The 142,536-nt window shown below is 44.6% G+C and overlaps 4 protein-coding genes across 30 annotated transcripts; 2 read left to right on the forward strand and 2 right to left on the reverse strand.

Annotated features, from left to right (window-relative positions):
- Positions 1 to 8,869: 8,869 nt before the first annotated feature.
- Positions 8,870 to 26,492, reverse strand: HIF1AN (hypoxia inducible factor 1 subunit alpha inhibitor). Its single transcript, XM_003904124.5, has 8 exons — positions 26,210 to 26,492; positions 25,683 to 25,933; positions 21,560 to 21,708; positions 17,648 to 17,793; positions 16,700 to 16,806; positions 16,169 to 16,232; positions 15,499 to 15,609; positions 8,870 to 14,653 (listed from the first exon to the last, which is right to left on the reverse strand). The coding sequence occupies exons 1-8, from the start codon at positions 26,489 to 26,491 to the stop codon at positions 14,609 to 14,611; spliced, it is 1,155 nt and encodes a 384-aa protein (XP_003904173.2). The 5' UTR covers position 26,492; the 3' UTR covers positions 8,870 to 14,608.
- Positions 26,493 to 32,751: 6,259 nt separating this feature from the next.
- NDUFB8 (NADH:ubiquinone oxidoreductase subunit B8) lies at positions 32,752 to 38,842 on the forward strand. The gene is made up of 5 exons (XM_003904126.2): positions 32,752 to 32,903; positions 33,162 to 33,288; positions 35,606 to 35,705; positions 36,136 to 36,291; positions 38,652 to 38,842. The coding sequence occupies exons 1-5, from the start codon at positions 32,819 to 32,821 to the stop codon at positions 38,742 to 38,744; spliced, it is 561 nt and encodes a 186-aa protein (XP_003904175.2). The 5' UTR covers positions 32,752 to 32,818; the 3' UTR covers positions 38,745 to 38,842.
- A 3,604-nt stretch (positions 38,843 to 42,446) lies between these two features.
- Positions 42,447 to 79,790, forward strand: SEC31B (SEC31 homolog B, COPII coat complex component). Of its 27 annotated transcripts, none has more exons than XM_017944210.3 (28): positions 42,447 to 43,522; positions 46,655 to 46,778; positions 47,443 to 47,566; positions 54,347 to 54,542; positions 54,765 to 54,860; positions 55,393 to 55,401; positions 55,811 to 55,954; positions 56,294 to 56,436; positions 57,746 to 57,845; positions 57,966 to 58,127; positions 58,669 to 58,803; positions 61,662 to 61,886; positions 64,181 to 64,255; positions 64,508 to 64,606; positions 64,964 to 65,063; positions 65,557 to 65,735; positions 65,965 to 66,091; positions 66,481 to 66,626; positions 67,328 to 67,501; positions 68,201 to 68,359; positions 73,916 to 74,093; positions 74,483 to 74,797; positions 75,042 to 75,100; positions 75,407 to 75,553; positions 75,839 to 75,958; positions 76,691 to 76,762; positions 76,851 to 76,943; positions 77,966 to 78,141. In XM_017944210.3, exons 2-28 carry the CDS (start codon positions 46,700 to 46,702, stop codon positions 78,065 to 78,067), a joined length of 3,558 nt encoding a protein of 1,185 aa, XP_017799699.2. In that variant the 5' UTR covers positions 42,447 to 43,522; positions 46,655 to 46,699; the 3' UTR covers positions 78,068 to 78,141. The 27 variants fall into 27 exon arrangements, 26 of the variants coding, with proteins under 26 accessions (XP_017799699.2, XP_017799707.2, XP_021799280.2 ...); XM_017944213.3 differs by having other exon boundaries at positions 43,431 to 43,522; positions 46,692 to 46,778; XM_017944211.3 differs by having other exon boundaries at positions 43,477 to 43,522; positions 46,609 to 46,778.
- Positions 79,791 to 81,583: 1,793 nt separating this feature from the next.
- On the reverse strand, positions 81,584 to 106,074 carry WNT8B (Wnt family member 8B). The gene is made up of 6 exons (XM_009215156.4): positions 104,721 to 106,074; positions 85,713 to 85,746; positions 84,779 to 84,917; positions 83,649 to 83,774; positions 82,722 to 82,864; positions 81,584 to 82,505 (listed from the first exon to the last, which is right to left on the reverse strand). The coding sequence occupies exons 1-6, from the start codon at positions 104,786 to 104,788 to the stop codon at positions 81,960 to 81,962; spliced, it is 1,056 nt and encodes a 351-aa protein (XP_009213420.2). The 5' UTR covers positions 104,789 to 106,074; the 3' UTR covers positions 81,584 to 81,959.
- Between the last annotated feature and the right edge of the window lie 36,462 nt (positions 106,075 to 142,536).

Below are 142,536 nucleotides of genomic sequence, written 5' to 3' on the forward strand. Positions count from 1 at the left end.
GCCCGTGTCCTCAGCAGCCCCGCCCCGGGCGCTGAGGACGAGACATCATCTCTAAACCGAGGGCCATGGACCTCAGACTCACCTGGGAAACTGGTTACAAATACAAATTCCTGGGCCCCATCCAGAACTGCCGAATTATTCTGGCGGTGGAACCCGAAACCCGCCCTGCCTGCAGCCCCTCCGGCGAGCCCACCGCGGTCCAGACCCAGGGCCCCGTCCGACCCCCAACCACTCGCCCCAGGACCCTCGAGCGTGGCCGCCACTCCGCTTTGAACAGCGAAGGAACTCGAGACAAAGCCGAGCTGAGCTGCGGACAGCCCACGGCCAGTAGGTGGAGGGTCAGGGGCCCCAGACTCTTCCGCGGCCCCACAGACCCTTGCGTCAGAAGAGCAGCGCCCCCCGCCCCCCTCCCCGCGCCAGGGCAGACAGGAGGCCACGTGCGAAGTCACTCAGGCCGGAACACGTGGTCCCAGCAGAAGCCACATCTGGATTCTACGCGTCCTGGGCCACGGGCGAGGTTCTTCCACACCACAGGCGTCTTCTTGCCACCCAGGAGACCTGGGCCGGCAGCGCCCCTGCAGAGCGGGGCCCACGGGCTCCCCACAGTGGGGAGTGCGAGAAACGCAACTGCGGCCTCGCCGCGCACTCCGCTCCCGCCATTGGCTCAGGAGCCCTGCGTGGAGCAAGGGCGCCACGCTGCGGCCGCAACAGGGACGGCACGTCCCAGGGGAGGGCGCGGGAACTAGTGCAAGAGGTCCAAATTTCCAGGTTCCCTCCCACCTCAATGACTCGTTTTATAGCCGCCGCCTCAGGCTGACCTATACCCTAGACCCCTTCTAACTAATCGCTAATTATTCCCTGACCTCAGTAAGGCCAGGGATGAGAGTCACAGGCCAATGCCTCTGGGCAGCCATAGGAAGTGAGGAAATGCAGACCCCAAATTTTCCCCTAAATCCTAGAAATATGCTCCAGATAAAAGTCTTGGCCTGGGTTCAGATTATAGACTCCTGTCCTTCATTCCAGAAATTTCAGCACCCCAGAATTACTGGCAAGTTTCTGACAGTACTCAGGCCCACTGCCATGGTGGCTTCCTGTCAAAAATATTCTCATCTGTCACTGACCTTAGCAGGGGAAAAGACCTCAGAATTGGACCCAGTGCTCCAGAGGTGCCCTGACCATCTCAGAAAACAGTGCAGTAACACCTCCCTTGATCTGGCTCCTCCGTTTGGTTAATGCAATTCATGACTGTGTTAGGATTTTAGCAGTCACATCACACAGCTGACTCATATTGAGCTTGCAGTCAACTAAACCCCCCAGGTCTTTTCTTCATGAACTGCTGTCAAGCTGGGCCAGCCCCCACACCCGGTACTTATGTCATTGATTTTGTTTTAACCTAAGTGCAGGACTCTACATTTATCCCTGTTAAGTTTAATCTTGTTGGTTCCAGCCCAGTGTTCCAGCCTGTTGAAATCGTTTTGAATCCTGATTCTTTCATGCAAAGTATTAACTGCCCCTCCTAGCTCTATCACCTGCAAACTTGATGAGCCTGCTATTTCAGTCAGTTGTCAATAAAAATGTCAGACAGGACACAGGCCCAGACTGAGTCCTAAGGCATACTGCTGGAGACTTCCCTCTAGTCTAGGCTGACATGGATCCATTAATCAACCCTCACTGGGTCTGGCTCTTCACCAAGCTTCCTAGCCATTTGGTTCAGATGCTTCTGCCACTACAGATAACATGAGAGGCTTTGCTGGAAATTTCCCTTGCCCAGGTTGTGGCCCCCATATCAAGCTTAGGCCTTCTTTCTACCCTCCACACCCCACCATCACTTGTTTACTCATAACTTTAGGGGATCAGATTTCCAATGGTGCCCCCTCCTGTATGACTTAGTATTTCTGAGCTTCAGGATCACCTTAGCTGTGCCTTTGCTATTTCATATCCCATCATCCTATGCCTCCTCTGAGACTTCATTCTCTTAAATTCTCTCTCCTGCCACCCTCTGCCTATAAATGTGCAGTGGCCTCCATTGCCTAAAAAGCCCTCTACTAGCTGCCTCCTTAAACTGTGGTTGGCTTCTGCCTCTGTCCTTTTCTTGAAAATCCAAATAATTCCAAACTCACCTTCCGTGTCTCCTAAACCTTTAGCAATCTGGGCTGCCAATCTCTCAGCTAAGCAACCACACTGCCCAAGCAGTGGGCAGTGATGGTGGAGATGGAAGCAGAAGATTCACAACCACATCGCAAAGATCAGATATGGGGGCTGCATAAAGCAGAGAGCCCAGGACCCCTCACAGATCAAAGTCAGGCTGCGGTCAAACTAAGCAGGTGACCGGAATATTCACAAGGACTGAGACATGAGGTCAGAGCCTAGGCAAAGTGCCTGGTCACAGACAAGAGCAGTGAACACTGAGAAACCTGAGCCTGGGAACTTCTTACACATTTGCTATAGGGGTTGGAATCAGTCCTGGAGCCAGGTCAGCTGGGAAGACAGCCTGGCTGGAGGGGGAAACGATATGCAGAGAGAGGCAGGGCTTTTCCTGAGCCCTTATTCTAGGCTACCCAGCATCAGTTGTTAGCAACTCCAGAGTGCCTCAAGTTCAGGGTCATACACTCAAATGTCTATGTGGGCCAGACAGGTCATGTGAGTGAGATGTAGGGTACAACAGTGAAGAGTGGAGATTGACAAACTGAAAGGAACACAGCAAAGGGGGCAGTTGCTCTTCAGCTCCAGCCAATTGTTGTCCTATGGGAAAGGCAATTTCATTACTGCCAGATCTGATTTTCCAGGGAAGCGAGAAATCTTTTTAGGTGCAAGTTTCTGATCTTTGATGCTGTCAATTTTTTAAAACTTTCAAAAACTTGTATTGGCAAACAAAACCATGTCTGTGGCCCTAACTGGACTAGTGGTGGCCATCTTTTAACGGCTGCTAGTTACCTGGTACTTGTAGAGGCTAAGTGACTTGGGTATGTGGTAATATTACATTTAGAACCCACTCTCTAAGTTTCTTAATATCAATGAGAGTGACTTCTGGGTTATATAGAAACAATTTATATTCATAAATTACTTTGGTTAAAAAAAATATTCAAGGCCAGGCACAGTGGCTCATGCCTGTAATCCCAGAATTTTGGGAGGCCCAGGCAGGACTGCTTAAGACCAGGTGTTCAAGATCAGCCTGGGCAATAAAGTGAGGCCCGTTTCTACAAAAAATAAACAATTAGCCAGGTATGGTGGCATGTGCCTGTGATCTTTGGGAGGCTGAGGCAGGAGGATCACTTGAGTCCAGGAGGTTGAGGCTGCAGTGAACCATGTTTGCGCCACTGCACTCTAGCCTGCGTGAAAAAGCAAGGCCCTGTCTCAAAAAAAAACAAACTATTCACCTCTTCAAAGTTACAAATCCAAAATCCTATCTCTTTTCTAAGCTTTTAAGTTCTGCTAACAAATCTTATTATTGTGCTTATAAAACAAAAAGTTTAATGTTTGATCCAACTTACTACTAAACTCCTTAAAACACTTAAATGGCATTTATATGATTAATGTATTTGATTTCCTTAAGTACTTAATTTATCTGACCAAGACAAAACCTGATCAAGTACTTATATCTCCAATAAATTAAGTTTATAAATACAGGAAATCTTAAGTCATTCTAAAGGTTCTAAAGTTACAGAGAGATTTGGTAATGACTGCACCACTGTACTCCAGGAGCCTGGGTGACAGGGCAAGACCCTGGCTCTAAAAAAATTTTGTTTAAAAAAAGAAAAAAGAAACTTGGCAAAATTTCCACTTAAAATTTGAGTATAAATACACTTTTTAGTTGGCATTACAAAGCAAACGTGTTACTCTCACAAATGCTCTTCCATATGTCAAGGACTTAAAATACAAACTGCATAGGCCCTTATAGCAAATAGTAATGATGTGGGGGTTTGATGTTTTTACACACCTGTTCTTCATCCTAAGTCCTCCATCATTAAAAGATGCACACCTACCAAGGAAACAACTGATGCCACTGCACGTATTTTGGAGGTTATCTTCTCAGATGACTGAGATTGCAGAACTACCAGAAATGTTGGTTGGGCCACTGACTAGACTGTGAAAGGACCCAGAAAGCGCTATTTGTGGCCTCATAAAGCCCTATCACACGGCCTCCATTACATAAAAAGGCAGTCAGCCAGCTCATATCCCTGAGTTTGACGCTATTCAGGGCCTAACTGCACTTTCTCACAGAGGTCTAGAATCCCATCCAGGCTGTCAGATACCTTGTCTCAGTGGCAAATTTCCTTGGCTCTCGAAACACAAAATGTTTTCTCATCTTGATGATTTCTGCTTTTTATTTCTAGGTGAACCACTGCTCTTAGAGTTTTTGTTTTTTCAAGAGATGGGGTGTCACTATGCTGCCTAGGCTGATCTCAAACTCCTGGCCTCAAGCTATCCTCCTGCCTCAGCCTCCCAAAGAGTTGGGATTACAGGTGTGCACCGCTGTGCCCAGCAACTCTTAAGTTTTTAAAATGAAACCTGGTTGAATGCAGTATTGCTCTAACAACTTTGACTTCTGGTCACAATTCCTAAGGTTCTCCTGACAGAACACTGGTCTCCTCACCCTTAGTTGAGGGTCTTGTCCTCTGCTCCTCATTGCCTCTCATCGTTCAGTTTTCCCCTCTAGAACACCCATCTTCTTTCTTGAGACTCTCACCTCTTAGCATCACCCTTTCTGCACTGCACCCCCATGCCAACAATTCCTAGAGGTCCCTACTCCGTCTCCAATACTGTGGAGTCCTGCTCCCTTCTCCATGATTCTTCCCCATTCACACTCATGCACCCTCTTAGAGAACTGATCTCTCCTCAGAAAAGGGAAATCTGATGCTACTTGTTCACACTAAGACATGCACAGTTGAGTCCTCCTGTTTATGCTGAGTAAACGATGCTTCCTAAGAAGAAATGGAGGAAAAGAAACTAACATTTATTGAGCACTTTACTAGGCACTAAGCTCTGAATTAACTGTTTCACTTGAGTTGTCTCATTCATTCTCAATAGCCACATAAGAGGACCTATTAAGAAATCCAGGGCTGGGCGTGGTAGCTCACGCCTGTAATCCCAGCACTTTGGGAGACCAAGGCGGGAGGATCACCTGAGGTCAGGAGTTCGAGACCAGCCTGACCAACATGGAGAAACCTCATCTCTACTAAAAATACAAAATTAGCCAGGCATGGTGGCGCATGCCTGTAGTTCCAGCTACTTGGGAGGCTGAGGCAGGAGAATTGCTTGAAATTGGACGGGGGTGGAGGTTGCAGTGAGCCAAGATCACGCCACTGCACTCCAGCGTGGGCAACAAGAGCAAAACTCCGTCTTAAAAAAAAAAAAAAAACAACAAAAAACAAAACTCCCGAAACCCCCACTCCCAACATCTCAACAACTAAAATTTATACAGTGCTCAGTTTACATAGTATTTCCACACACATTGTCAAGTCGCCATATTATTAACCAATTTTTTAAAATGAGGGGACCGAAGCATAGCGAGATGAACACCCCCAAAGGCACCCAGCCTGTGCAAAGTCCATCAACATTCTCACTTAGGTTCACTGGCCAGAAGCTTGTGTTCTCTCCACTCAGCCACACTGTGTCCTCCACAGACATCCTCCTGCCCCATTTCCTTTATTCTTCTGGGAATCAATTGGCAACCCAGAACCAAGGTCTCTGTTCCTGTTCCTCAAGACCCTGCCCTATTAAACCCTTTCTGTCCCCAGCCCAGCACTTCACGGACCTTCAGTCCCTTCTACAACTTTATCTTTCCCATCTTGCTTTTCCTGCCCCAGTCATCTCTTTGATTTGACTTCAAGCACCGTATCTTGAGAGTCAGGGTAGGATCAGAAAAGGCTTGCTGCTGTAGTTTCTCTCCAGACACTAATGAAACACTTTTCAGAGACACTTAGTCTTTATAATAAAACATTTTCTTGAGTGCTTGAGCCAGGTGTTTTAAAAACATTATCACAAGCCCTCATAACAATGCTACAAGCTATGTGCTATTTCCTACCCCTCAAAGGGGAAGAGGTGGAGACCCAGAGACATTGACTTACCTATGGTTAGAATTAGCAAGTGGCAAATTGTGATTCAAACCCAGGAGTCACCTCCAAAGCCTCTGTTCTTGTCAGTGCATCACACAAACCCTTGTGAGAACAATGACCATGCAGACTGTAAAGTAGGTGGGGTTTTGTTCAAATAATATGATCAAAAATTCACAATTCAAAAACTTGGAGGCAACGTTCTTAAACCCATGGTCCTAACTCTAGACTAGCATGGCAGCCTCTGTGACTATTTCTACCCGTCAGTAACCTCTGACTCTTACTAGTATGGCAGCCTCTGTGACAATCTCCTTGTCTCCTGCATCCCTGCGCACATCCCAGGGTCTCCTTCATGCCTTCTGACTGTGCTGCTGGCTCACACAAACCTTCAATGCCTCTTTAGGAACTGTCCTTTTATCTCCTTGGGGAGCAGCAGCTCCAATGTCTTATTTTCACCCATTATGTTTCAGGTATTTTTAATATTGTTAAAAATATTTTTGGAAGGTCGTACCCCAGTGATGGCATAGGTGATAGTGTCCTTGTAAGCATCAGAGGTTACTGACAGGGGTAGGAACTGGTAACACGAGCATGAGTTGATGCTTATACCTCTGCTCTGCTCAGGAGCTGACAACTAGATATGCCCTGAGACTAGAAACACGACCTTAGTCAGAAAGCCAGAGGGGGAAGAGAGAGACTGAGACACAGAAAGACTGAGCCCTTGCTATGGACCAGTCACTCTGCTAAGCCTTACCCTGACAATGTAAATGATGTCTTCTCCATACATACAAACAAGTCAAGTTTCGGGCAGTTTGTCATTTGCCCAAAGTCATGCAGAATGGCAGATCCAGGTATGCAGACTCCATTCTCAACCACTACACTGTATCACACTATATCTATTCAAGAGGTAACAAAAACCTGGCCCAGGCTTGGCTTAGATGATGGGTTAAGGAGCAGAGCTTTCCTGATATTCTGACCTCAATGACCAAGTGAATAGGTTTTAAGTAAACTGAATGAAACGGCAAAATTAGCAAAATTAGAGCCAAAGAGGTTTCCAAGGCCCAGAGCCAGTTATCTAGAAGGAAAGAGGTGACTGCAAGGTGACTACAGAATGGCCTGTAGCCCAGAGGGATGGCTTGGCACAAGCTAAAGAGGTATCTTCTTCACCCACAAGGTTAGGGACCAGGGTCTGAGGCAAGAGGATCTCAGTATTTATAGAGAACTGCAGGGAGGCTTGGCTTATAGTGAGGAGGAGAGGTGGTTGGGGGTGGGGATGGACCCAAGAGAAGATTAATGGGATCATGAAAGGGGCTGGGAATTCCAGCCAGCCATAATACATCTCAAGCTGAAGTCTGAGTAACTTGATTCAACATTTCTTCCAAGTAGGGTCTGATAGGGTGTTCCAGAGGCCAGAACACAGATGAGAACGGTGGAGGGCTACAAATGAGCAAGTCCAATCTACGTCCACTCCAGGACAAATCTGAGCCAGCAACCAAGACTTTCAGATTTCTGTGACTAACCAAGGGGTTTTCTTTTTGGGATCTACTGTCTCACCCATTCCCTGCTGTACAACAAAACTGTTAGGCATTGGGAAGCAGTGTTTGTTTTGGACTGTTGGGCTAGAAGAAAGAGAAGCTAAGGGGGAAACCCCCCAACTCCTGGTTAATTATTCATCTTCCAGATATCAGCTTGGACTTACCACTTTCTGCAGGAAGCCTACCGTAACTGGACATGGTGCGATGCTTCTCCTCTATATACCATAATTCTAATTGCCTGCCTGTCTCCCCCACTGATCTGAGAGCACCACACAGGGAAGAACTAATACAGTGCCTGGAACAGAAGTGTTCAACAAATGGTAGCTATTAACATCCCACTCATATTTTTCTGAATTTTCTGATTGCCCTTCTCCCCTAGAACAATCTTAACACACTTGTAAATTTTTTTTTTTTTTTTTTGAGAGGGAGTCTCACTGTTGTCACCCAGGCTGGAGTGCAATGACGCAATCTCAGCTCACTGCAACCTCCGCCTCCCGGGTTCAAGTGATTCTCCTGTCTCAGCCTCCCAAGTAGCTGGGATTACAGGTACCCACCATCACGTCTGGCTAATTTTTGTATTTTTAGTAGAGACAGGGTTTCACCATGTTGGCCAGGCTGGTCTCAAACTCCTGACCTCAGGTGATCCACCCGCCTCAGCCTCCCAAAGTGCTGGGATTACAGGTGTGAGGTAATCCTCCCAGGCATCTGATCCATACTTGTAATTTTTTTTAATTTTTCAAAAAAAAATTATTGAGATGGGATCTCCCTATGCTGCCCAGGCTGGTTCGAACTCCTAGGCTCAAGTGATCCTCCTGCCTCAGCCTCCCGAAGTGCTGGGATTACAGGCGTGAGCTACCGCACCTGGCCAACACTTACAATTTAAATACACGGAAAGGCATGAACTAAAACTGAATCAAGTGGGGCCTGATTTGACTGCTATTGCATTTCATGGTGTGAGGGGACAACAGCTTCTCCAGGTGTAACAAGGACTCATTTGGCTCCACGGCCTCTCAAACAGTGCAAGGGGAGCTCAGACCTGAAACCTTCTCACCCAAGGCCCTGGGCTGGTAGTATAGCAGTAAAGTCTGGCTGCCCAGGCAGAAGACGCATCAGACACTTCCTGTTTTTCTTCCTTTAGGGTGAGTTTAGGTACTAGACTCTTCTGTCTACCCTCAACTCAATATGGTTTATCTGAGGTATTTCTTGTTTTTCCCTGAAAGAACCACTGGAAATCTGCTTAGAGATCACTGAAACCAAGTTCCTGAATAAATCACATAATAAATATAACCACCACCACAGCCATTTATTAAGTGCTTGCCAGGCACTGTGCTAAAGCTTTACAAACATTGTTTCCGTTACTCCAACAACCCTGAGGTAGATATTTTCAACATGCCTCCCTCCACCCATGTCATTATAGTTGAGGAAACTGAGGCTCAGAGAGGTTAAGTAAATCAACCAAGGTCAAACCCAGCTGAAAGCAGTGAAGCTATAAATTCGAACCAACTATATCTGACTCCAAAATCCATGCCTTTAAACACTGTCCTAGATTGTTTACCATTGAAAGTTAAAGCCACATGCTCCTTCCCAAAATATGAGAGAATAGATTTTAAGTAGGAAAGCAGTGGGGGAGCCCATATGTAAACTGTTTAATCAGCTATGGGACTCAAACTCTTGGAGGGGTGTAGAGATAGTCTGGGTATAAGCTGACCACTGGGTCCTCTCATCTCTCCAGCTGCCAGGGCCTTTCTCATTAAGATCTCTACTCCTCACACCTGACTACGCAATATACTGTTTCCCTTTCAGCAACTACTGGGATGCAGAGGTCAGGCACATTTGGTGACACAGAGCCAAAGACACCTGAGAGAAATTAGGAGACATTCAAAAAAGTCCATCACCCCTGAGCTACTGGTCCCTAAGGCACACAGATGCATTTAGATGGAAATCCTCCAAGAAGGGGACATGTTACATATGTCATGTTTGATGCCCATCACCACCCTGCAAAGGGGATATTGGTATCTCCTTCGGACAGCTCAGTTCTTCCGCACTAGCTTCCCAGGCCTGGTGCCATTCTCACAAAGTCTCTGCAGCAACCACTGCACCTCTCCCCTCAACTGGCTCTCTACTACTCTCTAGGTGCCCACCCCTAACCCATCTCCCGAGGCCTCACTAACCACAGGCCCACAGGCCTCAAAACTTTCAGTTTCTGAGGTTTTGCCCAACAGAAATGCCCTCAAAGTGCTCAGCAAGGCTCCATTCATCCATGACCTATGAAGATTAAACCGAGATGGCTGAAGACAAGCAGAAGGGGCTACCACAGTGAGACAAGCTGAACCAGGACGTACAGAACTGACAACAGAAGGGCAAGAACACACAGCAGACACAAAACAAGAGGAGCAGCCATGGGCAAAATAAACAGAGCTGTCAAAAATCAGAAAAGGGAGATGGCCCTAAGATGAACAGGGATGACCAGAGAGGGATCCTAAAGACAAGTCTATTCAACACTTGCAGCCATGGAGTTTCTGAGGGAAGGACAACTGTTTAGGAAAAAGGGTCTTGGTAAGGAGGCTGCAGACAGGAGACAGCTGAATAAGGGAAACTGCAGGCAGCTCTCAGAGGGACACTGGAATATCCCTTTAGAGCTAGCAGTTTGAGAAGACATCAGAGAAGTATGCAGGGAGTGGAAGACAAGCAGCTGGAGGTCTCAAAGGGGAGTAAGACACCAGCTGAAAGGCCAGACTATGGAGCCCCGAGCTACTTCTAGGCATACCTCATCATCTACCCCATCTGGGTCAAACTGGTCCCTGAGGGTCATTCCCTGCAGCCCCTGCTAAATTCTGTACGAGATTTTGAAGGGTGGAAGACCCAGAGGTAGGGAACCTACTGAGAGGTGAGACACAGCCCCATTTTTGGGAAGTTTCCATTCTGAAAGAGAGAACCACCAACCCCCAGTCCTTCATCCTTGAGGGATCCTCTCATCTAAGGCACTCACTGCATTCAAGTCACAAAACTGAGGAACAAATACTAGTGTAAATTAATACTGTCCTTGAAGTTTGAAAGGACAGCAGAAGATGAGAAGTAACACGGAGACATGGGAAGAGCCAAGGTGGGCTGCTCCACACCTGAAGACTCATCCTATTACTGAACCTCAGCACTGTTCACACATCTGGGCCAAAGGCCTCAAAGCCCTCCACACAGCCACAGCTGCACTGATGTGGGGTTGTGGGGACATCAATGTTGCCAGGAAGCGTACAGAGGCCCTCTAAGGTGAGCCCAGAGGCTTTCAGGAGCCTGGGTAGAGCTTTGCTCTCTACTGGTTTCCTCCTCTCTCAACAGTCCCTAATCTTGTCCACACAGGGTGCACAATATACATGGGTGGCCTTATAACCTCTGGTTGCTTCATGTAATTTCTTCTGCAACTAAGCAGAAGCTCCTGGGATTTGATAAGGACGAGTTTTTCCTCATGCCCTACAGTTGCTGGAATGTGACAAATACTTGTCACAGGTGGGCTATCAGGGGTGTTGACTATTACAAAAACATTTTCCACAAATGGCAAACACATGTCAAAACTTTTTCATTGTTATTCTTTGCCTTATAGCTTGTACTTGACATCCATCTATTTTTCTTTGTTGGCTCATGCCCAAAGATGTCTGTTCCTATATCCATCTCAGGCTGGTGACTGGGTCCCGAGTTTTTGTTATGAAATACAAGCTCTGCCCACTTGTGGCAATACTCAAAGAGGATGTAGCCCAGGAGTCTCTGGGGGCAGAGGGAGGGAGTGTCTCCCCATACTGGGCTGGCCCACTGATAAGGATCCTTCCCCTCTCTGTCTCCTAACAGATTCAGATTAATGATCGCTCATTCCTAATTGTCAAATTTCTTTTCCTTCATCCTGTGTCTAATCACCAGTGACAGAAACCATTACGCAAATGAGAGCAGACGACTTCCCCCAACTGTTCACGTTGGTAAAAACCTTGTAATTTAGAGCTCTGATTTGTAGGGGAAGCTGGTCTCCCCCAGGCATCCTGGGCATCTGCTCAACTGATGCCCAGAACAGCCCCTCCTCCATCCCCAGAACTCCAACCCCCCAACAAATATTTGACTTTATAAAACACTAGTTTTCTCTGTACCTGCTGGTGTGAGTAGATAAGCCTGCAGCGTGGCTGACCTCTATACACGCTCAAACCCCCACCTTCCCTTGCTGCATGTGTGTCCCACACTGCCAGCTAGAATGGAGGTAAACTACAGCAGAAATGTTTCCTCTGTGGCAAGCAGAATTTAAGCCTAAACATCCCTCATCAAGGGAAACCTCACCCTTTCCTTGGGGGGAAGCAGCAGCAGCAGAATATGAACCAAGACTCTTAGTGCTATCTAGAACTACAGTTTCAGTTCTATAGATGCAAAAGCATGCTGGGAGGAGTTATGGGTCTATTCAAGGACACACAAGTAATGCAATTAGAGACAGAACTCAGTTCCCCCCACAGCTTCTTCTAGTACTAACTCATAATATGGCTTCCCAGGCAGTTTTTCCAAGACGTTGTTAGCAGGAGACCAGAAGAACTTTTACCCTGAACTGTATATTCTGCACCATCTTGGGCTGGATCTGCCTTCAGATACTGCCCAGTGGGGTGGTATCTTGAGGACAGAACCTGTGGTACAAGGAGGGAGGTAAGGAAGGAAAATCAACAGTTTGGTTGAAAGGAAGGAGCAAGGGGTTTGCAGCCAAACAGTGCTAAGTTACAACTGATTGTCACTAATCACCTAATCTCTCTGAGTCCATTTCTTCGTCTGTAAGTGAGAATACCTACCTTGCAGATAGTGAGGAACAAAGATAAAAGCACTAGGCACGTATTAGATGTCTAAAAATCAGGATCACTCTTGTATTACCCAAGGATCAAGGCCAATCCTGTGAAGGTTCCAAGATGAGCCTTCTCCCTCCCACCCCTCGGCCACCTTAGGTGAGACCTGTGTCAGCACAGAACCCAGCAAGGACCAGCTGAGTGCATGCCTCCTTGACATATCACCCACACCTTTGAGGGCTGAGCCAGGAATACAGCAGACCTGCTGAGAACGAAAACAATCTACTATCTTTCCAAGTGTGACTGTGGCACCACTCCTGTGCTCCTCTTTCCCAAAAGAAGTGGAGGGATGGAGATCACTACAATCACATTTCCCAGCATTGACTATATTTGAAAGAGCTACACTTCAGAAGATACCATGTCTTCACATCCACACTGCATCAGAGAACCCCAGAATGGGGTACTAAAAATAAACACCCCTCCCCAAAAAACACACTCAGGCATGCACACGCATACACACGCATCCTCTCAGTTAGTTCATCAGTGCACTATAAACTGAGCTTTGGGGGTGACAGCCAGAGCTCAGATGCTGGAAGTAAACCTTTGGCAAAAAAAAAAGGAAAAAGAAAAGAAAAGAAAACCAGAGACCTTCCAACTCCTCTTCCCTTCCAGAGAGAAAAGGAAGACAGGAGCAGAGGTGAGGAGACACAGGGCCACCACACTGCCCAATCCCAGAGGCCCCACTCCCACTGAATAGATGAGAATGATCGCCCTTCAAGTTGTGCAATCACAGCTGCCCACCTGTAAGCTGCAGCTCTGAGAGGGGTTCCCATGAGTAGCTCCTAACAGAAAAGGAAATTCAACTTCCATGCTCTACCAGTTGCCCTGACTACTGAGGGTGTTGTGGCACATTACAATGGGGTCTGGCAGAGGAGCTGGCTTTAAGAGGCAAGCCTATGTGTTTGCCCGTGCCCTGAGGTGGATCACAGGTAGTGAGTGAGCTGCCTGGGCTTGACCCCATTTCATCTATTCAGCCAGGAAGCTCAGCAGGAGTAAAGGATATGGCCTGGGCAGGGAGCATTGTAGGGCCTGGAGGCTCTAGCCAGTTAGCCTCGGGCAGGCTGCAGTGAGACCTGGCTAACATACGATGGCTAAAATCCAAGTATAAAAGCTTAGGATAGGTCAGGCAGTACTTCCCGGGGGCTCACACTGTACTGTCCCACTGGAAAAGGTAAGCAGTGGAGAACCTTGGTAAGTAGGGAGGCTGGCCAGTGTGGATACACACACACACACACAAACACACAGAGGCTTGCACCCGTAGTGTGGATACACACACACACAGAGACACACACACACACACACACACACACACACACACAGAGGCTTGCACCCCTAGAACCTAGAGAAGCCACAGCTAGGAGAACTCCCTTGGTACCCAGCATAGGGGCAAGAGCTGGTGCTGAAAGAGAAAAATTGTACGTGTCTGTAATTTGGAACTTATGCACAATCATTGGTTCTTATGTCCCAAGATCCTTTTATGTATGGCTTGAGCTTGTAGGCCCAGTTGGAACCCTATCTAATCCTCTCTCACAGGAAGGCTATCTAGGCTCTCAAAGGCAAGCCTCCCCTCTCTTTCACCCCATTAGTCCCACTAGCCATTCCCACACCACCTAGAGCATGACTATACAAAAACTGTCAGGAGGCAGACTGACCTAATGGTCAGACTAGCTCTGGCCCTGCAGCCCAGATGCAGTGGGGAGTCCAAGAGCATCTCCTCTCTCTCTCCCAGGCTGAGGCACTGAGGTTGCAGGAGATAGGGCTGAGAACCAGAAGTGACAGCCTGACCCAAAAGGAACAGGGAACACATACATACATGCGTGTGCATGCACACACACGCACACACATTCCGAAGTGGACAGACTAACATACACACAGACGTGATGACAACCAAAAGCTGGGACTCCACACACTGAATGCAGGACTTTAGGCGGGGGGCAGAGACAGAAGGTGCTGGGGCACAACAGGCAAGGGTATGAAGTTCCTCCAAATAGGAGTGGAGTGTCAACTGCCCTGCCTCGCCCCGAACACCTGCCTCCTGGGCCATGGCAAGAGTCCAGTCCATTAAGTGCAGCGTGCAATACTAGCGCTTGGAGTCTCCTGTCCTCATCAATGAAGCGGTGTGGACGGGATAGCAGTCACCTGGCAGGAGGCCTTGACCCCCGGCAGGCTAGTTGTATCGGCCCTTGATCATTGTGTTCAACAAGGGCCCCACCTGTAAAGAAACATTAGGAGCCAATCAGAACTGGCTGTTCCCTGGCCCTGGAATTGGACAGGGTGTGTCTGGAGATACCAGATGTCCAGCCAAGGACAGAGACAATGTTTTCATACAATCTTGTGAATCCTCTAATCACCTATCTTCCTGAAGGCCAACCCAGTATTCTGGGACATAACCTTTTCCTCAGGGGTCCATCTTGTACTATTATTCTTCCCTCTCACAACACCCTGTCTCTTACTGTAATCAGCCCCAAACGGACAGAAATGGTCAGAGGAGCTAATAATCCCCACACATCCAAGAGTGTCTGCATGTTTCTCCAGAATGTTAACTGCCTCCATATCCTCAAAAAACTATCACCTGCAATTGGGGCTGATGCTATCTCCCAACACCAGAGGTGTCTGTGGATGCTGAGCTTACCTGCAAGAGGGAGGCAAGAACCCTACAAATACAAACCTCCCCCATTTACCCAAAGGGCCACTGGCACACCTGTGTGGGAAGCAGGTCTCTCAACATTACCTACAGCAGCCCTGGCACAGCTGGGAAAGTGCAAGGAGATGCTTTAGTGCTCGCTTCCTGTTCCAGAAGAATCCCCTCAGGGGGTCCCCAGATGGCGCACAAGCCCCATGGGGAACATTACTACTAGCATGGAACTAATTATAATTGATCCGCCAGTCAAGCCCAGCTATCACCAGGAAACAAGAATTTTTCTGAACATACCCATAACCTCTATGGAGACAAGAGGACACCAGATACTGAAACACAGAAGCGGTAAAGAATGTCACTCCGATCCTGACTTTCCTTGGTCAACCAACCCACTGAGCCACCTTGGGGCGGTCACATACCTCTTGTGGGTTCCCCAAGGCCTCTCCAAGCATCTTCTCAATGTTTCTCATTATGGCCACTTTCTGATGGGCTTTGAGAGGATATTCAATTCTCTTAGGGGTGGGAGCCCCCTACAAAGGAAGCAGTAGCTCAGGAAATGCCTTCAGCAGCAGGCGTCAGTGTCACTCTACTGTTCTTAGTACCATCCTCCCTTCTAAGAAACCCAATTCTTGCTGGGCACGGTGGCTTAGGCCTGTAATCCCAGCACTTTGGGAGGCCAAGGCGGGTGGATCACTTGAGGTCAGGAGTTTGAGACCAGCCTGGCCAACATGGTGAAACCCTATCTCTACTAAAAATACAAAAATTAGCCGGGCATGGTGGCGTGTGCCTGTAGTCCCAACTATTCAGGAGACTGAGGCAGGAGAATCACCTGAACCCAGGAGACAGAAGTTACAGTGAGCTGAGATTGCGCCACTGCACTCCAGCCTGGGTGACAGAGCAAGACTGTGTCTCAAAAAATATATTCAAAAAAAAGAAACCCAATTCAATCCTATCTCTCTTCATCTCTCCAGACACCTGAGAATCACTTCCAGGGATAATCAACCATCCCATCCAAAATCATTTATTATACCTACCTCACCCAAGAGCCAGTTCCATCTGGAAAAAACAAAAAAAGCAAACCATATTCACCTTATACCAGAAGTTCACAGTGATGGTAATCCCCCCATTTAGTAATGACTCTATGTGATGCCACCTGCAAGAAAACAAACAGGCTTCTGTTTACTACTGATACTTTTCGGCGGGGGGTGAGGAGGTGGAGTGTTGGGGCGTGGGGGACAGGCTGAAAAACTAGGTAGAGTGCAGTTAAGGAAAACAGTGAAGATAATATCTTTACACTCATCCTGTGAAAAAACACACACTGGGGGGTTAGAGGTACTGGTGTTCAGTCTCTAAATACCAAAGAGCCAAGAACAATTTATCTAGGCTCAAGCCTCTGGAATCTTTTTGGACTTGAAGAATTCTCATCCTGTCCTAGAGATCGGGCTATCACTCCCCCCACTACCTCCCACAGGTTCAGTACGCTCACATCTGGATATGCCAACCTTCCTATGGACCACATAAAACCAATCATGCCATAACTCAGAAGGGACACAGACAAGGCTTTCCAGGGAATGGAAAAGAAAGCTCCCAAGAAGCCCCCAGCCCTAGCCCCCTTCTCACCAGTACATTGGGATGTAAAGAACATCACCAGGGCCAACGACTGTTTCGTAACCAACCACATTTTGGAAATTAGGGAACCTCTCGTAGTCGGGATTGTCAAAGTCCACCTAAGAGGTTCAAAAGAAAGAAAAAAAAATGTCAATCACCAAATCTTTATCAGTAAAACTACTATGTGCCAGTTTGGCAGTAAAAACAAACAAAAAAAGATGCCTTAAAAAAAGTCTTTAGAATTTATATCCAGCAGAAGACATAATGCACATTAAACTCTGAGAGAAAACAATACAAGACAGTCCATGTTTGAATGTTAAGTGACAAAGCAGCCTAGGCTTCAGTGCTCCTGAGATCAGACGACCCACAGCCGAGAATATGACAAATTAGGAATTATCCTCCACCCAAACCTTCAGAAACTTTCTCCCAAAAACATATTCTAACCAGCAAAGACTCCTACATGAAGTAGCTAGACAGCTTTCTGAAGAAAGGAAAGGATATCTTTGGCTGGCCACAGTTAGATCCAGGAAATATATTAAACCACATAGCTCAGTTTTATTCACCCTTCTGCTTATCAAAAAGGATTTTTGATGCTTATCAAATAGAAATAGCATCCATGACAAAAGCAAACAATGATTAAATCCAATGGAGATATACACATTTTGTTCCATGAACTTATAAGCCAATCAAACAGAGTAACCAGAGTCCATCAGCATGAATGACAGGGTCTGTCCTGAGAATTAGCTCTGTGAGGCTAGTTATACTTACGAACATCTGGTGGCCACTCCAGGGAGTCTGGAATTTGTGAGCTACAATGAAATTATCCTCTTGGTGTGTTAAAGCAAGAATAGCCTGTAATCCAAACCTGGCATATCACTACAGGGAAGGGGAAACACATTCCAGCCTGGGCATTTCTAGAATCTAGAGTTCTATACCCTTCTCAAGACCACACAAGCTCACCTGGCTCTGTCTGTCACATGGGTGATGAACAGGGTATGGGTAGAGGCACTCAAACTGATCCGGAGGAAATAAGATGCATCGTTTGTAACCTTTTATTTGAGCAAAAAAGTTCTGCTGCTCATCATAATGAGCAGGTGTCACATTTCCTGTAAGAAGAAAGGCATTTTCTTATGCAGAGCAGTGGTTCTATTGCACGAGCTGGAATATAGGACGCAGTGCTAGAGAGAAATCCACCCTGCCCTCCCAGCTAAGAGTTCCAAATCAAAATTTAGGCAGAATCAGGGAAATTCCAATTACAACTCTCAGAAAATTAGGTGTTAAGCATGTATGGTAATAACTCTAGCAAACATCACTGGTTAAGGGTCCACTATCAGCTAAGTCAACTTCCCTAAATGAAGGCTGCTGCCCTTACTGGAAGCAAGAGCACATCAAAATGATACTCAAAAATCAGGTAGGGTAATCAACTGTGTATACGTGTACTCTTCTTGACTACGGCAAGAATTCAAGGGAAGCAAAACAGAAATGACTAGTATCAACAACATACATGTGAGGAGTTAACCAGTCATTCTAAGTTTAACGATTATGTAGCTCTGTATTTACTTAGGGTAGCTCTGTGGAACTTAAAGACTCTCAACCTTTCCTCCCACTTCAATACACCTAAGGGATGCAACACTTGTTTTTTTAAGATACGGGGTTTCACCATGTTGCCCAGGCTGGTCTCCAACTTCTAGGCTCAAGGGACCTGTCCGCCTCAGCCTCCCAAAGTGTTAAGATTACAGGCGTGAGCCACCAAATCCAGCCAAGACAACACTTCTTAGAGCAACATTGGGGCTCACTGGTGCAAGTGATTTTTGTTGGAGGGAAGAATATCAGACGACTGAAGAGAGTGTTGTATAATTTAAATATGGCACATTATTTTAAATGCCAACTTGAATTGGTTGTGCCCTAGTGTATGTTCCATCTACTCCTTTATAACTAGTACCATGTCTGCTGTTTGGCCTTTGCATAGTCCATGAGTTGAACACACACACTTTTGCAGGGCACGGAATTTAGAAAATATTCCCCAGCTCTGTCTGAGTATGCCAAGACAGATGCTTTCTTAAGTGATGAAAGTCCACATGCATCCTCAAAGGAGACTTGCTCTCTCATCTCTACCTGAGGGATCCACTTCCATGCACCCTACCACAGGAAATGCAGGCAACAGAAAGACATAAGGGTCAAGTAAACTGCCGGGCACGGTGGCTTACACCTGTAATGCCAGCACTTTGGGAGGTCGAGGCAGGTGGATCACGAGGTCAGGAGATCGAGACCATCCTGGCTAACACGGTGAAATCCCGTCTCTACTAAAAATATAAAAACATTAGCCGGGCGTGGTGACGGGCGCCTATAGTCCCGGCTACTTGGGAGGCTGAGGCAGAAGAATGGCGTGAACCGGGAGGTGGAGGTTGCAGTGAGCCGAGATCATGCCACTGCACTCCAGCCTGGGCGACAGAGCAAGACTCTGTCTCAAAAAAAAAAAAAAGAGTCAAGTAAACCAGAACTGGCTCTTTCTTGGAAGGTCAACCAAGAGTTGGTTTCAAAGGGGCAGGTAAGACCAGCCACAATGGCTCACATCTGTAATCCCAACACTTTAGGGGGCCAAGGTGAGAGGGGGCCAGGAGTTTGATACCAGTCTGGGCAACATAGGGTGACCCCATCTCTCCAGAAAGAATACTTTAAAAATTAGGCAAACATGGTGGCTTTCGCCTGTAGTCCCAGCTACTCGGAAGGCTGAGGTGGGAGGATCGTTTGAGACTGGGAGGTCAAGGCTGCAGTGAGCCCTGATCATGCCACTGCACTCTAGCCTGGGTGACAGAGCAAGACAATGTCTCAATAAAAAACAAAAACAAAAACAAAGACAAAAAAAGAGGCAGGTGGTGTCAATTCACAAGCCACATGGCTGGAAACCTTTATTAGTACCAGCAGCAAAAGATCCAAATCTGAAGAATGGACCATCAAACAAGAAGAAACCAAGGAGCTCAGTGGTGAATGGCAATAAATAACTTCTCTGCTTCCCTGTTCAACCCAGGTTATTCACCATTTACTAAGTACCTACCATGGGCATGGCACCTTGCTACTGCCAGAAATAAAAATAAGAATGAGACAATGACCCTGCCTCATAAAAAGCTCTCATTCTCCTGAGTGGAGTTTAAGGGTCTCTCCTTTCATTCAAAAGGGGGAAAAAAAACAAAAACACATTCACATATTTATTAGTGTATGCATACATTTATCTAGCAGAAAACACAAGCAACTAATAATATGCAGTACCTCCAGGGAAGAAACTGGGAGGCTAAGAGATAGAGGTGGAAGAGGTATTAATATTTATCACTATATACCTATTTACACGTTTTGAATTTGAACTCCATGAATATATTATCTATTTAAAAGATAAAACTTAATTTATACTAAAAAAATAAGTTTCTCCTCTTTTACTGGGATAAAAATTTTCTGAACATAGACAGATCTAGTAGAGAAAATGTACAGTAATGTGCCACATAATGACATTTTGGTCAACAACAGATCCCATCTACGACAGCGCTCCCATAAGATTATAATGGAGCAGCCCTATACAGGTATACCATTATCTTTTTTTTTTTTTTGGCAATAAAAAAATTCCCAAACTACCATTTTTTATCCTTTATATATATTTTGTCTTTTGTCACCTTTTTCCTGCAGTATTTTGATACTGTACTTTTACTATACCTTTTCTATATTTAGGTATGTTTAGATACCCAAATACTTACCATTGTGTTACAGCTGCCTATAATATTCAGTACAGTAATACGCTAACACCATGTACTACGTGTAGTCAGAGGCTATATCATATAGCCTAGGCATACAGAAGGCTACACAATCTAGGTTTGTGTAACTATACTCTATGATGTTTGCACAATGATGAAGTCACCTAACAACACATTTCTCAGAACGTATCCCTGACATTAAGCATCACATGTCTATATTTCAGAGAGTTCCCTAATATCTCAGTATATGCACTCACATAACAGCTAAGGAAGGGAAAAGGGAACTTTTTAGAACACATGAAACTAGTTTAAAGACTTGACATAAGCCAGGTGTGGTGGCACACGCCTGTAGTCCCAGCTACTCGGGAGGCTGAGGCAGGAGAATCACTTGAACACGGGAGGCGGAGGTTGCAGTGAGCTGAGACCGCGCAATTGCACTCCAGCCTGGGCAACAGAGTGAGACTCCGTCTCAAAAGAAAAAAAAAGACTCAACATACATTATTTCATTTAATCTTCACAACTATTTACAAGACATTATCATGTTTCATTTCTTTCCACTTATTTTTTTTAGAGACAGGGCCTCACTCTATTGCCCAGGCTGCAGTGCAGTGGTGCAATCATAGTTCACTGCAGCTTCAAACTTCTGACCTCAAGCAATCCTCCTGCCTCAGCCTCCCAAAGTGCTGGGATTAGAGACAGAGTCTTGCTCTGTCGCCAGGCTGGAGTGCAGTGGCGTGATCTTGGCTCACTGCAACCTCTACTGCCCGGGTTCAAGCAATTCCCCTGTCTCAGCCTCCCAAGTAGCTGGGACTACAGGTGCATGCCATCATGCCCGGCTAATTTTTTATTTTTGTTTTTGTATTTTAATAGAGACGGGGTTTCACAATGTTGGCCGGGATGGTCTCCATCTCCTGACCTCATCATCCACCCACCTCAGCCTCCCAAAGTGCTGGGTTTACAGGTGTGGGCCACGGCACCTAGCCCTATTATATTTCTTTTACAGCTAAGTAGGCTGAGGCTTAAGAAAGTGAAATGGCTTGTTCAAAGTCATGGAGCTAATAAGCGGTGGAGACAAGATTAGAAATCAGGTTCATATGACTCCGAGCCATGCTGCTTTTGAAAGACTTCTTACCTTCCATGCCAATGAGCAGTAGGTTAGAGGTAAGCTGCCCCCAGCCACGCTTTCCCTGTTGCTTATTAATCCAGTTCCAGTTAAAACCCAAGAAGTCCATGACAATCTTCCTGCCCACAGTGTCATTGAGCGTTTGCTGCAGATACAACCTATGTTCCCCAAGAAGAAAATCCTATTAGTGCATGCACACGCAGCCCCTGGCATGGCCTCTCCACATCTGAAAATACAAGCCCAAATCCATACCAGCATCTCCCACAGAGAACAGATATAGTTAGGCAAATCTTAGCCAACATGGATTCTCATACAACTGAATTCTTACTTATCCTTCATTGAGTTATGTTTAACACCAAACTTTTTAATTTATTGTTTTGTTTTGTTTTATTGTAAGAAACAAGGTCTCACTATGTTGCCCAGATTGGTCTCAAACTCTTGGGCTCAAGCAATCCTTCTGCTTCTGCCTCCCAAAGTGCTGGGATTACAAGTGTGAGACACTGCAACTGGTCCCCAAACTTTTTCTTTAAAGAAGTGATGCTTAACCTTTTTTGGGTCACAGAATGACTCCTTTAAGAATCCAAAGAGTAGGAGGGTGAGATGAAAAATAAAACTTAAAAAAAAAAAAAAAAAAAAAGAATCTGAAGAAGTAGTCCCTGAAGTAGAGGCTGAGGCAGGAGAACCACTTGAACCTGGGAGGCAGAGGTTGCAGTGAGCTGAGATCGTGCCATTGCACTCCAGCCTGGGTGACAAGAGCAAGACTCCATCTCAAAAAATATAAATACATAAATAAATGAAAGAATCCACGGAGGTTCCCCACAAAAATGCACATACACCCAGAACTTTCATATAATTTCAGATTCCTAGAAGCCTATCCATAGACCCTAGAATGATGACTCAGTCTTATACCAGAGACTTGCAGAGCCTGAGACATCTCCTTTGGCCCTTGATGACGACTGTGGTAAATTGTATTACTGTTCGCCAAGAGCTGGTTCCCTCAGTGTGGAAGTTTTCCTTCATATCCCCTTGAAGCCAGGCTTGCTTATTTAACCTGCTCTGGCCAAGGAAATGTCCACAGAAGTGACCTGTGCTGTTTCCAACTATAATTTAAGAACCAGTCACCACTATCACATCTCTTTCTCTCTGCCACAGCAACTCTCAATTCCAGATAGTAGCTGCTGGGGCAATCTGGGTGCCAGAGAGAATAAGATGATGTAAAGAACAATATGACATTATCCATGATCAACATGTAGTAAGTGAGAAATAAGCCTCTGTTGTTTCTAGCCTGAGCTCTGGCTTGAAGCCTAGTTTATCTTAACTGATTCAGCCATCTATCCTTTTGCAGCCCTCTACAGCTAAAGTAAGGGAGACAGCTTATCAGGTAAAGGCCTCAGGCTCCTAACATACCTGAGGAAAGTCATAAGTTACTTAAGAGATACGAAAACCCAAACACACTTGAATAAGCCCACAAGAGACATTTAATAAGTGTGAAAACCTAAAAAAAAGACAGAAGCATCTCTGTATCTCTGTCCTGGTCCTGAGATCATTACTTCAAAAGGCTCAAAGGGGCCAGGTGTGGTGTCTCACGCCTATAATCCCAGCACTTGGGGAGGCCAAGGGAGGTGGATTGCCTGAGCTCAGGAGTTCTAGATCAGCCTGGGCAACATGGCAAAACTTTATTTATTTAAATAAATAGTTTATTTAAAAAAACACAAAATTAGCTGGGCATGGTGGTGGCAGTGCATGCCCTGTGGTCCCTGCTACTCGAGAGACTGACGTGGTAGGATCGCTTGAGCCTGGGAGGCGAAGGTTGCAGTAAGCTGAGATCACACCACTGCACTCCAGCCTGGGCGACAGAGCAAGACCCTGTCTCAAAAAAAAAGGTTCAAAGGCATCTCACTGCCTAGAATCTCAATGTTTAAGGCATCTCACTGCCTAGAATCTAAATGTTTAAGGCAATGTTAATCAGAAATCTTTTTTTTTGAGATGGAGTCTCACTCTGTCACTCAGGCTGGAGTGCAGTGGCAAAATCTCGGCTCAATGCAACCTCTGCCTCCTGGCTTCAAGCAATTTTCCTGCCTCAGTCTCCCAAGTGGCTGAGACTACAGGCATGCGCCACCATGCCCGGCTAATTTTTGTATTTTTAGTGGACACGGGGTTTCACCATGTTAGCCAGGCGGTCTCGAACTCCTGACCTCAGATATCTGCCTGCCTCAGCTTCCTAAAGGGCTGAGATTACAGGTGTGAGCTACCACGCCCAGCCTTAATAGGAAATCTTGATAAGTTGGAAACACTATCTTTGTAGGAACATGGAATCCTCAAGACTCAATGCAACTCTCCCCAAAGATAATAATTATATATTCACCCAAAAAATAAGCAAGTAACTTTGAAAGAGTCAGTGATACTCCCCAAATATGAATCTAAACATTATTACACCAGAATGGTAAATGCTCAAAATAGCTCAGAGGATCCTAATACATTTCACCCCATAATCACAACAACCTGTCCAATCATACATGAAGCTGGTCGGTGCTAAAGTCAGCTAATAGGGCAAAACTTCCAAACAATTAAAGATTTTCCTTGAAAACTCTTTAATCACCCATAAAGTACAAATTACACTCATTCTTACACAAAATGCTCTCACTATGGGAGGCAAGAAACTTCAAGTCACTGAAGAATCACAAGATTCACATATCTTACACTTATTCTTGGGTATATGTTCATTCAATGGAATTACACACTCCAATAGCATCATTTAAATCAAACTTTTTCTCAAAGTTGGGTGTGTGTGTATGGAAGTGTGCACATGCACACTGTGTTAAATTTTAGAAAATTAATGCATGAGACAACTCAGCTGAACCAATATAGTAAGACATCATGGACAGATCAATCACAGTTCATATCCTGGAAATTCTTCTGGTCAAAAATCCCATCATTATGACAACTGCTAAGTGTTAAGAAGAAGAAAAAAAGATATTTCAAATCCATTCACGTAGCCACAGACTGCTGAAAAGGCGTCAGGAACAGGAGTGAGTGAAGCAAGAGACTAGAGAGGAAACCCAGGGTTGGACACCAAATGCGAGAGGGTCATTCACCATGAAGTACTCAGTGAAAGCAATTCCCCAGAGGCGGTGTTATAGCGTGGTACTGAATACTGTCTGGGACCTACATAAGAGGCTGTCCTCATAAGCAGGAATAAAGGCAAAGAGGAAGAATCACTCTCTTATGTGTCTTGTGTTTCTGTTGTGATAGGAAAAACAAATTTAATCTGATCTTCCCTAAGCTAGAGAATCCCGATCTTCTTTACTCCAAAATCACAACAAACTATACAACTTTTCAGGTTGAACTATGCCCAGTCATCACAATACTTAAGGACAATAGCTACAAACAGGCATTTTCAGAGCAAAATCCAGTGACAAACATTTGTTTGACCCCCTGCAACTTTTTTTCTTTAAATCTGATTTAGTTGCTCACATTTAAAGTCAAAAGATTTTAAATAAAAGTACTGATTTTGAACTTCTCTTGAAAATTGGAATATCTTGCAACCCTAGAACTGCACTCCAAAACTGAAGCAAGCAAAGTCAAGTAATGACGTCTCACTATGGTTTTTTGTTTTAGTTTTTAATTTTGTAGAGACTAGCTCTCACCATGTTTCCCAGGTTGGTCTTGAACTCCCGGGCTCAAGCAATTATCCTGCCTCCGCCTCCCAAAGTGCTGGGATTACAGGCATGAGCCACCCCACCCGGCCTTGGCTTCTCACTTTGAACAGGGCTTATGCCTTCAGCTTCATCACTGATTTCACACAGACAATATTACTCCTTTCATTCACCTGCCTGACCCTTCTAGGCAACTAACTCTCACTTTATGAGGAAGAAGATGGGAACCTAGAGATTCATAGCCGAAGTTTAATCATTCCCCCATCCCTCAAGCTACAGAACTAGCTGGCTGTGGCACCAAGAACCACTAAGAACTCAAACCCCTTAAAGGCTGGAAGACCAGACTACTCCTTCAACAGGAATCCTGAGATGGGAGAGGCCAATCTCTAACTGACCCAATTCTGCCACACCTTCAAGTATAGGAAAGAAAAATGATTGCCCTAAATCCAACAGAAAATTAAGATTTGGGAATTTACCTCTCTTCCCCTCCTCGCTGCTGTATATCCTGCAGTTTCTCAACGAACTCATGAAATTTCATTTCTTCCCTGTTGGACCTCGGCTTAAAGTTCTGGAAATTGGCCATCTTCTTCTCATCATAGTACAAGAACTTGTGGGTGCTGGCACTGTACACAGAGAAGTCTCCATTACCAATATTCTCTTGCAAATATTCAAGGTCCCATTTCAGGGCAGGATACACAAGATTTGTGTCGGTCAGAACCACAGGCTCCTAAATGAAAGCAACAGGTGAAAAACATCAAATAAAGTAATGCCAAGAAGTCGGTGGGTTCGCCTCCATGATCCCAACTACTTCTCAACTTCAGAATAATTTCTCCCGTTAATCAGCACGAACCCCTCAAGTTCCGTATCTCCTCGCCTTTCTCTCCATCTTCCCATATGCCCTAGTCTAGAGCCCTGCCAGTCTCCCATCTCTTTCACCATTCGCCTCTGACCTCTCAACCGGGTACCTTCCTCCTCTCCCTTTAGACGCGGCCCCGCCCCCCACCTCATTCTCAATAAGCTCCTCTGCCCGGGGGTCGCTCTGACTCAGACGCGGGATGGGCCTAGTCGGGAAGCTATAACTGCGCAACTGGGATTCATCCCAGGCGGGGCCGAGGGCTCCGGCCTCCTCCCGGGGCTCTCCAGAGCCAGAGGCCACGGCCTCCGCCGCTGTCGCCGCCATCTCCGCCGCCAGGGACGGCCCCCGCCGGAACCGGAAGCTCCGCCTATTCCGGACGGAAAAAAAATTAAAAAATAAAAAAACACACACACACACAACGGAAACCATAGAGATGGGCTGCGAGAGAGAGCGGTCCAGAGACATAAAGAACGCGGAGCCGAGGCCTGAGGGTGCGCCTCCTAATGGTAACATGCAGCTCTACATCGTAGGCTCCACTGCTGAAGAAATGGGGCTAGACACTAGTCCCACGGAATAGGGATGACCTGGTAGAGCAAAACACAAAAAAATGTTGCCCCAGTGTACCCAAGTCTACACACGAGTCAAAGAAGGAAGCAAGTTCGGTTAGGCATTAAACTTTACACTCATGAATGGGGAGAAAAGCAAACTCTTGACACACCTAAAGAAGTCAGAAGGAAAAGCAATGATCACATCGGTAGATGTAGAGCAAAGGCTGACTGAAGGCTTAGGCAAAAGATATACAGCAAGTTGAATTCTTTCGAAATCAAGAATGATTTTCTTTTGTTTAGCATCATTTGATTTTTCTGCCTATATCGCCATCTCTCCTACTTGAATATATGCTTGCTGTGAAACCTATGTTATCAGTGGCCAACCATGGACATCTCACATTTTCAAACAATCTATATTGATTATAAAAGGCCATATTAACTACCTCTATTGCTTGGACAGTTCTTACGGTTGGCTGTAAGAGGCCCAATTCTACGATGTATACCAAGATTTGTACCCCATGATGTACACATCCTGTATACATTTCTCCCCTTCAAAGAAAACAGAACTGTGAATATGATAGAGCATCACTCCTGTAATTAGGTTAGCTTATATGAGAAGGATGTAATTAAAGTCCCTAATCAGTTAACTTTGAGACAGTAAAAAAGGAGGTGATTTATCCTGATGGGCTTAGTCTTATCACTCTAGCCCTTTAAATCAGTGCTAGAGGTCAGAGACAGAATCTAAGAGATTTGAAGCCACAGCACAGCTGTCCTGTTCACCTTGAAGGAGCAAACTGCCATACAGCAGGAAATGGCAGGTGGATTCCAGGAGCTGAAAAAGGCTCCTGGGTGACAGCCAACAAGAAAGTGGGCACCTTAATCCTACAAACACAAGTAACTGAATTCTGGCAACCAACCACTGAACTTGGGAAAGTACACACACAGAGTCTCAGATGAGATCGCCAACCCAGCCAACACCTTGATTTCAGCCTGATAAGACCCTGAGCTGAGGACTCAGCCAACCAGTACCTGGACTCATGGAATATGTGAGAAAATAAATTCGTGTTTTGGGCTGCTGAATTTATAGTAATTTGTTATGCAGTAATAGAAAAGAATGCAGTGGCTTAACTATGTAATTATGCTACATAGTAACCATGTTACACCAAACCGATAATAGGGCTACCTCTGTGGAAGGGTTTGAGGCTGCAGGTGGCAATCAAGGCTTTCATTTTATCTGCAGTGTTTGAAATTTTTTTTTTTTTTTTTTTTTTTTTTTTTTTTGAGCTTGGGTCTCACTCCGTCACCCAGGCTGGAGTGCAGTGGTGCAATCTTGGTTCACTGCAATGTCCACCTCCCCAGCTCAAGCAATCCTCCTACCATAGCCTCCCAAGTAGCTGTGACTAAAGGCGCATGCCACCATGCCTGGCTAATTTTTTTTTTCTTCTGTAGAGACAGGGTTTTGCCATGTTGCCCAGGTTGAATGTTTGAATTTTTACAAGAATGTATTAATTCATAACCTTGGGAATTAAAAATAAATTAGGGCAGGCATGATGGCACATGCCTGTAATCTCAGGACTTTTCGAGGCTGAGGCAAGAGGATCACTTGAGCCTGGGTGTTCCAGGCAACATAGCAAGACCTCATCTCTACAAAAAATTTTAAAAATTAGCTCGGTGTGTTGATGCATGCCTGTAGTCCCAGCCACTAGGGACACTGAGGTAGGAGGATTGTTTGAGCCTGAGAGGTGGAGGCTGCAGTGAGCCATGATCATGCCACTGCACTCCAGCCTGGATGACAGAGCAAGACCCTGTCTTATTAAAAATAAAGAAATAAATTAAGATCAAGAAGATTAAAAGAACTAAAATCGGTAATGAAACAGGGATATTACTACTGACTTTACCCCCCCCCAAAAAAAAAGCATATAAGGACATACTGTGAACAATTGTATGTCAAAAAATTAGAGAACCTAGATGAAATGAACAGATTCCTAGAAAGGCACAAGCTATAATAGCTGATTCAAGAAGAAATAGAAAATCTGAATAGACCTGTAATGAGAGATTGAATTAGGAATCAAAAACATCCCATAAAGAAAAGCCCAGAAACTGGGCATGGTGGCTTACATCTGTAATCCCAACACTTTGGGAGGCAGAGGCAAGCGAATCACTTGAGGCCATAAGGTCACAACCAGACTGGGCAACATGGCGAAACCCCATCTCTACAAAATCTCCCTGGCTGAAAAAAACAAAAATTAGCAGGCATGGTGGCACACCTGTAGTGCCAGCTATTCAGGAAACTGAAATGGGAGCATCACTTGAGCCCAGAAGGTGGAGGTTGCAGTCAACTGAGATCGCACCACTGCACTCCACTGCACTCCAGCCTTTTGAGACAGAGCTAGGCTTTGTCTCAAAAGAAAAGAAAAGGCCGGGTGCAGTGGCTCATGTCTGTAATCCCAGAACTTTAGGAGGCTGAAGTGGGAGGGGGATCACCTGAGGTCAGGAGTTCGAGACTAGCCTGGCCAACATGGCAAAACCCCCATCGCTATCAAAAATACAAAAATTAGGCATGGTGGTGTGTGCCTGTAGTCCCAGCTACTTGGGAGGCTAAGGCAGAAGAATCACTTGAACTCAGGAGGCGGAGGTTGCAGTGAGTTGAGATCGTGCCACTGCACTCCAGCCTGGGCAACAGAGCAAGATTCGTCTCAAAAAAAAAAAAAAAAAAAAAAAAAAAAAAAAAAAAAAAAAGCTCAAGACTGGATGGATTCACTGATGAATCCTACCAAACATTTTTTTTTAAATTAACACTGGTCTGGGCGCAGTGGCTCATGCCTGTAATCTCAGTACTCTGGGAGGCTGAGGCAGGCGGATCACGAGGTCAGGATATCGAGACCATCCTGGCTAACACGGTAAAACCCCGTCTCTACTAAAAATACAAAAAAATTGGCCGGGTGTGGTGGTGGGTACCTGTAGTCCCAGCTACTCAGGGGGCTGAGGCAGGAGAATGGCGTGAACCTGGGAGGCAGGGCTTGCAGTGAGCCGAGATCGGGCCATTGCATTCCAGCCTGGGCGACAGAGTGAGACTCCGTCTCATTAAAAAAAAAAGATAGAAAGGAAAAGAAAAGAAAAAAGAAAACTATAGACCAATATTTCTTATGAATATAGATGCAAAAATCCTAACAGAATACTAGCAAACTCAGTCTAACACCACATAAAAAGAATTATAGGCCAGGCACGGTGGCTCACACCTGTAATCCCAGCACTTTGGGAGGCCTAGGCAGGCGGATCACGAGGTCAGGAGATCGAGACCATCCTGGCTAACACGGTGAAACCCCGTCTCTACTAAAAATACAAAATTAGCTGGGCGTGGTGGTGGGCACCTGTAGTCCCAGCTACTTAGGCTGAGGCAGGAGAATGGTGTGAACCCAGGAGGCAGAGCTTGCAGTGAGCCAAGATCACACCACTGTACTCCAGCCTGGGTGACAGAGCGAGACTCTGTCTCAAAAAAAAAGAATTATATACTATGACCAAGTGGGATTTATTCTAGGAGTGCAAGGTCAGTTCAACATCTGAAAATGATCAATATAACACACCATGTAGTAATCAATATTTTATTGATTAATCATTTGTAATCAACATAATACACTATATTAGTAAAAGAAAAAAAAACCCTACATAATCATCTCAATAGACACAGAAAAAACTTTTGACAAACTCCAACACCCTTTCATGATGAACACAGGGTTCCAAATGATACTGTAAGAAAGTTATAAAACCTATGAGTCAGAGAAAATATTTATGAATTGTGTATCTTATCAGATACAATCGTATCTAGAATACATAAAGAAAACTTAACAACTCAACAATAAAAAGACAAACCAATTTAAAAATGAACAAAGGGTTTGAACAGACATTCCGCCATGGCCAATAAGCACATGGAAAGATGCTCAGCATTATTAGTCATCAGGGTATTGCAAATGAAAACTGCAATGAAGTACCATTCATGGGCACTCGCATGGTGATACTAAAAAAAGACAATAAGTGTTGGTAAAGATGTGGAGAAACTGGAACCCTCACACACTGCTAGTGGGGATGTAACATGTCACAGCTGCTTTGAAAAACAATTTGGCAGTTCTTCAAAAGTTAAACCATAGAGTTACCCTATGACCCAGCAATTCTACTCCTAGGCATATAACCAAAAGAATAAAAAACATATATCCAGACAAAAACTTATACAAGAATGTTCATAGCAGCATTATTCATAATAGCCAAACAAGCAGAAACAACTCAAAGGTCCATTAACCAATAAATGTATAAATAAAATGTTGTACTGTACATTCATATGATGGAATATTATACAGCCCAAAAAGGAATGAAGTACTGGTATGTGCTACAACACAGACAAACTTTGAAAACATTATCCTAAGTGAAAGAAAATGGACACAAAAGGCCACATATAAAATGATCTATTTATATAAACTCTTCTGAATAAGCAAATCCATAGAAACAGAAAGTGAATTAGTGGTTGCCAGCAGGTAGAAGTAGAGGCAACGTGCTAATGTGTATGGGTTTTTTCGGAAGCGATAAAAATGTTTTAGATAGTGATGATTGCACAACTTTGTAAATGTACTAAAAATAACTATCGTACACTTTAAAAGGGTTTTGTTTTTTGTTTTTTGTTTTTGTTTGTTTGTTTTTTGTTTTTGAGACAGAGTCTCACTGTGTCGCCCAGGCCGGAGTGCAGTCGCGTGATCTCAGCTCATTACAACCGCTGTCTCTCGTGCTCAAGTGATTCTCCTGCCTCAGCCTCCCGATTAGCTGGGATTACAAGCGTGCACCACCATGCCCGGCTATTTTTGTAGTTTTACTAGAGATGGGTTTTTGTCGTGTTGGCCAGATTGGTCTTGAACTCCTGACCTCAAGTGATCTTCCCACCTTGGCCTCCCAAAGTGCTGGGATTACAGGCGTGAGCCACTGCACCCAGCCTAAAAGGATGAATTTATGGTATGTAAATAATATCTTAATAAAAATAAATTAGATCAACTCTGTTTCTTGACCTAAATCGGATCAGGATTTGCTATTGGTTGAATGCAGATGTTGTCCAATTATTTTGAACATCAACTAATGATGCTCATTTACAAGACAGCAAGTTGCTGTGTAGTCCTTCCCAAAATTTATATATTAAATAGTATATATCAGTATTTGTTTACTTTTTATTTTTATAACTTAAAAAAAAAAAAAAGGGATGAAGTCTCACTATGTCACCCAGGCTGGTCTCAGGCCATTCTCCAACCTAGACCTCCCGAAGTGTTGGGATTACAGATGTGAGCCACAGCTCCCAGCCTATATGCATTTTTATTGCTCTGATATATACTTGAGAATGTTTATAATAATAGGTTCTGCTCCAAAACAGTGGTCACCTGAAAAGTCATTGGAAATACGTGCATATTTATAATGTGTAAGTTATTCAAATCCCAAGTGAAAACAGTCGTATGCAAACATAATAATGCCTCCAATTCTTCTGTTTAGTTAGAGTTTGTTCATTATGGGCTGGTTTGAAATTTGTTTTATCCAAGTCCTACCAACTCTGAGGCTTTAAGCTATCTATGGAGAGCTGCCTCTGGTGATAGGTTTAATTTTACATTTGTTGGGTTGAGGCGACTAAGACATGCACATGGAAACACGGACTGAAACTAAGGAGCCAATTCAGGGCTGATATGTGTGTTGCACTGGCGTCTAAGTGAAGATCAACCCATTTGGAGAACAGAACAAGCAAGACCAACAGGTGAATTTGAAGAATGATCATGTTTGGGAATGGGAGGAAGTGCCCGTGAAGGACAGGAAAGCAAGCAGCCAGAGAAGAGAGTCAGACAGGCTCATTTCACTAGTACAGCTTCTGCAGGAGGTGGTTAAGCTGTCTACCTGAGTTGCTCAGGTTCCGAGTTCCCATCATCCCTGGATAGGTCTAAGTCAGCTCGGGGAGAAAAAGGACACAACATTCTGAAATGTCAAAGACCTGCCTGGTTTACTCTTCTTCCCGGTTATCCCTCCCAGCCTCTATCCAACCCTTGGCTTCCCAACTCAGTATTTAAACCCCGCCCATGTTGAACCCTTCGACTTTTCTTCACTCCCGGCTTCCTCGGTCACATTTGGCCCGGCTCAGCCGCCGTGACAGGTCTTTGCGCATGTGCAGAAGGGAAACGTGAAGAAGGTGAAGATGGCGGTGGCCAGGGCCGGGGTCCTGGGAGTTCAGTGGCTGCAAAGGGCATCCCGGAACGTGGTGCCGCTGGGCGCACGGACAGGTCCGCGAGAATGGGAGAGACCTCATTGTGGGAAGGGGGTGCCTGAGGTTTGGTGTATCGGGAGGGGGGATCGTGGATGCCGCGGCGGCAGACTCCGGGTAGGGAGCGGAGGTGGCGTTGATATCCAGAAAATGGGGTGGAGGGTCGCGCTGATCCTGCGAAGTCCCGATCTCGGATCTCTGCAGCCCCTGTGACTTGAAGCCTTCGGAGCGGCCGGAGAGCGGGCTCGCTTCTGACCTGTTCTGTTCTGCGCTTTAGCCTCCCGCATGACCAAGGACATGTTCCCAGGGCCCTATCCTAGGACCCCAGAAGAACGGGCCGCCGCCGCCAAGAAGTATAATATGCGTGTGGAAGACTACGAGCCTTACCCGGATGAGGGCATGGGGTGAGACAGAGAGGGTCTGCTCGCACCCAAGTAGTGATGGGAGAAGGCCGGCTGGGTTGGGTGGCTTGACTGTGACCCTTTCTCCCGAACCTTCTCGTGACCTCTCAGAGTCAATGAAGTGGGTGCTTTTCTCTGTGGAGGGAGCTGGGAGGGGGTGGGTGAGCAGCTGCAGCTGAGAGGACTTCAATTTTCTCCTTGGCTCAGGCTGTTTCCTTAAATGAGGAAGCCGAGGTTTTAATGGCTCCCTCGAGGACCCCCGAATAGCAGGAACCTTCCTTGGCTCTATCCAGAGCGTGGAGTTTCATTTAGATTGAGCATCTGCTGGGCTCAGGTGCTGTCATCCAGGCATGTGACCAGGCTGGAGCTGAACTCCTATCATGAGAACCTTATTTGTAAACGAGTACTCTATGTTTATGTGTATGTCTCTTTAAAAAAAAAAATTTTTTTTTTCTGTTAGTGCTGTGGAAATCGTAGCAACTATTAAGCAGATTAAACAACCAGCCCCCTTACTTACTCCAGTTGATGTTATCCTATCCCTTCCACACTCTTCCGTATCTGTACCCACATAACATCCCAGTGGTTAATTATCTGAAGTGATTATCATCACCTTTATTTCCTGTCCTAACATCACTCTTTCAATCTTGGTTTCAGCAACTTCTATTCTTCTTACTATACACTCATTTTCTGTAGCATATGCCTAGTTGTCATCATTTCCTGTTTTGTTTTGTTTTTTATGTTGCGGACAAGAGCATTCTTGTTCGAAGTCAGTGTCAGATGAACCTGGATTTGTTGGGGGAAAACCCAGCTTAGCAAGAGGTCTCATGAGGTATTTAAGACATGGAGATGACTGCCAGCTGGGTGGTCAAGAACACAGTTGTTATGAGAAGAATGGTTTTCTAATTCGTACTCTTTTTGTTTTTATTCCAATTAGCTGGGTGACTTTGGATTCAGACTCAACTTTAATTTTTCATTTTCTGTCTAATGAAAATCAGAGTACAGTCATGTGTCATTTAACAACAGGGATACATTCTGAGAAATGTGTTTTTAGGTGATCTCCTCATGGTATGAACATCAGAGAGTGTACTTACAGAAACCTAGATAGTATAGCCTGCTACACACCACAGCTTTATGGTATGGCCTATTGCTCTTAGGCCACAAACCTGTACAGCATGTTGTTGTACTAAATACTGTGGGCAGTTGTAACACAATGGTATTTGTGTATCTAAACATAGAAAAGGGACATAAAAATATGCTATAAAAGGTAAAAAATGGGCCGGGCACTGTGGCTCACACCTGTAATCCCAGCACTTTGGGAGGCCAAGGCAGGCGGATCACGAGATCAGGAGATCAAGACCAGCCTGGCCAACATGGCGAAACCCTGTCTTTACTAAAAATACAAAAATTAGCCGGGCGTGGTGGTGGGCACCTGTAATCCCAGCTACTTGGGAGGCTGAGGCAGGAGAATTGCTTGAACCCGGTAGGTGGAGGTTGCAGCGAGCTGAGATTGTGCCATTGCACTCCAGCCTGGGCGACAAGAGCAAGACTCCATCTCAAAAAAGAAAAGAAGATAAAAAATGGTACACATTTATAGGGCAGCTTTATTATAAACTTACGGGACCCCCTTTGTATATGTGGTCCGTCATTGACCGAAGTGTTATGTGGCAGGTGACTGTAATTGATTGCTAAATTCCCTTTCATCTATAATATTACATGATTGTGTGACTTTTTTTCTTTTTATTGAAAGAAGTTTGGGGAAGCTGGTTTTTTGTTTTGTTTTGTTTTGTTTTTTTGAGACAGTTTCACTCTTGTTGCCTAGGCTGGAGTGCAATGGCGCGATCTCGGCTCACTGCAACCTCAACCTCTCGGGTTCAAGTGATTCTCCTGCCTCAGCCTCCTGAGTAGCTGAGATTATGGGCATCTGCCACCACACCCAGCTAATTTTTGTATTTTTAGTAAAGATGAGGTTTCGCCATGTTGACCAGTCTGGTCTTGAATTCCTGACCTTAGGTGATCTGCCCACTTCGGCCTCCCAAAATGCTGGGATTACAGGCATGAGCCACCACACCTGGCCCTGGGAAAGCTTATATACATTAAAATATTTCAGAGCTTGCCATGAACTTTTAAATACAATTTGGACTTCTATGGTTAGTTCTGTGCTTAGTGACTAGAACTCGAGCTCTTGTCTTGAGATTTAGTTCCTTTGTCCTTAGGTGAGGCAGTTATCTCTGTCACTTGGTTTCTCATCTATAAGATGAGGAGACTCTGAATTGTCTGAGGCTGCTCACAGCCCCTTCCAGAAGTTCCTGCTGTCTCTCAGGTATGGCGACTACCCGAAGCTCCCTGACCGTTCACAGCATGAGAGGGATCCATGGTATAGCTGGGACCAACCGGACCTGAGGTTGAACTGGGGTGAACCGGTGAGAGAACCATATCTCATTTGACCTTCCTTCTCCCTTTGTCTTCTTGGAGATTCTTTAGCTCAGATGGCACTTCTTTGACCAAGTAACACTAAGCTTTTCTGCTCAAGGAAGCAAGGTTCAGTGATGTGAGATCTGAGGTTGCATGTGGCACACTGAATGGGACATCTGGGAATCATGAAACTCTGTACTGTGAAAGTTGTGCGCTTCCATGATTGAGCTGCCCCTATTCAGCAGAATCTAGAAGAACCTAGACAGAGGCCAGCATCCAATCCTGTAGGGCAGTGTGCCTCAGACCTGGTTCTCAGCATGTTGCCCCAGGGCAGTAGAATGCTTCTGTCTAACCTTGTATCAGGCTCTGATCACTGGGGACTTGCCTGCATTTTGCAGGAAGAGTAGTATGTGACAGCTATTTGTCTTTCTGTCTCAGATGCACTGGCACATAGACATGTACACCAGGAACCGTGTGGATACATCCCCCACACCTGTTTCTTGGAATGTCATGTGTATGCACCTCTTCGGTTTCCTGGCTTTCATGACATTCATGTTCTGGGTGGGGGACGTGTACCCTTCCTACCAGCCTGTGGTGAGTATCCGAGAAGTGCTCCCTTAGGCATGTTTGCTTAGCCCCATTTCCTGAGGGAGTGAAGTCTCTGGGATAGGAATCCAACCAATACCAAGCTTGGCTTCCTGGAGTCTTAGGAGATAGGAAGATAGAAGGGCCTTGACCCACTGGCCTGCCACAAGTACCAGAGCACTTCTCCACCCCTACTTCTTGGACCAGTCTCGGTGAGTAGATACACTTGAAGACTAGATGAGCAATGAGTGTGTGGAAACCAGCTAGTCTCCAGAGTTGCCATTTGGGGATTATATTTATTAACAATATTTCATTAAGTGATCTTTACAGTAGAGTTAAGGAATCTTGAGCTAAAATCTTACCCTTTGCTGGACATGTGAAGGGCACTTCCTGTAGTATATTGGAAGCAATTAAGTGTCCACTACAGGCATAGACTTACATTTTGGAGAATGTAAAGGACGTAGAAATGAATTATCTAGCTTTAAGGAAGGTTAGTTAAGAAAATTTAGATAAGTTACATGAGCAACATTTGAACAGATATGTGGGAATTCTGTACAATTTATGTGTATATATGTGTATAGTGAATGTATGTGATAGTATATGAGTTAGTGTCAAGGAGAAGGGCTACCTAGATGCTAACACACACACACACACACACACACACACACACAAAGGCTTTGGGTGGTGGAAAGTTGGAGAAAACATTTAGGGCAAGAGAAAACAATGAAGGAGGCCAGGCATGGTGACCTGTGCATGTAATCTCGGCACATTGGGAGGCTGAAGCGGGCAGATTGCTTGAGCTCAGGAGTTCAAGACCATCCTGGGCAACATGGTGAAACCCCGTCTCTACAAAGTATACAAAAAAATTAGCCAGGCATGGTGGTGCACGCCTGTAATCCGAGCTACTTGGGAGGCTGGGGCACAGGAATCCTTTGAACTTGGGAGGCGGAGGTTGCAGTAAGCTGAAATCACACTACTGCCCTCCAGCCTGGGCAAGAGAGAAAGACTGTCTAAAAAAAAAGAAAAAAGAAAAAGAAAACAATGAAGGAAAAGGAGGGTGAATGAGTTAGCTAGAATAGAATAGATGTATAAAATGGTTCCTAAATAACCAGCTGCATTGGTTTCCTGGAGACTTGCTAAAAATCCAGATTCCCAGGCCCTGCTTCTTGGTGGTCCTAATTCAGTAGCATCGCAGTAGGGTTCTAAAAGCCATATTTTTAATAAGCTCCCAGGTAATTCTGATGTGCACCTAGATTTGGAAATCACTGTGTTAAAAAGTATTGTGAGATAAGTTGATCAGTTAGGTTGGGCAGCTTTTATGTCATTGCTAAGGGATTTGGACTTGATGGTGTAATAAAGCATTAATTCGACAAATATTTATGGAGCCTCTACTATGTACCAGGTGGAGACTGTGCTAGCGGTTGGGGATACAGTGATGACTTGGTCTGCCTCTAGGTGGCAGGGAACCATTCTGGGTTTTCGAACAGAAGAGTGACATAATGAATGCTGAGTTCTTAGGATGATTAATCTGGGAGTAGTCTCCAGGATGTATTAGAAGGAGAGAAACTGAAAGCAGGGAGGCTGCTGTGTTTGCAGTTGGCTGCCCAGTGCTACCTCTGCAGAGACAATCAGTGTCCTGAAGGTAGCTGGTATGTCTGTGTGCACTGACACGAGCCTACCTACCAAGCCCCAGGGGCTCCATGCTGGAGAATGCAGGTAGGGCTAGAGTGAGCACTAACTTGACTTCAGGAGAGCAAGAAACACAGTGTGGCTCTTCCATTTTTCAGTTCTGTAAGCATATCACCCTTTTCTCCTCCCCTTGAGCTGTGTTCTCTGACAGCTGTTTGTTGGTAAAGCCAGCAGCCCCTAAAGCACGTTCCAGCCTTGTCTCCTCTGTGCTTTCCCCCACCACTGCTCCTGCACGCCTCATTTGCTGGGCCACTTTAGTGGTGGAACCATTAGAGGCTGAGTGACTTAAAGGAGATTGAGTCTGTCTCGACCCCGAGAGAGAGTGGGATGGATGGATGCATCGTCTAATTTAGAAAGCGTTGCCTCTGACTCTGACACTCTCTCTTTTCTATTTCTTTACCTCCCTCCCTCTCTTCCTCCCTTCCCCTCCTTTCCCTATTCCCTTCCCTCCTCCTTTCTCCTTCCCCCTCACAGTGTAGGCACCACTTCTCTTACAATTTAGGCTTTCTCTCTGCCTTGGCCTGAGTGAGGAGAGGATTGCTCTTCCTGCTGTCCTAGCCCAGCTGGGTCTGACTAGAGGCTACTGCGTACCCATTTACCATGCATGATTGTTAACTCAGTGGGGTGTAGCCAGGTATTGACTGAATGTATGTTCTTGCTGACCTGTGTTTTTTCCTTAGGGACCAAAGCAGTATCCTTACAATAATCTGTACCTGGAACGAGGCGGCGATCCCTCCAAAGAACCTGAGCCGGTGGTTCACTATGAGATCTGAGGAGGCTTCGTGGGCTTTTGTGTCCTCTTAACTAGGTCTCCCTTATTCCTAGAAATTTAATCTTAATGAAATCCCTAATAAAACTCAGTGCTGTGGTATTTGTGCCTCATTTTCCCAGGAATAGTCACTGCCCTGAGGAACCGCATCCTTTTCCCTTTTTTTCTGCTTGATGTCTGCCCTCTTCCCTGTTTTCTTATTCTGAAATTTAAAGGATAGGAGGGTGGGGTGGATGGGGGCTTAGGCACAAAATATTAATTTGTTAATTTCACTTGGGTTATGAAGGTACTTAAGGGTTTTAGCCATGTGGAGGTATTAAGGTTCGCTCCTTTTCCCATTTATAGGGTCAAGGAAGAAATGTTCCTAACTTCCAAAGTTGAAACAAGATTTATTTCCCATAAAAAACCTTTCTAGTCTAGGTCTGGTAGCTCATGCCTATTATCCCAACACTTTGGGAGGCTGAGGCGGAAGGATTGCTTGAAGCTCAGGACTTTGAGATTAGCCTGGGCAACATGACGAGACCCCATCTCTGCAAAAAAATTTTTCAAAAAATTCGCTGGGCACAGCAGTGTGTGCCTGTGGTCCCAGCTGTGCAGGAGGATGAGGAGGGAGGATCATTTGAGCCCAGGAGGGTGCAGTGAGCCATATTTGCAACACTGCTCCAGCCTGGGCAACAGAGCAAGACCCTGTCTCGAAAAAAAACTTGGCATGGCGTGGGTGCTCAGCCTGTAATCCCAGCACTTTGGGAGGCCGAGGCGGGTGAAACACTTGAGGCCAGGAGTTGAAGACCAGCCTGACTAACATAGCAAAACCCCATCTCTACTAAGAATACAAAACACTAGCTAAGCTTGGTGGTGCATGCTTGTAATCCCAGCTACTCCGGAGGCTGAGGCAGGAGAATCGCTTGAACCCAGGAGGTGGAGGTTGTGGTGAGATGGCGCCACTGCACTCCAGCCTGGGCGGCAGAGCCAGCCAGACTGTCTCAAAAAAAATCTCCTTAATAATAGTGGTTAGTTGGAAAAAACTGTGCTCTAACGTGTTTCAAGTGTATTACAGGACTGATAAGTGTTTTTGTCCTGTCTGCCTAAGGCTGTGACTGCCTCTGATCTTATTTCTGTTTTAAGAAGAATATTCCTTATTCCAAAGCAGCTTCTGAATCGTAGCTTCTTAATAAGTCGACATTACCTGTGTTTATGAATTAGAGGACAGGCAGTGAGTTACTACTGAACATGTTCACAGCTTTGATTACTTTTAATGACTCATCCATACTCCTATGACAGCCTTAGAGAAAAACTATGTTTTTCAGAGTCTATCTCGTTCATCTGTTTTTTGTTTTATTTAGAGATAGGATCTTCCTCTGTTCCCCAGGTTGAAGTGCAGTAGCACAATCATAGCTCCCTGTAACCTCAAACCCCTGGGCTTAAGGGATCCTCCTTGCTCAGCCTCCCTAGTAGGTAGGATTACTGGTAAGTATGACTCCTAAGTTTCTTATTTTTTGTTAAGATGGGATCTTGCTATGTTGCCCAGGCTGGCTCAAACTCCTGGCCTCAAGCAGTCCTCCTGCCTCACCTTCCTAAAGCACTGGGAATACAGGCAGGAGCCACTGTACCCAGCCCTCATGCATCCATTTTTAAGTGAACCAACCCGTATTCCTTTGGGGACATTTTCTTAAGTTACAGTATATGCCAGAAAACCTGTCCCATAAAAAAGCATACATTTAATGGGACCAAAAGAAGCAAGTTCATTCAAATTAGATGTGGAGTCCTAGCTGTGCAGGCAGTGAGAGACCTTTTGTGAGGTCAGGGAGTGGATACTTGTGGAATGCTATTCTTTGAAGGCCCCCACTGGCTTTTTATGTGTCTCCATTCTCTATAGCATTTGATAATCATTTCCTTAACAAACACCTGTGTGTCTAATATGTATCAAACACTGATAAGCCCTGGAGATATAAAACTGAGCAAGACAAAGTAATCACCTTCAAATATTACATAGGAGACCAGCAGTTATAATACAAAGCAAAAATAATTCTTTATCATTACTACTATTGAGACAGGGTCTCACTCTGTTGCCCAGGCTGCAGTGTAGTGGTGTGATCACAGCTCACTGCACCTCTACCTCCCAGGCCCAAGTGGTCCTCTCATTGTAGCCTCCCAAGCAGCTGGGACCACAGGCATGCACCACCACACCTGGCTAATTTTTGTATTTTTTTGTAGAGACAGGGTTTCACCATGTTGCCCAGGCTGGTCTTAAACTTCTGGGCTCAAGCAGTCCACCTGCCTTGGCATCCCAAAGTGTTGGGATTATGGGTGTAGACCACTATGCCAGGCCAAAAAGAATTTTTTTCTTTTTTTTCTTTCTTTTTTTTTTTTTTTTTTTTGAGACATGGTCTCACTCTGTCACCCAGGCTGGAGTGCAGTGGCATGATCTTAGCTCACTGCAACCTCTGCCTCCCAGGTTCAAGTGATTCTCGTGCCTCAGCCTCCCAAATAGCTGGGATTACAGGTGCACACCACCATGCCCAGCTAATTTTTTTTGTATTTTTTGGTAGCGATGTAGTTTGACCATATTGGCCAGGCTGGTCTTGAACTCCTGACCTCATGTGATCTGCCCACCTCAGCTTCCCAAAGTGTTAGGATTACAGGCATGAGCCACCACTCCCAGCAAGAATTCTTAAGAGGTGTGAGCTGAGAAAGTGCACTTTTAATTTTGTTTAATCATGTCCTACCCAAAACTGACCTTAAGCTTCTGTTTCAAATTTCTTTAGGAGTATTCCATCAGTAACTCTTCTGCCTCCTCCTCTTAGATTTAGTTTTCAACCCTGTTTACTTTTCTTAGGGCTTCATTCCCTGTTGTGTCAGCTAAGAAGTTCAGGAAATACTTGAGTACTTGGTAGGAAGCATGGGCTAGACACAGATAATGTACTGAATTACCTTGTGTCTGACTTCAAAATTGCCAAATCCACATGAAAGGGAACTGGAGTTGTGTCACGAGTTGGGTCCCATTGTGATAACTGGCCCCAATCTTTGGAGGTGTATCGGGCAGGAATGCAGAGAATTCATGCATTAAGCAGAAGTTTCTAAGATCTAAAGCTGCTTACAGAACTTTTTTTTTGGAGATGGAGTCTCTGTCACCCAGGCTGAGGTACAGTGGCACGATCTCAGCTCACTGCAACCTCTGCCTCCAGGATTCAAGCTATTCTCACGCCTCAGCCTCCCAAGTAGCTGGGACTACAGGCGAGCACTACCATGCCTGGCTAATTTTTATATTTTTGGTAGCGACGGAGTTTCACCATGTTGACCAGACTGGTCTCAAACTCCTGACCTTAGGTGATATGCCCACCTTGGCCTCCCAAAGTGCTGGGATTACAGGTGTGATCCACAGAACATTTTTATTTGGAAGTGGCACAGTTTCTTCAACATAAAAAATACATGATTGGCTGGGTGTGGTGGTTCATGCCTGTAATCCCAGCACTTTGGGAGGCCGAGGTGGGTGGATTGCAAGGTCAGGAGATGGAGACCATCCTGGCTAACACTGTGAAACCCCGTCTCTAGTAAAAATACAAAAAATTAGCTGGGCGTTGTGGTGTGCGCCTGTAGTCCCAGCTACTCGGGCGGGAGTCTGAGGTAGGAGAATCACTTGAACCTGGGAGGCGGAGGTTGGCGTGAGCCGCGATCGCGCCACTGCACACCAGCCAGGGCGATAGAGTGATAATCTGTCTCAAATAAATAAATAAAAATTTTTTTAAAATTTAAAAAGATCTTTTCAGGCCCCCTCCTCACCTGAAGTTCTCTGGCTCTATTAAAAGACCACCATAGTTTTTGTAGTCTCCCAGGCTCTAAAGACTTTATCAGTCAGTAGAGCCTGTCCAGCTGTCCTTTACAATCATCACTACTATGTTAATCCAGGCTTTCATCACCTAGTACGTGGATTGTTCTATTCGTCTCCTAATTTGAGTCCCTGCCTCCAGCTCTGCTCTCTCTAAGGGGTTCCATATTGCTAGCCTCAAAACATAATCTTTATGTTATTGCATCCCTCCCTGTAATTTTCAGTAACTCTGATCTGCAGAATTGAATTGGAACACCACAATCCGCATCCAATCCCCGCCTGCATTCACGGTATGGAAAATTCCAGGGTGCCTATTAGCCGGTTTGGCTTCTTCCTCCTTGCTGGAGTATCACCTGTGTTCTTGCAGCTCCAGAGGATAACATCCCTCCTATGTTCCTGAAATATTTCAGGAAGCCCCTGGCCCTGTAGTCTCACCCTCCACACACTTAACAGCCCTTAATTCAACCAAATTTTTGGGCCAGTTTCTGCTGGGCTGCAGTGCAACACTCACTGCCATTTACAGCCTCGATTGCTTTTTACGTTTTCAACTAACTGGATTCCACTGAGGGCTCCTGGGGCTAGGGTCGGGTCTTGTCCCCCTTCAATACATAGATAATGAGTTAGTATTTTCCGTTTTCCGAGACTGGCCCTAGAGCCTGGCTCAAACTGCATAGACCAGAACTTACTGGTCCAGATCTGACCCACTGCGCAATCACAGGGTAGGAGAGGGAGGTCCGGTTAAAACCTATAATCCTGTTTGTAAACGTTCTCCGTGGGTCTGTCTGGGTCTCGGGCTCGGCGCCCCCGGAGCGTGTTTTCGGCGGTGCCCTGCCAGGTCCGCTCCGCTTTTGGCCCTCCGCAGCCGCCGTCCACAGCGCCCGGCTGCGCGCGAGAGCGCTGCCAGAGGACCGGCTCCGGCTGCCGCGCTTGACCCTTGCCCGGGGTCCGACGCACAGGTTGGTTTGCCCTGCTGGTCTGGGGTCCCTGGGAGCAGAGATTGCGCTGGGGACCCGGAACACTGCTCCTTTCTCGGCAGAGGGCCGAGAGGAGCCCCCTTGCTGCGGAGACCCCCGGCCCGTGCCAGCCCTGCCCGCGGGTCCATGCGCCGGGGGCCTCCACTACGCCTACCCTTGAATTGAATCCGGCTCTACTGCCCTTGCCGCACGGGAGCCCCCAGCCTGACGAGGGTCTCCCTTTTCAGCGCTGCCTCGCGCCTTCCCATCCGCCTTGGTCCTGACCTGGCCCGGCCAAGCCCGCCCGGTGTCGCTGCGTTTGGGCTAGGCGGGAAGGCCTGTCATTGCTGACCCTGGCGCGCCTCTCTTCGGCAACAGCGGGAAAGAAGCTGTGCTGATCGTCCTCCCTAAGGACTGGGCTGCCAAGGGTAGCTGGTGCCCTCCTGCACGGCAGGTCTGTCCAGCATTTCATTGGTCATCTCCGCCTCACGCCCCCATGGCCAATCTGACCCCAGGAGGGGCCCTTTTTTGTGAATAGATGCCTCTGAACAATATGAATTAAGAGCCCATTTTTCCCAGTTCCTAGACTGTCCGCGATTAAAACACTTTCTAGAGTTTAGCTGCGACTAGCACAATGGTTAGAAATACGGGATGGTCGGCCGGGCGCGGTGGCTCAAGCCTGTAATCCCAGCACTTTGGGAGGCCGAGATGGGCGGATCACGAGGTCAGGAGATCGAGACCATCCTGGCTAACACGGTGAAACCCCGTCTCTACTAAAAAATACAAAAAACTAGCCGGGCGAAGTGGCGGGCGCCTGTGGTCCCAGCTACTCGGGAGGCTGAGGCAGGAGAATGGCGTGAACCCGGGAGGCGGAGCTTGCAGTGAGCTGAGATCCGGCCACCGCACTCCAGCCTGGGCGACAGAGCCAGACTCAGTCTCAAAAAAAAAAAAAAAAAAGAAATACGGGATGGTTAGAAATACGGGCTCTTGATGCTGATGGGGGTTCACATCCCAGCCTAGCCAGTTGTCGTCTCTGGAAAATAGGGTAATCGTAGTACTTACCTAATAGGACCACTGAGAGAATTAAATGAGTTATGCACAGCTGCTTATCGCAGCTCCTATTTTGTTATTAGGGGATCTTTTCTCAGAAACATTAAGATGGCTGTGACCAGCAGGTGGCACTGGTGACTTGGAGTGTTGAGCTGGTAACAGGATACCTGATAGTAGCCACAAGTGTTTAAAAGTCCCTTGGAAATCTTGGCGTAATGGGCAGGCTTAAACTTTCTTCACGCTGGAAAGTACGTTAGAGATTTAGTAATACTATCTCCTGTTTTTGTAGGTGAGACTGATCTGACTGTAGCTTACTCAAGCAGGTCACAGTAGGTCCCAAGCTTTCTCCCTAAGTTCAGTGTAATTTTAAAAAATCCTTTCTACCTCTTTGCTAGCCTGTTGGGATAGGACCTTGAATATACATTGGAATTAGATCAGAAATCACAGAGTTAAAATGGATGTCCAGATTCGAGCTTTTACCATGTGCCAGACGTTCGTTTGGAAACTAGTTACAACATGGTGAACAAAAGCAGACACAGTGCCAGCTCTCGTGGAGCTTGCGTATTAGTGGAAGAGACCGACAATGTCAATGTAAATAAAATATGTCATTATAAATTGCTAGGAAGAAAAAAATTGAGACTTTTTGTGATTGTATAGTTCACTTATTTGGGGAAGTGAGAAGCTGAGCCCAGAAAAATATGATAAGGAACCAGCCATGTAGAAAGTGAAGGGAAGAGCATTCAGAGTATAGGGAACAGCATTTGCAAAGGCTCTAAGGAAGGAAAATGTCAGGAAATTAAAGGCTAGTGTGGCTCAAGCACAATTAATAAGGAGAAAATTATCAAAAGATGAAGTTGAAGTGGTAGGCTGGAGCCTTTGGGCAGGGCTCAAAGAAATTTGAATTTTATTCTGTGTGTGATAGAAATCGTTGAAAGATCTTAAGCATGGAATGCCAAAATCCTATGTTTTATATTAGAGGTTCACTCCTGCCGCTGTGTAAAGAACAAATTGGGTAATGGCTTAAGTAAAAAGGGGGATAGCTAGTTGGGAGACTGTTGCAGTACTCCAGGTGAGAGATGATATCATCAAAAGACTGTTGGCAGTGAAAAATTAGAGAAAAGTAGACAGATTAAGATATATTTTGGAGGTAAAATCAGGGAGACTAAATGATGGATTAGAGGAGAATGAGGGAGAAGGAGGGATCAAGAGGGATTTTCAGGCTTCTGGGTTGAGCAATTAGGTAGATAGTGGAACCATTTACCAAGATGAAGAAAACTGGGGGAAGAACAGAAGAGACTGTGACTTTGCTCCTTTCTGAAAAAACAAAAAACCCAGAAGAGATGGTAGAATAGAGAATTCCATTTTAGGTAGACTAAAATGGGAGTTCCCCGCCCCCATTAGGTATCTACTATATCCAAGTGAAATATTTGATTAGAAATTGCATATAAGCAGCTGATCACTTGAGGTCAGAAGTTTGAGACCAGCCTGGCCACCATGGTAAAACCACGTCTTTACTAAAAATACAAAAATTATCCAGGCATAGTGGCACATGCCTGTAATCCCAGCCACTCGGGAGGCTGAGGCAGGAGAATCACTTGAACCCGGGAGGCAGAGGTTGCAGTGACCTGAGATTGTGGCACTGCACTCCAGCCTGGGCGACAGAGCAAGACTCTGTCTTAAAAAAAAAAAAAAAAAAAAAAAAAGAAGAAGAAGAAGAAATTGCATTAAGAACTTGGAGCTTGGAGGAGAGATTTGTGATAGTGATATAAATTTGGGGATCATCAGCATATGGATGCTATTTAAAGCCAAGGAAATGGACAAAAATCACTGAGAGATTGTCCGGTTTGGTGGTTATCACCACTGGACCTGTGGTAGCCATTGTGGTTGAGTATCTTTTGAAGTTTAAAGTATTACATTTCAGTAATTGGGTGAATGAACTATCTTTAGATCTGCAGATGGTCATGTATTTGTCACTCTGTGTTGCCCTGAAATGCCCTGTCCTGTGGTGTAGAAAGACAAACAAGAACTCTTGTCCACAGATGCTCCCTGGATCTGGCTGTTAAGTTTGCTGGTTTCTATTTTCAGTGGGCTGAGGGCCATGTCAGTTTTCTGCCACCTACAGGATAGACCATGAAGCTGAAGGAACTTGAGCGGCCAGCTGTCCAGGCATGGAGCCCAGCCAGCCAATACCCTTTGTATCTGGCCACAGGTATGGTGACACTGTGGATTAGGATCCACTGGGAGTACATAGGTTGAGGGGAAACTTAGTATCTAGAATTATTTATTTTGCATCAGAGAAAGCTCTCAGATCATAGAAAGATAGGGTGACTCACAGCATAAGCAAGGGGATATTAGGTGTTTTGGGTACCTGAGGGCTGCCTAGGACTATGGCTCAAGGTTAGGTACATCATGTTTTCTTTCTTTTTTTTTTTTTTTTTTTTTTGAAGCAGAGTCTCGCTCCGTCACCCAGGCTGGAGTGCAATGGCGCGATCTTGGCTCACTGCAAGCTCCACCTCCCGGGTTCACGCCATTCTCCTGCCTCAGCCTCTCAAGTAGCTGGGACTACAGGTGCCCGCCACCACGCCTGGCTAATTTTTTTTTGTATTTTTAGTAGAAACAGAGTTTCACCGTGTTAGCCAGGATGGTCTCAGTCTCCTGACCTTGTGATCTGCCCACCTCGGCGTCCCAAACTGCTGGGATTACAGGTGTGAGCCACCGTGCCTGGCCAATGTTTTCTTGCTTTTGTGGAGTTACCTTTGAGAAAGGGTATACCCAGCCCTCTTCTGTTCCTTCTCCTCTTCACTCCTTAACCCTCTTATACCTGAAATCCATGCATATATTGTTGCTTATGCGCTGCCTTTTCTTGTGCCTAGGAACATCTGCCCAACAGCTAGATTCCTCCTTCAGCACAAATGGCACATTGGAAATATTTGAGGTTGATTTCAGGGACCCTTCTCTGGACTTGAAACACAAAGGAGTCCTTTCTGCCTCGAGCAGGTATTGTCTGACCTATACAGGGTAGATCCTGACGAAGATACTGATGAGGAATCCTGGGAGCAGTGTGTGTTTCTCAGGGTTCCTGAGGAGCCAAGTGAGGGAAGAACGAGCTTTGCCAAGTTGGAGAGAAGTTAACTCTGGGCTTATTTTGCAAAAGGATTTAAAAAACAACCACCCCCACCTTTCTGGTCAGCAGCAATAGCAGTGTCAGGCTGAATGCATGTGATAGAGATGCCTCAGACAAGCCTGGACCCACGTGTACCTGGCCTATCTTTGAACCCAGAGATATTGGGTCCTTCCTCCCTTGGCTCTTGTGAAGATAACAACCTTACACAATATCACCCTCTCTGCCAACAAGGAAGAGAACGAATGATCCTCTCCTCATTGCTTTTAGACACTGATTGGTTCTCATGGATTTCATGGCTCTTGCAGGCTTCCAGCGCTAGGTACTATCATTCATTGAGCACATGTATACATGCCAGACCCTATGCTAGGGGCTGTGTACATTTTATTTATTCCTCATAATAAGTGATAAGTACCATATTTCCATTTTACATAGAAGGGAACTGAAACTCTGAGAAGCTAGGATTTAAGTCAGGGCCTATTTGAGTCCAAAGCCTACCTTCTTTCCATTATCCTGCCCTTCTTCTAAAGATCTTATAAAGGTGGGGCTTACAGTCTGGAGCGATGGTCTCCAAATATTTATATCATCAGAAAAAATGTGAATATTCATTATACTCAAGGTATATATTCAATATAAATGTATACATGTATTACTATACTGTTTTTGTTTTTGTTTTTGTTTGGAACAGGATCTCACTCTGTCACCTAGGCTGGATTGCAGTGGCACAATCAGGGCTCACTGCAACCACCTCCTGGGCTCAAGCAATCCTCCCGCCTCAGTCCCCTGAGTAGCTAGGACTGCAGGCACATGCCACCACACCCAGCTAATTTTTTATATTTTTAGAAGAGATGGGGTTTTGCCATGTTGCCCAGGCTGGTCTTGAACTCCTGAGCCCAAGCGATCAGCCCGCTCGGCCTCCCAAAGTGCTGGGACTACAGGTGTGAGCCACTGAGCCAGCTGGCTCTACTATTTTTTATTTATTTATTTTTTGAGACGGAGTCTCACTTTCTCGCCCAGTCTGGAGTGCAGTGGTGCAATCTCAGATCACTGCAACCTCCGTCTCCCAGGTTCAAGTGATTCTCCCGCCTCAGCCTCCTGAGTAGCTGGGACTGCAGGTGCGCGCCACCACACCTGGCTAATTTTTTTTTATACTATCAATAACGTGTAATTTCTATTAATTTTTTTTATATTTGAGGTTACTGGTCTAGAAGGCAACATTCCATCTGATGATTGACGAACTCCTTGTGCGTTTCTTGGTCCCGCTAAGAGAGTTAAAATATTTAGGTGGAAGTACCCTCTTTCTTTTCATAGTTAAAACCTCATAAGGAAAAGTTAGTTGTTGTTTGCCCTTTCTTGAGCTCCTGCATCACTTTATGACAGCATCTCTTATTTTGCAGTTTTTTTTTTTTTTTAAACATCTCTTTGTATTTCCAGTACCTGTATCCTTTGAAGAGCAGGCACTTGAGGATTTACTGATGATGATTAGATACTCTTAGCCCCTAACCAAGCATTTCAGAAGCGGCCCCTCAAAGGGGTGAGCTAATTCAAGATGTTTATATGCTGGAGCTTAAAAAAGGGGTTCAACCTGAGAAAGCTAATAGGAAAAGGAAAAAGGGTGAGGGGGCACTAGGCAAGGGTCCTAATCCTCAACAAGCAAAGCAACAGCTTCAGCATAGTAGTAGCTCCTTAGGGTCAAGGGTCCTTAAGAAAGAGGCAGTATAATCTTAGGAACTGAATTTTGAGATCCATGTGGGTAGAGATTTTAATGGTTTTTTGTTTTGTTTTGTTTTGTTTTGTTTTCTGGAGATAGAGTTTCACTCTGTCACCCAGGCTGGAGTGCAGTGGCTCAATCTTGGCTCATTGCAACCTCCACCTCCTGCGTTCAAGCAATTCTCCTGCCTCAGCCTCCCGAGTACCTGGGATTACAGGTGCGCGCCACCATGCCCAGCTAATTTTTGTATTATTAGTAGAGATGGGGTTTCACCATGTTAGCCAGGCTGGTCTTGAACTCCTGACCTCAGGTGATCTAACCACTTCAGCCTCCCAAAGTGCTGGGATTACAGGCGTGAACCACCATGCCTGGCCGAGATTTTAATGTTTTACTCGTTGCTCTATCTCCAGCACTTAGAGTAGTGCCTGGCGTTATATTTAATAAATATTTGTATTTAATAAATATTTGTTATATGAATGAGTGATATTATAAACTTTTGGGTTACCAGCCAGGTGCGGTGGCTCACGCCTGTAATCCTAGCACTTTGGGAGGCTGAGATGGGCGGATCGCTTGAGGCCAGGAGTTCAAGACCAGCCTGGCCAACATGGTGAAACCCCCTCTGTACTAAAAATACAAAAATCAGCTGGGCGTGGTGGCGCACACCTGTAATCCCAGCTATTCGGGAGTCTGAGGCACCAGCATCGCTTGCACGTGGGAGGCAGAGGTTACAATGAGCTGAATACCACTGCACTCCAGCCTGGGCGACAGAGCAAGACCCTGCCTCAAAAAAATAGAAGAAGAAGAAACTTCTGGGTTACCAGACAGCATTCAAATCCAGCACTTCAGTTACAGTTAGTCTTCAGTTAGTCTTAGTGTCTTAAGAGTTTTTCAAGCTGTTAGTTTGAATTTGGGAGTCATGAACTTTACCTCATACTCCTACTCCACTCTGTAGGAATTTGGGGCCAGTAACCAGAATAAATAGTACAGTTAACCCTATTGATAATATTTTATCTCTGCTTTCTTTTACCACCTCTATAACTGTGTTGGAAGATTGAATCACATTCCCAAAGACCTAAATCCCAAAGGGATTACCTTTGACACAGCCCTGTTGGGGCCTTTCTGAAGCAATCATCTTAGACACCCCAGGGTCTAAGACACCCACTTCATTCTGTTCCAGTCTAGGTTAGGTCACATGCTCAACAGTCAGTATCATAAACTATTGACCAGGATGATCAGGAAAGATAGAGGGCCGCTCATCCTTTGCTTTCTGTCTTCCTCTCTCTTTTTTTCTGTGTCTTCTTCTACATAGTGTGGCATAAGGCACAGTTGTGTGGGGCTGTAGCATTGGCCATAATACTAATAGAGCTGTGTGACTTGGGCAAATCAAGTCAGTTATCTCAGGTTCCTTCACTTATGTATAAAGAAGAGATTGTACAAGATGACTTCTAAGAAACTAGCTGAGATCTGAATTCAGGTTTCATGTTCAGTCTCTTATTCCCTTTTATTTTCTAGTAGTCTTCCTCCTTTTTCCATTTTTAAACCTCTTCCTGTATCTCTTTGTTATCAACTAAACATATACCTTTCAAAATCTTCCTCATTCTCTGCCTGCCCTTTTCTGCAAACCCATGCCTCAACCAAATTTGGATCCTGAAGATCCCCCTATCCTCAATCTATGATGCATCAGAGAAATATTATCTACCTAGAAATATTTGACTGAAAGAAAAATGTTCTGAAACACTGGTATGGGAGATAAGGGACAACATCAGCTATAAATAGGCTGAAGAGAGTGCATGGATAAATGCCTCTGGATGCAGTCAGAATCAATATGGATTAGCATGTGCAGTGAAGCAAACAGTGTTTGGTTTGTTAGATGAATTTCACTCAAAAAGAAAGTTTTCTGGGAGAATATCACACTGTTTTATATCATTGACTGAGGACATAGCTGCTGTGGGTAAATGAGGTCAGAGGCCAGCGTGTGGTCTGCTGTACCTTACCTCTCTATACACTGAGTTTCTAGCTCTCTGGAGTGGCCCCCATAACCTCTGGAAGAACCATTGTCAAGTAACATGGAGAAAGTAGAGGATCTATTTTCTGTCATTCTACCTTTATCTCAATTCTAGCTACTTGGGGAGCACTGTGTCCTCTCTTTGAGGGCCTTCTGTAAGGGACAATGTCAAGCAGAAAAAAAAATCATTTGTGTACTTCTCTCAGTTTTCCTTTTCTCGAGACTTGCTTTCTTTCTAGAGGCATTAAGATAGTAGAGCATGGGTTAGTTGTTGGAGAGACCTGAGTTTATATCCCAGCTCTGCTACTTGCTGTCCTCTTGGACACTTTATCTAACTTCTCTAAACTTTTTTTTTCTACTGTAAACTGAGAATTCATAGTAGATGTGTAGTAGTTTGTTGTATAATAGGCATTCAGAGAAGTAGCTTGCCTCTCAAACAGCCAATGCTCCATTCATTCTCCAGCTTGGAGTACTGCCTTAACCACTCTGTTTGACTTCTAGGAAGGCTTGAGTTTCCCACGTTATTTTGGCTTGAATGTGGACAAACTCTTTTCACTTTAGTTCACTAACATGAAGCTGGGATTTTTTATTTTAAAGAAACTTAATAAGAAAATGAAAGAATCAAAGCCAAAGGAATGAATAAATCATGGAAACAATTTATACAGCAGATATTTCTTTCTTTTTTTAAAAAAAATAGACATAGGGTCTTGCTATATTGACCAGGCTGGCTTCCATCTCCTGGGCACAAGTGATCCTCCTGCCCCAGCCTCCTGAGTAGCTGGGATTATAGATGTGAGCCACTGTGCCCAGCTAGACCACCTTTTTGTTTTTTAACTTTTTGTTTTTAAAAAATCCAAACTTACCAGAAAGTTGCGGAATAGTACACACCCACCCATCTCTTGTTCCGTTTTCATTTGCAGAGTAGAGATGATGGACACTCCCTGAGCACCCTGAACCATCAAGTCGCCTTCCTCGCGTAACTTCACCTAGGTGTTCAGCCCATTCGCCCAGGTTGCTCTCTATCACACCCTATTCAGGCGCCAGCTTTACCCTCACTAGTGAGGTGGTTAACCACAGAAATATGCTTTCCACATGCATACAGAAAATCATTTTGTCACACCCTGTGTGTGACAAACTGAAGTAACTGCCACTCTGAAGTAACTGCCCTCTTCTCCAACCCTTTGGTGACTCCCCCTTGAGGTCTCAGGTGCCTTTTACTCTGCTCTGTGTGTCATGTGTTCTGACCGTGCTGAGGTCGCTGCACCCTCTGCATCTCCATGTGGGTCTTTCACTGGACATACCCTCTGCTGGTTCCTGTGTGACCTACTGTGGGCTTCTCTAGCTACTCAGTTGACATGCCCTCTACCCCTGCTGAGCTCCAGTCCCTGGGTGACATGGCAGTCTCTTGAACCTATATGGAAAAACATCCTGCTATATTAAGATCACTGCAACCTTAGAAAACAGCCTTTCTGGCTGTAGCCTCTTAGCTAGCATTGTGTAGGCTCTGCTGTTTTACTTCAGATGCTGACCTGGTCCGAGCTGGTGCTCCACACTCTGCTTCTGACCAGTTGGCTCTGCTCCAGTGACTGGCCTAACAAGTTCCTGCCTATCACCCACTCAGTTGCTTTGCTGACTGTTCTTAGGGAATATTTCTTTGCAGTTGGAGATCTTGTAACCTCATTTGGCTTGATATCTGGCTTCTCCAAAGGGCTGTGGAAATGTCCCTGGCTAGCAGCTGTGACGTGAGAGACAGACCACCTATGAGGCTTCAGGGATTTCACATGCCTTCCATAGGGGCTTTGCAGGGGGCCCAAACTTTCTAGAAGGGGTCCAGGGATCCAAAGGGATCTTTTTCTCTGGGGCAAGACATTGGCATTATTTTGTTAGAAGCATCCTCAGAAAGCCAGAAAAGTATTTCCTGAATGGGAGCGTATCCTTTCATGCCTCTGTCTTCAGGGCTGGCCCTTTGCAGCCACATTGCCACTCCAGTGGGCCAGCCACATGGGAGAGGCATGGGGTGGGGAGGCCGTTGGGTCTTTTCTCATTTCCAGTTTGAGAGTGAATTGTTGGTCTAGGGAGCCTGCTTCTAATAGTTACAGAAGAGTTTGGATCTTTCAATAGGAGACAGTGTTTTATGATGTTGAGAGCTCAGGCTCTGGAATAAAATGGGCCTAACTTTGAACCTTGACCCTGCTACTTCCTAGCATTTATCCTAAAATGGAGATAAAATTACTAGCTCTGTGTACAGAAATTTTATAACTTTTTTGTGCTTCAGTTTTCTCAATTGAAAATGGAAATAATAGTAATGCTTCATGAGGTTGTTAAATATTCAGTCAGCTAATACATCTAAAGCACTTAAAACAGTGTCTGATACATAGGAAGTATTCAATCAGTGTAAGTGGTTGCTATTACCTGACTATTTGAGTTGTGAGGATTATGTGAAGTAATCTATTTGAAGTATATATCACAGGGCCTATATAACCCCAATGTTAACTTAAAAATGTATGTGTGTGTGTGTGTGTGTGTGTGTGTATATACACACACACCTCCACACAACTCAGAGGCAGTGGAGTATATATCACAGGGCCTATATAACCCCAGTGTTAACTTAAAAATGTACATATATATGTGTGTGTGTGTGTGTATGTGTATGTGTGTGTGTGTGTGTATATATATATATACACACACACACACACCTCCACACAACTCAGAGGCAGTGGCTTCCTGGCTTCTAGTGTAACATAAATGAAACATTTTTTCAGAGAAAGGGCAGGACTGGGTGGAGGATACCTCCCTTCTGTCTGGGAAATGAAGGATACAGGCAAGTTCCAGCTAGGGGTGGGGCTGCCTGCATAATGGCAGAAGCTGACAGAGATGCCCATCCTGTGCTTACTGACATGAACCTAAGTTTGTACTGATGCCAGTTCCTCCTCTTTATAGGTTTCACAAGCTGATCTGGGGGAGCTTTGGCAGTGGGCTTCTGGAAAGCTCCGGGGTTATTGCAGGCGGCGGGGACAATGGCATGCTTATTCTATACAATGTGACCCACATCCTGTCTTCGGGGAAGGAGCCTGTGATTGCCCAGAAACAGAAGCACACGGGGGCTGTCAGAGCCCTCGACTTTAATCCTTTCCAGGTACTACAGGTACTACATTTCGGTTAGTCAAACATGGCCAAGCCAGGGAGCAACAGATCTGAGTGGAAGCATTCACATGTGGCCTCCGGTCTGTAACTCTGATCCCTTTCCAGGCTGTTTCAGGGGAGGCTTTTGATAGCCCCAAATTTGGGCTTCTTTCCTCCTTTCTTGCTCTACTTCTTCCTAGGGTGGTGTGTCTCCAAACACCTTTTATTCATACAGGGGAACCTCCTGGCTTCAGGGGCCAGCGATTCTGAAGTCTTCATTTGGGATCTGAATAACTTGAATGTGCCAATGACCCTGGGATCCAAGTCACAGGTGAGCAGCGCCCCCACCACCCAACCCTGGCTGCTGCTTAGAGTGTGCAGCTGATTTTCCTAGGTAAAGTCTTGTGTTCTGGAGCCAATTGGAGCACACGAGATTTCAAGCTTTACCACTGGAGGGCAATAAAGCTCCATAGACTAACATGCTACCAGCCAGATAAGAGCTAGGATGGCCGGTGGGTGGATGGTGTATATGGGGTGGTTGGTTTGTGCTCATTACTTGTTCTAGGAGTTTCTGGGAGGCAGATGAAAGGTGAAGAGAGCAAAAGATACCACAAGAAAGGATGGGAGTGCTGTCAGCTTTCGCAGAGTTGGGTAGGGCATTGGGCCCAGCAAAGACGGAGCAAGAGTAGGTCCCCAGACATACCATTGTCCTTTTTATGGGGAGGGTCAGCTTTATTCTCCCTGTATGTGGCTCTCCCATGCAGCTGGGGGGTCTGGTCTTGTGTCTTGGAGAGCCTGTCTGTCAATCTGTAACTGGGCCCATCTTTTTGCTTCCTGGCCTTTTCTCTGTCTTGTGCTTACAGTATAGTGAGGTAAGTTGTTTCAATTTGATAACATCTTACGGTTTTTCTCTCGACCTCACTCTCTCTGGGGGTCTTGGATATCTATGTTTTCCTCTCTCCCTCATCTTCCTCCTTCTCTCCCTCTCTTTTTGTCCTAGACAAGAGGGCTGTTTTTTAAAATCTTGACTCTATCCTCTTAGTAAAACCTTGGGTAGGAGTAAAACTTAGATGTGCCTTCCATCCCTTCTGCTTCTACACTGATACCTTAAAGGATCCTCCCTGGAAAATTCAACTCCCAGCTTCCCAACACTGTCTTAGTTTGGGTAGCCCCATGTCTATTCTTGGACTTGCTGTGGGTGGCTGGGAGCAGTGGAACAGCAGATGTCACTTTGTCCAGGGGGTGACAAGTTGTCATCTTTCTGTCCTCATCCTGCCTTAGCAGCCCCCAGAGGACATCAAGGCACTGTCTTGGAACCGGCAAGCCCAACACATTCTGTCTTCTGCTCACCCCAGTGGCAAGGCAGTTGTGTGGGATCTCAGGAAGAATGAACCTATCATCAAAGTCAGTGATCACAGCAATAGGGTGAGTAGTGGAGGCCAGAACACAGGCTTGGGCTCTGGCTTCTCTCTCCTGCCTAGCAGTTACAGCTGCTCTGCCCAGGCCAGAGTCCTGCTTTCAGCTGTCGGACATGTGGAGTCAGCCACTTAGCACATTTCCTATTGAGAGTGAAAACTTAGGGAAGCTAAACAAAGCTGATCTGGAAGCTTCTACCGTTCCTTACTTATTCCTGGCCATCACTCTCTGATGCCTGTGGTGTTCCCAGTCACAGAAGAGACACAGAACTTGCTCTCAGAGTGGTCCCATTTCAACTGGGCAAAAGAGTCAGGTTACAGCACCCATTGGGATATGCTTTGTTCGCAGATGCACTGCTCAGGCCTGGCCTGGCATCCTGACATAGCCACCCAGTTAGTGCTGTGCTCAGAGGATGATCGTCTTCCTGTGATTCAGCTGTGGGACTTGCGCTTTGCCTCCTCGCCCCTGAAGGTGCTGGAGAGCCACAGCAGGTAGCATCTCAGACGTCATCCATATCCTTGAGGGGATGGTGGACATAACTGGCCTGGGTAGGAGGCAATGTATGCCTCACTTTAGCTACTAAACATCCTTCCTGGCTTTAAAGCCATTCTGGTGAACGTATAGTCACCCAATACTAACTAGAGCCCTAACTAAGAGGAGGCCCTTAGAGCCTGAGGTTATAGAGAGGAGGCTGAGATTCCATCTAAATTCCAAAGATGGGAATGGGGTCATGAGAAATACTGGAACCAGTGTTTAGTCTCCAGGCTCTGGTATGAGGCTAACGTCATTTCCTTAGGTGATGAGCTTTCCTCCTCCAGGATTTCTTCATAAAAATAACTTGACTCCTATCCTGTGAACAGGCCTCCACAATCTGTTCTTTCTTTTCTTTTGTTTTCTTTTTTTTTTTGAGACGGAGTCTCGCTCTGTCCCCAAGGCTGGAGTGCAGTGGCGTGATCTCAGCTTACCGCAACCTCCGCTTACGGGTTCGTGCCTTTCTCCTGCCTCAGCCTCCCAAGTAGCTGGGACTACAGGCGCCCGCCACTAAACCCGGCTAATTTTTTTTGTATTTTTATTGGAGACAGGGTTTCACTGTGTTAGCCACGATGGTCTCGAACTCCTGACCTCGTGATCCGGCCGCCTCAGCCTCCCAAAGTGCTGGGATTACAAGTGTGAGCCATCGCGCCCAGCCCCACAATCTGTTCTTTCTAACCAAAGGACCATGCTGCCTTTATATATCCTTGGGGACTTCTATGTTTTTAGACCAGTTCTTGCTCTATCACCCAGGCTGGTGTGCAGTGGCGTGATCAAGGCTTGCTGTGACCCCAATTTCCTGGGCTCAAGTGATCCTCCCCCCTCAGCCTCCCAAAGTGTTGGGATTACAGGCATGAGCCACTGTGCCTGGCCTCCTTGGGGACTTTTGATGGTTAGGTCTTTACTACCTCCTGGGCTGAAAACACTCATAGGGATGAGTGTTTGTGTGATTCATAGTGGTTCATAATCTCTACTCTCTAATTAGTGAAAAGAAGCAGGCCATCCTGCAGTGATCTAAGAGAGGCAGAGTGGTGCAGTGCATAGTGCACAGGCCCTGAGGTTTGATTTGGGTTCTGACTCTCTAACTGTTGGAAAGTTACTTAATTTTTCAAAACCTAATTTTCTTAATTTGTAAGATAATATCAGACCATGCATGTTATAGGGCATGGATGGTCTGATATGCCCTATAAAATGTATCAAAGACATATAAGGCAGCCTACTCATAGTAGGCATTCAACAAATGCTAGTTCCTCTTTCCCTACCTTTTAGGGGGATCTTGTCAGTATCATGGAGCCAGGCTGATGCTGAACTGCTGCTCACTAGTGCTAAGGACAGCCAGATCTTGTGCTCGAACCTGGAGAGCAGTGAGGTAGGCTGGCCCTTCTGTGGGCATGCTGGGATGGGAGAGAGAGGGTAGAAGAATCTCACTGCAGCCATGTGTTTTGGGTGTCATGGACTGTCCCTAATGGTGTGTGTTCCCTAATATTAGGTGGTATATAAGCTACCAACACAGAGCAGCTGGTGCTTTGAAGTGCAGTGGTGCCCTCGGGACCCTTCAGTGTTCTCTGCTGCCTCCTTTGACGGCTGGATCAGTTTGTACTCTGTGATGGGTAGGAGCTGGGAAGTCCAGCACATGAGACTGGCTGACAAGGTTTGAAGGGCTTGGGAGAGAATGCTGGAGGGAAGGGGCTGTCTCTATTTGTGGGAGAGAGACATATGGCCTGAGAAGCAGGGACTATTGGAGATTGGGAGAACAGGGCCCAGGGTTTGGGAGGACTGCACCTTTGCTCTGGTGCCCATCTTCCTGAAAGGATGTCAGTTTCTGCCACAATGTGAAGAAGGCCTTCACCTTGACTCTTGTTATTGGATGGGCCCTGTAATATTTCAGGGACAGTGGGACCCCTTTGCTGGGACAGTTATTTCAAGAGTATGACTCTTATCTTTCTCCTATAGATCCATTTTGTGCCACACTCCATTGTAGACTTTGAATGTAGTAGTCTTTCCAAGAGCCTACTTGCATGGGAGTCCCACCCTCACTACCACTTACTTTCCCATCCTCTGGAATATGGGAGTCTGACCTTTCTAGGTCAAATTGGGTGTCTCAAGGATTCCTCTCAAAATGGAGTTTGTAGGTGGAGGGCCTGACTAAACTGCCACTTTAGGATGGTGATGCAGGTGTCTTTTCCCCCCAGATCTCGTCTTCCTTCAGCAAAGGCCAGCCTCTCCCACCACTGCAGGTGCCAGAGCAAGTGGCACAAGCATCACTGATACCTCCCCTGAAAAAACCCCCCAAATGGATTAGAAGACCAACAGGTGTTTCATTTGCTGTAAGTGTAATGGATGTATAGGGGTGTGTGTGTGTGTGTGTGTGTGTGTGTGTGTGTGTGGCCTACCATGTGCCCAGCATGGAGCTAAGTTTTGTAGGAGACGTATTCCCACTGCCTCTGTCTCAGAATGGATCCCACTTTATCTCTCAAGGAGAAAGTTACTATAGTTTCCCTCTCTTCACTTCACCCATTCTGTATTTTCTGCCAGTCCTGTCTAAAAGGAGTTGACTGCCTTAGAACTCTCGGCTGTGGAGAAATAGCCTGAGATTCCATCTCAGTTTTCTCTAACCCTTACATATCTGAACTGGTAGTAAGGAACTACAAAGAAGGAAAAAAAAACAGATTTTATTCTGTCATTTATCTGTTCAAAACCTTTGAGCCTCCCATTGCTTTATAGACAAGGCTAAATGTGCACAGGGCTCCACTTACCTTTCCATTTCCATCTCATTCTCGTTTGTTCTCTATGCTCCAGTTACATATGACTCCTTTCTGTTTTGTAAATAACTCCTCAACTCTTCCTGCCTCTGCTTGTATCCTAACCTTCAGCTTCTCTCCTGGGCCCACTAAATGCTACCACAGCCTTTCAAGGCCCCTCTCTTAAATACTGTCTCCTCCTTGATGCATGTCTGTAACCCAAGTCAAAATTAACCTCTCTCTATAATCTCACAGACTTATACTTTGGTAATGATATGTTCTAACTATACTAAAGTTATTTATATACATATATGCATATTACCCTACTAAGTAATAGACTCCTTAAGGGTAGGGACTATGTCTTGCTGATTTTTATATCCCCAAAGCGGTGCTTCACAAACTCTTAATGTGCATCCACATCACTTGGGGATCTTATTAAAATTCAGAAACTGGTTCATTGAGTCGGGAGTAAGGCCCAAGATTGTGATTTTTCAGCAAGCTCCCAGTTGATGCCCTTGCAGCTGGTCTGAGGACTAGCACTTTGAATGGCAAGGCCCTGAAGCACTTGGGACAGTGTTTAAATATTAGGTTTGAATTGAAAACAGATGTATAAAAGTAGAAGTTCTTGTTTTTAAAGCCAACAGTTTTATTGGGGAGGCAAGACTAACACATTCAATAGGCTGTGAGCTTAAAAAGAAAAAGAAGTGGGGAGGTAAAGAATTCTGAGGTCAAGAGGCCTGAATTCTTATCGTAGCTCTGTCATTTATTAGCTAGGTAACCTTGAACAATTCATTTAACCTCTCAGGACTTAACTGTTCTTATCGGTAAAACAGGGATAGTGATGCCTGCCCAGAAAATTAACATGAACCCCAAATAAGAATATATGTACACACTTTGTAAAACAAGCAAGTACTATACAAATCAAAAGTTAAAATGGTTTTGCTTAGCACTAATCTGTGGCGTAGATTTTGTGCTGCAGAAGTCAAGGTAAATAAGAATTCTGACTGGGCGAGTTCATTAGGAGGTGGATATTGGGCAAAGAAATGGTGAATAGTTAGGGAGTAAAGCAATAGTTAACAACCCCAAATAATCTGTACAACAAACCCCCATGACACAAGTTTACCATGTAAGAAACATGCACATTTACTGCATTGGATTGAAATTTTTTTTAACCCAAAGTAAAAGTTTTTTAAAAAAAAGTTATCAACCAGGCGCCGTGGCTTACTCTTGTAACCCCAGCACTTTAGGAGGCTGAGGCGGGTGGATCACCTGAGGTCGGGAGTTTGAGACCAGCCTGACCAACATGGAGAAACCCTGTCTCTACTAAAAATACAAAAGTAGCTGGACGTGGTGGCACATGCCTATAATCCCAGCTGCTTGGGAGGCTGAGGCAGGAGAATCGAGTGAATCCTGGAGGCAGAGGTTGTGGTGAGCTGAGATTGCGCCATTGCACTCCAGCCTAGGCATCAAGAGCGAAACTCCGTCTCAAAAAAAAAAAAAAAAAGTTGTCAACCTTGGATACACATTGGAATAACCTGAATAATTCAAAAAATACTGATGCCTAGTCCCACCCCCAGAGTTTCTGATTGTATTGTCTGGGGTATGGCCTGGCAAGTCTGGATTGTTCTCCACGTGGTTTTAATATGCAGCCAATGTTGAGAACTGCTAGAGTAAAAAGGGTTTTTCTAAGGTCCTGTTTGTGCCAGATGCTTTATATAAGGCATCTAATTTGGTGAGAAGGATACTCTAGGTGGGGATGTTGTGGGTAAAGGCACAGAAGCAGGAACACATCAGGCATTTTAGGGATGTGGAGCAATGTAATAAACAAGCAGGGAGAGAGATGCTAGGAAAGATAGGTTTGGCCCTGATTTTGCAGAAGTTTGTGCACTGCAGGCAAGGGAGCTTAAGCTCTTTTCTGTGGCCTTGTGTAACCACACAAGCTCCTGAATAGCAGCAGGGTGGTACAAGCAATAGGGGGATAGTCTAAGGCTTAATTAGAGGAGGGAAAAGAACAGAAGGCTTTTAGTAATCTGGGTGTACTAGCACTGGGAATGGGATGGAGGGCACCTGCATGAAAGACAGTGAACAAGAAGAGGTAGGACCTTGTCGTTGCTTGAGTATAAGGGGTATGAAGATTTTGCTAATGCTGAGGTATTTAGCCCAGGTGACTGGGAGAATGGTGGTACCAGGACAGGTTAGCAGAAGGTGAGTACTGTGTGGTTAAGTTTGAAGCGGGTGGTCCTAAGAGTACAGAAGTGGTTTTGGTAGGGAGACACATTCAATACTAAATTACTGATCCTATTCGACCCCCGCCAGGAACTCTCTTATTTTATTGATTTCCTAGCCTAGGGTCAGCCATTAGATAGCCTTCTCTGTGAACCTGACTTAGTGTTACTTTTTGGCTTGAAGGTATAACCTTTACCCTTCTTGCTTTTCCTCACCAGTTTGGAGGGAAGCTGGTTACTTTTGGCCTCCCCAGCACAAGGCTGGTGCCACAGCCTTGCCCCCACCTAGTCTTCATCAGTCAAGTCACCACAGAATCTGAATTCCTGATGCGATCAACGGAGCTGCAGGAGGCCCTGGAATCAGGAAATCTACTGAATTACTGTCAGAACAAGAGCCAGCAAGCTTTACTGCAAAGTGAGAAGATGCTGTGGCAGTTCCTGAAGGTAGGAAGCCTGAAGACTAGCTGCTCAGAAGTGTCTTCCCAAAGCCTGGAACTTCAACCTGTGTCAACTGCAGGAGAGGCACAAGCACACTGATTACAGAGGCCTTAACTCCCATTAGTTTTTTCCTCACACTGTACCTACCACTGGGACACAAAACCTTCACTCTTTACCAGAGGCTCAAAGGCCATTTGGGAAGTGGCTAGGAAAGATGGGGAATACACGAGATGTTTTCCTTTATTGCTACTATTGCTGGTGTCCTAGGTACTTTATCAGAGCCAAGGCAAAGACCTTCATGGTATCATGCCAAAGGGCAGGTAAGGTAATGGGAAAGAAGAAAAAGGAGGAAAGAGAAAAAGAAGAGAAAGGAAGATTAGTTAGAAGGACACATTGTCATAAGAACGCTTTGAGTTGGTTTCAAGTAACCCAAGGCAAGTCCTTGAAGTGGGTCCTAGGGTTCAGGTGCCACTCTATGCTGGAGGCGTGGGTTCAGTTCCAGTTCTCATTTAATTTCAAGTTTCCTACGACACCAGGAGGAGCGCTATACCTATCAAAGGAAATGAGCAAGTGAGAGATCTGAAGGAAGAAACGGAAATAGCTGACTGGTCAGTCAGTGAGATGATTGTGCAAATTTTTGGAATTGTGTAGAAGAAAGCAAAAAGGATTGGGCCTGTACCAGGGCATCTGAGAGGGACTTGAAATTTGAGCTTTAGGCATAGCAGAACTACATGAAGGTGGACATCAGGAAGTTAGGAAAGAGAAAGAGTATTTGAGAAAGATCTTGACTATATAGTGAAGCTAGAGAATGATGTGGGAAGAAAAGAATAAGAAGTGATGCTTTTGTCGTAAGCAGGGTATAAGTTCCAGGAATGGTGAGATGGGAAAGAGAGGGAGTGGTCAGGAGTTCAACCTTTATTCTGCTAAACAAAGGAGAGAGTGGTACCTATAGGACAGAGGGACCTATAAGACAGGGCATTCTGGGTGTTTTTGTTTTTGTTTTTTTGAGACAGAGTTTCACTCTTATCACTCAGGCTGGAGTGCAATGGTACAATCTTGGCTTACTGCAACCTCTGCCTCCCGGGTTCAAGCAATTCTCCTGCCTCAGCCTCCCAAATAGCTGGGATTACAGGCACCTGCCACCACGCCCCGCTAATTTTTGTATTTTTAGTAGAGACGGGGTTTCACCATGTTGGCCAGGCTAGTCTCGAACTCCTTAACTCAGGTGATCAGCCCACCTCAGCCTCCCAAAGTGCTGGGATTATAGGCGTGAGCCACTGCTCCCAGCCAGGCATTCTGGTTTAAAAGCTACCCAAGAGCTGTCCATCCTGATGGTTCCTGGTTAGGTGTGGTGAACATTTCTAAGGAAGGGCATGGAAGGAGAAGGGTGCCCAGAGAGACTATGAGAAAGGTATGGTTAGAAATCATGGTTCAGTGTGGAATAAATTAAGGGCCTGGGATAGCTAACCAAGATTGCGGGGGCTTCAGAAAGGCTTGCTCCTTGGTATTTGGGAGATTGAATGGGAAGCTGACTTTGTTTACTGTATCCGTGCAACTTCTACCAGAGGTCTTCTCAAAGAAACATTTAGACTCACAAGACTACTGTAGGCTACACTTGGCAGCAGTCTCCTCGGAAGGATATGGGATGGGGACTGCAGCAGGGTAGCATCAGGCAGGTGTCTTCTGTGGGAGTCCTTTCAGCAGTCATACAGTAATTCTGAGTTCTCTTCTTCAGCCCCCCAGAGATAGCTCAGGTGCAAGGAGTGAAAATATACATCAGGCAGGTACGTAAGTTGCCCTGACTTAGAAGCTTCTTGCCCACAAGAGCCAATATGTCTTGTACTAATTCTAAAAGCATAGCTTCCAGAGTCCCTGCAAGGAATCTGTCCAGTTACAAGAGCCACTGCAATCAGGGAAACACATAGCATGTTGTCCACATTAATTATTTCTAGATTACATAGTTCTAGTCCAGATGCAAGTTACCAATCACAGGCATATTGCCTAGGAACAGCTGATACTTTACTCTCACCAGACTACCAGGGTAATAGTGCTAGGAAGACAATGAAAGGTCAAATTCTCATGCGCAAGGGGCAGGAGGCTATGTTAACACTGCCCATAGCCCATCAGTAAGTTAGATCCGGGGGGGGAAGGGAAAGATGGCACTGGACTGCTGAGGGCACTTCTAGTAGTACAAAGAACTATATTTGGAGGTATATTGGGACAGATGCCCAGCTTCGTGTAGGAAGAGCATCATTTATATTCATTTAATGGAATCTTTTCTGTGTTCTATGGTTTCTCAGGTGACCTTAGAGCAAGACTCCAGAATGAAATTCCTAAAGCTTTTAGGATACAGTAAAGATGAGCTTCAGAAGAAGGTAAGCTGCTTTTCACATCAGAAACATGTACTTGTTGAAGAGAATGTTGCCAGACTAAACCATCTCAGAATACCTCTTCCTGGCCTTACTGCATATGTGAGCATTTAACATCCTGGAGTTTGTTTTTTCTCAGAAAAAATAGATCAGGGATCTTAGAGAGTCCGGTCGGTGGGGTATGGTGGCAGGAAAAGAGGATAATGCTTATTTGATCTTTCGCTGGAAAGGGCTGTTTTCATAGGTCTCTCCCTGCAGGTGGCCACATGGTTGAAGAGTGACGTGGGGCTAGGCGAGGGTCCTCAGCCCAAAGGAAATGACCTCAACAGTGACAGACAGCAGGCCTTCGGCAGTCAGGTGTGGTAGGAGCCCAGTCAGCCTGACCTAGGGTTATACAGGAAACCTGCCTTTTGGGTGTCTTTCCCTTCCTGGCCCTTTTCATTGCTCTCTGTAAGTGCTTAGCATTTGTACAAGTCTTCAGACTCCTCACTCTCTTAGAACCAGAGTGAGACACAGAGTCCCTAAGCTTTTGGGCTGGAAGTGGAGAGCTGTGTCTTAACCGTGAACTATGGCCCTTCCCAAACCTTACCTGGCTATATTTTTGGTTTTACCCATTAACGACCAAATAGTAGAACTCTCAGAGCTACTAAGCCAGCTCTCTGTCTGTCTTCTGGGTTCATCCCTAGGTAGTCACCTCTGTCCTTCCTCATACAGGCCTCCAAACACACCACAGAGGAAGCCTCTGCTTCCTCAGCCTTCTTTGATGAGCTGGTACCTCAGAACATGACTCCTTGGGAGATCCCCATCACAAAAGGTACCCTGACCCTGAGGGAGAGAGTCTCTGCTTAGGACTAGGTGGGCCCGGAGGTTTTGGACTTGAGAGAGTCCCTTCTTGTCCCCTGCCTCATGTCTTCCTCCCACCATCTCAAATGCTGAGTGAGTCGCCTACCAGTTAGAGCTCTCTCTGGCTGTAGATTTTCATGGATAGGTCCTTCCTATGGAAGGCCTTCTACCAACAGATTTTCTTCTATCCTTCTTGCTGAAAGGACTGTGGCCCTGCCCACTGTGATCAAGCACACCTCACACTGTGCTACTGCCGCATCAGTTCCCTCCCTTGTCTTGGGCCCTGTCTTTAGACTTGGGCACCAAAATACATTTTATTGCCAAGGAATGAAGCTTGAGGGTTTAGTTTGGAGCCAAGCACACTGAGTGATATAGAGATATAGAGGGTGTGCTGTGGGCCCTGCAGGGGGCAGGAAGCTAGGGTTTGAGAGCAACTAATGCAGAGGGGATGCTTCTGCCTGCAGATGTTGATGGACTCCTAAGCCAGGCTCTCCTGCTTGGGGAACTGGGTCCGGCTGTGGAGCTGTGTCTAAAGGAGGAGCGCTTTGCTGATGCCATTATCCTGGCCCAGGCTGGGGGTGCAGATCTGCTGAAGCAAACACAGGAGCGCTACTTGGCCAAGAAGAAAACCAAAATCTCCTCGGTAACTGCCCATCGTGCAGGAGAGGAAGGGAGGGGATTATTTGGACCTTGTGAGGTGGATACCCACCCCTTGGGACCCGTGTTTGAGTATCTGCCTGCCTCTCTCTACTCTACCACCTCCACCTCACCCTCGCCCCTACTCAGTGCTCTAACAGGAGGCCTGTGCAGGACTCCTGCTGCCTATGCTGGATGGATGGCTGATGGCCTCTTTCCCTCTCTGCCTATTACAGCTTCTAGCCTGTGTTGTGCAAAAGAATTGGAAGGATGTGGTGTGTACCTGTAGCCTGAAGAACTGGAGAGAGGCACTGGCTTTGCTACTGACATACTCAAGCACAGAGAAATTCCCTGAGCTCTGTGGTAGGTGTGGTCCCAGGCTTCAGGATGAAATGGTGTGACTTCAGCATGGAGTCAAAGGATGCATGCAGGAGGGAGGTGGAGGAGCAGCTGAGCTCTGGGAGGCCAGGCAATGTTGTCAGGGCTAGAATCTGGCTCAGCCAGGAGGCAGGGACCACAGCGCATGCCCCTACTTTCAGAGGGGATCCTTTGTTGTCCTGGTTTACTTTGTCTTGTCACACCATGATGTGAGAACTTTCCCCTTCTCTGTACAGCAAGGTGAGTCTCAGTGTTGTCTTAAAGCCACTGCAGCTACTTGTCCCAGGCTCATGGTCCTCTCACTGTTTCCAAACAGGAGAAGGAGAGGCACACAGGCCAGCTGTGCCATTAATGAAATTTCCCTCTCTCTGCAGACATGCTGGGAACTCGCATGGAACAGGAGGGCGGCAGGGCACTAACCTCTGAAGCCAGACTCTGTTATGTGTGCTCAGGGAGTGTGGAGCGGCTGGTGGAGTGCTGGGCAAAATGCCATCAGGCTTTGTCCCCCATGGCTCTGCAGGTACCTCTTCTCTGCAGGGTACTGGCCACTCCATATCAGGCCCTTAGGAAGCTAGTGGTGGAGATGTGCAGAGCTAGTAGAGGCGGATCCTCTGGGACAGGCTGGAACCACAGCGTTAGGGAGGAGCGAAGGGTCCTGAATGTCTGGGATCTTCTCCTCTTCCCTCAGAGGAGACTAAGCAGCAGCTGCTTCAGTGTTAGTCTTTATAATTTTTTTCCTATTTCAGGTTTGGTTTTACAGATGTATTCAGTATTTGAGTAACTGTGACTTGGGCCTTCTATTAGCTACTGTAGAAAATTCTGTGGATTTAAACTGCCAGGTGTTCTGTAAGTGACCACAGAAAGTGGGGTCACAGACTCATGGAGAGATAAAAGTCGTACCTGAAACAGTTAGTATAACAGAGTCTGTGGTTGGTGACGTATAAGCAGAAAGGGTAAAAAAGCAAAAGGAAGAGGTAGAGATGTACTGAAATCTAAGACCACATGGGTCCAGTTAAATCCAATCCTAACAGCTTGGGAGGTGAGGCCAAGTGACCCTTCTTTGTCACGGTTCTTACATGTCATCATCTGCTGCCTTCACCTAGGTATGGCCAGGTGCCCTCATCTCTACCCATAGTAGGAGATCCCTGAATAAGCTACCTGGACTTAGAGAGCAGGATATGCTTCAATGAAGGCTTACCACCCTCATCCTTGTCCTTACAGGACCTAATGGAGAAGGCGATGGTTCTTAACAGGAGCTTGGAGCTACTGCGGGGTCCTCATGGGGTGAGCCCAGGCCCTGCCACAACCTACAGGGTCACTCAGTATGCCAACCTCCTGGCAGCCCAGGGCAGCCTAGCCACTGCCATGAGCTTTCTACCCAGTGACTGTGCTCAGGTAAGTGGGGCCATGTGGAGAGAGCAAACCTTTCCATTCAGTCATCTAACATTGAGCACTTCTGTGTTCCAGGCACTATGCTAATGCTGAAGCTTCTAGGATAGATAAGATGGAATCCCTTAAGCACCTCACAATCTACTGGGGGAAGATCAGATGTTGATGACTTATAGCGCCGTAACAGAAGCTTATACTGAGCACTGTGGGAGTGCAGGGAAGGGACTGATTTTTGCCTGGAGAAGTCAAGGAAGGCTTCCCAATGGTTAAAACAGCTGAGCTGGACCTTTAAAGAGAAGTAGCTTACTAGCAGATATAGAGCATTCTAAGCAGAAAGAATAGCAAGGAGGGAGGCATGCAAGTGTTTGGCAGGGATTCGGGAACCTTGAGTCATTTCTAAGGGGGCTAGAGTATAGAGCGGGATTGTCCAAGGGTCAGAATACAGTCGTGGGTGCTTAGTTTCTGTTTCTGGTTGGGCCAGTAAAGCCCCTTCCTCATCCCTGTTTTCCACTTATCACTAGAGTCAGAAAGCAAAAACCATGACTTCAGGCTGCTAAAAACCTAAAACAACAAAACAGAACAACAACAACAAAATAAGACAGATTGGACAAGCTTGGTGTAGAGGGTCAGCTGAAATTTGACTGCTACCGGGGGCCTTGATTGTTTTAATTTCTTGACACAACTGTTCCTCATTAAAACTTATAGCCACCAGTTCAGCAGCTAAGAGATCGGCTTTTTCATGCTCAAGGTTCTGCTGTCTTGGGCCAACAGTCTCCCACTTTCCCCTACCCCCGGATTGTTGTGGGAGCTATCCCCCAGTCTAAAGAGACATCTTACAGATTGGGATCCCAGCCTTCTCACCAGGTAAGACCTTACTTGTTAATTCATTTGTTCATTCAACAATATTTATGTGCCAAGCGTGGTTCTGGGCACTTGGAATATATTGTGAACAAAACTGATGAAAATTCCCAACTTCCGTAGAACGTAGATTCAGTTCTTTTTATAATAAATGACTGTTTATTGAACTACTAGGCTGTTAGGACATAAAGGTGCAAAAATCGTGATACTTGCCCTCAAGTAGCTCATAGTCTAGTGGAAAGATAGATATGTAAAAAATAGCTACAGTAGGCCTGGCACAGTGGCTCACGCCTCTAATCCCAACTTTGGGAGGCCAGAGTGGGCAGATCACGAGGTCTGGAGTTCGAGACCATCCTGGCCAACATGGTGAAACCCCATCTCTACTGAAAATACAAAAAAATGAGTTGGGTGTGGTGGCACGCACCTGTAGTCCCAGCTGCTTGGGAGACTGAGGCAGGAGTATTGCTTGAACCCGGGAGGTGGAGGTTGAAGTGAGCCCAGATCGTACCACTGCACTCCAGCCTGGGCGACAGAGCGAGACTCTGTCTACAAAAAAAAAAAAAAAAAAAATTAGCTACAGTAAAATTCATAAATACTATGATTGGGGTATGGCAAGAGGCCATAAGATCACACAGATGAAAGCAGTTTACTCTGTATGGTGGGGTTGCGGGGGCAGTCCAGGGAGTGTTTCAGAACGAGTCTGAGGTTTGATCAGAGTCTCAAAGATTAAAAGTTTTTAGGCAAAGGAATGAGCAAGTGAAGACTGTTTCAGGCACAGAGAATAGCATGTACAAAGGCACTGAAGCAAGAGTAAGCTGAGGCCTTTTGAGGATTACTAATATTTAATTGGGGCTGCAACACAGGTGTTTATGGCTGTGAAGTTAGATGAAGCTGGAACAACAGGTTCCGGAGTCAGATCACTAAGGACCTAGCATTCTGTGCTAAAGAACTTAAACTTGACAGGGAGGAGCTATTGAACAGTTTTGGGAAGAGGAGTGACATAATTAGCTGTATGTTAGGAAGGGCCAGTCTGGAGGGAGTTAGGCTATAGTAAGGGATGATGAAGACATGAAATAACTAAAGCTGGCCGGGCGCGGTGGCTCAAGCCTGTAATCCCAGCACTTTGTGAGGCCGAGATGGGCAGATCACGAGGCCGGGAGATCGAGACCATCCTGGCTAACACGGTGAAACCCCGTCTCTACTAAAAAAATACAAAAAACTAGCCGGGCGAGGTGGCGGGCGCCTGTAGTCCCAGCTACTCGGGAGGCTGAGGCAGGAGAATGGCGTGAACCCGGGAGGCGGAGCTTGCAGTGAGCTGAGATCCGGCCACTGCACTCCAGCCTGGGCGACAGAGCGAGACTCCTTCTCAAAAAAAAAAAAAAAAAAAAGAAATAACTAAAGCTGGCCAGTGAGGTTGGATTTGAAATACTTAGTACTTAGTAGATAGAACTGACAGAATTGCTGATGGTTTGGAGAGGTGTGTGTGTGGTTGGGGGACTGAGGGAGAGGAAAGAGGTTCTGGCCAAAGTGCCCGGGGGGATTGGGTACTGTTAAGATGTGAGGCCAGAAGTTTACTAGACGAGCTGGGGAACAGAATCCAGGGAGGTTTGGATACAGAGTTATCTGGCGGAAGCTCTGATGGCTCATCTTGTCCCACCTTCAATCCCCACCCTAATTCCTTTTCTTTTTTCCCTCCCTTTCCTCCGTCCCTTTCTTCCCTCACTTGTCTCCCCTTTTCCCCTTCCCCTCCTCTCTTCTCCTCTCTCTCTCCCTCTCCCCATCTCTTTTCATTTAAAAATAACTATAGATTCACAGGAGGTGGCAAAGAAATGTACTGGGATGTCTCCTGCGTCCCAACAACACCCCGCCCCATGTCAGCATCTCACACGACCACAGTACAGTATCAAAACCAAGAAATTGCCATTAGTACAATCCATGGATTCAGATTTCAGTCAGTCTCCACCAGTTTTACATATTGTTATATGTGTGTTTATGCAGTTTTGTCACAGTGTGGTGTGTAACCACCACCAAAATCAAGATACTCAATTTTACCATCACCATAAAACTCTCTTGTGTTACCTTTTTTTTTTTTTTTTTCTGAGACAGAGTCTTGCTCTGTCGCCCAGGCTGGAGTATAGTGGCACGGTCTCAGCTCACTGCAAGCTCCGCCTCCCGGGTTCACACCATTCTCCTGCCTCAGCCTCCCGAGTAGCTGGGACTACAGGCGCCCACCACCACGCCCGGCTAATTTTTTGTATTTTTAGTAGAGTTGGGGTTTCACCATGTTAGCCAGGATAGTCTCAATCTCCTGAGTGCTGGGATTACAGGCATGAGCCACCACACCCAGCCATCTCTTGTGTTACCTCTTTTATAGCTGCACTTATCCCGCGTCCCTCATCCTTGGCTTCACCAATGTGTTCTCCAGCTCTATCATTGTTATTTAATGATTGTTACATAAATAGAATCATGCAGTATGTATCCTTTGGAGATTGGCTTTTTTCCCTTAGCATAACTTCTTTGAGATTCATTCAAGTTGTTCTGTGTACCAGTAGTTCACTCATTCTTATTGCAGAGTAGTATTCCATGGCGTGAATGTACCATGGTTTTAATTTTTTTTTTTTTTTGAGATGGAATCTCGCTCTGTTGCCCAGGTTGGAGTGCAGTGGCGCTATCTTGGCTCACTGCAAGCTCCGCCTTCCGGGTTCAAGCCATTCTCCTGCCTCAGCCTCCTGAGTAGCTGGGACTGCAGGTGCCCGCCACCACGCCCGGAGAATGTTTTGTATTTTTAGTGGTGACGGGGTTTCACCGTGTTAGCCAGGATGGTCTCGATCTCCTGACCTCGTGATCTGCCCACCTTGGCCTCCCAAAGTGCTGGGATTATAGGCGTGAGCCACTGCACCTGGCCTCGGTTTTAATTTTTTTTAGCGATTCAAACTTTGAAGGACATTTGGGTAGTTTCCAATTTGGGGGTATTATGAGTAAAGCTGCCATGAGTATTCAAATACAAGTTCCTAACTGACGTCTTTACTAGGTTCAGTCTTTCAGTCCATGAACGTGGCATGTTTCTCCAGTGCTCTCTCTATCAGTGTTTTACAAATTTTATCACACCAATCCTGTACATATTTTGTCCAATGTATACTTAAGTATTTAATTTTTTTATTATCACCTGTCCGCTCGTGCCTACTAAGTATTTAATTTTGTCTTCAGCAGTTTAAAATCTAATTTATTGGTTTCCACTTGTTCATTGAGTATATAGAAATGCAGTTGATTTTTTTTTTTTTTTTTTTTTTTTTTTTTTTTTTTTTGAGACGGAGTCTCGCTGTGCTCCCAGGCTGGAGTGCAGTGGCCTGATCTCGGCTCACTGCAAGCTCTGCCTCCCGGGTTCACGCCATTCTCCCGCCTCAGCCTCCCATGTGTTGATCTGGTTATACCCTGTGACCTTCCTGAATAGTTGTAGAAGTTTTTTGTGGATTCCATGGGGTTTTCTATTAGACAGTCATGCTGTCTGCAAATCTGCAAATAGATAGTTTTCTTTCTTTTCAATCTATATGCATTTAATTTCTTTCTCATGCCTTATTGTAGTGACTAGGACTTCCAGTCTCTGTTAAATAAGAATAGTGAAAATGAGCCAGGCGTGGTGGCTCACACCTGTAATCCCAGCACTTTGGGAAGCTGAGGCGGGTGGATCACCTGAGGTCAGGAGTTGAGACCAGCCTGACCAACATGGTGAGACCCCATCTCTACTAAAATATAAAATTAACCGGGCATGGTGGTGAATGCCCGTAATCCCAGCTACTCAGGAGGCAAGGCTGGAGAGTCGCTTGAACCCGGGAGGTGGAGCAGTGAGCTGAGATTGTGCAGTTGCACTCCAGCCTGGGCAACAAGAGCAAAACTCCGTCTCAAAAAAAATAAATAGTTAACGTGAATGTTCTTGCCTTGTTTCCAGTCTTAGAGGAAAAACATTCAATATTTCAGCATTAAGTATGATGTTAGCTTTAGGTTTTTCATAGATGCTCTTTATGAGACTAAGGACATTTCCCTCTATTCCTTGTGTCTTAGTCCATTTTGTGCCACTATAACAGAATACCACAGACTGGGAAATTATTTATAAAGAACAGAAATTTATTTCTTATGCTTCTGGAGTCCAAGATCAAGGCACCAGCAGGTATGGTTCCACTCTCAGTTCCAAGATGGTGCCTTGCTGCTGTGTCCTCACATGGCAGGCAGCAGATGTGCAAGAGAAAGCAAACCTACTCCTGCAAGTCCTTTTTATGGTGGCATTAATCCGTTAATGAGGGCAGAGCCCTCATGACCTAAACACTTCCAAAAAGTCCCACCTCCCAACACTGTTGCATTGAGGATTCAGTTTTCAACACATGACTTCGGGGAACGTATTCATTCAGATCATAACACCTTGTGAACTAGATCATGAATCGGTGTTGAATTTTGTCAGATGTTTCTTCTGCATCATTTCTGTTATCATATTATTTTCATTCTTTAGTTTGTTGGTATAGGGGATTAAATTGATTGGTTTTAAAATATATTGGATCAGCTTTGCATGACCTGGACTCAATCCCACTTTCTTGTGGAATATTATTTTTTATATACATTGTTTGATTTTGCTAAAATTTTATTGAGGATTTTTGTGTCTAAGTTCATGAGAAATATTGATGTATAGTTTTATTTTCTGCTATCTTTTTCTGGTGTTGGCATCAGGGTAATACTGGCCTCATGAAATTAGTTAGGAAGTGTTCCTTCTTTCTTCTGGAAGAGATTACGTAAACTTTGTATTAATTCTTTGACTGTTTGGTGAAATTTTCCAGTGAAACCATCTAGGCCTGGAGATTTGTTTTCTGGGAGCTTTGAAATTACAAATCCGGCCGGGCGCGGTGGCTCAAGCCTGTAATCCCAGCACTTTGGGAGGCCGAGGCGGGTGGATCACGAGGTCAGGAAATCGAGACCATCCTGGCTAACACCGTGAAACCCCGTCTCTACTAAAAAATACAAAAAACTAGCCGGGGTGGCGGGCACCTGTGGTCCCAGCTACTCAGGAGGCTGAGGCAGGAGAATGGCGTGAACCCCGGGGGCGGAGCTTGCAGCGAGCCCAGATCGCAGCACTGCACTCCAGCCTGGGGCACAGAGCAAGACTCTGTCTCAAAAATAAATAAATAAATAAATTACAAATCCAATTTCTTTAATGATTATAGGACTATCCAGATCTTCTTTCATTGTGACTGAGTTTTGGTAGTTTGTGGTTCTTGAGGAATGGGTCCATTTCTGATTAAGTTGTCAGATATTTATGAATGTAAAGTTATCTGTAGTATTCGTTTATCTTTCTAATGGCTTCAGAGTCTGTTGTAATATTCCCTGTTTCATCTCTGATGATGATTTATATCTTCTCTCTTTTTATCTTTATCAGTTTTTAGATGTTTATCAATTTTATTGAATTTTTTCCTCAAAGAACTAGTTTTTGTTTCGTTAATTTTCCCTATTATTTTTCTGTTTTCTATTATTTACTTTTCTCTTTCCTTTCCAAGAGCTGATGTTTTTTTCTCTTCATAGGTTCCAACTCCGTCTCCAAGGCCAAGAGTTTTCACCCCTCAGTCATCACCAGCGATGCCCTTGGCACCTTCCCATCCTAGCCCTTATCAGGGCCCCAGGATGCAGAATATAAGTGACTACAGGGCATCTGGGTCCCAGGCCATCCAGCCTTTGCCTTTGGGCCCTGGGGTAAGGCCTGGTGAGTGAGTCACTGAAGATCTGTTTGGGCAGAGCACAGAGGTCTCAGGAAAGCAACTGGCATGGCCAGCATGGATTTGGGAAGCTGTATGTCTGTCTAGTGAGAGGAGCTTGGAAGTTGAAGTCTGAATTCCTAATGCTATCACTGGCTTCATACCTTTGGCAATATACCAAAGTGTTGTGTTGCTTATCTCAACCCTATGGGATTGTTTTGAAGGTCAAATAAGGAATACAGTTAAAAGTATTTTGTAAATTATAGATTTCCATATACATGTATTAATCATTTATTATTATTAATTTTTTATTGCTATCCTGTTTCTCCTTGATATGCTCTGAGATGCTCCTGAATTGAAGTTTAGTGACAAATGACCTATTTCTGTTCTACCTCAGCTTCATCTCAGCCACAGCTATTAGGAGGGCAAAGGGTGCAAGCTCCTAACCCGGTGGGATTCCCTGGGACATGGCCTCTTCCTGGTTCCCCTCTACTCATGGCATGCCCAGACATCACGCAACCTGGCTCTACCTCCCTGTCTGAGACTCCTAGACTGTTCCCTCTGCTTCCTCTGAGACCACCAGGTCCCAGCCACATGGTGTCCCATGCCCCAGCCCCTCCTGTGAGCTTCCCTGTGCCATACCCTCCAGGGGGCCCAGTTGCCCCATGCTCTAGTATCCTCCCAACCACTGGCATCTTGACTCCTCACCCAGGTCAGTCTTCCTTCCATGAATCCCTCTTCTGGGTTATTGCCTCCCCTACCCCTCCAACTACTTTGGTAGTCTTTCTTCAAGTCAGAGGCTAGGGCCCTGTGGGGTGGAGGGTGGCCAGGAGTGTAGATAGTCTGCAGAGGGAGGTATGGTGGATTCCAACTCAAAGATGCTTCCAGCCTTCAGATCAAAAATTTCCAGTGTTTTTCGTTATGCCCCTAAAAACCTCTATCTTTTTATCCTATAGGACCTCAAGATTCCTGGAAAGAAGCTCCAGCCCCCAGGGGAAACCTCCAGAGGAACAAGGTCAATGCATCTGTCCCCACCCACTCCCTCGCACATTCACCAATGACCATGTTCTAATTCCTTAGAGGATTCAGTCAGTCCTTCCCCTTCTCAGACTATCCCCGCCCTCCTCCCACTTACTCTTCTTTCCTCAGGACCCTCCTCTTTCTCTTTCCCTCTTACACACATACACCAGTCTCGTCACTTCCCAGTTTCCCATACTCACTCCTCTGCCTCCTTGTTCACTATCATTCCTGCCACTCCCCAAAACCAGAGCCATGGAGTCTCTCAGCTCAGACTCATGTGTCTTTCCTTCTGTCTCTTTAGCTGCCGGAGACATTTATGCCCCCAGCACCAATTACTGCTCCAGTTATGAGCCTCACCCCTGAGCTTCAAGGGATTCTTCCCTCACAGCCCCCTGTCTCCGGTGTGAGTCATGCTCCCCCAGGGGCTCCAGGAGAACTCAGCTTGCAGGTAACAGGAACAATGTATTCCCCTCCCTTGAGAAACCTTCCAGCCCTCCTTGGGTGCAAGTCATGGTAGATGGGCCTCATTCTTCAAGGCAGAGACCATCTCTGAGCTGAGGGAAACTGGGGACAGGTACCAGGTGTCCTTACTGCAGAGAAAGGGAGGCTGCTCATCTCCCCACCTCTGCTCTGATGGGAACAGTATGACTGTGAGTCACTGGGGACTAGTCCTTAGGGAAGCCATGAGAAGGACAGATTGCCCCTCTGGCCTTTCTCCCTGCTTCTTTATCAGCAGCTTCAGCACCTGCCACCTGAGAAGATGGAAAGGAAGGAGCTGCCCCCAGAGCATCAGTCCTTGAAGAGCAGCTTTGAGGCACTTCTCCAACGTTGCTCCCTGTCTGCAACTGACTTAGTGAGTCTGAACCTTCTCCACAGTGCCCTCCTCGCACCCCTCGCTGGTTCCAGGACCCCTCAGCTGTGGACCAGTTCCTTGTGTGACTCTCTTCTCACTGCCCTGAACATGCTGTCTCTATCTTGTACTTAATTAATGTCCATGTGGAGCTGGGGAGACTTCGAGTCTGGTCTGAAGTCTAGCTCCTTGACAGTAGGACCCAGCAGCATTGAGACCTAAAGGCAGCAGGGGTACTGGAAGGAGGGTGGAGCCAGGAGTAAGGAAGTCTGCCATTCCCTTGCTGGCTGTGTCGGCTTGAGCAAGTTGCTTACCCTTCTTGGGCCTTCATTCCCTCCTCTGTGAAATGAAGCCATTCTAGCTCTAATATGCTGTGATTCTTTTTTTTTTGGAGATGGAGTCTCGCTCTGTTGCCCAGGCTGGAGTGCAGCCGTGCGATCTCGGCTCACTGCAAGCTCCGCCTCCCGGGTTCACGCCATTCTCCTGGCTCAGCCTCCCAAGTAGCTGGGATTACAGGCACCCACCACCACGCCTGGCTAATTTTTTGTATTTTTAATGGAGATGGGGTTTCACCGTGTTAGCCAGGATGGTCTCAATCCGCCCACCTCGGCCTCCCGAGGTGCTGGGATTACAGGCGTGAGCCACTGCACCCGGCCTAATATGCTGTGATTCTTTATGGCCCTGTGTGGTGTTAGCCTTAGGGGCAGGGGTTGGAATCCATTTCTTTCCCTGCAGAAGACAAAAAGGAAGTTGGAAGAGGCAGCCCAGCGTCTGGAGTGTCTATATGAGAAGCTCTGTGAGGGGACAGTAAGTACACCTACCTGTGCTCCCACTGCCTCCTACCCTTCCACCATGACCATGGCCAAAGGAAGCCCAGTGTCTTTTCTTCCCATAGGTCTCACTGACCTGGGTTCCCCACAAAATATGTGCTTCTTGCCTGGACTGGGCCCAGAACTTAAGTCTTCCCTTATCCCTTCCATGCTGCCAGGGTAGGGACTGGGTTGGGCTCGCTAACCTAAGGGTCATTCCCTCCACAGCTCTCACCTCATGTCGTGGCTGGGCTCCATGAGGTTGCCCGATGCGTGGATGCAGGAAGCTTTGAGCAGGGCCTCGCAGTGCATGCCCAGGTGGCGGGCTGCAGCAGCTTCAGCGAAGTGTCCAGCTTCATGCCTATCTTGAAGGCAGTCCTCATCATTGCTCATAAGCTGCTGGTCTAAACCAGGCAGCCTCTCTTGCTAGGAGGCCTCTTCTGCTGTTACTTAACTCCTCCCTGCAGAAGAGGGGACTTTTGCAACAGATTCTGTTTGTTTTTCCCGACTCTTTTCCTTGCTGCCAGGTATGTGATGCTGTAGGCTTGACTCCAAACCAGCTGAGTGCCTGCTTTTTACTCCTTTATGCCTGGCCTTCTAGGATCTGTCCAAGACACTCCAGGCCTGGAGGCAGGGCATAGAGTCAGTTCTTCACCCTCCCTAATACTACACTCTGTAAGGACCTGGGGCAGAATATCTTCTCCCCCAGGGATCTTCTGTTTACGTGGCTTCTGAGAGGGTGAACAGGATTGTTACTTTTAAGTCTACCTCTGCTGTGACCCATCATGTGGGTCTTTTGTTTCTCCCTTCTGTGGTTTATGAGCCTGCCCTTACCTTTTCCCTGTCTCTGACTTCATATTTCCACGTCTGTATTTCTCTGTAGTCCAAGGTATGGGGTAGAGCTGACTGCTGTTCACCCTTTGAACAAGTCATGGATGTGAGGGATGGGTGCTGAGGAGAACCAAGAGAGGAAACTTTGGCGCTGTTAAAATGGAATTTCTCATGTGCCAGCATTATTAAGGGTGGGCTAGGTTGGATGGAAGGTGAAAGGGGTGAACTGCCTTTTGCTGGAAGCTGTCTTAGGCTGTGAGATAGGAGCAGGGGAACCACAGCCTATGGGGAACTGCCCTTGACTATGTTGGAGCCTTAGCCCAAGGCCATTCCTTCTGTGATGATAAAGCCCATTTCTGTATTCTCTTCCAGCACTGCTCCTCAAGGGTTGGGGGCCCTTCTACCTGGCAACCACCACATGTCCAAGGGCTACCTTCTCTGGCTGGATTTGCATTTGTGGCACTGTGTTTGAATTTGCATTTGTGGCACTGTGTTTGATGCAGTGATGTACTTAATGGTGCAATAAAGCTGCTTTGATTTGGTTTCCTCTGTCATCTCCCAGTCATTGTCTCCTCTGGGTTCTATTTTGCCATTACCTTCCTAGTCCTCTTTATTCTTGCTTCCTGCACCCTAGTAAGGCAGGGGAGAGGCTTAGGGAGAGATAAATCAAGAAAGTTAAAGGAAGGTGTCCAGCCCCACTGAATTAGGTTCTCTCCTTGCAGCATTTGTGGTCACTCTGCTGGGTGTGTTGGGGGCGGGGGGGTTGTCTCTCTTCATCCGTGCCTGGTGTTCAGTTCCAGGGTTTTCCGCACCCCACTTCAGGGCTGAGCTCAGCTATACAAAGGGACTGGGTGTGAAGCCAGGGGATACTAGCCCTAATCCTGTTGTAGATCCCATCATGTCTGTGGGCTAGATGTGTGTGTGTTTGGGAGGGAGGGATTGTTAGGCAGTATTTGTTTGTAAAGCCACTTGCTCTTCAGATAATACTTGCACTAACTTCTATTGATGAAGCAGTGTGAGCCCCAGCAAAGTCCTTTCCCAAAGTGTCTTTGAAGCCAAGAGCCCATTGAAGGGAAGAAAGGCCGGGAGAGGGGATTAGTTTGTTCAGCAGCTGTGAATTTCAGTGGGAGGTTGATGAACTCCGAAGTCTTTGTTTAAATTAAAGTGGGGGAGAAAAAAGCCGCTGCTGGAGCGAGAGCCCCACTTGGGGCCCTGAACTAACACAAGGAGAAGTCTGAGCTGCAGGGAGCTGTGTACTGACTGCGAAGACTTTTCCCAAACACTTTCGGAAAAGGTGTTGTGAGAAGACAAGGGGGCGGAGTGGCGGATTAGCATGTGAAATGAAGTTTTCATTGACTCCAGTGGGGGTAGAAGGCTATTTTAATGGCATTTTGTTCTCCTATTTTCTGTTCTTGAGCTCTTTAGATATATTGTTTTGCTAAGACAGGCTTTCTTCCCCCTTCTTTCCAGTCTGAGGATTGCCTCTATGGGAGCCAACATAAATATTTCTCCTCCAGGAATGCGGGTTAATTAAAAGGAAATGAATGAGTGGAAGCATCCAATCCAGACCTACAATAGGCGAGTGCCCTGGCCTGCCCTCCCCTCCCACCACCGCCAGCACCACCAGCGCCGAAGACGACCCGGTCTCTGTCTTTGCCCTAACCTGCTGCTAAGGCCAGTTGAGACTGCGATTCCTTTCAAAAAGAAAAAGCTCTGCCTGTGTGTAGGCTCACAGGCCAGGGACAGGAAGGAGACAGTGTTTTGCCCACCCCAACCAATTTCCTTGTCACTTCTCAGGACCTCCCTCTGTTTCTGTCTTCTGACCGAGACAGATGGGCTCCTGAAGAGCATATGAGAGGTGGGAAGGGGCCTGTGCTCTGCACTCACCCCGCAGTAACTTACTAGTTGGGGGAAGAAGCCAGTCATCTTTCTCAGCATCAGTTTAAATCTGTAAAACAAAAGGTTTGACTAGCTGACCTCAAAGATGTCTTCCCAAGCACCATTTCTGGAGTTGCCTACTTTGTAAAGGGACCACGGCCCTGGCGATTGAGTATAAGATGAGAACTTAAACTCCATGATGCAGCAATGGCGGTAGTTGTTCACCACTGTCTCCACTCTGGTGTTTGTTGAATGAACAAATGAACAAGTGGATATTGCAAAAGGAAGGGAAAAGCATACAGATCCAAGGCAGCTCAGTCATGTTTTCTTGATAGAACTGGAATGAATCTGGTATCCATTTGGGGATATAAAACAATAGCCTATGAAATAATGTTCTGGCAGCATGACATATTTAGAGTGCTGACCTGGAGTTATCAAATATGAAGCACAATAGTTCTCCTGCTTTTATGCTAAGAGACTTCCTGGAGAATGCAGCTTTACTTTACAACATTGTACTTTTAAATTTTCTAGCTGCCTTGCCAAACTTTCTTCGTGTACATTATCAAGCAATTCTGCAAAGTGGGACAGGTAGGTTAGTATATGCTACTTCTTGGTTAAGGAGAAAAGGTGAGTTGGGAGGCTCAGATAAAAGTGGAGGGAAGGCGTGAAGGGCCTTTTGCTGATAGAGCTGGAAATGAAGCACTAGGAACCCCTGAAAGGAAGTGTATCCCGGGTCAGGAAGGGGAAACTCTCTCAGTAAGTGTTGGCAAGACCAGAAGGTATGTGGGTGAGGCCAGGGGTTTGGGATCTGACCTGGCTATTGCCTTAGTTTGGATTACGGGAACCCTTGACTCTTACAGGTGAGCCCCTAGAGTCTTGGCTTTTGTTACTTGGAGCCAGTCACACTGCTTTCTCCTACTCTGGGAGAGGAAGGTTGGGGTCATCTAACATCTGACCAGTTCTGCTCTAGAAGAGCTGCCCAGTCCCAGACCTGGGACTGTCCTAGGGCAAGGAAGCTGGCTGGGGAGCTCCTTGGGCTACAGAGGGTCTGTCAGGGATTGGTTCTTCCCTACCCAAGGTCTTGCTCTGTTTCATAAACAAGTCCCTGCTGTGCTCCTCTCTGAGAATAAAACCAGAAGACTCAAGTACCGCAAGCAGCAAGCTCACAGCTATTGAGTGAATGTATTAGAAGATTTATATAGATGATTTACTAATCCTTGGCAGCTTAGCCTCAATCCAGATAACTGCTTGGGCGACCAGGGAAGTGAGGCTCTAGGGAGGATGGTATCCTGCCAAGAGGGGAGGGAGGAGAGAGCCCACAGGTTGTATCTGTTACCACACCCCACCCCAATATCCTCAAGAATAAGTGCAGTACCTAGAAAAAGAGCACATATCACAATGACTGCAATAAATTAAGGTTCAAGGTGCTGAACTTCCCATTAGCAACAGTTTCATTGCAGGAAGTTTACTCATCGAAGGAAGATATCCAGTGCTGTGAATCCTGCCTGTTTGAGAACCAGGTTAGTGATAAGGAAGGGTCTCAGTTTCTCCTTATGACCTGCCCCTAGAGGTGCAGACCAGGATCTGAACAGGAAAGTGGCTTTATTTACCTCAGTCTTGGCTCAGAGGAACAAAGATCCTTTGGGGAAGAAGAAGAGGTAAAGTTGGTTGCTAGGAGGAAGTAGGTCAGGAGAAGGTAGAGGGTACCTCTAAAGGGTAGGAAATGACTGTAATCTACCCTTAACGTATTTCCTAGACCTTTGGGGTATGTATCTAGAGTCCCTTGGGTGATTGTCTAGGAAGGTCATTGCCCCACTAGTAAAGTCTATCATGACATGATACCACAAGGATGAGTAGCACCCTTGGTGTTCAAATCAGCACTCCAGAGGAGCTCCCTCTTCCTCCATCTTCAACTTCTGCCTCTAGGAACCAACCCCAAAGACATGCTTTGCCGGGGCCAGTTTCCTCAGTTTTTCTGGGAAAGAAAGGAAAGGGAGAAGAGGAGAGAAAGCATTCAAGATTCCTGGGGAGTCTGGGTCAGCAGGTAGCAGGGGAGGAGCTGTGCAGAAGAGAGGGGCAGCAGTGGGCAAAAGGGCAAAGCTTTGGCTTTACCTGGGCCCTGCGTGTCTGAGAAGGGTTCTTCCAGCGCCTAAGGCTTGATAGGCTAGGTCAGACATTAGGGCTGCTAAGAAAGGGGAGGAGGAACACCTGTTCTCGTCCTAATCCAAGGAAGATCAGTAGCTCAAAGCCTGAGTTCTCAGTCAGACCTAGGTGTGGCTGCGAGGAGGCTTCAAACAGCGCCCTAGGAGAGCACAGAGGAATTGGGGAAAAAGGCTGGAAAGTGGCAAGCTTCGGAGAATTTGCAGTCTCTCCTTCTCAGGATCCCTAGGTCTGCAGCGGGTTCCCCTTTCCCTAGGTTCCACAATTACTGGGGTCTCTAAAAGAAGCCAAGAACCGGTGGGAAAAGGAGGGGGCAGAGGAAACGCTTAGGGTTTTCTCCCGGGTTTGTGCGCAGCGCCCCCCCGCGGCCGCTCTGCGCGGCTGCAGAAGTACTTGGTGACCCGCCGGCGGCACTGCTCGCAGCGGACTGCGCAGCACCAGTGGAACTTGCAGTTGCAGCTGGACACGGTCTCGGCCCGGCGCTCCTCCACCGCCAGCCCGCAGTCCCCGCAGAGCCGGCGGCAGCTGCGGCGTTCCCAGCGACCCAGGGCCCGCCCGCGCCTCAGGCACTCTCGGCCTTCGGTGCCCAGCAGTCCTAGCGTTTTGTTCTCCAGGCAGTAGTCCGGGGAGTCCTCCAGGTGCACTAGCTCCCGGGTGGAGATGGAGCGAAAGGTGTCGGCGATGGCGCCGCGGCCGGCAGCGCTGTTGCCAGCACCCTGCAGCAGGTCCACCTTGAGTGCTGCGTGGTACTTCTCCTTCAGGTGCGCGCCCACCTCGCGGAACTCGGGCAGCTGCAGCCAACAGGTCTGCGTGGTGCAGCTGCCAGACACGCCGTGGCACTTGCACGTACGTTTCATGGTGCCCTTCACTGCCTGGGGAGAGAGCTAGGAGTGAGAGACCCGAGCTTAAGCGCGTGGCGAGTTTAACTGCCCCTGCGGGAGTTGCGAGGAGTCTAGTTAGTCTACTGGACCAGCCCACTTGGTACCTTATTTTGCCAGTCTTTTAAATGAACGGAAGAGTTGTCCACACCTGGAGCTCGTAGTGGATGGAGCCAGCAGCTGCCTATTCCCAAGGGCTGCGGGACTCACCTTGCGGCCAGCCTCGTTGTTGTGCAGGTTCATGGCTGCCCGTGCATCCTGTCCTGTTTCCAGGGCATCGACAAACTGCTTGGAAATCGCCTCTCCGAAGCCCACATTGTCACTGCAGCCTCCCCACAGCCAGCCTTGGCCCCCTGGAAAAGTGCAGGGGGAGGACAGGTCATTAAGCAAGCGGGCGCAGAGCCTCCTGGGCTGCTGTTTCCAACTGGGTTCGGGGTGGGGGGTCCAGGATAGGAGAGGATTAAGGTTGGGCGAGTACCCTGTATCCAGATCAGTTGCCGTCTATATTTGTTTTTGCCACCTTTACACGCCCACTTCCAGGTTTAGCCAATCCCCTGCTCAGAGCTCAATGACGTAAGTAGTTGCCGAGTGGATTCTTTGCAAGGCGCCAGGACACTCCTCTGCCAACAGTGCCTCTACCCATGGGCAGAGGGTGCACGTGCCCTGCTGGTGATTGAGGTCCAGAAGGGACAAAATGGTGCCAAAAAGATGAGGAAAGCTCAAGCATTGAGTGGGAAAGGGGTACAATTGAAATATGGAACAATGATGTTGGAAATTGGTCAGGAGGGCACAGGATTGGAGACAGCACTGGAGGTAAAGAGTGGAAAGTAGACGGGGATAGGCAACACGGAAGGAAGTTCCCCTTGTGTTTGAGAGAAGCAACAGAGGAATCCCCAGAGTGTTGCTTCTTTATTATTATGTTTAAATTAAGGAAACTACTCAATGGGACAAGAAGGTCCTAAGCTACATTTAGCCTGGCTTGTCATTGTAGGGCTTGGGATCAAACTCGTTCACCCATCTTCCGCATGATTTTCTTCATATTTAGAAAAATACAGCTCTTCTTCACCCCCACTAGGCTTTTCATTCTTTATGTGAATTGAGCTGGCCTATGGTACCCATCCCCACATTACTACTCACCCAGTTGCCCATTGCGGGAGTCATCACAGCCACAGTTATCAAAATCTCCAAGGCTGCAGTTTCTAGTCAGGGTGTACATGACTCCAGCAGAACTGATGGCATGCACAAATGCTGTCTCCCGATTAGCTAGCAGGAACCAAAAATCCAGAGTTAGAGGGAGGGGTTGCAGCTTAAAGAAATACCACACATGCTACCTTTCTTTAATAACCATCATTATATCCTCTTTCCCTAGCTCCATCCTATTTCCCCATCTTTATTATTATTTTTTAACTTTTATTTTTTGCAGAGAGAGGGTCTCACTATGTTGCCCAGGCTTGTCTGGAACTCTGGGCTCAGTCTTCCTACTGCGTCCTCCTGAAGAGCTTGGGATTACAAACTTGAGCCACTGTGCCTGGCCTTCCCATCTTTACAGTGTATCTTACCCTCTTCCATGGTCTGCTCCATCCCTGGAATTAGCCCTACTCTTCTCACCTCCTGTCATTTCAGGTCACACATTTTATGACCAGGTGACTAGGGTACTGTTGACACACATGATTGTAAATGATTTAGGTTGGAAAGAGCCTGAGGAAGAAATGGGGAGGGAGATGAATCTGAAGGCTAGGTTGTAAAGAACCCATGCCCAATTCCTCCTGGAACACTGGGGTCTAAGAGTCCTGTGCAGTTAGTCTTGAAAAGAACCTCTGATTGGCAGCTCTTTCATTTACTGGCATGGCCACTCTTTATCTTATCTTCTCCATGGGAATCTGGCCTCCAAGTCACTCTCCACTTGCCCAGTACCTCTCTGCTAAGGAAGGGGCTAACGGGTATGAGAAATTGTGACCCATGCCTACCTCCTGATATTACTTACATTGTGAGGAGACCTTTAGCCAACTGGGAGGCCAAGGATGGTATGGGATTGGGAATAAGGCAATATCCATTTGTTGAGCAATGAGAGTGTTGAGAAAGAAAGAAAAAACTCTATAGGTGGGAAAAAGGAAGTAGAAAAGGAAAAGAGAAGATCCTGGAGAGGGAGATGACCTAAGAGAAGAGAGCAGGTGAGGAATAAGTGTTTGGAGGAGACAAGGGACTATCCCTGGGACTCTAACCTGTAACCAGGGGGTCCAGGGAGCTGTGGCTGAAGCTTTTCTTACCACTGCGAAGCCCACCATGGCTGGACAGCTGCAGAGCTCTCTCAGGGCAGTTCCAGCGGTCCCAGGCAAACTGATACTTGCATTCTTCAATACCACTCTGGGCACCAGCTGCCACACTGCTGGAGTAAATCAGGTAAGCCTGTAGGGACATAGGGGTAAAAACTCAGACTGAACTTAGGAGGAATACCCTAAACTGACCAAACACCTCCCTTCCTACTCACTCTCCCATCCCTCCAAAATAATGATGGAGTAAGCACTTTAAATATGCTGTCTCATCTGACATCACAGATAACCTGTGAAATAGGCACTATTTTATAGATTAGGAAACCGAGGCTCAGGGAATGAGCTAAAGTGATTTCCCCAAAGTCGCAGAGCTAGCAAATGGCAGAACTAGAAATGAAACCAGTTTTATCAGACTCTAGTCCCTGTCATCCTTTATTCACCTTTATTCATTAAACTATCCTGCCTCTCCAAAATGAGCCCAAATCACACAATTCATGAAATTTAAGCAGTTCTCGTCACATGACCATCTTAGAAAATAACATTTTGGAACTGAAAATGCCCATGAATGTAAAGATCATGTAGTACAATTCCAGCATTTTAAACATGGGAAACTGCATCCCACCACGGGGCACTGAGAAGGATGTGTGACTTTGCAGCCTGACACCTATAAAAGGCTGTTGACTTTTATGGCTCTGGAAATTGTAGCCATAAATTCAGAATTAGTGCTCCTGAGTTCTTATCTTGGCTCTGACAATGGCTTGCTATGTGGTTTTAGATGTGTCCCTAACACCCTCTGGGTCTCAGTCTTTCTATCTGTAATATATACAGCGTAACAAAAGATGTGGATATGATGAAAAATCTGTATTTATCATCTTTAGTCAACAGGCTAAGATTAGTGAAATCCGTATCAATTAAAGGAATTTGTTCTTACTTTTGGACCAGTCATCAGGAAATTGTTCACTGACCTATAAGAGAAAAAACAAAAACAGAATATAATGCAGAGACACCAACTTGTTTCTGCTTCCAAGAGTGGTAAGAATTACTTCAGCACATGTAATTAATAGGAAGAAAGGGCAACTAGTTTTACCCAGGAAACACTGTGCATAACAAACCTACTAAAGATAGTTTACAGCCTGGTGGGGTGGCTCATGCCTGTATTCCCAGCACTTTGGGAGGCTGAAGCAGGCGGATCACTTGAGGTCGGGAGTTCGAGACCAGCCTGGCCAAACATGGCGAAACCCTGTCTCTGCTAAAAATACAAAAATTAGCGGGGCACGGTGGTGGACACCTGTAGTCCCAGCTACTCAGGAGGCTGAGGCATGAGAATCACTTGAACCTGGGAGGTGGAGGTTGCAGTGAGCCGAGATCATGCCACTGCACTCCAGCCTGGGCGACAGAGCGAAATTCCATTTACACACACACACACACACACACACACACACACACACACACACCCCTTAGTAGAAAAGAACATTAATAAAAGTAGTATAATTTCCTTGCATTTTTAAAGCCAGGTAAAATTTCTAGTACCATAAACTTGATAGTAATGGTTGCTGATTATTCTGCCATGAAGTGGGGAGAGAGCTAGCATTAACTCCTGACTCTGTTCCTTATGCTCTACTCTCAGTATTTGATGTTGATCTTGTTAAATCCTTACTGTCTCAGGCATTATTATCTCTATTTTGCAAATAGGAAATCTGAGACTCCAGAAAAGTTGAACATGTGTTCAGGCTCACCCAGCTAGTGAGTGAGTGAAGCAGGATTTGAATCCAAGTTCATCTGACTCTATGGGATGTTAGAAGGATACTTCTCTAATTAGGAAGAAGTAAACAGTGGAATCTCTCTCTAGGGATTGAGTCATAATTAAACTCTAAAAATAAGTCATCTGACTTGGGAAAATGGCTTGGCTGCCCCTTTTAAAGCTAAAAATGGGCTGGGTGCAGTGGCTCACGTCCGTAATCCTACCACTTTGGGAGGCTGAGGTGGGTGGATCACCTGAATCCAAGAGTTCAAGACCAGCCTAGGCATCATGGCGAAACCCAATCTCTACTTAAAAAAAAAAAAAATAGCTAGGCATGGTGGTATGTGCTTATCATCCCAGCTACTCAGGTGGCTGAGGCACAAGAATCACTTGAATACTGGAGGCAGAGGCTGCAATGAGCTGAGATTGCACCGCTGCACTCCAGTCTGGGTGACAGAGTGAGATTCTGTCTCAGAAAAAAAAAAAAAAACTAAACTAAACTAAAAATGAACTTGCCATATGACTCAGCAATTGCACTCTTGGGCATTTATCCCAGAGAAATGAAGACTTATTTTCACTCAGAAAGTTGTACCTAGATGCTCATAGCCACTTTATTCATAATAGTCAAAAATTGGAAACTACCCAATGTCCTTCAAAGGGTGAATGGTTTAGAAAACTGTGCTACATTCATACCATGGAATATTAACAATAAAAGGGACTGGTCTGTTGATACATGCAACAACTTGGATGAACCTGAAGGAAGTTACGGATGATTAAAGTCAATCTCGGAAGGATACGTACTGCATGATTCTATTTACATAACAATAGTGAAATAATATACATTATATAATTATAGAGCTGGAGGACAGATTAGTGGTTGCCAAGGATTTGGGATGGGGGATGGATGTGGCTATAAAGAGTAACATGAGAAAGTCTTGGGGGGATGGCCAAATGTCTTGACTATGGTTATACAAGGCTACACATGCCAAAATTGCATAAAGCCACACACATGAGTACATGTACAAACAAGTGCATGTAAAAATGGTGAAGTCTGAATAAGCTTCATGGATACTGTACTAACACTGTAAGGTGTTCACACTGGGGAAGGTTGGGGCAAGCGTACATGCGACTTCCCTGTACATTTCTTCCCTGTACATGTCTTGCAAATCTATAATTATCTAAAAATAAAAAGTTAAATATATATGTACATACACACATGATCTGCAGGGCTAGAGACTTGGAGAATGACTTCAGTATAGGCATTTGAAAATCAGAATCTATTATCTTTCTTTTTCCATTATAATGTGAGGAAGTAATGCGGGAATTATTATGTATTGTTCCATGAAATCTGGTGTACCCCTGCAATTCTGAAGGTCAATAAGATGCTGAACATCACCAGAAAGGGGATTGGAAATGAAATAGACCAAGAAAGTTTAGTCTCTTGGCAGGCCAAAAGAGCTTGACTGACTCTCTTCATACAAAACACGTACAACACCAAAAATGTGAGTAGTTTTTGAAAACCAGTATTAACAAACTAAGAGGCTGCCATATGAGAAGATGAAAAAGATTCTAAACGAGTTGTAATAGAATTTTAGAAAATCAAAATTACTATGAAGTCTAGCAAAACTAAGGCCTATTTTTTTTTTTTTTTTAGACAGAGTCTCACTCTGTTGCCCAGGCTACAGTGCAGTGGTGTGATCTCGGCTCACTGCAAACTCTGCCTCCCGTGTTCACGCCATTCTCCTGCCTCAGCCTCCCGAGTAGCTGGGACTATAGGCACCCACCACCATGCCCGGCCAATTTTTTTTTTTTTTTGTATTTTGGTAGAGACGGGGTTTCACCGTGTTAGCCAGGATGGTCTTGATCTCGTGACCTCGTGATCCTCGGCCTCCCAAAGTGCTAGGATTACAGGTGTGAGCCACCGCGCCTGGCCACTAATGCCTACTTTTTAAAGCTTGGTAGGCAACGTTAAGTCAACTGAAAAGAAGCACTGGTCGGTCAGGTGTAGTAGTACCAGCAAAACACAAAATAAAATTCAGATGACTTAAATGAATTCACAATTTCCAAAGCTGTTATAGGTTTGGAGATGAATTTCTGATCCTTAAAGACATGTCAGAGGAGTCAGTGAAGCCGCTTTGCCTTGGGGAAAGGGGCCTGAGCTTGTTCTGACTCAGAAAGGCATTTTTTATGTTAGGAATAATGTTCAAAGATTTGGACATTACCAAGCCTGACATAGCTAGTTCCCATTTTCCTTAAGACAGAAATTATCAGGAAAGAAAACAAAACAGCAAAGCAAATTGAGTGACAAAAAGCTTTGCCATAGTCAGGGTGAAGAGTCTTCCTGTGAAAGGAGTCTAAATCAGAACTACAGGGAGTGATAGACAGAGATTCTAGAGAATTATTTCCTGGAAGATTCTACAATATGCAAAGATTTGTATGATGTCCTGGTCTAGCCCAACTGATCAATGAATGAGACTTAATTGAGCACCTGTCATGGAACAACACTATAGGCCTTATTTGGACAACATTCCTTTAAAGTGATACGTGTTTTTGTTTTGTTTTGCTTTGTTTTGTTTTTCTGAGGCAGAGTCTCGCTCTATCTTGCCTAGGCTGGAGTGCAGTGGTGCGATGTCGGCTCACTGCAGACTCCGCCTCCTGGGACTTGTGTTTTTTTGTTTGTTTGTTTTTTGAGACGGAGTCTTGTTCTGTCTTGCCCAGACTAGAGTGCAGTGGCATGATCTCGGCTCACTGCAGCCTCCGCCTCCCAAGTTCAAGTGATTCTCCTGTCTTGGCCTCCCAAGTAGCTGGGATTACAGGCGTGTGCCACTATGCCTGGCTAATTTTGTAATTTTAGTAGAGACGGGGTTTCACCATGTTGGCCAGGCTGGTCTCGAACTCCCAACCTCAGGTGATCTGCCCACCTCGCATCCCAAAGTGCTGGGATTACAGGCGTGAGCCACTGCGCCGGGCCGACTTGTGTTGTTAACCTCCGAGTTATTTGCAGACATATTTGAACCTTATGGCTGGCTTATTCATATCCAAAATATCCTATATTAAGAAAAGACTCATCTGGGTGCGGTGGTTCACGCCTGTAATCCCGGCACTTTGGGAGGCCAAGGTGGGCAGATCTCGAGGTCAGGAGTTTGAGATCAGCCTAACCAACATGGTGAAACCCCATCTCTACTAAAAGTACAAAAATTAGCCGGGCATAGTGACGCATGCCTGTAATCCCAGCTACTTAGGAGGCTGATGAAGGAGAATCACTCGAACCCAGGAGGTGGAGGTTACAGTGAGCCGAGATTGCACCACTGCACTCCAGCCTGGGCGACAGAGCGAGACTCCATCTCAAAAAAAAAAAAAGAAAAGACTGTCCTGTAGTGAGTACCAAAGGAGGAGGATCTTGTTCTTGGTCAATGAAACAATGGCATGGTTTCCTTTTGGAAGTAAAATATAGATTTCAGAAAATATAGTGAGTTGTGAGAAGATGCAAAGAGAACCAGAAAGGAAGGAATTTAAGTGTTTGTATGGGTGCCACCTAGGGACAGTTATGTGATTGAAGGAAAGATGCTAACAAACATTGAAGATGTAAATTTAAGATATAAATTTTAACAAATGGAGGCTGCTATGTAGACAGAACATGGTAAAACCATTATACTCCCAGATGAAGGTACAAGCTTCCCATTTCCCATGAGGTTGTACAGTTGCTGACACTATTACCCAGATTCAGGACCATTCAAAGAGTTCATGCCTTCCTGAACCCTCCCACCTCTTCTCAGATGTTTGCTTGAACTCTAGGCTTGCATATCCAACTGTATTCTTGGCACCTCTCCTTCAGTGTTTAATATGCATCTCAAACTTAACATGTCCAAAACTGAACTCCTGATCCTTGCTGCCACCACCCAAGCCTACCCCTTCTGTAGTCTTTTCCATCTAAGTAAAAGACTGTTCCTCCTAGTTACTCAGACAAAAATCATAACGAGTCACTTTTCTTTTTTGTTCTTTTCTTTTTATTTGAGACAGAATCTTGCTCTGTCGCACAGGCTAGAGTGCAGTGGCACCATCTTGGCTCATTACAACCTCTGCCTTTCAGGTTAGAGCAATTCTTGTGCCTCAGCCTCCCAAGAAGCTGGGATTACAGGCATGCGCAACCGTGTCCAGCTAATTTTTGTATTTTTAGTAGAGATGGGGTTTGGCCACATTGGCCAGGCTGGTCTCGAACTCCTGACCTCAAGCAATCTGCCCACTTCAGGCTCCCAAAGTGCTGGGATTACAGGCATGAGCCACCATGCCCAGCCAAGAGTCATCTTTGACTCCTTTCTTTCTCTCACATCCTGTTTCAGTCTGTTCTCAAATCGTGCTAGCTCCAACTCAAAATATATCCAGCATCTAACCAGTTCTCAACACCTTCGCTGTTGTCACCCTGGCTCAAGCTGTCATCTCTTCTCTGGATTACAGTAAAAGCCATCTGATTGACCTCCCTGCTTCTGCCTTTATTCTCCCAAATTCTATTTTCAAAATGAGTGGTCTGTTTAAAGATTGATACCTTTAAAATACAGATCAAATGTTGCCACCTTCTGCTCAAAATCCTCTAATAATTTCCTATCTCACACCAAACAGAAGTCAAATTCTTACCATGGTTTATAAGCTCCTACACAATCTGGCCTCCATTTATGCCTCTGACCTGATCTGCTGCTTTCCCCTCACTACTCTTCGCCAGCTGTGCTGGTCTCCTTGTTGTTTCTCTCACCCACCAGGCACTCTCCAGCCTCGGGGTCATTGCATGTTCTCTGTTCCTGGAATCCTGGAATGCTTTGTACTCAGATATCTACATAGTTTGTTCCTTCACCTACATCAGCCTTTTAATCACATGTGTCCTTCTCCCTGAGGCTTTCCGTCATCATCCTGTTTAAAATCGCAACTCCATCTCCCCCATCCCCTTTCTCTGCTTATGAACACTATATGCTTTACATATATATTTATTTACTGTTTGCCTCCTCCCACTAGGCTGTAAGCTTTATTAAGGCAAGTTTTTTTTGTTTGTTGATTGCTCTATTTTGTTCATCAAATATTACCAGTGCCTTGAACAATGTCTGGCAATAATAAGCATTTAATGATGTTTATTAAATGTATTTTAATGTTTGTTGAATGAACGAATGCAGGAACCCACATTTAGGGGTGGTAGTAGGAAGAAATATCGTCTGAGAAAACTCTAAAGGAGCTGCTATCTAGAGAGAGAGGGGGACTTCCTCATTTATGTGCATGGTTCTAACAATCATGATTAAGTGATGTCTCCCAAAGCCTTAATTTCAGCCCTGACTGCTTTCTTGAGATCCAGAGCTGCATTTCCATGTGAAAGTTAGATTTCTCTACTGGGAATGTTTCAAATTGTGAAGACGGTTTATCTAAAAGCTAACTCATCTTTCCTACCAAACTAGCTACTTCTCCTGACTTTTATTATTATTATTATTATTATTATTAATGGAACCACCATTTTGCCAAGTCTCTACCAATTTGCTGTCATCATCCAATAGGTTACCAGGACTTATGTGTATTGTGCCTCTCATACTTTTTGCTTATCAGCTCCCTCTTTTCTACTCTTACTGTCACAGTCTTAGCTGTGATCTCCCACCTAGACCACCATAGAAGTTCTGACTTCTCTGCTTACATTGTTTACCCCCATTCCAATCCAGGTATAGTCTTCAGCTAGACCAATCTTCTGAAAGACTGATTCTGATGTCATTCTTCTGCTCAAGAATCTTCCACAGTTCTCCAACTTTTGGTACTCAAGACCCTCCATAATCTGACTACATAACCTTTCCAGTCTCGTTTCCCATTAAATATCCCTACTTGTCCAATCCTCTATTCAGGCTGAACCAGTTGCTATTCCTGGGCCTCCATGCATTCATGCCTCTGTACCTTTGTTCGGCTGTTCTGCTAAATCTCACCTATTCTTAGTATTTGCAGCCAGTGGCTCTGGGGCAACTGGATATACACATACAAAAGGATTAAGTTGGATTGTTATTGCACAACATACATTTATTTAACATTGCAACTCCCCATCCCCTTTAATTAACTCAAAATGTATCATATACTTAAGTGTAACTGCAAAAACTATAAAACTCTTAGAACAAAGGATGCGTGTAAATTTTTGTGACATGGGGTTCGGCAGTGGTGTTATAGCTATGATACCAAAAGCACAAGTGACAAAATAAAGCACAGATAAATCGAACTTCTTCAACATTAAAAACGTTTGCACTTCTAAAAACACCATCAAGAAAGCAAAAAGATAGCTCACAGAATGGGAGAAAATATTGGCAACGCAGTGGCTAGTGTCTGTAATACCAGCACTCTGGGAGGCTGAGGCGGGCAGATCACTTAAGGTCAGGAGTTTGAGACCAGCCCGGGTAACATGGTGAAACCCTGTCTCCACCCAAAAGTACAAAAATTAGCCAGGTATGGTGGTGCACGCCTGTAGTCCCCCGCTATTCGGGAAGCTGGCAGGAGAATCGATTGAACCCGAGAGGTGGAGGTTGCAATGAGCCAAGAATGTGACACTGCACTCTAGCCTGGGCAACAGAGCAAGACTCCATCCCAAAATAAATAAATAAATAAATAAATAAAATTTTTAAAAAATCAGCAAGGGACTTGAATAGACATTTCTCCAGAGAAAATACACAAATAGCCAATATGCACATGAAAAGATGCACAATATCACTAGTCATCAGGGAAATATGAATTAAAAACATGACAAGGATTTGCACCCACAAATATAGCTAAAATAAAAAAGACAACTGTTGGTGAGGATGTGGAGAAATCATACATTGCTGCTGATATTGTAAAATTGTGCAGACACTTTGGAAAATAGTCTGCCAATTCTTCAAAAGGTTAAATATGAAGTTACCATATAAGCCAGCAATTCCACTCCTAGGTATATACTCATGAGAATTGAAAACATATGTCCAACAAAACTTGTACATTTATTTTCATAGCAGCATTATTCATAATAGCCAAAAAAAAAAAAGTCTATCAACTGAGGGGGGGGATAAATAGAATTTTTTTTTTTTTTTTTTTTTTTTTTTTTTTTTTTTTTTTTTTGAGACGGAGTCTCACTCCGTTGCCAAGGCTAGAGTGCAGTGGCGTGATCTTGGCTCACTGCAACCTCTGCCTCCCAGGTTCAAGCAATTCTGCCTCAGCCTCCCAAGTAGCTGGGATTACAGGCGTCCACCACCATGCCTGGCTAATTTTTGTATTTTTAGTAGAGCTGGGGTTTCACCATGTTGGCCAGGCTGGTCTCGAATGCCTGACCTCAGGGGATCCACTTGCCTCAGCTTCCCAAAGTGCTCAGACTACAGGCGTGAGCCACCACGCCCAGCCCTTTATTTTCTTGTCTTTTTTTTTTTTTTTTTTTTTTTTTTTTTTTTTTTTTTTTTTTTTTTTGAGACGGAGTCTCGCTCTGTCACCCAGGCTGGAGTGCAGTGGCCGGATCTCAGCTCATTGCAAGCTCCGCCTCCCGGGTTCACGCCATTCTCCGGCCTCAGCCTCCCAAGTAGCTGGGACTACAGGCGCCCGCCACCTCGCCCGGCTAGTTTTTTTGTATTTAATAGAGACAGGGTTTCACCGTGTTTGCCAGGATGGTCTCGATCTCCTGACCTCGTGATCCACCCGTCTCGGCCTCCCAAAGTGCTGGGATTACAGGCTTGAGCCACCGCGCCCGGCCTTTTTTTTTTTTTTTAAATGTAAACAGGGTCTTTCTCTGTCACCCAAGCTGAAGTGCAGTGGTGCCATCATAGCTCACTGCAGCCTTGAACTCCTAGGCTCAAGTGATCCTCCTGCTTCAGCCTCCTGAGTAACTGGGACTACAGGTACACATCACTGTGCTAGGCTAATTGTTTAATTTTTTGTAGACAGGATCTCACTGTATTGTCCAGGCTGATCTCAAACCCCTGGCTTCAAGCACTCCTCCTGCCTCAGCCTCCCAAAGTGCAAGATTACAGGCATGAGCCACCATGCCCAACCCATAATAGAATATGTTTTGATCATAGAAAGGAATGAAGTACTGGATACATGCTACAACATGGATGAACCTTGAAAATATCATTCTGAGTGAAAGAAGCCAGACACAAAAGGTCATAAATAATATGATTCTATTTATATCAAATATCCAGCGTAATTAATCTCATGGAAACTGACTAGATTCACAGTTTCCAGGGACTGAAGGGAGGAGGAATGGGGAGTGAATGCTAATGAATAAAGTGTTTCTTTTTGGAGTGATTAAAATGTTCTAAAATGGATTGTGGTGAAGGTTGCACAAATCCATGAATTGGCTAAAAAAATCATTGATTTGTTAAAGGGTGCCTTTTATAGTATGTAGATTATATCTCAATAAAGCTATTATTTAAAAATCTCACTTATTCTTGAATAAGTACCAGTGCAAAAGCTACAACCAGCACGCCTTGAAGCCTCACAGCAAGTTCTCTCTGTTTCATATGAAGGTTTCCCTTTCCTCCTTTATACTCGACTATAAGTATGGGCTGCCTTAATTATCTCTGTATACCCCCCAGTTCCTAATCTACTACTTTGAACATAGTAAGTGCCTATAAAAGTGAATTGAATACAAGGATTTTGAAATAAAAAAGATAGATCATCAGATGCAGCAGATAATGTAAGGAGAAAAAGAACTGCAAAAAGATTTTGAGAAATATAAGAAGTCTGTGGCAAGCCAGTGCTCCCACTAATTTTTTAATGTAGTGAGCAGATGACTGTGCTACATGAGCAGATGATCATACTACAAGAGTATTAGAGAGTGAACACTGAGCATATGTACACAGAGGTTAGTGCTATAATCAAACCTTTAGCAAAGTTAATCTGACACACTTAGTGCTGTGTATAATTGTTGCTGTGCTTCACAGTAATTAGGCATAAGTGGTAAGCGATTTACATAAATCACTGTGGTTGTGCTTTTACACTGCCAAGTCAAAATTTTACAATTGTTTCTTCTCCTTGTGTTAGCAGTCCAGTATACATGTGTGTATACGATACAATATAAAGTTTAATCATATCATGTAATAATAACTAGCATTTATCAACTATGTAAGGAACTCTCCTAAGTGTTTTACCTGTATCATCTTTTTAAATTTTCAGAGCAACTCCATGGGGTGGATACTCTACTTTTCATTGAGTGTCTATTCCATGCATACCAAGTACTTTTATTTATTTATTTATTTATTTATTTATTTATTTTGAGAGAGGGTCTTGCTTTGTTGTCCAGACTCAAGAAATCTTCCCACCTCAGCCTCCCAAGTAGCTGGGACTACAGGCACATTCCTCCATGCTGGCTAATTTTTTTATTTTTAGTAGAGATGGGGTTTCATCATGTTGGCCAAGCTGGTCTTGAACTCCTGACCTCAAATGATCCACCCACGTTGGCCTCCCGAACTGCTGGGATGACAGAGGTGAGCCACCGCGCCCGGCGTATTTTTATTTTGTATTTTTCGTAGAGACAGGGTCTCATTGTGTTGCCAGGACTGACCATGTACTTTTAAGTGTTTTACGTATTTTAAGTTCATATAATGATCACAATTATATAAGGTAGAAATTATTATATCTTTCATTTTACAGAAACAGAGACTGAAACATAGAGTGGCCACCCAGCCTCATACAGCTAGGTAAGTGGTGAAGCCAGGACTGGAGCCTAGGCAGTCCTACTCTAGAGCATGCACTCTACCTGCTGTGCTTTTCTGCAGCCCGTATTTCCCTTGCTCTTATTCCCACTGTCTAATCCAGGACTCCTAATTCCTGAAAAATCCTTGGTAAATATTTCTGAGCGGCCTAAGTGATGTTTTGCACACACTCATGAATACACTCAGTTAACTATCACATCGTCTCTGCTAATTTTTTATCCTTTCATTGCACCAGCCTACTGCTTCTATGTCCACAAAAGAACCACATCTGCCAGGGCACAGGCCCTGCTTTGTCTGGGTAGCATGACATCTTCCGGGCACATTTTCTAGGCACTGTTGTTGTTGCTCACACTGGGTTCTGTGTATAAAAGAGTAGGGAGAAACAAATACTAAAGGACACTGTAGGCAGAGGTGGGGAGGGGATACAGCGTATGGCTTCATGACAGGGATATGTTTTGAGAAATGTGTCATTAGGTGATTTTGTCACTGTGCAGACATCATAGAATGTACTTACACACACCTAGATAGATAGCCTACTACATACCCATGCTTTATGGTAGAGCCTATTGCTCTTAGGCTACAAACCTATACAGCATGTTATTGTACTGACTACTGTGGGCAATTATAACATGATGGTAATTATTTGTGTATCTAAACAAAACATAGTCCGGGCGTGGTGGCTCACGCCTGTAATCCCAGCACTTTGGGAGACTGAGGCGGGCAGATCACCTGAGGTTGGGAGTTCGAGACCATCCTGGCTAACACAGTGAAACCCCATCTCTACTAAAAATACAAAAATTAGCTGGGCATGGTGGTTTGCACTTGTAGTCCCAGCTACTTGGGAGGCTGAGGCAGGAGAGTCGCTTGAACCTGGGAGGCAGAGGTTGCAGTCAGCCGAGATTGCACCACTGCACTCCAGCCTAGGTGACAGAGTAAGACTCTGTCTCAAAAAATAAAATAAAATAAAAAATAAAAAACAAACATTCCGAATATGAATCAGCAGAATTTTATGTTTTCCTCTTACCACCCAGGACTTTCATCTTAGTGCCCTGTGATCTTGTTTTGTTCTGCCTCTCATCACTTTCCCCACAAATCTTTACGTAATACTTCTGACTTCTCCCCAACCTTTAATCCCATCTCTTAATGTCCATAAAATATCTCTGAGTCATCAGCTGGGCATGGTGGCTCACGCCTGTAATCTCAGCATTTTAGGGGGACAAAGTGGGTCAATTGCTTGAGCCCAGGAGTTTGAAATCAGCCTGGGCAACATAGTGAGACTCTGTCTCTACAAAAAATAAAAATAAAAATCATAATAAAGATGGAGAAATGGGATGGAGCTCAGAAAAGAGGATATAACGATGATATTTTTAAAAGGCAGTGAGACCCTGTCTCTACAAAAAATACAAAATTTAGCCAGGTATGGTGGCACACACCTACAGTCCCAGCTACTTGGGAGGCTGAAGTGGGAGGATCACTTGAGCTAGGGAGGTCGAGGCTGCAGTGAGCCAGGATTGTGCACTCCAGCCTGGCTGACAGAGTGAGATCCTGTCTTTAAAAAAGTGTCTCTGAGTCATGAGGCTCAATTTGGTCTACTTTAGGAGAGAGACGTCTGATTACTGAAATTGGAGTGCTGGCCCAGGGGAAAGGAGAAATGGTAGTGAATGAATGTGAACTGTAGATCTTCTCTATCTGAAGATTTAGCACAGAAGGCATATAGGGCAAAGGATTAAAGGCTAAGGGGAGGATATGGAGTAGGGAAGCTGCCTGGGGCTATAGCTGGCAGGTGCTCCAGTGATGCAGCTTTCTCTTTGAATTCTGACAGCAGCTTTTCACTCCATAGAACTCTCAAGATGCCATGGGCTGCGGAGAGCCCAAAGATAGCTCTTCTGAGTGAGTTTCCTTGTGACTGTCTCTGTTCCACAGCATCCACATGTCTGACCTGTAGAACACACGTGCACGAGCAGACACAAAGGTATGTTCACACATGTGCCCCCACACACAGTTACATAGAAAGTAGGTCTTACTAATAACTGTGAAATACTATCCCATTGGTCCCCAAATTTTCTTCACTACTCTTATCTGATAATACCTGAGGGTATTTGAAATCGGAACTATTCACTGTACAATTTGAGAGAGTTAAGTTTAAAATGCAAATATTTTTCAAGGGTGAAAAGCATGACTAATTCTTGCCCATTCCAAAGTATTGAAATCAGGCTTTCCTATTTAACTAGGGGAAGGGATTAGGAGGGAGAAGTTACAAGGTATCTGAAGTCTTAAAGGGAAGAGAAGTATTCAGACTTTCAAAATCAGATTTCCTCTTACTTAAAAATACGTCAAGAGGGAACAAAGCTGGTATCAGTGGAGGGATCTATTTAAGTATGGCAATAGAACACAAGCCAGATTGCACAGAGTGAAGAGTTATGACATGAAAGCAGCTAGTGCTGACTCGTTGGAGGAGGACGGCATTGAAAGAAAAAAAAGAAAGGAGAAATGATTGCAGTGGAGATTGGGGCCAAAGGAAGGTATTTTTCAAGATGAGTATAGAAAGAAAACTTCAGGAATGCGTAGCTTTTGGTCATATTCCCATAATTATTTCACCAAATTAAAGTCCATTTCTTTCTTCAGAGGCAGTTCAGCCCTGTAAAGCATTCTAAAAATGTTTTTTATAAATGTGAATTTTTTATATAATAATGCAGTGCCCTAAACTATGAAAAGAGAAAACCAGTCTCGTAAGCCAATTGACAAAAAAATTTTTTTAAAAGTTAAACAGGTCTGACAGTCTTAACAGTAGTCCTTATATTAAAATGTATATTAAAATCCCACATTATCGCAAATCCAGCCCTTGCCAAATGATTGTTGGCAAAGGCCATGTCATAGCCCACAGGACAACTCTATACCATGGATCTTTGCAAAAGAAGCTCAGGCAGATTCCTTCACAAGTGAAGCACAAATGTTCGGGGGATCATCTTTTTCCCTGCAACTGATATGTCATTTGCATTCCAGGATATTTTATAGAGTGATAGGCTATCTTCCCTGTCCTCATTTCCTTCCTTCTTTATGTATTGTAGTAAGCGCTGCTGAGAAACGCTAAGCTACAGAAAAGCACTTCAGCACTTAGCATCTGAATGAGGACTGTGGCAGGGATAAGCTATACTCACGCTCCTTTCCTTGGTCTCTAAGTGAGAGCTGCTAAGGAACAGCTCAAGCCACCATTCCCAGAAAGCCTGGGATCACGGGAACTTTTTCCGCAGTCATTATGGAGGCAGAGAATTCCATTTTGTTTTCTGATCTTGTTGCCTTGGTCCCTGCAGTATAGACTCTAGAAAACATTTGTGTTCTCAGTTGCATCGATGGAAACAATATCAGTTTATATCAGTATCAAGAAGGTAGGTGTACATGGTAACTCTAAGAATTATCCTGTAAAACAACTAGGTGAACAGTTTAAGGTTGGAAAATTGACAGGCTTTGGCACTTTAGTGCCACTTTTACTGCTTAATGGAATTAAATCCAAATAGATGGTAAAATGTTCTCTCCTCAATCTGATCCAACCATCAATTTCTACTGCCTTTGCTAATCAACCACAGCTCCAATAGAAATAAACTCAAACATGTATTTGAATGACTTATTCCCTTTTGCCAATTTGTGTTCTTGATCTTCTCCCAAGGGCAATGGGAGAAATGTACAATGTTCCCCAAACTTCATTCTAATTACTGGCCTGGGTCTCTCAGACAGAGGACACATAATCCTTTTGCTATCCCTCTTTTTCCTATTTTGAACCATGGTGGTACTTGGAAGATTTAGACTAAGAGAATATGCAGTTAAAAATGCTACAGAAAGTATAGGTAAAACGTGATTGGTCAGAGATTGATAATGGTTGAAGCTGAGTTATTGGGATTTGTTATATATGCTGTTCTCAACCTTTGTAAAAACATGTTTTTCCCTTAATGTGAAAATTTTAAAACAAACCCAATTATTCTGAAAAGCAATAATCTACAGAATCTGGGCTCCACCAGATGCCTTGGATTAAGGTGAGGAAATACCAGACAGGATAATGTGGACAATCTATTGGGTCACTACTTAGTGTCCTGGATATTGGTAAGGAATGGAACCTTCGAAGTGTGGTACGATAAACCTAGAGAACCTGACTACAGAAAAAGGACTGAGATTTAGAGCAACAAAAGGTAATTGCCATTTTGAATGAAGGGGGAAATTCCTCCTAATGTAGGATGGTGTCAGTTTGGCCTGGAGAGTGTAAGAATTTCATCTATGGAGCTGCATAGAAAGACTGACCTATTGGCCCCCTTATAGGGTCTTATTGGGACTACTAGAATATAGCCCCATAATGTGCTGGTACCATAGGATGCTGAAGTTGCGAAAACAACCTATTTTTAAAAAGCGAGTTTGGACTGGTCAGATGATGGTGAATTTAAATGATCCCCTTATGATCTGATTTTCTCTTGGCGTGGAGAAAACTCTAACCTAAGAAGCATACAGAGAAATGAAGTGATCAATAACAGGGGCTTACAATAAAGATTGAGAAAAACAAACCATAAAAGTTTGGCTTATAATGAGACTGAAGCGTCTGTCCACAGTGGATGGTAGTTTGCGTTGAGAGGTCCTGGGAGTGCAGGTATATTTCAAGTGGGAGGCAGTGGGGAATGTTATTTATGTGACCCAAGCTCAGGGTTTCCCCCAGCTGTTAACCCAGCCTGATCTTTTACTGAGTAAAAAAAAAAAAAAATCCACTTTCTGAAAAATAAAGATTTATCCTAAGAAAAATTATATTGACTTTGTTCTCTAAACCATATGAATTCTCCCCCACTTTTCTGATGAAAATAGACAAGCATCATTGGAGCCCAGAAAAAAAGGAATTTTATTAATAGTCCCAAGAGATAATAGTATCACCCGACATAGAGCAGCATTAAACCAATTTTCCCAGCTGGGGAAAAAGGAAAAAAAAAAAAAAAGGAATATATTTCCATGGAAGGAGAGGGTTTGGATTAAAACTCCTTTTCTTCTGGTCCTTTTTTAATGCCCCATTTGTCACTGTGTAGTAGCACACGAAGGAGATCCTTCTTTGTGTCATATTGTCATCCACCAAAAACTAAAACTAAAACGAAGATGCATCTTAGAGCATCCTTGTTGTCACTCACACAAACTGGTCTCATAACAAGAGCTGTAATGAAGTGTCTTTTCCCAGGATCCTCACAGCCTTTGTTGTTGTTAATAATTATAATAATAATAGTGATTGTCTTTCATGACAAGAGAAATAGAGATTCTGGAAGGAAACACATAGGGCTCAAGTTGTGGAGGCCTTCAATGATAAACCTGGGAATTAAACTCCTCTGGTTATGTCTCAGAGCCCTCAGACCTTCCTACAGTGCAACTGCTGATCTAGCCCACCTCAGAGCTACTCCACAAATCCCAGCTTTTTTTTTTTTAATGGATCAGGCACTTTTTTTTTTTTTTTTAATGAACCAAGGATGCTATTAAGTGACTCTTTTATACTGGCTATTTTTTTTTTTTCCAGATTCCAAAGCAGTTCCTCACACTTTACTTTTTATTTCTCTAACTTTGGATATTCCCAGCCTCTTTGAGGATGAGAATCCTCCCCTATCGTGACAGTTTTAGTGGATCCTCACTTGATCATATATGGTTTTTTAAAATCTGTTAGTGGGAAAAACTCAATATGGCAAAATCTTATGACAGAACCTCAGTATGAATTCAGTAATTTTTAAATGAGTTTGTATTTTATTGTTCATAATATACACCTAAGAGTAGTAGCACATAGTGTGGAGATCAGGAGTTTCAGCTTTATGCAATGCTTGGTGAGAATATGGATTCAAAGACCCTCCTCCAATAACTGATTCCTTTGCCAATCAGGAGTCCCACATGTCATCATCAGATGAGATTTCAAGAGCCATAGAAAGGTTACTCTAAAACATGCATGTAGAGGACCAAAAGATGATGTTTTTCAAAAGCTGCCTTAAAATCCAAAGATTTTAGACAAATTCTTGCCCTACTGCAGAAGAGAAATGGACCCTGTTTAAATTCCTGCTGCAGACCTTTGGAAAGAAGTAGAGGTGGTGACTTCTGCTGAAGAATGAGAGCAGAGCTCTAGTTTACTTCTGTGTCCCGGGGCATCCTTCTGATTTGGTGACTGAGTTAGGTGGGGAGAGAGTGAGAAATGAACAGAACTGGGTAAGACTCACTGTCATGATGACATATCATTTGGAGTAAAATGGGGCCAACCAGTTAAGGTAAAACACTTTCTAGGCCTGCTCATTCCAGATGAGTAAGTGCATTGGAAGGAAAATCGAATTGGTTCATCTCTGGCCACCATTATAATCATCATCATCTGCTTGGCTTATCATACATTCTCAGTCTCTTTCTTTGGAGCCATAAGGATTAAGACAAACAAATTCAAAGAAAAGAATTTTCTCAAGTTACTAAAAGTTCTCCTTGAAAGTGTCCCAATTATAAAAAATTGTGGCAAATACTTTTCAAAGATATCATCTTGGACTGATTTACCTAGTAAAACTGCATATTATAGGTGAATGCCATCATTATTCTCTCCTTTTCAAGCCCAGGAATTTCTGTTGATGGACTCTTTTAGGCAGTAATTTCAGGCAGGCCTACAATTGAACAGCCAAGCAGAAATTGTGGTTCTCTATTTGTTAAATGCTTTTGAGGTCCTTACATAAAAGGTTGATAATGAAGTATTAAGAGAAACATTTCAAAGGCTATGGTTGGTCAAATTTCTCTGCATGGCATAAAGGGGAAGATGACCTTATGCAAAACCCTGATAGTTTCATTAGAAGCATAATCAAGATTTAATGTTAAATTTAAAAATCACTTTTCAAATCCCACCACAAACAGATTCTTGGTGAAGTACAAATGTTTAATTTAAATTGGGGCTTATAGGAAAAAGCAATTAAAATCTAATTGTGTTATAAAGGAGATTTGTACATTTTCTCCTCAAAGTCAGGCAAGGCGAGAAGGGGTTCTTAAACCCTGTTTTTTTTTTTTTTTTTTTTTTTTAAATTAGAACTTTCTTTCACGTCTCTTTTTCCTTTTTTCTTTTTGAATCCAGACACTTGAATTTGGACAGACAAGCAACCCAGCCACCTTTCAGTGTGGCTGTGTCAGTATCGGAATGAAATGAACATGACCCCCTCCAGCAGGGAAGGGAACACACAGTAAAGGTATTTTTTATAGAACAATTCTTCACACCGCCCTGGTGACTAGGGAAAGGAATCTCGTGTTTCTCTTTTGCTGATACTGAATCAGCTGAAGAATACCATGAACATCAGTAGAAGTGCTCTGAAATAGTCTCCTCTCCCTTTTGTCTTTTTGTTCTCATGAAGGGGAGAGAAGAGAGACTTTTTTTTTGAACGTTGAAATATTTAATTAAAACGCCAATTAAAAATGGACTAATTGGTGGTTCTGCTTATAATCAGAAATGTTGCAGATTATTGTATTAACTTGCAAATAGTTTTATGAAGTTGGCATACTTCTTATCAACACTTCAATAAAGACAGCTACACTCATTTACGATAAAAATATGTTTTCAATTCTCAAAGGAAGCTTATCTCAGCAAAGAAATTTCTTTTCTTGCTTCCTCAACAGTTTATGTAGCAATTGGATTTATATCTTTGTTAAATAGATGGTCAAAATGAGAACTGATGAAGAGACAGACTGAGCTCGTATCTGAACTGGAGAGAAACTCCAAACACCCTAGCAACCTGCATTCTGTATGTTATTGTGTACTGGTGTATTTGCTTATGAACAGTTGCATGTATAGATAGTTTATGTGGTTTCCAAGAGCTAAATGAGAATGGAGATGATATTCTTTAGCATTTGTGTTTATAATTTACAAAGCACTTTCATATACATTATCTGATTTTCTGAACCATTTAGAAATTTTTGTAAATTGAACAAATTAAATAAATTTCTCAAGACCTTTAGATTTCTAAAATATCTGGTTTCAAACATGTTTGTTAACCCAATGCCCGCTTAGTGGTTCAAATAAAATTTTTTATGTCTAGGAAATGAGAATTTGAGCAATTACTTAGAATATCCTGAAAAAAAAATAAAGTCAGAAAGTGCAAAGTAAGATCCCATTGAATTTTGTCTCCAGACTTTACCTCAAGATCAGATTCAACACACGGTAGAACTTGCTTTGAACTACCTTCCTCCTCTCTACAATGCTGACATCAGGATTTCGTGAAAAGGGCTGCTGTCCATTTTCCCTCAAATCACTTTGGGGGAATATTTGTGGAATAGCAATTTATAAAAATAGGAACCCCCCTTCCCATCATTTAGTCCTTTATTGGTAGGGGTCCTAAAGGTTCACTAAAATCAGCCATAAATTTAGGAAGAGCCCTACCCCATAGAACAGTTTTTCCTAGGAGAGATCTCAAGGCTTCCTACATTTCCGGAAATGAAATGAGCTTTACCCAACATATTACATACACTTACCTATTCCCAGCTCCAGGTAAGAGTCCAGGTTACTTACCAGCTGTGGCTGAGTTGGAGGACACAGGTGAAAAGAGAGATGTACACAGAAGGCTTTGAAAGAAACATAATCCTCTGGAGTAACAGCTAGAGAAAATTCCAAAAAACTGGGAGATGGGTAAGCAAGGTGGAGAAATATTCTCCTCGGTGGCAGTGGGATGGAATTCTCAAAGCCCAACTTCCTTGGTGTGTAAGCGATCCCAAACAGAGTTAAGGGGAGGTGAAATGGAGCTGCCAAACGTCCAAAGACGAGATTATCTACTTAATTAAAGTTTTTTTTCCCCTCTAAGTCCTTCAGCCAATCAGAACTCAAGTGCCAGAGAAAGATTGAGTCGATCAAAAGAACACTCCAGGATCCTCCCAGACAAATGCAGAAGAAGGGGACCAGGAGAAAGAGGACAAAGAAAGAAGCGGGGGGAAGAGACATAGCAAATCCCCTCCACACAATCAGTGCGTGGAGTCTCTTTCCTCCCTCTTGCCTATCCCCTCCCATCACACCACAACCTTTCCCCACCTATGCACACTTACACACAGACACGCACACATACACACACAACACACACACACAGAGCCCGGTCCCCAGAAGGGATCCAGAAGGGACTGTGCTTTACTGGTTGTCCTTTGTAGCACTTTGAGACTGAATTTGCATTCAGGATAGCTTTTTTTTTTTCCCCCAGAAAAAAATACACTAGGTGCAGGTGAACCTCCGCCCTCTGATTTGAGAATGTGGGGATGCAGTCCTACCATCTAGTGTGTTTTGTCTCTAAGTTAGAAAGGCTAGAAACTTCAGGAAGCCTGATGGTTGTTTCTTCCTTTCAACTTTTTCATCACACAATTACTTACCGAATACCTATTTTATTCTCGACACCACCCTAGGCATTGTGGAAATTTTTAAAAATCAAAACATAATTTCTGTCCTAACGACATTTACAGCCTAGTAAGGTGACAATAAAATAATGCAGTTTAATAAAGTATTAAATAGCTACAAACTGCCTATTATAGTGTAGGCTTATTTAGGGGAGGTTTTCTGAAGAAGGTAGAATTTGAGTTTTGAAGAAGGGAAGAGATTTCAATAGGCACACAAAGGTGACCTCAAAATCCCTACTTTCTTAAACTCGGGTGGTGGAGCCAGGAGGGCACCCAAGCCCTTGCTCACACTTCTCTGGGACTCTGCTCCTTCTGTTCTCTAGAGGAGGGTGGCCTCAGCCACAGCGCTGGGGATCCTCAAAAGGCTCCAGACTGGTATCTATGTGGCCATATAGCCCCATCTTTAAAAAAATGTCAATTGACTTTTGTGGGTACATAATAGGTATATATATATTTTTGGAGTACATGTTCATGAGATATTTTGATACAGGCATACAATGAATGCATGATAATCACATCAGGGTAAATGGGTATCCATCACCTCAAGCATTAGTCCTTTGTGTTACAAACAAGCTAATTATACTCTTAGTTACCATGTACAATGAAATTATTATTGACGATAGTCACCCTGTTGTGCTATTGAATACTAGGTCTTCTTCATTCTTTCTAACTATTTTCACACCTTCTATTTTAGCATCCACATCACCTTTCTTAAGGTCTCCCTGAGACAATGGTCTTTGTTCTCTTCTTTTATTCTCGTTTCTCTTGCTCCAAAACCCTCTCTGGCTAGACTGAATGAGAAAATAGAGAATTAATACACAAATTCACTTTCTCTATTACCCAGGCCAGATGATTTAGGGGGTCTTCACCTCAGTATCTTAACTGTGTAATTTTGTTGTCCACATGGAATCTTCTAGACCAAGTCTTTATTTGGAACTCCAAACCTTATTGTGAGATGAGCTTGGTCAGTTGTGGCTCCTACACAAACAACTTTAGGTCCTTCTCTCTCTTCTTTCAGAAAGGGAGCAGTAGAGTCTATTTCAGGCCAAGAGTCAGGTCCTAGGAAGATAAGGAGCAATGACTCCTGGATTTCAGCCTTGACTTCTTCCCTGACCACAGTTTTTGCCATTTACTTGACTAGAGAACTCCTAGGGGATGCAAAAATTCATTGGGAGGTAGAGCAGATTTGGGCAGTTTTTGTGTGAAAAGGGAGAGCTAATTTAAAATGAGTTTATTGAGACACTGTCCCATCCCCTCAGAATTTCTTCCACAAAGGAAAAAGTTAAGACTTTTATTGTTTGTGTATTTATTTATTTATTTATTTATTCATTCATTCATTCATTCATTCATTTATTTTTAGAGACAGGGTCTCGCTATGCTGTCCAGGCTGGTCTCATACTCTTGGCTTGGCGAGATCATCCTGCCTTGGTCTTCCAATGTGTTGGGATTACAGGCGTGAGCCACCATGCTTGGCCTACTTTTATTGTTTTCCACAAAATCAATACATTCTTATAATAAAAACTTAAACATGACAGAGATAAAGAGTGCAAATCCCCTTTCATGATCTGCCTTCTCCCCTCTAGGATAACAGCAGTTAAGTTTTAGATGGTCTTTCAAGAGGTTTTATATACATATGTAAATGTGTATATAAACATTTTCCACAAAAATGAGATTATATAAATTATATTTTGCAAATTGCTTTTCTTATTTAGTAATACACAACTTTCTACGTTAGGGTCTAAAGATCTCTTGGCCGGGCGCAGTGGCTCACGCCTGTAATCCCAGCACTTTGGGAGGCCAAGGCAGGCGATAACAAGGTCAGGAGTTCGAGACCAGCCTGACCAACATTGTGAAACCTTGTCTCTACTAAAAATACAAAAATTAGCTGGACATGGTGGCGTGCACCTGTAGTCCCAGCTATTCAGGAGGCTGAGGCAGGAGAATCACTTGAACCTGGGAGGCAGAGGTTGCAGTGAGCCGAGATCGCACCACTGCACTCTAGCCTGGGCAACAGAGCGAGACTTGGTCTCAAAAAAAAAAATCTCTCTTACTCTCAATTTTTTAAAGATCGGGATAGTATAAATTGTCAGGTGTACAAGTAATCTTATTTTGCTCAATATTTGGGAAGCTTTCCGTCTAATAAAGGAACTGACAGTTTTTTTTTATTTCTTTTTTTTTTTTATTCTTCCAATGTTTAAAAGGCAACTTTTTCAACACCTGTGAAAAGAAGGGAACAAAAAAAGGCAATGTTTTAATTTATTTCAATTTGGATTTAAATATTACTATTTTAATCACCTTGATACAGGAGAATAGAGTCTTTATCTCAATGGTTGAGGTACAATGAATTATAAATAAATTTATGAGTTCCACCAGGTTTTGTTTTCAACTTTATAACCCTTTCATTATTTTCAGATCCTAAGTCTGGAATTTTCTCTTGGTGCCCTCAAATCAGGGGCCCCATGTAAAAATGAACTACATTTGCATTTTTCCTCTAAAATGGAACTATATTACATTATTTGATTTACTATTATAAATAATTAAAGATCAGATATTCTTAGATCTCTTGGGACTTTTCTTTTTTTCTTTTTTGAGAGAGTCTTGCTTTGTCACCCAGGCTGGAGTGCAGTGGCGCCATCTCAGCTCGCTGCAACCTCCTGGGTTCAAGCAATTCTCCCTGCATCAGCCTCCCAAGTAGCTGGGATTACAGGCGCCCACCACCACACCCAGCTAATTTTTGTAGTTTTAGTAGAGATGGGGTTTCACCACATTGGCTAGGTTGGTCTTGAACTCCTGACCTCAGGTGATCCGCCCGCCTCAGCCTCCTAAAGTGCTGGGATTACAGGCAAGAGCCACCGTGACCAGCCTCTCCTGGGATTTTATTTTATTTTATTTTTTTGAGATGGAGTCTAGCTTTGTCGCCCAGACTGGAGTGCAGTGGTGCGATCTCGGCTCACTGCAGTCTCCGCCTCTCTCCTGGGATTTTATACTAGAAACTAGTATATTGAAGTATTTTACAACCAAATTTCTTTTTTTTTTTTTTTTTTTTTTTTTTTTTTGAGACGGAGTCTCCCTGTTGTCACCTGAGCTGGAGTGCAGTGGCATCTCAGCTCACTGCAACTTCTGCCTCTTGGGTTCCAGTGATTCTTCTGCCTCAGCCTCCCAAGTAGCTGAAATTACAGGCACCTGCCACCACACCCAGCTAATTTTTGTATGTTTAGTACAAACGGGGTTTCACCATGTTGGCCAGGCTGGTCTCGAACTCCTGACCTCAGGTAATCCACCCGCCTCACCCTCCCAAAGCTCTGGGATTACAGGCGTGAGCCACTGCACCTAGCCTTACAACCAAATTTCTTAATATTCTATCCTAGTTCATCTTCCAAAGGTGTTTGCTTAGTGTTATTCTTTCAGACATAAAAATGTGAAAATTAAGGCAGAGGGCAGAAAAGCAATATACTGAGTACCCTTAGTGATAGTACTGTTTTAAGTTATTATTATTTATGCCCTGACACTTAATTCTCTATTTAAAACTTTGATAGTGGCACATTTGCTTTGTTGTACTTTTCCCTAAGAAAACATGGATGCGTGAATGTGTCTATTGGCAAAAATGTAACAGCCTATGATGTGTCAGGCCCTGTGTAAGACACTGAATCATAGTGATAGAGGAGGCTGCCACCATATCGATAGTTTCCTGGAAGAACAGACTAGTAAACATTCAAAATTGCCAAGGGAGAGAGATGCATGGCGTGCCTTGGGAGCGTGGAGGCGGTGTACCCAAAGGAACAGGGGGAGAGGCAGAGAGACTTCCTAGAAGATGCGGAGACTTGGTTAAGTCTTTAAAAAATGAAATAAGGTTCATCAGTAGTGAAAAAATGGAAGGGGGTTTCATATAGAGGGAATAACAAAAGGTATTACAAATGTGTGAAGCAACAGGATACATTGGAGAACTATTATTAGCCCGTTGTGGCTGGAGCATGTGGAACATGGAGGGAGAAGAAAGGCAGGTCGGGCACAGTGGCTCACGCCTGTAATCCCAGCACTTTAGGAGGCCGAGGCAGTCAGCTCACCTGAGGTCGGGAGTTCGAGACCAGCCTGACCAACATGGTGAAACCCTGTCTCTACTAAAAATACAAAAATTAGCCGGGTATGGTGGCAGGTGCCTGTAATCCCAGCTGCTCAGGAGACTGAGGCAGGAGAATCGCTTGAACCTGGGAGGCGGAGGTTGCAGTGAGCCGAGATCGTGCTATTGCACTCCAGCCTGGGGGACAGAGCAAGACTCCTCATAAAAAAAAAAAAAAGAAGGAGGAGGAGGAGGAGGAGGAGGAGAAGGAGAAGAAGATTTGCTTGACGCTTCATACTAAGTATTCAAGATTCATTTGCTAATATTTAATCTATTAGTCTCTAGAGTATTTTTTAAATGGGTTATTAAAGTTGATTTGAGGACAATTAACATTTAGGTAAATGTGTCATTTTAAATTTAACTGGGCATTAAAAAAACCTTTCTATAAACAAAATAGACTAATGGAAATAGGAATATCTTTAATATGTGTGTTAAAAGTAAATATTTTTGGGCCGGGCACGGTGGCTCACGCCTGCAATCCCAGCACTTTGGGAGGCCGAGGCGGGTGGATTACCAACATAGTGAAACCTCGTCTTTAGTAAAAATACAAAAATTAGTTGGGCATGGTGGCAGGTGCCTGTAATCCCGCTACTCAGGAGGCTGAGAGGCAGGAGAATTGCGTGAACCCAGGCGGCAGAGGCTGCAGTGAGCTGAGATCGCGCCACTGCTCTCCAGCCTGGGTGATAGAGTGAGACTCCGTCTCAAAAAACAAAACAAAACGGCCGGGCGCGGTGGCTCACGCCTGTAATCCCAGCACTTTGGGAGGCCGAGACGGGCGGATCTCGAGGTCAGGAGATCGAGACCAACCTGGCTAACATGGTGAAACCCCGTCTCTACTAAAAATACAAAAAACTAGCCGGGTGTGGTGGCGGGCGCCTGTAGTCCCAGCTACTTGGGAGGCTGAGGCAGGAGAATGGCGAGAACCCAGGAGGCGCAGCTTGCAGTGAGCCGAGATCGGGCCACCGCACTCCAGCCTGGGCGACTGAGCAAGACTTCGTCTCAAAAAAAAAAACAAAACAAAACAATAGCAACAACAAAAAAAGGTAAATATTTGTAATATATAAAGAGCTATAACAAACCATTAGAATGAAAAATGTCCAATTTTAAAATGGCAAATTCATATGGATAGGCTCTTTAAAAGCCAGAAATAAAAAATACCCAAGAAGCAGATGAAAATATTTACCTTGGAAGGGAGTGGTGGCTCACGCCTGTAATCCCAGCCCGTTGGGAGGCCGAGGTGGGAGGATCACATGAGATCGGGAGTTTGAGGCCAGCCTGGCCAAGATGGAAAAACCCTGTTTCTACTAAAAATACAAAAAATTAGCTGGGCGTGGTGGTGGCTGCCTGTAATCCCAGCTACTCGGGAGACTGAGGCAGGAGAATCACTTGAACCCCGGAGGGTGGAAGTTGCAGTGAGACAAAATTGTGCCACTGCACTCCAGCCTAGGTGACAGAGTGAGGCATTGTCTCTAAAAAAAAAAAAAAGAAAATATTTACCTTTACTGATTATAAAAGGAGGAGTAAAATAACGAGACATCACCTAACTCATCAAATTGGCAAAGATTTTTAAAAAATAAGATCCAATATTGTTTTGTCAAATGGCCATTTTATATACTGCTAGTAGGAGTGTGAATTAACCCAATGCTTTTGAGATGAATTTGATAACAAGAATTTAAAACTTTAATCATATTAATACACTTTGGCCCAATAATTCCACCTTTAGGAATTTATTTTAAGAAAGTAATCATATGATGTTTATAAAGATTGTACACAAGGTTATTTACTGAATTATTACAACTAATAGCAGAGTGCTTTTGGAGTGTCTGCCCAGCTCATAATCATGTTTATGGGCTATCTTACCTCCAGTGGGGGGCCTCTGGCAGTAATTTTGTACCACATGACCTCAGCCCTGATCACAAATGATGTAACTAAGGGGGTAACTAAGTGGGTACTCTCCCCAGCTGAGCAAATCAGGTTTCCTTCCCTGGAAATTTGGACGAGAGAGAGAATGACAGAGAGGAAAATAGTATCTCTGTTAAGTTGGGCTGCTCACTGATTCCTGAATATTCCACGTTTTGTTTTGTTTTTTTCCAAAAGAAGAATAGTGAGAGTAGAAAGGAGAAGCATGAGATAGCAAAATGCGCTCTAAAATAGATGACAAGGAGAAAAAGATTTAGAGAATCTAGAAGCCCTAGAGTAGTAGATAGAAGCCAAGTGTGTCTTTGCACAACCAAAAAGGACTGCATCAACTTCAGTAAGTGACACCTGGCTGAGACAGTTTAATGTTGAATAACATAACTTGTGGCAACAATCCTCTTTCATGGTAACTGACCTCTACTCAGAAGTATCTTTTGTTGTAAGGAAAGTCTAGGCAGGGGCTGGGCGTGGTGGCTCACATCTGTAATCCCAGCACTTTGGGAGGCCGAGGTGGGTGGATCACCTGAGGTCAGGAGTTTGAGACCAGCCTGGCCAACAAAGTGAAACCCCATCTCTACTAAAAAAAATACAAAAATTAACCAGGTGTGGTGGCTCACTCCTGTAACTCCTGTCATCCCAGCTACTTGGGAAGCTGAGGCATGAGAATTGCTTGAGCCCAAAAGGCGGAGTTTGCAGTGAGTCACGATTGTGCCACTGCACTCCAGCCTGGGTGATACAGTGAGACTCTGCCTCAAAAAAATAAATAAATAAAAATAAAGTCTAGGCAGGAAGTAATCAGTGACTGAGAGGTCCTGGTTAACCCATTCCTTTTTACTTTGCTATTCCATTTCCACTGGCTTTTCAAGGATGCCAAGATTGGAAGAAATACACTACGCCTGAGAAAAAACAACTTGATATAGAAAACTAATGTGGAAGATGTACTCGTTTCCTAGGGCTGCCGCTGTATTATGAGGCATTGCAAAATGGGAAGCTTGAAACAACCAAAATGTATTCTCTCACAGTTTAGAGAGCAGAAGTTCAAAATTAAGATGTCAGCAGGATTGGTTCATCTTTGGGGGCTCGGAGAAAGAATCTGTTCCAAGCCTTTCTCTTAGCGTCTGGTGTTGCTGGCGATCCACGGCATTTCTTGGCTTGTGGACACATCGCTCTACTCTCAGCCTCTGTCATCACACGGTGTTCTCTCCTTCTTTCTCTCCTCCTCCTCCTCCTTTGTGGTTGTCTTCTTCTTTCCTCTCCTTCTTCTTCCTTTCTTCTTCCTTCTTCCATCTTCTTCTTCTTCCTCATTGTTAAAATTTTTATTTATTTATTTTTAGAGACAGGGTCTCACTTGTCCCCTAGGCTGGAGTGCAGTGGTGCAGTCATAGCTCACTGCAGCCCTAAACTCCTAGGAACAAGTGATCCTCCTGCCACAGCCTCCTGAGTAGCTAGGACTACAGGTGCACGCCACCACACCTGGCTAATTCTTATATTTTTTTAGAGACAAGCTCTCACTATGTTGCCCAGGGTGGTCTCAAACTCCTGGCCTCAAGCGATCCTCCCATCTTGGCCCCCCAAAGTATTGGGATTACAGGTGTGAGCCACTGCCCCTGGCCTCTTTTCTTCTTAGAAGGACACCATTTGTGTTGGATTAAGAGCCCACACTACTCCAGCATGACCTCATGTTAAATTGACTAGTTACATCTGCCACAACAACTTTATTTCCAAATAAAGTCACATGCTGAGGTACTAGAGCTTAGGGCTTCAGTATATCTTTTGGGAGGACATAACTCAACCATAACATATAGGACATATACCTTTAAACATTTCACTCTAAAAACTCCAACAGGCCGGGCATAGTGGCTCACGCCTGTAATCCCAGCACTGGGAGGCCAAAGCGGGTGGAAAACTTGAGTTCAGGAGTTTGAGACCAGCCTAATCAATATGGCAAAACTCTGTGTCTACCAAAAATACAAAAGTTAGTCTGGCATGGTGACTCACGCCTGTAGTCACAGCTACTTGGCAGGCTGAGGTGGGAGGTTCTCTGGAGCCTGGGAAGTCAAGGCTGCAGTGAGCCAAGATTACACCACTGTACTCCAGCCTGGGAGACAGGGTGAGACCCTATCTCAAAACAACAACAACAACAACAACAACAACAACCACCACCAAAATACCCCCCAAAACCCTGCCGCAAACCTTGTACTCACATTCAGACGTTGTATAATCTCAGATTTTATCACTTTGGAACCTTTTATCTGGGTGGTCAAATCGCACACAACAGATGATGGAAAGTTCTGTGATGCCAGAGCCTGCATTCTATGTATTGAACCCTTTCTTATTGAGCCATTTGAGTTATTTTGAGGGGAACTCATCAATTATTTACTGGAGGGGCAGGTGCTTGACTGATGAAGGGAGAGTGAAATTGATGGGCCGGCTGTTCTATGTACAGACTTTTAATCAATAACCCCCACATCTCATTTGCTCCCTCTGTTGTATCTGGGGCCTCCAGCTAAAAGCTCCTCCTGGATCCTGTGGACTACCCAGTGCCCTTGGCTGCCACCCCCTCCACACAAACCCTAGGCAGTAGCTGCTTCTTCCTGGCTTCATTACCCTTTCTTTATCTCTAACTTCAAAAAGTTGGTTGAAATCTTCATTTGCTGATGGGCCCCTTCATTTTTTTGACCACTGTAAGTTTTATTTATTTCTATGTTATTTGTCATCATTATAATAGGGTGGGGTTCCAGTAGTGAGAGGGAGAACTGTATGTGTTCACTTGGCCACCTAAAACTTGTGAATATATATACTTAAAATGTTAATAAATATTACCAAATTGCCTTTCCTTTTCAATATTTATATTTCTGTATTCTTTTTCTTCTTTTGTTGCATTGACTAAACTTGAATATAATATTGGTGATAGTAATGGGCCTCCTGATCTTATACTATTTTGGTGGAAACGCTTCTAATATTTCATCATTAAATATGATATTTTAGAGGCCATTATCCTTATTGAAATGACTCTGAAGCAGAAAGCAGAAAACAGCATGTTTTCACTTATTAGTGAGAGCTAACAGTGAGTGCCCATAGACACACAGAGTGGAATAATAGACACTGAAGACTCCAAAAGGTGGGAGGGTGATGAGCCTGGTCCTGAAATTGTACTTTCCAATTGTTGCTAGCACAATTTATTTTTTAATATTCACTTTGTATTCAGAAACATTACTCACTTTAATTCTAACATTTTGTGGGATATTCTTTTGCATTTTTTATATTGACATACGGGATCTGAAAATAGTGACTGTCTCTTCCTTTTATTTGTTGTTCAATTTTACTGTGTCAACTAAAACCTCTAGTTCAATAGAATAGAAATGATGATAGTGGCAACTTTTGTCTTGTTCATGAAATGGAATAATTTTAGCGTTTCACCATGAAAGAAGATATATGACATGAAATTGTGATAGCCAGTCTCTATATGGCTCCAGATGATCTTTGTCTAATGATATTCACATCCCATATCTGAAGAGGGCTGACCTGTGTAATAGGATATTGCAGAAATGGTCGTGTGTGACTTCTCAGGCTAGGTTATAAAAGATATTGTTTCCATCTTGCTCTCTCTTGGTTTGCCTGCTCTGGGAAGCCAGCTGCTGTGTGGAGGACACTCAAGCAGCTCTACAGAAGGGTCACCGCAGCAAGGAGGCCTCCTACTGGCAACCAACATCAATTTGCCAGCTCTGAGTCAGCCACCTTGAAAGAGGATCCTCCAGCCCCAGTCAAACCTTCAGATGACTGCAGTACTGGCCAATGTTCTGGACTGCAACATCATGAGAAATACTAAACTGGAAGCACTCAGCTAAGCTGCCCGAATTTCTCACCCATAGAAACTGTGTGAGATCATAAATGTGTTTAAGTGTGTTAAGCTATCAAATTTTGGGGTCATTTGTTAGGCTTCAGTGGATAACTAATACAAAGAGCTTTGTAGAGGTTTTATCAGATTGAGGAAGTTCACATCTATGTCTAGTTTTATAAAAGATTTTTAAAATAATGAATTCACTTTGGGAGGTCAAGGTGGGAGGATCACTTGAAGCCAGGAATTTGAGACCAGCCATCTCTTTAGAGTAAGACCCTCTCTTTAGAAAAAGCTAAAATTGGCCAGGTGTGGTGTCTAACGCCTGTAATCTCAGCACTTTGGGAGGCCAAGGCAGGCAGATCATGAGTTCAAGAGATCGAAACCACCCTGGGCAACATGGTGAAACCCCCGTCTCTACTAAAAAATACAAAAATTAGCTGGGCGTGGAGGTACATGCCTGTAGTCCCAGCTACTCAGGAGTCTGATGCAGGAGAATCACTTGAACCTGAAAGGCGGATGTTGGCCGGGCGCGGTGGCTCAAGCCTGTAATCCCAGCACTTTGGGAGGCCGAGGCGGGCGGATCACGAGGTCAGGAGATCGAGACCATCCTGGCTAACATGGTGAAACCCCGTCTCTACTAAAAATACAAAAAACTAGCCGGGCGTGGTGGTGGGCGCCTGTAGTCCCAGCTACTCGGAGGCTGAGGCAGGAGAATGGCCTGAACCGGGGAGGCGGAGCTTGCAGTGAGCCGAGATCGCGCCACTGCGCTCCAGCCTGGGTGACACAGCGCGAGACTCCGTCTAAAAAAAAAAAAAAAAAAAAAAGAAAGGCGGATGTTGCAGTGAGCTGAGAATGTGCCACCACTGCATTCCAGCCTGGCGACAGAGTGAGACTTCATCTCAAAAAAAAGAGAAAAAACTAAAATTAATTAATTAATTATTTTTTAAACAATGAATTGATGTTGAATTTTATCATATGCATTGTATCCATGTAGTAAATAAACATATTATCTTTCATTAATATGCAAATATTTTGAATTATGTTGGTGAATTTTCCAATGCTAAACCAAGCTTGAATTCCTAAGATAAACCCAACTTGGTCATAAAGTATTGTCAGTTTTGAACATTATTAAATTTAGTTTTCTAACACTTTATTAGGATTTCGCATCTATATTGCTGAGTGACTATGACCTATAATTTTCCTTATTCATAAAGTTTTTGTCAAGTTTTATAAGAATTCTGTTAGTTTCACAAAATTAATTGGGAGTGATTTATCCTTTTCTGTACTCTGAATTGATTTGCATACAGTGAATCATTTGGCCCTTGAATGTATGTGAGAACTCACTGGTGGAATCACCTGGGCTTGATTTTTAGCTATTGCTTTAATGCCTTGTTATAGGATTATTCAGGGTTTTTCTTTCTTCTTGAGTCAGTCTTGGTAAATTATATTTTTTCCTGGAAGGTGGTTCATTTGATAAAAGTTGTCATACACGCTGGCTTATAGTTGTTTATAATACACCCCATCTCTATTGAAAAAATACAAAATTAGCCAGGTGTGGTGGCACATGACTGTAATCCCAGCTACTTGGGAGGCTAAGGCAGGAGAATTGCTTGAACCTGAGAGGTAGAGGTTGCAGTGAGCCGAGATTGCACCATTGCACTCCAGCCTGGGCAACAAGAGAACAAGAGTGAAACTCCATCTCAAAAATAAAGAAAAAAGAATTCATAGTAGTAACTCAAATAAATGTATTGAGCAATTCCCACAACCCTAAAAAGGGGTTTACATGAATGAAGTCGTTTAATCTCACGACTCTTTGAGGGATGCAATATCATTGCCCTCATTTATGAGTGAAGCAATCAAGGTTTAGAGAAGCAAGGTAAGGTGCCCAGATTTACACAGTAGGTAAGTGGCAGAGGCAGGATTTGAACCTAGGTGTGTCTGACTCTAGAGCTTGTTCTAACCACAGTGCTATACTCTTCAACAAAACTGAGGTCTCGTCATAACTTTGGCTAGTGCAGTCTATGGGATCCTCAGTTCTATTTACTTTTTCCCCACCTAAACTTTAAGATTTACCCCTAAAGCCCACTTTTCTCTTTTTTCTCTTCTTTTCTTTTCTTTCTTTTTTTTTTTTTTTTTTTTTGAGACAGGGGTTCACTCTGTTGCGCAGGCTGGGGTGCAGTGGTGCAACCTTGGCTCACTGCAGCCTCGACCTCCAGGTCTCAAGCAATCTTCCCACCTCAGCCTCCCAAGTAGCTGGGATTACAGGCATGCACCACCACACCCCACTAATTTTTATAGTTTTTAGGTAGAGACCATGGTGGCAGGTCTCCCTGTGTTGCTGAGGCTGGTCTCAAACTCCTGGGCTCTAGTGATCTCCCCTTTGGCCTCCTAAAGTGGTTGGATTACGGGCATGAGCCACCGCAGCTGACCCAAAGCCCACTTTTTTAGTCTTAATAGTTTCTCACTAAAGTACGCTTTTGGCCAGGTGCGGTGGCTCACGTCTATAATCCCAGCACTTTGGAAGGCTGAGGTGGGTGGATCAATTGAAGCCAGGAGTTCAAGACCAACCTGGCCAACCCAGTAAAATCCTATCTCTACTAAAAATACAAAAATTAGCCCGGTGTGTGGTGTGCACCTGTAATCCCAGCTACTTGAGAGGCTGAGACACGAGAATCACTTGAACCTGGGAGATGGAGGTTTCAGTTAGCCAAGATCATGCCACTGCACTCCAGCCTGGGTGAAGGGTGAGACTCCATCTAAAAAAAAACAAAGTATGCTTTTAATGGTTATTCATTCAACCTCTTCTGGGTCACTGGAATTTCAGACCCTGTACCTGTACCCTGCTTTGCGTGGAGTGGCCAAACCACAGGTGGGCCAGCAATGTTGGGTAGCTTTTCTAGGAGCTACAACCTTTAAGATGTTTCAAAACTTCTTCTCATTTGAACCTACAGGTTGTTGAGAAGGTCCAAGCATTTTCACAAAAGGCCATTATGAAAACACATGTAGAATCTACAGATAAATAGTTTGTTTTTGTTTTTTATGTTTGAGATGGAGTCTTACTCTGCCACCCAGGTTGGAGTGCAGTGGTGAGATCTTGGCTCACTGCAACCTCTGCCTCCTGGGTTCAAGCTATTCTGCCTCAGCCTCCCAAAGTGTTGGGATTAAAGGCGTGAGCCACTGTGCCTGGCCAGATAAAGAAATTTAATAAGAGGTAGGTGACATAGGACTGCTCTTTTTAAGTAGGTATTTACACGTTGAGTTTTTCTTATGTAGGCTATTTCAAGCAGTAATATTTGGGTTGAATACTGGGCTTCACAAATGAAACTTGAGACTGAGACCTTTGACAAGGACCAGAGACAACAGCAATGTGAGATATCATGAGAAGTACAATTATTGTTGAGAAGGCCTAGTACATTTATTATTGACCATAGTAAGGCAATTTAGTTATTCCACTGAGCACCAGACAAATGAGAAGAGACAGGACAGAAATTGCTTTGGGAAGGATTAGGTTGGATATTAGGAGGACCATTCTGACAACTAAATGTTATTAGACGCTGGGCTTCATTTTTATTGTCAGAAAAATGGTGGAATCTTCTCTGAAAACATTTAAGGAGAGAACTGACTGCTCTCAGGCCGGGCGCGGTGGCTCAAGCCTGTAATCCCAGCACTTTGGGAGGCCGAGGCGGGCGGATCACGAGGTCAGGAGATCGAGACCATCCTGGTTAACACGGTGAAACCCCGTCTCTACTAAAAAATACAAAAAACTAGCCGGGCGAGGTGGCGGGCGCCTGCAGTCCCAGCTACTTGGGAGGCTGAGGCAGGAGAATGGCGTGAACCCGGGAGACGGAGCTTGCAGTGAGCTGAGATCCGGCCACTGCACTCCAGCCTGGGTGACAGAGCGAGACTCTGTCTCAAAAAAAAAAAAAGAACTGACTGCTCTCTTTCCAGACTGCTTGAAGGTCACCCATTCATTCATTCAACGAACATGTGAGTGCCTGTGATGTGCTAGACACTGCTCTATGCACTAAGGATACAGCTGTGAAGAAGAAAGAAACTAATTCTTGTTGTCTTGAAGGTGGTGGTTGGGAGATGGAGATAGATAATGAACAAACGACAAAATAACTTCAGATAATATATGCTATGAAATTATAATGACTAGGGACTGACTACAGGCCTACTTCAGATGCAGTCACAGAAGTCATTTCTGAGGAGGTGATATATGAGGGGAGGCCTGAAAGATAGGAAGGTGCATTAGGCATAGATCCAAGGAAGAACATTCCGAGTGAAAGAACAGTAAACACAAAGGTCTAGAGGCAGGAACAAGTTAGGCAGGTTTTTGGAGCCAAAAAATTTATATGGCTGAAGATGGTAAGCAAAGAGTGGAGGGTAGCTGGAGATAAGGTCAGAGAGGTAGAATAAGCTAGATCAGGAAGTGCCTACCAGATGTTTGTTGGTTGGTTGGTTGATTTATTTACTTGTTGAGATAGAGTCTCGCTCTGACACTGAGGCTGTAGTGCAGTGGCGTGATCTCGGTTCACTGCAACCTCTGCCTCCCGAGTTCAAGTGATTCTCCTGCATTGGCCTCCCAAGTAGCTGGGATTACAGGTGCCCGCCACCACGCCCAGCTAATTTTTTTTTTTTTTTTTTTTTTTTGAGACGGAGTCTCGCTGTGTAGCCCAGGCTGCAGTGCAGTGGCACAATCTTGGCTCACTGCAACCTCCACCTCCCAGGTTCAAGCGATTCTCCTGCCTCGGCCTCCTGAGTAGCTAGGATTACAGGCATGTGCCACCATACCCAGCTAATTTTTTTGTGTGTGTATTTTAGTAGAGATGGAGTTTCACCATGTTGGCCAGGATGGTCTTGATCTCCTGACCTCCTGATCCGCCCACCTCGGCCTCCTAAAGTGCCAGAATTACAGGTGTGACCCACTACGTCTGGCCTGTTTTTTTTTTTTCATAGAGATGGGGTTTAGCCATGTTGGCCAGGCTGGTCTCGAACTCCTGACTTCAGATGATCTGCCTGCCTCAGCCTCCCAAAGTGCTGGGATTACAGACGTGAGCCACCATGCCTGGCCTCTACCAGATATTTGGATTGTATTCTAAGAGCAATTGGAAACCATAGGAGGGTTTTAAGCAGAAGAACATCGCATCATGATATGCTTTATATTTTAGAAAAAAAAAAAAATCCTGGATGCTGCATGAAGAGTGGATTAGAGGAGCGATAGAAAAGAAACAGAGAGGCCAGGCACAGTGGCTCACACCTGTAATCCCAGCACTTTGGGAGGCCGAGGCGGGCGGATCACAAGGTCAGGAGATCGAGACCACCTTGGCTAACATGGTGAAACCCCGTCTCTACTAAAAAAATACAAAAAATTAGCCGGGCGTGGTGGCGGGCGCCTGTAGTCCCAGCTACTCGGGAGGCTGAGACAGGAGAATGGCGGGAACCCGGGAGGCGGAGCTTGCAGTGAGCCGTGATCACGCCACTGCACTCCAGCCTGGGCAATGAAAAAGACTCCATCTCAAAAAAAAAAAAAAAGAAAAGAAAAGAAATCAAATAAAACTGCTGTGAACATTTAGTACAAGTGTTTAATGGATCTATGTCTTCATTTATTTGGGATAAATACTTAGAAATGGAATGGCTGGGAGCATAGTAGGTGTATGCTTAACGTTTTAAGAAGCTGCCAAACTTTTCCAAACTGGTTGTACCATTTTACATTTCTACCAGCACTGTATGAAAGTTCTAGTTGCAGCCAGGTGCAGTGGCTCACACCTGTAATCCCAGCACTTTGGGAGGCCAAGGCAGGAGGATTGCTTAAGCCCAGGAGTTTTCATTTTGTTTTGTTTTGTGTTTTAGAAGGAGTCTCGCTCTGCCGCCTAGGCTGGAAGGCAGTGGTGTGATCTCAGCTCACTGCAACCTCCACCTCCTGGCTCAAGTGATTCTCTTGCCTCAGCCTCCCAAGTAGCTGGGACTATGGCGTGTACCACCACACCCAGGTAATTTTTTGTAATTTTAATAGAGATGGGGTTTCACCTTGTTGGCCAGGCTGGTCTCTACCTCCTGACCTCAGATTATTCACCTGCCTCAACCTCCCAAAGCGCTGGGGTTACAGGTGTGAGCCACCGTGTCCACCTGAGCCCAGGAGTTTGAAACAGCCTGGGCAACATAGTAAGACTCTGTCTCTAAAAAACAGAAAAGAAGAAGGTTCTGGTTGCTTCCCATTCTTGCCAACACACTCATCTGGATTATGGTTCTTGCAGTAAGTGTGTAGTAGTATCACTGAGGTTTTAATTTGCGTTTCTCTACTGGCTAATGAGGTTGAACATCTTTTTCTGTGCTTATTTGCTATTCATATATCTTCCTTTTATTTATTTATTTATTTTTATTTATTTATTTTTTGAGACAGAGTCTCTCTCTGTTGCCGAGGCTGGAGTGCAGCGGTGCGATCTCGGCTCACTGCAAGCTCCGCCTCCCGGGTTCACACCATTCTCCTGCCTCAGCCTCCTGAGTAGTTGGGACTACAGGCACCCATCACCACTTTCTTCTTTTCTGTTTTTTAGAGACAGAGTCTTACTATGTTGCCCAGCTAGTTTTTTTGTGTGTTTTTAGTAGAGATGGGGTTTCACCATGTTAGCCAGGATGGTCTCAATCTCCTGACCTCGTGATCCGCCCGCCTCGGCCTCCCAAAGTGCTGGGATTACAGGTTTGAGCCACCACGCCTGGCCTGCTATCCATATGTCTTCTTGGGTGAGTTTTCCATTCAAATAGTTTCCCCATTTTAAAAATTGGGTTGTTTGTTTCATTATTACTGAATTTTGAGAGCTCTCTCTATATTCTGGATACAGGTCCTTTATCAGATACAAGACCCCTTTAGGGGTCTGTCAGCTGTCCTGTTGCTTCCTTTGATTTTTCCCATGCAGATGCTGAAATGGTACACTACTTGTGGGTATTGAGTTATTTCTGTATTCTCCCAGTCTGTTGCTTGTCTTTTTTCTTTTCTTAACATCCTTCAAAGAGCAAAACCTCATAATTTTGAGGAATTTTAAGTTATTGGGTTTTTTTTCTTATATGAAACCTTGGGTTGAGCAAAAACTTATTAGATACTATTATGAATATAAAATATTCTCCTGGCCAGGCGCAGTGGCTCACGCCTGTAATCCCAGCACTTTGGGAGGCCGAGGCGTGTGGATCACCTGAGGTCAGGAGTTCGAGACCAGCCTGACCAATATGGTGAAACCCCCATCTCTACTAAAAATACAAAAATTAGCTGGGCATGGTGGTGCGTGCCTGTAATCTCAGCTTCTCAGGAGGCTGAGACAGGAGAATTGCTTGAACCCAGGAGGCAGAGGTTGCAGCGAGCCGAGATCAAACCACTGCACTCCAGCCTGGGTGACAGAGCGAGACTGTGTCTCAAAAAAAAAACAAAAACAAAAACAAGAGACGAAAAAGGACGTTTTTGGCTGGGCATGTTGGCTTAGGCCTAGAATCCCAGCACTGCTGAGGTGGGAGGATCGCTTGAGCCCAGGAGTTTCAGACCAGCCTGGGAAACACAGTAAGACCTCATCTCTACAAAAAAATAAAAACTAAAAAAAAAATTTTTTAAAGAAAGGACATTTTCTTTTCCTGAAGTATAGCACACTCCAGAAAAGCTATGCTGGAAGCACAGCAAGTGTAAGCTGAGGCACCAGAAGATCTCACTCCATTCTGTGAATAGTTATTGAGCACCTGTTGCATGCTCAGGAACTGTTAGGCTCTGGAGACAAGAGTCAAAATAGGACACAATTCTTATCCTCAAGGTGATTCAGTTGAGTAAACAGGCAATTGGCTGTACAGTGAGAGCGCAGAGCAAGGGAGGGGTGCAGTTAAGGGGTGACGATGGAGATTGCAGCAGTGAGGCCAGTAAAGAGATCTGGGGATGAAGCTGGGAAGACTGGCATGGTGGGGTGCCAATCACTATTTTCTTCTTAGTTCTCTTTAATAGTTGCTCCTGATTGCTACTGTGAGAGAGTATTTATAACTGCGGACTCTTCCTGCTTTACATAAACTTTGACACATTATATCCCTGAGTGTTCTGATAGCTGTAATCATGACTTTCCAATGGACAGTTATATATCTGATATAGGGGAGCCCAATAAAACCCAGCTAGGAATTAAAGATATTTTTGTATTTTTTCTTAAAGAGGGTTCCTCAAATTGTATAAGCTTCAGGACCCATAAAATCTCAATCAGCCCGAAGATATAGAGGATGATCCTGATGCATATTATTCTCTGCATCTTTCATGTTTATTTTTGCAACTAGCTACGGGATGCCTTTCTAGAAAATGGGGGTTCGAGTTTTAATCAGTGAAACAACTTCAGACCATTGAATGAATTTTTAAACTTTTTTTTAGTGTAGGTGAAAATAAAAAGCTAAAATTAGGCCGGATGTGGTGGCTCACACCTATAATCCCAGCACTTTGGGAGACCAAGGTGGGTGGATCACTTGAGGTCAGGAGTTCAAGATCGGCCTGATTAACATGATGAAACCCCATCTCTACTAAAAATACAAAAGTTAGCCGGGCATGGTGACGGGTGCCTGTAATCCCAGCTACTCGGGAGGCTGAGGCAGGAGAATCACTTGAACCCAGGAGGTGGAAGTTGCAGTGAACCAAGGCTGTGCCACTGTACTCCAGCCTAGGCGACAGAGTGATACTGTCTTAAAAAAATAAAATAGGGCCGGGCGCGGTGGCTCAAGCCTGTAATCCCAGCACTTTGGGAGGCCGAGACGGGCGGATCACGAGGTCAGGAGATCGAGACCATCCTGGCTAACCCGGTGAAACCCCGTCTCTACCAAAAAATACAAAAAAACTAGCCAGGCGAGATGGCGGGCGCCTGTAGTCCCAGCTACTCCGGAGGAGGCTGAGGCAGGAGAATGGCGTGAACCCCGGAGGCGGAGCTTGCAGTGAGCTGAGATCCGGCCACTGCACTCCAGCCTGGGTGACAGAGCGAGGCTCTGTCGCAAAAAAATAAAATAAAATAAAATAAAATAAAATAAAATAAACAGTTGGCCAGGCATGCTGGCTCACACCTGTAATCCCAGCACTTTGGGAGGCTGAGTTGGGCAGATCACCTGAGGTCAGGAATTCCAGACTAGCCTGGCCAACATGGTGAAGCTCTGTCTCTACTAAAAATAAAACATTAGCTGGGTGTGGTGGTGTGCACCTGTAGTCCCAGCTACTCAGGAGGCTGAGGTGGGAGAATCACTTGAACCCAGAAGGCGGAGGTTGCAGTGAGCTGAGATCGCACTCCAGCCTGGGTGACAAGAATGAAACTCCGTCTCAAAAAACAAACAAACAAACAAACAAATGAGAAATAGAAAGTGAAAAAGAGGGAACATTTAAAAAACAAAAAAGAGCTGGATGTGGTGGCTCACACCTGTAATCCCAGCATTTTGGGAGGCTGAGGCAGGAGAATCACTTGAGCACAGGAGTTCGAGACCAGCCTGGGCAACATAGGGAGACCACATCTCCCTCCCTATGTGGTCTCCCTATGTAGCTAGTAGCTAGGATTACAGGCACATGCCACCACGCCCAGCTAACTTTTGTATTCTTAGTAAGGACAGGATTTCACCATGTTGGCCAGGCCGTCTTGAACTCTTGACCTCAGGTGATCCACCTGCCTAGGCCTCCCAAAGTGCTGGGATTACAGGTGTAAGCCACCATGCCCGGCCTTCACCTTCTATTTTTCTTAAGGCATTATTTGTTGTGCCTATTCACTGTGGTGTTTCTAGTAGTTTGCTTTTATTTCTGAAATTATGTTCTTTCTTATTATTTCCTGAGTTCTGTCAGTTTATTTCTGAGTTTGTCTGTTTCCAATTTCTACTATTCTTTTATGTCTTGTATCATTCAAAAGGGGTTTTCCAGTTGGTTTCAAAGCAAGAAGTTGTAAGAGTTTTACTGTTTCTAATATGCTTTCATTGTCTGTAGAAGCTATTCTGCCTCTTATTCTCCTTTTCCCCATAATAACTTTTATTAGATTTAATCTTGATACTTTTCTGTTGCTTATTTCTATGTGAGGTTGGCTTTCCTGAAATTTTAGGAGATAGGATTGTAGTGTTTAAAAATATAATGGCTTGCTTTCTGTGACTTTCTGACATTGTTCCTTTCCTCCTCCACCTTATCTGAACACCTCTTTTATTGGCCTTTTCTTTATCCCAGTACTGCTTAATTTTGACTCTACATCTAGACGTTTTTCTTCAGTGTGTGGCCATGTCCTGAAATGGGGCCCTGGTTGGTCAGTTTCATGGGTTTCTAGGGGCTGGATTGCTCTAGCCAGATTCATGGGCCACACGGGCACTCACCCACTAATAGGATTAGGTCAAACTCCTCCAGCTCTACCTCTTGTTTTCAGATTGACCCACCTCGCTTTCCTGTTGGCTCTTTTGGAGTTCTCCAGTTGGGGGTCTGCCAGCTGTCCTGTTGCTTCCTTTGCTTTTCCCACGCAGATGCTGAAATGGTACAGAGCTTGTGGGTATTGAGTTTCCCTCACCTGCTTGTATATGGGATTCCTAGGGATACCTTGTCACCTAGTTTGGCAAAATGTGGTCCAGGCATTTTGGGTTTGTTATCTAGTTGCTCTCCCACTTTTGATGTGGGAATTTGGAGAGATTAAATAACTGTGCCTTCATCATTGCCATCTGCCTAATTACCTGTATTTTGATTTGGTGGGGAGAAGAGAAAAAATAATATATTCTAGTTGTTTAAAAAAAAAAATCAGAGGCAGGTAAAATAAAAATGGAATGCTGTGCTCCTCCCAGTTCCATTCTCCAGAGGTATTTACTGTTAAGAGTTAAGTATATTTCGGCCCAACACAGTGGCTCACGCCTGTAATCCCAGCACTTTAGAAGGCTGAGGCAGGCAGATCACCTGAGGTCAGGAGTTCAAGACCAACCTAGCCAACACGGCAAAACCCCGTCTCTACTAAAAATACAATTAGCTGAGCGCGGTGGCGCGCACATGTAGTCCCAGCTACTCGGGAGGCTGAGGCAAGACAATTGCTTGAACCTGGGAGGTGAAGGTTGCAGTGAGCCAAGATGGTGCCACTGTACTCCAGCCTGGTGACAGAGTGGGACTCCGTCTCAAAAAAAAAAAAAAAGAGTTGAGTATATATTTCACGTGTCTGTATGAAGAGATCACCAAACAGGCTTTGTGTGAGCAACATGGCTGTTTATTTCACCTGGGTGCAGGTGGGCTGAGTCCGAAAAAGGAGTCAGCAAAGGGTGGTGGAATTATCATTGCTTCTTATAGGTTTTGGGATAGGCGGTGAAGTTAAGAGCAATGTTTTGGGGGCAGGGGGTGGAGCTCACCAAGTACATTCTCAAGGGTGGGGAGAATTACAAAGAAACTTCTTAAGGGTGGGAGAGATTATAAAGAACCTTCTTAAGGGTGGGGAAGATTACAAAGTACATCAATCGGTTATGGTGGGACAGGAACAAATCACAATGGTGGAATGTCATCAGTTAAGGCTATTTTCACTTCTGTGGATCTTCAGTTGCTTCAGGCCATCTGGATGTGCAGTGCAGGTCGCTGGGGATATGATGGCTTAGCTTGTGCTCAGAGGCTTGACGGTATATTTCCTTCCAAATACTTTTCTATTATTTTACTGTTTATGTACTTTTCTTTTCTTTCTTTTTTTTTTTTGTTCTTTTCTTTTTTTTTTTTCGAGACAGAGTCTTGCTCACTCTCCCAGGCTGGAGTGCAGTGGCACGATCTTGGCTCACTGCAAGCTCCGCCTCCCGGGTTCACGCCATTCTCCTACCTCAGCCTCCCAAGTAGCTGGGACTACAGGCGCCCGCCGCCACGCCCGGCTATTTTTTTTTTTTTGTATTATTAGTAGAGACAGGGTTTCACCTTGTTAGCCAGGATGGTCTTGATCTCCTGACCTCGTGATCCGCCCATCTCGGCCTCCCAAAGTGCTGGGATTACAGGCGTGAGCCACCACGCCCGGCCTGTTTATGTACTTTTCTATCACTTTGCTACCTGCATTTTCTTGCAATTTTCTTTTTCCACGTATATATTTTCCAACATACAACAATATATTGGGCACTATCTTTAAGGACTAATATAGTCTGAAAGTTGCTATTATTTATTACAATTACCAAGTAGATAATTATCTCAGGAAGGAAACAAACTGCTTCTAGTTGCTTTGAAAACAAACATTTATGACTGGGAGCAGTGGCTCAACGCCTATAATCCCAGCACTTTGTGGGGCAGAGGCAGGCAGATCACCTGAGGTTGGGAGTTTGAGATCAGCCTGACCAACACGGAGAAACCCTGTCTCTACTGAAAAATACAAAATTAGCAGGGCGTGGTGGTGCACGCCTGTAATCCCAGCTACTTGGGAGGCTGAGGCAGGAGAATTGCTTAAACTTCGAAGGCGGAGGTTGCGGTGAGCCAAGATCGTGCCATTGTACTCCAGCCTGCGCAACAAGAGTGAAACTCGGTCTCTAAATAAATAAATTAATTAATTAATTAAATAAACGCTTATTTACTAATTTTTTAAAAACAATTTTAGAGATGGGGATCTCACTATGTTAGTCAGATTGGTCTTAAACTCCTGGCCTCAAGTGATCTTCCCACTTTGGCCTCCCAAAATGCTGGGATTACAGGCATGAGCCACCATGCCTGGCTGAAAAATAAACATTTGAATAGTGTAAAGAGCCATCACAAAATGATTGATGGTATTTGTCTATAGTTGGAAAGGTCATGGCACTCAGGACCACTAAGCGAAGACCTCCTCAATAAACTCTAGGCTGCTTTGCTTTAAGAAAATTCTGGCCTGCCGGGTGCAGTGGCTCATACCTGTAATCCCAGCACTTTGGGACGCTGAGGTGGGCGGATCACCTGAAGTCAGGAGTTTGAGACCAGCCTGGCCAACATGGCAAAACCCTGTCTCTACTAAAAATACAAAATTAGCTGGGCATAGTGGCACATGCCTGTAATCCCAGCCACTCAGGAGGCTGAGGCAGGAGAATCGCTTGAACCCAGGAGGTGGAGGTTGTGGTGAGCCAAGATTGTGCCATTGTACTCCAGCCTGGGCAACAAGAGCAAAACTCCGTCTCAAAAAGTAAAATAAAAATAAATTAATAAAAAGCTCTCCAGAAGATTATTGGTACCTTGTTTATTCAAGATTAAGAAGAGAAAACTCTTTTAAGGAGATTCAGCCCTGCAAGGACTCCATGAACACAGTTTCTATTTCTTAATTCAGTAACAACAAACTTTCTGATAATCTATTTCAGTGAGTTCTCTAGGAAGTAAGAGCACAATTCTCTTTACTGTTTATCTTCTTTACTTTTTGGAATTAAATTAAAATGCATTTTGAAACAATTTTCTCAACAAATACAATTTATCCTTGAGCCCAAAGGGGTAAAGCTTCTACTCCTGAGGCTGTAACATGGCCTGGGAGCCAGGGCTTCCTTGGAGTGAGGCTCTGAGCACAGCTCTATTGCTACTCAAGTAACATTGAGCAAGTAGCTGGAACTACAGGCACCCGCCACCACGCCCAACTAAGTTTTGTATTTTTACTAGAGACGGGGTATCACCATGTTGGCCAGGCTGGCCTCGAACTCCTGACCTCAGGTGATCCACCCGCCTCAGCCTCTCAAAGTGCTAGGATTATAGGTGTGAGCCACCGTGCTCGACCCAGAGAACTTTTTAAAAAGAACAGATGTCTGGGCTCCTCTCAAAATTTATGAATCAGCATTTCTTGGGATGCACTTTCCCATTCCATTTGGTAAGCTCTTCTCCTCTTTTCCTTATACCCTGCCCCTTCATATATGTGCATTATCTGCTTGGCCTCTGAAAGCTTTTAAGTTTGATACCTTGGGACTAGGCAATTTTTTATTTTTTAATTTTTGTGAGACAGAGTCTCACACTGTTGCCCAGGTTGGAGTGCAGTGGAGCAATCACGGCTTACTGCAGCCTCGACCTCTTGGGCTCAAGCAATCCTCCTGCCTGAGCCACCTAAGTAGCTGGGGTTACAGGCATGTACCACCACGCCCAGCTAATTTTTTATTTTTATTTTTGTACTTTTGTAGAGATTTGGTTTCACCATGTTGTCCAGGCTGGTCTCTAACTCCTGGGTTCAACTGATCCGCCTGACTCAGCCTCCTAAGGTGCTGGGATTACAGGCGTGAGCTCTGCGCCCAGCTGGAACTAGGAAATTTTTAAGGCCATGTTTCTCAATGTGTAATCTAGCGGGGTGAGGGTGTGGGGGGAGCGGGTTAAAGTATAGATTCCTGGGCTCCACACAGGTTTACCCAATCAGAATTTTGTAGTCACTCAGGAAACTACACTTTCATATGTGCTCCTGATGATGGAATTTTGAAAACTGCTAAGGTTAAGTTCCGATGGTATCTTTTTTCTTTTTTCTTTTTCTTTTTCCTTTTTTTTTTTTTATTATACTTTAAGTTCTAGGGTACATGTGCACAACGTGCAGGTTTGTTACATATGTATACTTGTGCCATGTTGGTGTGCTGCACCCATCAACTCGTCAGCACCCATCAACTCTTCATTTACATCAAGTATAACTCCCAATGCCATCCCTCCCCCCTCCCCCCTCCCCATAATAGGCCCCGGTGTGTGATGTTCCCCTTCCCGAGTCCAAGTAATCTCATTGTTCAATTCCCACCTATGAGTGAGAACATGCGGTGTTTGGTTTTCTGTTCTTGCGATAGTTTGTTGAGAATGATGGTTTCCGGCTGCATCCATGTCCCTATCTTTTTTCTTTTTCTTTTTTTTTTTTGAGACAGAGTCTCACTCTGTCACCCAGACTGGAGTGCAGTATAATGATCTTGGCTCACTACAACCTCTGCCTCCCGGGTTTAAGTGATTCTCCTGCCTCAGGCTCCCAAGTAGCTGGGATTACAGGAGCCTGCCACCATGCCTGGCTAATTTTTCTATTTTTCATAGAGACAGGGTTTTACCACGTTGGCCAGGCTGGTCTTGAACTCCTGGCCTCAGGTGATCCACCCTCCTCGGCCTCCAAAAGTGCTGGGCTTACAGGCGTGAGCCACCGTGTCCGGCCCCAACAATATCATTCTAATATTATAGAGAGAGGAGTGAGGAAAGGGAATGAAAGATTGATCAATATATTCATTTTATCTTCCTGCTACGATTCTGGGGAGGGAAGGACATTTTCTTTACTTTCCTTTCTTTATAGGTTATTACAGACAAGGCCAAGCAACTCTCCTCAAAGCAGGGCATTAGGACATGAAAAGAACATGTCCGTAGAGAGCCAACAGATTCAAAAGGCATGGGAGAGAAGTCCTAGAGATCAATGCAGCAGAAAAAGTGATAAGGCTAATATCACTACTATTAATACCTAACATTTATTGAACACCACACGCCAGGCAGGGTGCTAAGGACTTTATATTATCTCATTTGAGTCTTACATCGGTTTTCAGAGGGAGCTATGATTGTCCCCTATTATAAATAAAGGTTCAGAAAGGTTAGGTAACTTACAATGTCCTGTCGTGAATGAGCTGTTGAGTTAGGATTCAAACCGAGTTCTGAATGATGCCAAAGATAGCCAGCCCCCCTTTTTCCCCACTGAGACCCTCGGTACATGGAAGGGAGACAGTGGGGTCCAGTACTAGGACTTATGAATCTGTTGGGTCACAAAGTCTTTGCCCAAAGTAGGCTGGAGAAAACATTGAACAGAGGTTCATTTAGGAGGTGCCTTCCTGATGGATGTAGATGGGCCTCCTCCCTAAATACTGCTCTTATTTCCTAGAGAACTCATTGAATCGATAGATTCTCAGTAAATTTGTTTTTATTAAATCAAAAAATAGAAGTTGTAAGTGGTGGCTCACACTTGTAATCCCAGCACTTTGGGAGGCCAAGGTGGGTGGATCCCTTGAGGTCAGGAGTTTGAGACCGGCCTGGCCAACATGATGAAACCCGTCTCTACTAAAAATACAAAAAAATTAGCTGGGCGTGGTGGCGGGCACCTGTAATCCCAGCTACTCGGGAAGCTGAAGCAGGAGAATCGCTTGAACCCAGGAGGCGGAGGTTGCAGTGAGCCGAGATGCGGCCCCGCACCCCAGCCGGGGGCACAGAACGAAGACCCGCCCTAAAAAAAAAAAAAAAAAAAAAGAAGGAGAAGTTGGATTCACAGAGTCCTGAGAGTTCTAGGACTGGTTCCCCTTAAAATATTTTTTCCCTTCTAAATCTTAGATAAACAACACACCAATAATCTTCTGAAAAAGCTCTTTAAAAAGACGGATGACTGGGCTCCTCTCAAAATTTATGAATCAGAGTTTCTTGGGATAAAATCTGGGAATCTGTATCTTTAAAAATGTTCTCCTGGCGATTCTGCCGGTCAGCCAGATTTGGGAACTACTGGATTAATTCCTTGGACTAGGAGATAACTTTCCTAATTGCAATGGGACAGATCTGGGGTGCTTGGGAACCCCTATCTGGCAGAAGTAGCCCACTAGCTTTCTTCCTAACATCTCCTTTCCCTACTTCCATGGCGCCCTCCCCTACACCTTCTAATTCTTCCTGTCGCCTTCTTTCCTACCCTAAACTGGCCCTAAATGACACTTAGAACAGCAGCGCCACATTGTGGACATAAACAATATAGTGCTCCAAAAGGCACGGAACACTGTTCTCGCAGATCACCGAGCCTGCAGTTACCGATTTGTCCTACAGGGGACACCACTTCCTTACTTTTTAAGTGAGGACGGGTCCTCGCCCCATAAAACCTGGTAAAACCTGGATGATCTCAGAAAACATCACAGGAGAAGCATGGGGTGGAGCATCTGTGCCACATCAGAAATCAAAAACCTCCACTTCGTGAAACTAGAATAAACCGACCAAGTGCCTGGACATGAGCAAGCCTCCTGCTGAGCTTAGAAGCCAAGCTCTATGACAGTCTTGGTCAGAGTAAAACTATGGTGGTCTCCAAATCACTGTGTGACTTTTGATAAGCACAGATCTATCTGGGATACAAGGCACTGTCAGATATCTCTTGGAAAGTGTTCTGTTTTACATGGTACCCATGAGTCTGGCATTAATCAATAGATCTGATCTCTTTAATAAGGATATTTATACCCAATGGCACAGCGGTTTATGTTGGATCGCTGTAGTGGTGTTCTGAGTACGCACCTTTGGATTTGTTCCCGCCTGGTGAAGTCTCTCTCTGTCTCTGTCTCACACACACACACACAAGCATTCACACACACACACACACACACACACACACAAGCATTCACACACAGGCTTTTCTGATATTTGTACCTGGACACATCTTTTTCAATGGCATGTTTGGTGATCCAGCCAAATTAATATGGCTAGAAAAAAAAAGATACATTTACATAATTTCACCAATCTGTCTGGTCGTCTGGTTGCTTTCCCTTCATATTAATAGCTGCCCTCAGGCCCCAGATGAAATAAGAATGTACACCTTGGTAGATTTGCATAAGATTTCTTGGCAGATGATTGTGTGGCTTTCTTTTCTTTTCTTTCTTATTTATTTATTTATCTTATTTTTTTGAAACAGAATTTCACTCTTGCCACCCAGGCTGGAGTGGAATGACACGATCTTGGCTCACGGCAGCCTCCGACTCCCGGGTTCAAGTGATTCACCTGTCTCAGCCTCCCAAGTAGCTGAGATTACAGGTGCCTGCCACCACACCTGGCTAATTTTTGTATCTTTTAGTAGAGACGGGGGTTTCACCATGTTGGCCAGGCCGGTCTCGACCTCCTGACCTTAAATAATCCGCCCCCTTCGGCCTCCCAAATTGTTGGGATTACAGGCGTGAGCCACTGCGCCCTGCCTGTTTCTCTACTTTGACTCTCCTAGCTGCTTGGTTTTCTGAACTCTAGAGTTACACTGGCAGCCAGGATCCCGTGGTTTACTGTTAATGTTCTCCTTGTCTTGTTTTTTCTGATATGTTTGCTGTCTCCCTAACTAGGCTGTGAGCTCTTTGACTGCAAGCTCTAAGCCCAGATCACTCCTGTCCCTTGAACACTCACCACACACATTGTTGGGTGTATGCTATGCCCTCAATACAAATGTTTAGGTTGTTAGTTTGAATAATAAGGAAAGGTGTTTTAAAAGAATGAGAAGCGGCCTGGTGCGGTGGCTCACATCTATAATCCCAGTACTTTGGGAAGCCAAGGTAGGAGGACTGCTTGAGTCTAGGAGTTCCAAACCAGCCTGGGCAACATGGGGAGACCCCTGTCTCTTTAAAATAATAATTAATAAATAAACGAGAGAGAGAGAGAGAGAGAGAGAGTAAAGGAGAACCAGCAGAGAGAAAGGAATAAAACATAATGTTTCTAAAAGATTGACTTAAATGACCAATGAAAGGAAGTAACCAGTAAAAGACAAATAAAAGAGAAACTCTAATCTAAGGTGCCATGAAAGGAGGATATTGGGGTTCTAGGTTTTTCACAAAATGGAAATGCTACTGTGGACAATGATAACTTCTGAGGAGAGGGTCATGGTCAAAGAAATAAGATTTCCACCTTGGGAGACTGAGACAGGTGGATCACCTGAGGTCAGGAGTTCAAGACCAACCTGATCAACATGGTGAAACCCATCTCTACTAATAATACCAAAAAAAAAAAAAAAAAAATTATCCGGGTGTGGTGGCTCACATCTATAGTCCCAGCTACTCAGGAGGCTGAGGCAGGAGATTCATTTGAGCCCAGGAGGTGAGCTGAGATTGTGCCATTGCACTCCAGCCTGGGTGACAAAGCCAGACTCTGTCTCAAAAATAGATAAATAGGCCAGGTGTGGTGGCTCACTCCTGTAATCCCAGCACTTTGGGAGGCCGAGGCGGGCAGATCACAAAGTTGGAAGTTCGAGACCAGCCTGGCCAATATGGTGAAACCCCATCTCTACTAAAAATACAAAATCAGCCGGGCATGGTGGCGGGCACCTGTAGTCCCAGCTACTCGGGAGGCTGAGGCAGGAGAATTGCTTGAACCCGGGAGGCAGAGGTCAGTGAGCCAAGCTCACGCCACTGCACTCCAGCCTGGGTGACAGGGCGAGACTCTGTCTCAAAAAAATAAAATAAAATATAAATAAATAAAATAAAATAATATTTCCTTACCAATTTAAAGAAAATGAATGGAATGTGAGGTATTCTGTGAAAGAAAACTGTAATGTGGGAATAAGTTCAAATGAATGAATGAGTACACAGATTTAGTATACAGGCCAAGCTTAAAACTCTCCCTGAATGAGACAATCAAATATTGCATAACCAAACCCTTTTAAATCTTCCTGTATTGCTTTGTAGAGTTGAAGCGGTTTATGTATCCACTAAAATCTCAAGGAATTTTCTTTAGCTTTAGATTATTGGGTACAGTGAATAAAAGAGTACTTCCAGCTATGTTTTATTTATTTTATTTTACTTTATTTTATTTTTTGAGACACAGTCTCACTCTGTCACCCAGGCAGGAGTGCAGTGGTGCAATCTCTGCTCACTGCAGCCTCCATGTCCTGGGTTCAAGTGATCCTTCCATGTCAGCCTCCCGAGTAGCTGGGACTACAGACACTTACCACTACGCTAGACTAATTTTGTTTATTTTTTGTAGAGATGACTCACTATGTTGCCCAGGCTGATCTCAAACTCGTGGACTCAAGCTATTCCCCTACCTCGGCCTCCCAAAGTACTGGGATTACAGATGTGAGCCACCATGTCTGGCTATTTCTTATTTTTAATTTGCTTTTTAATTGCACATATATTCAATAGAATACATCTGGAGTGTTTTAAAGCAAAAATCACAATATTAGCTCACTCAAGTCTGTTTCGTATTTAAACAATTGTTTTTCTATCTCTGAAGCGATTATTTTGGTAGAAGCATTTCATATTGTTTGAGGGAGAAATAATCCATTGATGACAGCAGCATGCGTGTGAAATGGCTGGGATTTAGATCAGCAATATTGTCATGGTTGTAAAGAAAAAGAAGTCTAAAAACTGTAAAATCTTGGAACAGAGCACACTGGTTAATTGAGCTTCTGATTAACTATGGGTTAATGAGAAGACACTTTTTGTTTGAAATCTCTCTAAATTGCCTCAGTCCATTTTCGTGCTTTAATAAGTAGTCTAATGAACATAACTAAATCTTCTCTTAACTGATTCAGCACCCTGTAATGCCTCAGGACCATTACTCTGAACATAATATATAATTCTATAAAGTACTATAGCCACAGAAGGTATAGGAGTTTAGGATGACTCATTAGACAGGTCTTTACTTTAAAAAAATAAATTCCTGTAATCTGCGCATTTCGATGTATGTAAATTTATGTTAGTTTAGTAAATGCCTGTTACATATCATAGAATAATAAACTACTCAATCATTTAATCCATAGGGACTTTTGAGATTATGAAATTCAATGTCGTTATTTAACAGATGAGAAAACTAAAAATAAGAAAATAACAAGAAGGATTAATACAACTGGGGCTACAATCAATGTCTCCTGATTGCAAATCCTGTGGCCTTTTACACCGTGCTGCAACTTTCTTTTTTTTTTTTTTTTTTTTGAGACGGAGTCTTGCTCTGTCGCCCAGGCTGGAGTGCAGTGGCCGGATCTCAGCTCACTGCAAGCTCCGCCTCCCGGGTTTACGCCATTCTCCTGCCTCAGCCTCCCGAGTAGCTGGGACTACAGACGCCCGCCACCGCGCCCGACTAGTTTTTTTTGTATTTTTTAGTAGAGATGGGGTTTCACCATGTTAGCCAGGATGGTCTGGATCTCCTGACCTCCTGATCCACCCGTCTCGGCCTCCCAAAGTGCCGGGATTACAGGCTTGAGCCACCGCGCCCGGCCTTGCAACTTTCAAATGATTTGGAGTTCTTGTCATTTCTCTCCCTGGACAAGTGGAGTTCATTTTCAAAACTGATTATTTGAGATTTTTGGTTAAATGAACATAAGCTCCACTAAAATATCAGCTCCACTGAAGCAAGGATTTCTCTCTGTTTTGTTCACTGATGTAGTCTCAACATCTAGAATAGTGCCTGCCCCTTAGAAAGCCCTCAATAAATGTATGTTGAATGAAAGAATGAAATTAAGATTGAATATCTATTACACACAAGATAACTTGATTTTGAGTTCATATGTTGAACACAGCTCTATATTAATCTGCGTAACAGTCATTAGGATTCACAGTACACAGATTACAGGCTAGAATCGTTATAGTCAAAACTTTGAGTATACAATGAGAAAATGAAGAAGAAATATTAAATAATTGTTGTGGTAAAACATTATGAGCTTTTGTTTTTGATTGTCTTGGGCTGTTCTCTGTGTTCCTCAGTTTCAAACACCGACTGTTGAAAGTTAGAAGCTCAGATACTATTAAACTTTCAAAATATTATTTGGATAGTCAAATGAGTCATCAAAATAGAAAATGTCAAAACTCAGCTTTGCAAAGCCGTTTTAACATATAAATTCTAGGCTGGGTGTGGTGGTTTACACCTGTAATCTCAGCACTTTGGGAGGACGAGGCGGGCAGATCACAAGATCAGGAGTTTGAGACCAGCCTGACCAACATGGTGAAACCCCATCTCTACTAAAAATACAAAAATTAGCCAGGTGTGGTGGTGTGCACCTGTAATCCCAGCTACTCAGGAGGCTGAGGCAGGAGAATTGCTTGAACTCAGGAGGCAGAGGTTGCAGTGAGCCGAGATCCCGCCACTGCACTCCACCCTGGCAACAGAGCAAGAGTCTGTCTAAAAAAAAAAAAAAAAAAAAAAAATCTAAATAATAATCAAGCATGTCTCTTTAAATAAGGCAAACAAGGCCATCAAAACTAGGGAGAACAAAATAGTCTTGGACCCTATACTGTATGCTTCTTATCACATATGTGCTTTGACTCAAAATTGACGAGTCTGCCAAATCATCTGCTAAGTCCTTCCGTATGAAGAAATACCTCAAAAATAAACCCAAGGATGAATGAAATGCAAAAGCCCTTTACTTAAGAACCACTTTAGGGTTGGGCACGGTGCCTCACGCCTGTAATTCCAGCACTTTGGGAGGCTGAGGCAGGTGGATCACTTGAGGTCAAGAGTTCGAGACCAACCTGGCCAACATGATGAAACCCCGTCTCTACTAAAAAAAAAAAAAAAAGAAAAATTAGCCGGACATGGTGGTGGGTGCCTAAAATCTCAGCTACTGGGGAGGCTGAGACAGGAGAATCGCTTGAACCTGGGAGGTAGAGGTTGCAGTGAGCCGAGATCACGCCACTGCACTGTAGTCTAGGCAATAGAGCAAGACTGTCTCAAAAAAAAAAAGAAAAGAAAAGAAAAAAGAACTAGTTTAAAATTTAACAGTGTACGAATGTAAGGTTATATGCCCACACGGAGTATTTGGACTCAGAGTCATGGTTCCAATAATAGCAAATCAGAAGATGGTATTTATCTTACAATGCATGAAAATAAATAAATAAATAAATTTTTAAAAATTGTGTCTTGGGAGGCCAAGGCAGGAGGATCACTTGAGCCCAGGAGTCTGTGACCAGCCTGGGCAACATAGCAAGACCCTGTCTTTATTTAAATTTTTTTAATTAAAAAAAGTTTTAAATCTAAAAAAGTGGTATTTATCTATTAAAATGGACCCATCTGTTATTCCCTTTATATTCCAGAAAATGCTTTAGGTCTCCAGAATTCCTTGAATTTCTTTTTTCTTTTTCTGTTTTTTTTTTTTTAAGTGTATTGTTTTATTTGTTATTTATTTATTTATTCATTTATTTATCTTTTGAGATAGGGTCTCACTCTTTTTGCCCAGGCAGGAGTGCAGTGGCCCACTCTTGGCTTGCTGCAACCTCCACCTCCTGGGCTCAAATGATCCTCCCACCTCAGCCTCCCAAGTAGCTGGGACTATCGGCATGTGCCACCACATCCAGCTAATTTTCTCTATTTTTTGTAGAGAGAGGGTTTTGCAATTTGCTGAGGCTAGCCTTGAACTGCTGGGCTCAAGCAATCCTCCCTCCTCAGCCTCCCGAAGTGCTGGGATTATAGGTGTGAGACACCACACCTGGCATATTAATTTTTTTAATGTAATTCCAATTTTTATTTTTCAAGTTATATTTTAGATTTGGGGAGTACATGTACAGATTTGTTACCTGAGTATATTTTGTGGTGCTGAGGTCTGAGGCACAAATGATCCCATCACCCAGGTACTGAACATCATACCCAGCAGTTACTTTGTCAACCTTTGCTTCTCTCCCTCCCAGCTTAGTAGTCCCCAGTTTCTGTGATTGACATTTTTATGTCCATATGTACCCACTTATAAGTGAGAATATGGGTATTTGGTGTTCTGTTCCTGTGTTAATTCACTTAAGATAATGCCCACCCACCACAACTGCATCCATGTTGCTGCAAAGGACATAATTTAGTTCTTTTTTATGGCTGTGTAGTATTCCATGGTGTATATGTACCACATTTTCTTTATCCAATCAACCATTGATCGGCACCTAGATTGATTCCATGTCTTTGCTATTGTGCTGTGTGTTTTTGGTGGAATTATTTGTTTTCTTTTGGATATATGCTCAGTAATGAATTGCTGGGTTGATTGGTAGTTCTGTTTTCAGTTCTTTGAGACATCTCCAAATTGCTTTCCAGTGGCTGAACTTTTACATTCCCACCAACAGTGTATAAATGTTCCCTTTTCCCTGAAACCTTGCCAGCGTCTGTTATTTTTTGACTCTTTAATAATAGCCATTATAGTTGGCATGAGATGGTATCTCATTGTGGTTCATTTGCATTTCTCTGACAATTAGTGATATGGAGCACTTTTTCATGTTTGTTAGCCACTTGTATGTCTTGAGAAGTGTCTGTTCATGTCTTTTCCCATTTTTTAATTGAGTTATTTGGGTTTCACTTATTTAATCATTTAAGTAAGTTCCTTATAGATTCTGGATATTATACCTTTGTTGGATATGTAGTTTGTGAATATTTTCTCCCATTCTGTAGATCATCTGTTACTCTGTTGATAGGTTCTTTTGCTGTGCAGAAAAGAAGCTCTTTCATTTAATTAGGTCCCACTTGGCCTAATTAAATCCTAATTAATCCATCTTGAGTTAATTTTTGTTTATGGAGACAGGTAGGGGTCCAGTTTCATTCTTCTGCATATGGCTAGCCAGCTATTCTAGCACAATTTATTGAATAGGGAGTCATTTCCCTATTGCTTATTTTTGTCAACTTTGTTGAAGATCAGATCACTGTAGATGTGTGGCTTTATTTCTGGGTTCTCTATTCAGTTCCATTGGTCTGTGTGTCTGTTTTTGTACCAGTATCATGCTGTTTTGGTTACTGTAGTATTATAGTATAGTTTGAAGTCAGGTAATATGATTTTCCAGCTTTGTTCTTTTTCCATGGGATTGCTTTGGCTATTTGAGGTCTTTTTTGGTTCCATATGAATTTTAGAATAGCTTTTTCTAATTCTGTGAAAAAATAACATTGGTAGTTTGATAGGAATAGTGTTGAATCAATAGATTGCTTTGGACAGTATGGCCATTTTAACAATATTGATTCTTCCAGTTCATGAGCATAGAATGTCTTTTCATTTGTTTATATCACCTTTGATTTCTTTTAGCAGTGTTTTGTAGTTCTTCTTCTTTTATAGATCTTCTTGAAAGATCTTGGAAATCTTTCACCTCCTTGGTTAGATGTATTCTTGGGGTTTTGTATGTGTGTGTGTGGCTATTGTAAATGGGATTGCATTCTTGATTTGGCTCTCAGCTTGAACCTTATTGGTGTATAGAAATGCTGTTGATTTTTGTCCATTGATTTTGTATCCTCAAACTTTTCTGAAGTCTCAACTTTTATTTTTGAATCAGGAGGTACATATGGTGGCTTGTTACCTGTGTATATTGTGTGACACTGAGGTTTGGGGCATGAATGATCTTGCCACCCTGATAGCGAGCATAGTACCCAATAGGTAATTTTCAGTCATTTCCCACCCCTTTCCCTCCCTCCTCTAGTAGTCCCCAGTGTCTACTGTTCTCGTCTTTATGTTCATATGTTACCCAATGTTTGGCTCCCATTTCTAAACGAGAATATGTGGTATCTGATTTTCTGTTCCTGCATTAATTTGCTTAGAATAATGAAGGGGTGGCCTGCCCCTCCACACCTGTAGTTTCTTGTTAGGTGGAACGAGAGACTTGAGAAAAGAAATGAGACACAGAGACAAAGTATAGAGAAAGAAAAATTGGGCCCAGGGGACCGGCGCTTAGCATACAGAGGACCCGCGCCGGCACCGGTCTCTGAGTACCCTCAGTATTTATTGGTCATTATCTTTACCATCTTAGAAAAGGGAAAGTGGCAGGACAATAGGATCATGTAGGAAGAAGGTCAGTAGTAAGATATACAAATAAAGATCTCAGTGACATGAATAAGTTTAAGGAAAAGGGGTCAGGCGCGGTGGCTCAAGCCTGTAATCCCAGCACTTTGGGAGGCCGAGACGGGCGGATCACGAGGTCAGGAGATCGAGACCATCCTGGCTAACACGGTGAAACCCCGTCTCTACTAAAGACTCTAAAAATATGGCAGGCGAGAAGTGGGCCTGCAGTGGCTCACTGGGAGGCTGAGGCAGGAGAATGGCGTAAAACCGGGAGGAGCCTTGGTGAGCTGAGATCCATGCCATCCAGCCTGAAGACAAGTGAGACTCCCTCTCAAAGGCAGGCGTGGCTCAAGCCTGTAATCCCAGCACTTTGCTGCCTGGGAGGCACGAGGCGAGGCGGATCCGAGGAGTCAGGAGGTCGAGAGACCATCCTAGCTAACTGCGAGGTGGGCCCGTCTCTACTAAAAATACAAAAAAATTAGCAGTGAGTGGTGAGGCCTGTAGTCCCAGCTACTTTCGAGGCTGAAATAAGCGTGAAAAGACAGGAGGCCCGGGAGCTTGCAGTGAGGACCCGAGATGGCATACCGCACTCAACCCTGGGAGACACAGAGACTCATCTCCCAAAAAAAAAGAAGAAAAAAAAAGGAAAAGTGCTGTGCCCTTGATATGCATATACAAACATCTCTGTAAACCTTTTTAGTGCATAAAGAGCAACATTACTTAGCTAGCATATCCACAGCCTTCAGCCTAGTGGTTTTCTCCTTTCTCAGTAAACCGGGGCGCTGTCCGGGTTTTACACCCAGATGTTCCATGCCCAGGGGCCAGGTGGGGAGACAGATCTTTCTCTATCTCAGCTGCCAAGGGGCCTTCTTTCCTCTATACTAGTCCTCCCTCAGCACAGACCCTTCACAGGTGTCAGGGCTGGGGAGGCAGTGGAGGTTTCCCTTCCACGAGGCCCGATATTTCAGACTATACTGGAGAGCAGACCTTCTTTCCTGAGGCAGGGGTCCTGAGCCTTCTGCAGGGTATGTGTCCGTGGGTGCTTGAGGGGATGAGAGAATGGTGATGACTGCTTGTAAGCTACCTTCAGAGCACTTGTTTAACAAAGCACACCCTGCACAGCCCAAAATCCGTTAAACCTTGAGTCACTGCAGCACATGTCTCTTGCAAGGACAGGGTTGGGGGTAGGGTCACAGATTAACAGCATCTCAAATACAGAACAAAATGGAATCTCTTATGTCTGCTTCTTTCTATATAAACACAGTAGCAGTCTGATCTCTTTTCCCCACAGAATAATGGCCTCCAACTGCATCCATGTTACTGCAGAAAACATTATTTCTTTTTTTTTTTTTTTTCTGAGACAGGGTGTCACTCTGTCACCCAGACTGAAGTGCAGTGGCATCATCTCGGCTCACCACAACCTCTGCCTCCCAGGCTCAAGTGATTCTCCTGCCTCAGCCTCTCGAGTAGCTGGGATTACAGGCATGCACCACTAGTGCCTGGCTAATTTTTGTAATTTTAGTAGAAATGGAGTTTCACCATGTTAGCCAGGCTGGGCTCAAACTCCTGACCTCAAGTGATCCACTTGCCTCAGCCTCCCAAAGTTCTGGGATTACAGGTGTGAGCCACCACACCCGGCCCTCCTTTTTCTTTAATTCTTTCTTTTTCTTTTCTTTTTTTTTGAAACAGGGTCTCACTTCAGTTGCCCAGGTTGGAGTGCAATAATATGATCCCAGCTCACTGCAGCCTT

This window comes from Papio anubis, chromosome 11 (assembly GCF_008728515.1).
Source record: "Papio anubis isolate 15944 chromosome 11, Panubis1.0, whole genome shotgun sequence".
Classification (NCBI taxonomy): Eukaryota; Metazoa; Chordata; class Mammalia; order Primates; family Cercopithecidae; genus Papio; species Papio anubis.

Bases quoted from the DNA above. Each gene is read 5' to 3' on its own strand.
- HIF1AN (XM_003904124.5), bottom strand. From the start codon at position 26,491: ATGGTTTCCGTTGTGTGTGTGTGTGTTTTTTTATTTTTTAATTTTTTT. The intron at 16,807-17,647 runs GTGAGCTTGTGT...TGAACCTCTTAG, and splicing joins CATGTGACAGACAGAGCCAG to GTGGACTTTGACAATCCCGA. The intron at 14,654-15,498 runs GTATGTGACCGC...GTTTCTTTACAG, and splicing joins CCTTGGGGAACCCACAAGAG to GTGGGGCCCTTGTTGAACAC.
- NDUFB8 (XM_003904126.2), top strand. From the start codon at position 32,819: ATGGCGGTGGCCAGGGCCGGGGTCCTGGGAGTTCAGTGGCTGCAAAGG. The intron at 32,904-33,161 runs GTCCGCGAGAAT...TCTGCGCTTTAG, and splicing joins GCCGCTGGGCGCACGGACAG to CCTCCCGCATGACCAAGGAC. The intron at 35,706-36,135 runs GTGAGAGAACCA...TTTCTGTCTCAG, and splicing joins GGTTGAACTGGGGTGAACCG to ATGCACTGGCACATAGACAT.
- SEC31B (XM_017944210.3), top strand. From the start codon at position 46,700: ATGAAGCTGAAGGAACTTGAGCGGCCAGCTGTCCAGGCATGGAGCCCA. The intron at 47,567-54,346 runs GTATTGTCTGAC...TCCTCTTTATAG, and splicing joins GTCCTTTCTGCCTCGAGCAG to GTTTCACAAGCTGATCTGGG. The intron at 64,256-64,507 runs GTAAGCTGCTTT...CTCTCCCTGCAG, and splicing joins AAGATGAGCTTCAGAAGAAG to GTGGCCACATGGTTGAAGAG.
- WNT8B (XM_009215156.4), bottom strand. From the start codon at position 104,788: ATGTTTCTTTCAAAGCCTTCTGTGTACATCTCTCTTTTCACCTGTGTC. The intron at 85,747-104,720 runs GTAAGTAACCTG...TTTCTCTTATAG, and splicing joins CTCCAACTCAGCCACAGCTG to GTCAGTGAACAATTTCCTGA. The intron at 83,775-84,778 runs GTAAGAAAAGCT...GGTTCCTGCTAG, and splicing joins CCATGGTGGGCTTCGCAGTG to CTAATCGGGAGACAGCATTT.